General features: G+C 45.7%; 3 protein-coding genes across 4 annotated transcripts; 2 read left to right on the top strand and 1 right to left on the bottom strand.

The window, feature by feature from the left end:
* Positions 1 to 1,917: 1,917 nt before the first annotated feature.
* MIGA2 (mitoguardin 2) lies at positions 1,918 to 30,441 on the top strand. Of its 2 annotated transcripts, none has more exons than XM_056860592.1 (15): positions 1,918 to 2,067; positions 3,228 to 3,438; positions 5,653 to 5,765; positions 15,479 to 15,596; positions 16,127 to 16,260; positions 17,467 to 17,584; positions 18,638 to 18,738; positions 20,062 to 20,177; positions 22,331 to 22,403; positions 22,560 to 22,646; positions 23,252 to 23,350; positions 27,224 to 27,358; positions 28,779 to 28,832; positions 29,357 to 29,473; positions 30,197 to 30,441. In XM_056860592.1, the coding sequence occupies exons 1-15, from the start codon at positions 1,972 to 1,974 to the stop codon at positions 30,395 to 30,397; spliced, it is 1,773 nt and encodes a 590-aa protein (XP_056716570.1). In that variant the 5' UTR covers positions 1,918 to 1,971; the 3' UTR covers positions 30,398 to 30,441. The 2 variants fall into 2 exon arrangements, with proteins under 2 accessions (XP_056716570.1, XP_056716572.1); XM_056860594.1 differs by having other exon boundaries at positions 17,470 to 17,584.
* An 11,673-nt stretch (positions 30,442 to 42,114) lies between these two features.
* On the top strand, positions 42,115 to 70,191 carry DOLPP1 (dolichyldiphosphatase 1). The gene is made up of 8 exons (XM_056860538.1): positions 42,115 to 42,223; positions 55,392 to 55,492; positions 57,426 to 57,510; positions 59,225 to 59,324; positions 63,983 to 64,081; positions 67,256 to 67,384; positions 68,805 to 68,894; positions 69,863 to 70,191. Exons 1-8 carry the CDS (start codon positions 42,148 to 42,150, stop codon positions 69,897 to 69,899), a joined length of 717 nt encoding a protein of 238 aa, XP_056716516.1. The 5' UTR covers positions 42,115 to 42,147; the 3' UTR covers positions 69,900 to 70,191.
* Positions 70,192 to 76,879: 6,688 nt separating this feature from the next.
* Positions 76,880 to 114,158, bottom strand: CRAT (carnitine O-acetyltransferase). The gene is made up of 14 exons (XM_056860608.1): positions 114,076 to 114,158; positions 106,541 to 106,804; positions 104,431 to 104,549; positions 100,210 to 100,263; positions 97,598 to 97,763; positions 94,901 to 95,075; positions 92,566 to 92,744; positions 91,414 to 91,514; positions 88,144 to 88,263; positions 87,387 to 87,509; positions 82,842 to 82,977; positions 80,902 to 80,964; positions 78,112 to 78,249; positions 76,880 to 77,105 (listed from the first exon to the last, which is right to left on the bottom strand). Exons 1-14 carry the CDS (start codon positions 114,100 to 114,102, stop codon positions 76,890 to 76,892), a joined length of 1,881 nt encoding a protein of 626 aa, XP_056716586.1. The 5' UTR covers positions 114,103 to 114,158; the 3' UTR covers positions 76,880 to 76,889.
* Positions 114,159 to 120,285: the final 6,127 nt, after the last annotated feature.

Genomic DNA, 120,285 nt, shown 5'->3' on the forward strand with positions numbered 1-120,285 from the left:
CTCTCACTTCTCTGACAGAAGAATCACTAGAAGGACAGAAGCTCTGATTCCTATCCTGCCCCTATAAGATCTGCTAGCACCATTCATTCGTTGGGTCTCCAAGGAGCGTAAGAAAATTTTGTGCCGCTTCTTGCAGTGTAACCAAAATGGCAGAGGTGGGGTAGGAGACCAGAAAACTGTGATAAGGAGGAAGGGGAGAAGCAAGCTGGGAAGGTGACACCTTTTGCCCAAGGACCCATAGAAACCTGAAGCCATCCTTGTTTGGGACCCACTATCTGGCCCGCTGCAAGCCGCAGTTGGCGATCTCTGGTTTGGATCTCCAAAGTGCAGAAAATAGAAAGTGTTGATGCTGTAACAAGAGAGAAGGGTGCAACACAGTATTTGAAGTTGGCAATCACATTGGGTTGGCACAAACCTCGATAGGGGTCCTTCTGTGTCTATGCCCCTTCCTGCCTGCTTCTTCTCTGGGCTAATACAGACCTTTATGCCAGTGGGTAGTTCACAATAATGAAGGCAGATGGCCTGTCTGTGTTTGGACTGTAATGTTTCAGATTCCTCACATTTTAATGCAAATAAATATATCCCTGTACACTGAAAGCTAGCATGTCAGGGAGAAGGAATCTAGCCTAGCCTCTATGACATCCTCATTTTCTACTTGCAAACATGTTAATTTTGTTAATGGAAGAGCATTCAAGTGGACATGAGCGGTCTGAAGTAGTTCAGTCCAGATGCAGTTTTACCGCCAGCGTGGTGTATTGGTTGAGAGTGGCGGACTTTAATCTGCACAACCAGGTTTGATTCCCTACTCCTCCACATGAACGGTGGACTCTAATCTGGTGAACTGGATTTGTTTCCCCACTCCTCCGCATGAAGCCAGCTGGGTGACCGTGAGCTAGTCACAGTTCTCTCCGAACTCTCTCAGCCGCACCTACCTCACAAGGTGTCTGCTGTGGAGAGAGGAAGGGAAGGAGATTGTAAGCCAGTTTGAGTCTCCTTAAAAGGTAGAGAAAATCAGCATATAAAAACCAACTCTTCTTCTTCTCTGCAAAATAAATGAGCCTGATTGTTTCTCTCGGTTCCTGAGATGTTTATTCTCTGCGCCTGCCTTTTAGAGGTCATGTTCTTGCCACTTTCTCCCTTAGCAGACAGTGTAACCATGGTATGCTTTTTAGATTCATCCTCTTTGATGGGACAGAAAACAGGCTGTCCGTGGTCCAGATATTATGGCAATGCTGCATGCTTGTAATCTGGCACTTAATGACTAGTAGGGGGGGAAATTAAATGCTCTGTAGGTTTCGGATCATGTTTTTTCAGCTTGGCTATTTCAGCTTGGCTGTTATTTCAGCTTGGCTATCCACTTACTCCTGTATCCTCTGTTTGACTGCATTATGTACAAAGACGACTCTCTGGTTGACCGGCCTGCTATGTTCTAGGGTGGGATTGAGCCGTGGTGACTAAATGGAGCCTCCAGGTTTAGAGGTAGTGTACCTCTGAAAACCAGCTGTTGACGGAGGCAAAGCACAGACAGAGAGGGCTTTAGCCTTCATATTTTGTTTGTGGGTTTTTGAGAAGCATCTGGCTGAGCACTGTGGGAAACAGGATGCTGATGACCCTTGGGTATGACCCCGAATGGCTTTTTTTATTAGTCCATGATTTCTGTTTATAAAAACAGTCTGCGGCTTTTCACCATCCTAACTTTCCTGCTATTTTTGAATAAATCGTAATGCATGTGTTATGCATAAGTGTGTTTCCCTCCCCACACCACAAACGGGGTTAATTGTATTAATTTTTTGCCTCTGCTTATCTTCCGTTATCCTCCCTCCCCTTTCACACAGCAAGGAAATTCTCTGATGGAGACTGACTTTGGAATCCTGAGGCACACATTGAAACAAAGTTGTATTTCCTGGTAAACTTTCCTGAGCAGGCGCGCTTCCCCTGAGCTCCGGCTGATGCCGAAACCCTCCTTGCAAGATGGCGTTTCGCAGAACCGAGGGAATGTCTATTATCCAAGCTCTGGCCATGACTGTAGCAGAAATACCAGTGTTTCTCTACACGACATTCGGTCAGGTAAGAAGTACTTTATGGCATAATATTTAGCATTTATCGTTATCATCCATATCCTTTTTTTTAAAGGAACTAACTAAATGGTGTCATGTGATCTTATGATCCTTGCAACAACCCTGTAAGGTGGACATTGTCTCCATATTGCAGCTGGGGGAACTGAGGCTGAGAGAAGGGTTTGCGGTGGAGGTGAGATTTCAGCCAGGGACTTGAAGCAAAACTGCTTCATTGCCCAGTCTCGTTTTTATAGCACTTCCCCATAGTCGAAGCACCACACAGGCGTTGCTGAGATAACACAGGCGCCCGTGCCTTTGTGGGCCTTTACAGAAATGGTGGATTGGATCTTGTGGATCCCGTCTGCTAGCAAAGGAGACTTCTCTCGATACAAGATGCTCAGGTTCTTTCTGCCGGAAGAAAGCACCTCCGCTGGTGTAACAGATCTGTTGGATCCCATCCACAGAGTGCGGTTCTGATTATTTGTGAAACTCCTTGAAGGTTAGAATTGGAGCTTGTGAGAGGGAAGGCCTGTTAAGCCCCATTTCTGCTTTCCCAGCCTGGACTTCCCTCCCCTACCTAGCAAATGGGAAAGGAAGCCCATCTGCGTAATGCTTTGGGTTTTGTAAACCCCCAAATGCTTCCCATGCTTGCATTCACAGGGTCCTGGGTTCAGTTCCCTATATCTTCACTAGCAGCACTGGGGAAGGCCCTCGGCTGAGACCCAGAGTGGTTGCAGACAGTCAAAGCAGGCCGTACTGGGATAGCTGGGCCAGTCACACAACGGTGCAGTTTCTTGTGTTCTCAGAGTGAAAGTTCCCCGACTCAGAAGTCTGGTTGCAACAGGGCAGGGATGGGGTCATTAATGCTCCTTTCCCCCACCCCTGCCAATATCCCAGTGGACTCTGATCTGGAGAACAGGATTTGATTCCCCACTCCTCCACATGAGCGGCGGAGGCTGATGAACCAGGTTGGTTTCCCCGCCCCTACACACAAAGCCAGCTGGGTGACCTTGGGCTAGTCACAGCTCTCTTAGAGCTCTCTCAGCCTCACGCACCTCACAAGGTGTCTGCTGTGGGGAGGGGAAGGGAAGGCGATTGTAAGCTGGTTTGAGTCTGCCTTAAGTGGTAGAGAAAGTCGGCATATAAAAACCAACTCTTCTTCTTCTACAGTCTGCCTTCTCTCAGCTACGGCTCTCCCCGGGCCTACGGAAAGTGCTGTTTGCCACTGCTCTTGGGACGGTTGCTTTGGCCCTCGCCGCTCACCAGCTGAAGCGCCGGCGACGTCGGAAGAAACAGATTGCCCCGGAGAAGTCCAGCGCAAAGGCCGGGATGGCGCCAGTCCCTATCCTGCCAACAAGAAGGGTCCCCTCGGTGAAGAAAGGTTAGTCACGACCGTGGCGAGAGAACAAATTCTGCTGTTGTTCATTATGGTGGGTGTCAGCAAAAATCCAGTAAAGAGGGACTGGGATGCAATGCGTCTCTGTGAGTGAAGGGACATGTGGCACACATTTCCAGCCTCCCCTCTCTCATAATTGAAGGATGAGCCATCCACTCTTGGGAGTTGGTGGTCAGGTTTGGCTTCACTGCAACAGTATCCTTATGACGAGTGATGAACAAAGGGGAGGCCTGTGAGGAATCACAGATACAATTTGGAAACCTCACCGCACCAATTCAATAAGCTCTTGGGGACCTGAGCATGGTGATTGTTCCTCCCCTTGAACTGATTCTCAGCGGCTCTCAATGTTCATCCCTTCTGGAGCATGCCCAGTCATCAATTGGCTGGCTTTGCTTTCCTCTTTTGATTAGAGCAATTTGCGAAGCCCTACTTTTTTGCAGAGGAATTTCCTGAGTAGGTCAAGATCTCTATCCCCCTCCCCCCAGAAGAAGAATGAATGTCAATAAAAATTCACTTATATGGGAGAAAATAAAAGGGTGCATTTGGGGGGTGGGATCAGTGTGGGTGGCAGCACAATCTTCTCTCTGGCCTCAGTGGCCTTAACCGTTTAGGAATCAAGCCTGCTCCTCTTTGTTTCCGAGAACGTTGCTTGGAAGTTGATGGAACACTTAAGCAGGAGGATTTGTGGAGGGTTTTGACTGCTGCCTTGGCCTGTTTTAAACTTGTCATTAATGCTGGCATTTGTTTTTGTGCCTGTGGAACCTTGTTAACTGCCTAGAGTTCCATGGAGAACAGTGGTGTACAAATATTTTGATAAATATTTGTGTAACTCTAGCCAGTTTCTTGGTCAGTTGGGGAACTAACTTTTTAACATAGCATCTGTCTGCTAAATATATTTGAATCTGGCCTTGCTTTGCACTCTAGTTGGCTCACATGATTGAAGGCACAATCTAATAAAATTGTTTTTGACAATTTAAACCTAGGGTTACCGCACTTTGTATTCCGAGTGATGTATTAAGAGTTTGAAAATGTTATAAAAAACATCGCTTTAAAAGGGTTTTTGGATACCACGGCTTATAAATGGTTGGAAGACGTCTTCACAGCTAAAGGGGCCAAACAAAGTGCAAACAGTATTTTTTATAACGTTTTCAAACTCTTAATACATCGCTGTGAATACAAGTGCGTAGGCAGCAGCTAAACAATAGTCTTTACCACACCAGAACAATCCAGAACTCCTGCTATAAACACATAACTCCCCTTAAAGATTAAAAGTTCACTGCCTTACAAAATCTTTAGCCAGGTACCTTGCCTAACCTGTATGGGGAACTGCTTCCTTAAGGTGGGTGCAACCACCAAAAAGGCCCTACTTCTCACAGTTGCAGATTTGATTGCTGGGGAGGGGGGAGGATTGCTGCTTTGAAGCTTCCCCCCTCTTTAATGCAAAGAATGGGGGAAAATTCAAACTTCTCTTCCACCACCCATCTTGCAGTCATAGAAGCCTTTGAACACATGACATTCCTTCTGGTGTGAGTCAGACCACTGCCCCATCTATTCACCATTGCCTGCTCTAACTGGCAGTAGCGCTCCGTAGTTCCAGACAGAGAAAGCTGTTTTCCAACAGCCTCGTACCAGAGATTCTTTAGTTGGAGATGCCAAAGATTGAACTTGAGACCTGCATTGAAAGCACATGCTCTGCTGGTAAACCACATCCTTTCCCCTTTGGAGACTCATGCTTTGCTTGGTAATATTTTGAGTCAGCAGGTTTCCTCTTAATCCCTAAAATTACCCATCTTTTCTCTGTTTTCCCACTGTATTGTTTTGAGCCAGTCTCTGAAATGTGATCAGTCACTTGCTGTGTGATCCTATGCATGTTTACTCAGAAGTAAGTCCCTTTTATTCAACGGGCTTACTCCCAGGTAAATGTACTTGGCGGTGGTGGTTTGTCTATGCTTACTGAATACATGCATATGAAAGTGTGTTACATCGAGCCACGCCTTTGGTCCAGCTAGCTCAGTATTGTCTGTTCTGACTGGCCGTGGTTCTCTGAAACTCCCAGGCACAGAGAAGACCTTCCCAGAATGTGCTGCCTTTTAATTTGGCATTCAAGGTGGCACAAGCTTCTCGGGTACCATGTAGCCATACCAGCTGCTGCCAGGGGGCTTTTGAACCAAATCCCCCTCCTCCCCTGTTTCCTTGCAGGGCACTCCGGCAGGCGAGTGCAGAGCCCCGGCAGCAAGAGCAACGACACCCTCAGCGGGATCTCCTCCATCGAGCCCAGCAAGCACTCTGGCTCCTCCCACAGCCTGGCCTCAGTAAGAGACCTTTTCTTGCACATCCTTTTGGCACGTGACTGGGGTGAGCGGGAGGACAGGGCGGCACCGACGATGGAAGAAAAGAACAACCCAAAAAATGGCGCAATGGGGAATACGAATTATTTCATCCCTTTTCCCCATCGCACCGTTGTTTTTTGACCACTGGGGTGAGCTGAACCAGAATAGTGTAAGAATTAGAGCACCAGGCTAGAATTTAGGGGGTGGGGTGAGAGCCAATCCCTGCTTAGTGCTGAAACGCTTGGGGGGGTGGGGAGGTTGTGGGCCAGTCCATTTCTGTCAGCATAACCCACGTTACAGGATTGCGATGAGGAGGGGAAACTACCTCCCTCCTTGCTGGCATCTTCCTTGCTCACATTATGGAGTCTTGACATAAAGGGTGGGAATGTAAAAGTTTCAAAGAAAGATTTGTGTTCTTGGAAAGCTGGATGGGAAGTGTATTGAATTGAAAGAAGAGGTGTGGCTCAGTCCTGCGTATAGGGTTGCCAGCCTCCAGGTGGTGGCTGGAGATCTCTATGGCATTGAAGTCCCTGTCCAAACCCCACCCTCCTCAGGCTCCACCCCCAAAATATCCAGGTATTTCCCAACCCAGAGCTGGCAACCCTACCTGCATGTCTGTCCCACCATTACCCTAGAAGGAAGGTTTGTGCTTGTTTTCTTAAGTTTTTTGGGGGGGAACAGACTGCCATTGCTTAATGGTGAGAGGAAAACGTGTATATGCCCAGAGGTGGATTACTTCTATTAATATCTGTCTCCTTAAAAAGAAGGCATGGGTTTAAATGGGAGGGGTGGTGCTTAATAAGAATGATTGGAAGAGGTGGGGTGTGGCTGCAGGCTCCACTGCCAGAGGTTTATTTTCTTCTTTCTGGATAGAAATATCTGGAACTGCCTCCTTGGGGTGGTGATTTGGCTAGGGAGACTGCCCAAATCCCTGTTCAGCTTACTGAATGTCCATGGGGCAGTCACTTGCTCTCCCTCAGCCTAACCTGTTTCGTAAGAATGAGAGCGTAGAACCTTTTATCCCACCCTGTTTGTTGGAGGAAAGATGGGATAAAGGTTCATCATGGTAGGTCATGGTGAGGATTGGGTTAATTATGCTAAATTCTCTGTGGCAGAAGAGGCTCCTGCTAGGTCTCACTATCAGGAATTACCCAATAGGACTGTTTGATCTTGCTCTCTGTGCTGGGTTGATTCCTCTCCTTCCTTATCTGCAACTGTTCCCAGCTTCTAGGAGCCCCTCCCCATCATCAGTGATGAAGTTTTGCAAACTTTCTCCAGGTTTCTCTGGGATCAGAACAATGGCTCACTAGGGTGGAGTCCATTTTCTTGTTTCAAGCTGTTTGGTGAGTAATTAGGGCAATGACCTAAGACTGACCATGAATTACAAAAGAACAGAGAGGGACCTTGCAGTTGGACATGACCTGAAAGACCTTCTAATCTAGACTTTGAGGAGCCAGCGGCACCTCCCAGCTCCAGGCCAATGAGTCTGGCATGAGGTTTTGCTCTGAAGTTGGAAGAATCCCCATCTTATTAAAGTAAACTGGGTGGGTTGTAGATCAATCTAGATTGCTAATGGCTGGAGGGTCCTCTGAACCTGCTGCATGAAGTGGTCAGGAGTTCCCTTTGGGATCAAGCGCACCAGGGGAGGTAAAATGGGAGGAATCCTAGAATTGGAAGGAATCACCAGGGTCATCTAGTCCAACCCCCTGCACAATGCAGGAAACTCCCAACTACCCCCCCCACAGCCCCAGTGACCAGAAGATGGCCAAGATGCCTTCCCTCTCATCATCTTCCTAAGGTCACAGAATCAGCATTGCTGACAGATGGCCATCTAACCTTCTCTTAAAAACCTCCAGGGAAGGAGAGCTCACCACCTCCCGAGGAAGCCTGTTCCACTGAGGAACTGCTCTGTTAGAAAATTCTTCCTAATGTTTAGATGGAAACTGTTTTGATTTAATTTCAACCCGTTGGTTCTGGTGCGACCCTCTGGGGCAACAGAAAACAACTCGGCACCATCCTCTATATGACAGCCCTTCAAGTACTTGAAGATGGTTATCATATCACCTCTCAGTCTTTTCCTCTTTAAGCTAAACATACCCAGCTCCTTCAACCTTTCCTCACAGGGCTTGGTCTCCAGACCCCTCACCATCCTTGTTGCCCTCCTCTGGACACATTCCAGCTTGTCTACATCCTTCTTAAATTGCGGTGCCCAAAACTGAACATAGTACTCCAGTTGAGGTCTAACCAGAGCAGAGTAAAGCGATACCAATGCATCACATGATCTGAAGAAAGTCTGTCTTTCCCCAGATCAGACAGCAAGGGAGGAACAGAATCCACTGGCAGTCTGTTTTTAGAAGGGCTTCTTGAAAGTTACGAAGTAAGCACTTAAACGTTGGTTACTGATCTGGGGGAAGGATCCAAAATGTGGTATCGCTTCCTTAAGAAACTTGATTTCTTCTGTAGCCCAGCTTGGGTTTGAATCCTTGGTACCTTCCCTCCTAGATTTTCTGGAGAAGACAGCTGTTGCAGTCAGCTGTGTAGGTGCATTGGTGGAATAATCCAAAAACTCCAATGGTGTAATATTACACTGCATTTATATCCTACTTTTTTCTTCTTCTTGGAATCAGAAAGAGATCCTAGGGAGGTCCTCACCCAGGCACTCACCAGTCCTAGACCTGCTTAGTTCAACACAATGGCTGGATCATATTTCCTCCAGCCTTCCCACAGAAAGCCAGTTAGCAGCTTGCCCTCTCTTCCTTAATGCATAGCTACTCAGAAGAAAGTACTCTTGAGGCCAGTGGCTTTACTCTTCATTACAAGTACATAGGATTGCAATATAATACCTTGATATATAGGGTTGGGAAATACCTGGAGATTTTGGGGGTGGAGTCTGAGGAGGGCTGGATTTGGAGAGGGGAGGGACTTCAATGGGGTATAATGCCACAAAGCAGCCATCTTCTCCAGGTAACCTGATCTCTGTAGTCCAGAGATCAGTTGTAATCCCAGGAGACCTAGGTACCAACCTAATCAGAAGTCAAAGTAGTGAGCAAGTTCTCAAGCTTCCCAGAGGGTCTGGTATGGGGAGCAGGGGGAGGAATTGTTAACAGTGGCCCCACCCCTGTGCAGATTGAACACACACAGGTGGGGCACACGAATCATGGCACATAATTAATTAAATTGAGCCACATTAGCTGCTAAAAAGCTGTTGCCTGAAAGGCTGTTGGGAAGCAATAGCTGCCTGCCTCTTTTGAAACACACAAAAACTAGAAATTGTTTGGATCTTTCTCCAGTGCTGGTTGGAACATGCTGGTTCTCTTATAAGACAGTCGAGTGAGGAGAAATGTTATAGTTTGTACATATTAACAAAGCTGAAGATTAAATTTTGGTGGTGAGCTTGGTATAGATTCATTAGAGGCTAAACTGTGTAGTTCAACATAGTGGATGGAGGGCATGATTTTGAATAAGCCAACCATGTCCTGGTAAGGAGAATGTCCATGACTGAAAGAGTTTATCTGGTGGGGATGTTGCTTGAAGCGGCCTGGTCACTTACATCCTGTTCCTATGTGAGTGATAAAGTTTATTGTCTGTGGCCGAAGGCCATCACAATCCACCATACAAAACATTAAAATAATATAAAACTATCATAAAATAACATTAAAATAACTTTAAAACAGTCTAACCCACAAGAAACTAGCATTTAAATATGTTAAGTTCCCTGATTAAAAATAGCTTTAGCTCGGATTTTCTTAGCTGCTAAAGCAAAGAGTGACACTCTGTAGGAAACATCAGGATTGGTGTCTGATAGGAGAAAGAGCAGCTTCTCTGCATCTGGAGAAAGATTTAGGCCCTTTAGAATTGCTCCGAGGAATTTAAGTCTGGGCTCTGTATAAAGAGGACAGAATGAGGTGTAATGAGTTAGGTCCTCTGGAGCGGCCCCACAAATACATAGGCGAGAGGCCCATGGTGTTTGGGAGTAACTTCCAGCTATCCAAGCCGTTGGTATGGTTTGAAACTGGAGGGAGGTAAAAGCTATTCTGAGGTTATGGAAGGGGATACTGACCGGGTATGAAGCTCTGATATGATCCCTTTTAAACTGTTTCAATCATGGTGAGAACTTGGACTGGGAGATTGATTGCCTGTCCGATACAGCATAACATTTGAACATCCAATCCCGAATGTTGGTACCTGCTACGGGGACAGCCTGGGTATCATCTGATATGGAGAAGCAATGCAGGATGTTGTTATAGCAGGCTAGCTTGTCGGCATCATTTTGCATCATCAGTTTAAAACATTGCCTGCAATGTGAGTTGGTGGTGTCACTGCTTTGTTTTCTCCAAGATCTTAACAGGGCTAAGTGAACCTGGGCACTGATGGAGGGCAGACCGCGTTCTGCTCGCATCAAGTCTGCAGGGTAAGGCTAGAATTCTCCTCAAGAAGTGATTTTGAATAGTTTCCAGCTTTGTGACCAGACTATCCTTCCAACCCCAAGTATTTCTAGAGAGGTACTTGTGTTAATCAGGTGCAGCCCAAACAGGAGTGTAAAGGCACTTTAAAGAAGAACAGGGTTTTATTCAAACATAAACTTTTGTAGGCTAGAGACCATCTAGCTGCCCACTGTGGGAAACAGGATTCTGGATTATATTAGATGGACCTTTGGTCTGATCCAGCAAGGCTGTTCTTAGGCATACTGGAATCCAATATACCTGATCAGTGCTCCATGCAAACAGAGACATCCTAGAATGTGCCTCTGTGGAGGGGGAGTCCCCTTTGTAAACAAATCTTTGTAGAGAAAGGGTACTTTAAAGGGAGGAAGCTTACAAACACTCTCCTGGACTGTGACCACTGGATCTGTGAATAGGGTTGCCAGCTCTGGGTTGGGAAATACCTGGAAATTTTGGGGGCAGATCCTGAGGAGGGTGGGGTTTGGAAAGGGGAAGGACTTCAATCCCATAGAGTCCAATGGCCAAAGTGGCCATTTTCTCCAGGGGAAGGGATCTCTATCAGCTGGAGATCAGTTGTAATAGCAGATCTCCAGCTGATACCTGGAGGTTGGCAACCCTATCTGTGAAGGAGAATAAAGGCCTTTGCTCCAGTGTGTTGGGGTGTTGAGCTGTCTTTTTAGTTTGGAACTGAATGTTCCCAGTGTTAATGTTCTGCCCAGAGGCATCTCCTGCCCTCACTGCACGATAACAGTTTGTTACTTTTATGAGCCCCATCCTTATCTGCTGTTCATTCAGTTCCTGGCCTGCTGTTCTGTCTCTTTCTATTGCAATACATAAAGCAGAAATGACTGTTTAATAAAGAATTACCCATAAGTAAAACTTAGCAAGTTGTGCTGGGGAGATGCTTTTGTGGCAGGTTGGCTAGCTTCCTGTTTCCGTGTCATTCTAACCATTCTAACTTAGAGGTGATCCTCCGCTTATGGCTTTTTTGACTACTGATCACAGACAAAGGATAGCTTCGATTTTTCCTTGACCCTTTCCCCTTTCTCCCCCTCCCATGTTCTGATCTTGTTTTGGGTCACAACTGAAATGGTACAAATGGGCACAGGAGAGGCCAGGGGGAGGCGGAATTAAGGGAAAGTGGGTGCAGTTGGTGAGAGCCGGGGTGTGTGTATCCTGTTTCTGATTCTGAACTGGTAACTCAGCATGTGGATTGTTAAATCGGAACACTGGCTCAGGTACAAAGGAGGAGGATGTTTGTGCAAACCTGGGCCAGCCCCCAAATTTGTACAAAAATTAAAAAAAATCCAATTACTTGTAGAAGAAACAAGATCTCGCAATGCTGCAGTGTGAGATACCATTTTCCCCATTTTGTGGGAATAAAAGGGGGAGGAGCTGTCACCTGAGCCAGTGCTGCAAGGGCGGGGAGAGGGAGCCGCAGAGGCACTACGGGCAGGCAGGTGGCTGAGTGAGTGGGTGAACTAGAGAGTAGGAGGGAAGGATGGGTCCCCCCCCCATGCCATAAGTCCTCCAGGTTTCCTTCTCGTGTGGGTATGATTTAATACCAAGAAAAGGAGTGCAATATTTTTAATTATTGCCTGTCATGGGGCATAAGGATATGGCATCAAATTTAATTTATATGTATGTGGGTAAGTGCCTGGGAAATCTCACACAATTACCTTTGACTTTAAAAGAGGGAACTTCTCTAAAATGAGAAACCTGGTAAAAAGAAAGTTGAAAAGAACAGGAGGGTTAAATCTCTGGAAAAGGCTTGGGGGTTACTCAAGTCCACAGTACTAGAGGCTTAGCTAGATTGTATACCGCAGGTCAGGAAAAGTGGTATTAAGTCCAAGAGGTCACCACCATGGCTAACGGGTAGGATGAAGGAAGCTATTTGAGGGGGAAAAGGCTTTCTTCAGAAACTGGAAGGATTGCAAAAATGAGGAAAACAAAAGCAAACACAAACTTGCACAAAGGAAGTGCAAGCAAACAACAAGAGATGCAAAAAAAGATTTTGAGGGACATAATGCTAAACACATCAAGACTAACAAAAATAAATTATTTAAGGACATTAGCAGCGCATTCCTGACCACCTAAGGAGGTTTCAGCCCCTCATAGGGTTGCACTGGAGATACGCCACCTAAAAGGCATATCTTGGCCAGGGGGAAAGGGGGCGTTCCCGAGCCGTAACGGCGGCCCCACCCCCCAGCTGGAGCCATGATGCCCTGGGAACGCCTCCTGGGACAACGATGTGGCCTTTGCCGGCATCTGGACGCCGGCGGCAGGCTCCAGCGGCGTTCAGGCCCAGCACTGCCACGGCAGCAGCCAGCGTCCGGCCCTGCACGCTGGCGCTGGGGCCACAAATGCTGGTGTGCGCTGGCCGGACGCCGGCACTGTGGGCCCTTGTGCCGGCGGAGGCCTTCACTTGCCTCCAAACTAGGGAAGCGGTTGGACCATTGGATGACAATGAGAGTAAAGGAACAATGGGATGATAAAGCGATTGCTGAGAAACTGAATGAATTTTTCTAATCTGTCTTCACTGTTGAAGAAATAAGGCAAATTCCTTCTCCTGAACAGAGGTTTTGGGGAGGGGAGAATGAGGAACTGGGGCAAATAGTGGTAACAAGGTAGGAAGTCATAGAACATCTAGACAAACTGCAAATTGACAAGTTGCAGGGACCAGACAGTATTCATCCTAGAGTTCTTCAAGAACTCAATTGGGAAACTGCTGAACTTCTAACAACGATATGTAACATGCCCCTTAGGTCATGCCCCAGAGGACTGGAGAATGGCCAATGTAACACCCATTTATAAAAAAGATTCCAGGGGGGACCCAGGAAATTACAGGCCAGTTAGCTTAATGTCTGTTACAGGTAAATTAATGGAAAGCATAATTGTCAAGCATATAGAAGGGCAAGCCTTGCTGAGCAATACCCAACATGGCTTCTATAAAGGTAGGTCCTGTCTCACTAACTTTTTAGAGTTTTTTGAAAGTGTCAGTAAGCATGTGGACAGGAATGAGCCTGTGGACATTGTGTATTTGGATTTCCAAAAGGCTTTTGACAAAGTCCCCCACCAAAGACTGCTCAGCAAACTTCATAGTCATGGGATGAGAGGACAAGTCCTCTTACGGATTGAGAGCTGGCTGAAAAATAGGACGCTTCCTAGAGGCACCTGGTTGGCCACTGTGTGAACAGACTGCTGGACTTGATGGACCTTGGTCTGATCCAGCATGGCCTTTCTTATGTTCTTATATAATGTTACTGAGCATATGGAGGGTGTCTTTTCCTCACCCCTTCAGTAACAATTGCCTTTTTATTTTTGTATCCAGCCTTACATCTGTGCCTCTTAACTGCATCTTGATGCTCCCAAATGTAGCAGCTGGTTTTGGTCCACCTTGACGTCCAGAGAAGTTCCAGTTGCCGAATTTTTCTGTGTTAGGCTTATGTTAGAAGCCCATGAAAAGGGCTGGTTTAGAAAAAACAACAACAGATAACCCTAAGTCACTAGAACCAGGCTCCTGAAGGTTTTCTGGGTCAAAGACTTGAGCCCTGACACTTCTCATTTTTTTAAATTAGTGGCTCAGGGGTGTGGGTCTTACTAAGATGGCAAATCTGTGCTGCTTATGACTGCAGGTGGGAGACTCTGAAATCTGCCCCAAAGAAAACCATCATGTCAGAAGAGCTCTGGCATGAGCTCTAAGCTGAGAACTCCTTTATCCTGACATGCTAGCATTATGTATGCAGGGAACTTAAATTAAAAATGCTTTTGCCTGAAGGAATACTCAACCTGCACTGTGGACCAGTACCCGCCCACCACCTTGCACCTGAAAGATGCTTGTGCTGCTGGGGGGGGGGGGCTTCTTGCATAACTCCCCTTGGCTCTTCTTTTGCAAAGGGTGGGACATGCATTTCACCTTGGTCAACTGATGGCTCAAGGGTTTGGCAAGGAAACAAGTCTTCTGAATCAGAGCTCAGGATCCATTTAACTCGGGATCCTGGAGACGAAGTCCTATGAGGAAAGCCTGAGGGAGTTGGGAATGTTTAGTCTGGAGAAGAGGAGGTTGAGAGGGGACATGATTGCTGTCCTTAAGGATTTGAAGGACTGTCAGAGGAGGGCAGGGAGCTGTTCCTGCTGGCAGCAGGAGGAAAGGTACCGGCTAGATAATAGGAAAAATATTTTACAGTAGGAGTAGTTCGACAGTGGAATCGGCTTCCTAGGGAGGCGGTGAGCTCCCCCTCACTGGCAGTCTTTAAGCAGAGGCTGGACAAGCACTTGTCAGGGATGCTCTAGGCTGGTCCTGCATTAAGCAAGGGGTTGGATTAGATGGCCTGTATGGTCCCTTACAACTCTATGATTCTAAGTTCACCTTGTCCATCTTGATTGGCAACAACTCTCGGTGGGGGGGGGCCTCCGTGAAAAATGTTTCCCAATATGTGCTACGACATGAAGAGATGCCAGGCAACAAACCTGGGACCCCTTCTGCATTCTGAATTGTGTGCTCAGCCACTGGATTTAAGGCCCTTTGCCCAAGTACTACAGGGAAGGCTCTAACTTGCAATCTTAGGACTTTATGAACACTGTGTGGCATGGCACTGCTGGAACTGTGTCCTCTGAGCATGCAAAGCTGCCTTTAGAAGAGTTGTTTTTTATACTCTGATTTTCTCTACCTTTAAGGAGTCTCAAACTGGCTTACAATCACCTTCCCTTCCTCTCCTCACAACAGACACCTTTTGAAGTATGTGGGGCTGAGAGAGCTCTAAGAGAACGGTGCTAGCCCAAGGTCACCCAGCAGGCTTCATGTGAAAGAGTGGGGAAAGCAACCCAGTTCTCCAGATTAGAGTCCACCGGTCCTAACCACTACACCACACTGGCTCTTAGTTTTAACTGGAGATGCTAAGGCTTGTACCCAAGACATTCTGCAGACAAAGCGTGTGCTCCAACACTGAGTTGTGACTTAAAGTGCAATCTTAAACAGAATCACACCATTCTAAGCAAGCTGCTTTCTCACCCCTCCACCTGTACCTGCAAAATCACTACCGTAATGCTAAATGTTATCAAATGGTATTGAATGTTGACCCTCCCCCCTTCTTTCTCTTGGGCAAATGTTGGACAAAATACAAACGTTAACAGTGCAGTAAGGGGGAGTTCAGGTGGCTTCTACTTCAGAGGCAGCCTCCGCACTGTACAAGGGGGGCGCGACTTTACTGCCACATGTGAACTGACTGTCATTCTGCTCTTCTCATGGGCCAGATTGTGGCTGTGAACTCCTCCAGCCCCACACCAGCTTCCGCAGGACTCTGGGAGGGCCAAGTAGTGGAAGATCCTGGAGCCGCAGGGGATCACAGTGCAGAAAACCTCTATTTCCAAGGTAAGGGAAAGGGTTACTTTGAACTCAGAAGAGTCTTTTGTGGTGTGACTATATTAGTTCAAAAGTTTTAGAAAATCAAGAAGTGCTACTATAACAGGCTGAAATATAAAGTGTTGTATGGGTGTTAGTAGAGCTGCGTGGCGCAGAGTGGTAAGCTGCAGTACTGAAGTTTAAAAAAAAGCTCTGCTCATGACCTGAGTTTGATCCCGACGGAAGTCGGTTTCAGGTAGCCGGCCCGAGGTTGACTCAGCCTTCAAACCTTCTGAAGTCAGTAAAATGAGTACCCAGCTTGCTGGGGGTAAAGTGTAGACAACTGGGGAAGGCGATGGCAAACCGCCCCATAAACATAGCCTGCCTAGTAAACATCGAGGTGTGTCATCACCCCATGGGTCAGTAATGACTCGGTGCTTGCACAGGGGACTACCTTTACCTTACCTTTATGGGTGTTCATTCAAGCTGAATGCTCCTCTAGGATCTCTGCATTACCACATGTGGTCAAGAGAACTTGTGTGCTGCTCCTTGTTTGGCAGGGATGGAGCTGTTTGAAGAAGCACTGCAGAAGTGGGAGCAGGCCCTCACTGTCAAGCAGAGAGACCCAACCAGCCCTTCAGTCACTTGGGACAATGATAAAGAACCAGAATTGCTGCCAGAGGAGCTGCCAGAGGTAAGTCCCCACTCGATCTTTGGGACTGCAGTATTCCATGATGCCAGATCTGGAGCCCAAATGTGGTGATTATTAGATCAGTGAGTGAACTTCAGCCCTTCTCATCTCTTCTCTTCCCTCTGCCCATATACATCTCTCTCTGCCAGTATCCTTTTTTGGGACATTGAATCCCTTATAACCCCCACATTTGATACCTGACATCTCTAGTTTCCCAGTGTTGAAAAGAGCTTGCAATGCCCGAGATTCTGGTGAGCTGCTGTCCATTGGAGAAGGCAACACTGAGCTAGATGGATCTGTGGTCTGCCTTGCCATAAGGCAGCTTTTGATGTTGTTTTGCCACTCTTTGTTTCCTTTCTGGCCTCTCTCCCACCTCTCTTTTTGGATCACTGCCTTGTTCAGGTCTCCTTTCTTTGCCTCTGGCTTCTCCTCCCTTCCCAAGCTCTGCTTCTGGCCCTGCTACTGTGAAGGACTTAAGCGACAGTTCCAGTGGCAGCCAGAAGCCCTTGGGTCTGGAGCCGCTCAGCTGGTGGCTGGAGAAAGTATTGTTGCCTCTCCATGACAAGCAAACTGCTTGGCCAATTGCTTCATGACCACAAAAACTCTATTGAATTTTTGTCTCACTGAGGACAACATATATCATTTCCCCCATTTTAGCCTCACCACAGCCCTGCGAGGTAGATTAAGCGAAGATAGATGACCGAGTTCTAGTCCAGCACTCTAACCGTGACACCACACTTGGCTGTTCTAAAAGCTCTTAACTGATGTCAGGGGACGCATTGATTCCTTGTAGTTTCCTCAGGGCAGCTGCAGCTGCTGTTCCTCACCCAGAAAGCCTGAAACATCTTGAGGGGGCTGACAGACTTTGGGAAGTGGCGCTCCTCACATTTCATCTCTTTTTGGCACCTTTTTGCATCAAAGAACAAGGATGAGGGGAGCAGTTCTCAGTGCCTCTTCCTAGCATTGGAATGCATTTTGGGGGGCTGGTTTGCCAAAATCTGAGTCTGAGCATTCTCTGGAAGTGGTGCAAAACTGCTTACTTTGGTGGGTTCTTGGTGCTGGAAGGATAGCTTGAGGTTTCAGTTGTGAGCCTGTTTTTTGGGAGCTTAAAACCCACTGAGCTAGGAAATATTGTGAATATTGGTTTGGAAGGGATAATGATGGGTATGATCTAGCTGACCTGAAGCACTGTTTGTTGTATATTTTAAGCAGGAATCCCAGAAAAAAGAGTTTGCAGAAAAGCTTGAGTCTCTCTTACACCGGGCTTATAACCTCCAGGAAGAGTTTGGCTCGACATTTCCTGCTGACAGCATGCTGCTAGACCTTGGTAAGTGGTGCTGGTGGCCAGCTTGTAGAATATATTTTCTAGCATTTTCCTCCTTTCCACGAGGTCTAGAACCCTGTTTCTTATAACTTTGGAGTTTCTCACCTGGCCTGGTCATTTGCGTTTTAATTCCAAAGGTTGCTGCTGGGATTGTCTTGGCCACTTCCTTGCAATTTGATCAGTAATAGATCAACAGCGGAATAAATTTCCTTAAAATAAAAGCAATGGAAATAAAACATTGCCCTCTTGTTTACACTAGACTTAAAAATATTGCTAGTTAATGTGTACTAAGCACAATTAAAATTCTGCAGAAGGCTGTCAAAATTCTGTGCCAAAAAATGTGGGAATTCTGCAGTAGGGGGGTATGCTTTGTGCAGACTGAACACATTTACCTAATTCTGGTTTTGTTAGTCATAGGAAGGGCAACGAGAGATCTTACTCAGCCACCCCCTGGCTTCTGAAATGTCACCAGTTGTTGCTACACAGCAAGTGTGCATATTTTCAAATCAACAGCAGTTAGAAACTCACTTTTCAAAAAAGGGTGGCATACATCAACCTCCATCCAACATTTTCTCCTCACAACAATGCTGTGATGTAGTTTAGGCTGAGAGTGGCACATGACTGGCTTAAGCATCATGGCAAAGAGGGCTCCCCGGATCCTAGTCCAACACTCTAACCAAGCACGTTTCCCATTAGTTTCTCACAAACAGTCCACTCCTATCCAGTCCCATATGTTCCAGTGTAGCTTACTCCCAATTATGCGTGCTTAAGATTGCAGCCTTAGCTGGTTGGATGTAGCAAGTGCTTTTTTTCCACAACGCACTTCTGTATCCTATCTTATCTTTTTTATCTTGCCCTTTTTCCAAGGCCGTGTACGCGATTCTCCTTGCCTCCATTTTCAACCACCCTGTGAGGTTGAATAGGCTGAGAGAATGTGATTGGTTGACGGTCAGCAAATCAGCTTCATGACTGAATGGGGATTTGAGCCTGGGTTTCCCAGACCTAGCCTGACACTCCCGGTCTTGGTATGCATCCTTTCATTTCTCGCTTTCCCAGAAAGAACACTTATGCTCCCACTGACAGAAGAATCGCTGAGACTTCGGGCGGATGATGAAGATAGCTTGACCTCTGAGGATTCTTTCTTCTCTGCTGCTGAGGTGCCTCAATCTCTGTCCTTTCACCACAGTTGTTTTCCATGTTGACTGGTCTGCCACTGCACACTTGAATGTTGTGGAAACCAGAGTGCCGCAGAGGATTGTGGGGTTCATTTTAGGGTGTACACTTGAGCCACCCGGCACCTGTTGGGCCTCCTCATGGCTCTGTGTGAAATGACACTGTAGTCCACTCAGCATTCTCTGTGTGCCATTCTTTGCTGGCAAAATGGTAATGAGTAACCTTGTTACAGTGAACGTATATACATCATGTACATCTGTTAGTAAGAAAAAGCCCGCGCATGTTCACACTAAATATACAACCAGGGAGCAGTACCTGATAAATGTGAGATTAAATTGTACGTCTAGCTGCTCATGCACTGACAGTAAGGCCCTCCTGGCTCCCTCATGGATTGTATTTTCATCCACTGTAATGTGAAAACAGGGATCATAATGTGAGGGACCACATCCTGATCTTCCTCCAAGGCTTCGTCTAAATGAAAATAATCAAAATGCTAATTATTTGGATGGTTTAGGGGAAAGGCTCATTTTTATCCTTAGTCCAGGAAGAGAAAGAACAGGGGCAGGGCAGTGTAGAATCATAGAGTTGGAAGGGACCACTAGAGTCATCTAGTCCAACCACCTGCACAATGCAGGAAATTCACAACTACCTCCCCCCCAAACCCCCAGGGACCCCTACTCCATGCCCAGAAGGTGGCAAATAGAACCTTCCAGGATCCCTGGCCAATCTGGCCTGGAGGAAAATTGCTTCCTGACCCCAAAGTGGCTATTGACACTACCCTGGGCATGCAAGAAAGGCCATGAGAGCCAAACATTGACGCAGCCCTTCCTGCCCTCCCTTTCATGATGTGCCTAAGTTCACAGAATCAGCATTGCTGACAGATGGCCATCTAGCTTCTGCTTAAAAACCTTCAAGGAAGGAGAGCCCACCACCTCCCGAGGAAGCCTGTTCCACTGAGGCTAGACACACAGCATGCATTCTCAAGGGACCCTAAGAAGGACCCTCAAGAAATAAAATCATTGGTCACTAGCTCTGATAATGATAAGAAAGAGGGCCTTTTGTGTTTCGTGCATTGGACGAGACCACAGTAGATTTTCTTCCAGACCAAGGAACTAACCCACAGGCAAGGGCAATGGGATTCTTCCCCCTACATCTTTCCCTGCACTCCATTCAAGTGTCATATCTCCAAAAAATGCTTTGGCTCTTGGCTTCATGCTTTGCACAATGAATGATTTGACTGAAGTCCAAGATCTGTTGATGTGACGGTATCAAAGGTTCTTCCTTTTCCCTGCTCTCTTTTGGCACAGCTCTTTGATTCTCTGCAGATGGGAGAAATACCTTTTCAGCTCTCCAAGCCAGCTGCTGCCTATGAAGAAGCTCTGCAGTTGGTGAAGGAAGGAAGGGTTTCATGCAGGACACTACGGTGAGCGACAGGTTGCAACGAACGGCTGAGTGGATGGTTTCGAAGCACTTGCTGCTGTAGAACTGCCTGAGCCGTGGCAGGATGGCAGGCCGCTCACGGAATGTCCAGTGTGGGCTACTCTAAGGGTGCTTCCACACATGCTGAATAATGCCCTTCTGATCCACTTTCAATGCACTTTAATGATCATTTGCAAGTGGCTTTTGCCATTTCACACAGTAATATCCAGCTGCTAAGATGATTAAAAGTGCATTATTTGGCATGTGTGAAAGCGCCTTAAATTTGTTCACATACATGAAGCTGACTCAAGTATCTAGTTCAATGTTGTCTACACAGACAGGCCTCTTCAAGGTCTCAATAAGGCTGGAAAAGACCACTGCATAACTTGAATGCTATACACACTTCAGCACTGAGCTGTGGCTCCTTGCAACACCAGTCTATTTTACAGGGCTGTTGTGAAGATTACCACAGGCCGAACAACACATTGCACAGTGCTTTCACCTCCTGACTCCCATGTCTGCCACAGGGGCCTTTCGACCAGGTGTATTCTGGGAGCTCCATGCTCAGAACTTAAGTCCTAGGCATGTGGGAGATCAGGAATTGCAGGCACACACCATTTTCCTAGCCTGAAATGGCCCCGGGGAGCTGCTCTTTGTCCAACTGGGGAAACCTATGTGTAGCCCATGAGTACACATTGAGTTTCCCCAGCAGGGTAAATAGCAACTCTCTGGGTCCGTTTTAGGTTGGGAAAAGCATGCAGGAGGAAAGGTTTAAGACCCCTCTCCCTGTACCTCATGGTCAAAATCTGAACTGGTTGCCCTTTATACCTGGAATTTAATTTCTGTGTGTGAAATCCCCAGGGTATGTTTGGTCAACAAGATTTGTCATGGACCTGGGTGGGGGACAAGAACATGATGTTGTTAAATTAACGCCTGAGATAATAGAAGAGTTGGTTTTTATATGCCGACTTTCTCTACCACTTAAGGAAGACTCAAACTGGCTTACAATCACCTTCCCTTCCACCTCCCCACAATGGACACCCTGTGAGGTGGGTGGGGCTGAGAGAGTTCTTAATAGAACTGTGACGAGCCCAAGATCACCCAGCTGGCTTCATGTGGAGAAGTGGGGAAACAAATCCAGTTCACCAGATTAGCCTCCACCGCTCATGTGGAGGAGTGGGGAATCAAACTTGGTTCTCCAGATCAGAGTCCACCACTTCAAACCACCGCTCTTAACCACTACACCACGCTGGCTCTCAGGCTGCGTATCCCTTATCCGGACTACTCGGGACCAGAAGTGTTCCATATTTCAGATCTTTTCATATTCTGGAATATTTGCATATACATAATGAGATAACTTGGGGATGGGACCCAAGTCTAAACATGAAATTCATTTGTTTTATATAAACTTTATACACATAGCCTGAATGTAATTTTAAATAATGTTGTGTACATTGAAAGCAAATTTGCATGCTGCTGAGGACCTGTGAGTAATGCCTACATGTTGGCTCAAAAAGTCTGGTTTTCGGGTCAGTCCAGATATCAGATGTCCAGATAAGAGATACTCAACCTGTATAGGCAGAGCATTTGGAACACTTAAGCATCCTATAAATGCTCATTCTGCTTCACTGAGTGGGTCTTCAAGAGTCTTTTGCCCTTGTGACTTGTGATGACTCCCTAGAATGGAAGCACGACCACATCCACGCCATTGCTCAGCGAGGGAAAGTCTTCCTGCAGGTAGAAAATCAGCACAACAGAGAGTGAGCTTGGCTAGAGTTTTTCTCCTTTATGTGCCAGTCGTGTACATGCAAGGAGTCTTGCTTTCCCCCCCCCCATTGGGGGGCATTCAAAAATGGTATCACTCCTGACCCTCCCCACCCCTGCTGAGTCTGAAGAAATATAATCCACTCTACTACCTCATTTTGTTGCAAGTATAGATCAGGCCTGAATTGCTGAGTTGGCAAGTGTGGCTTGAGCTACTGGTAGCTGGAACTATTGGTTGTCTACTACTTGATTATCTTTTATACCTCATAATTTCACCTAAGTCAGCCTTCCAGCACTGCCTTCAATGGATATTAACACAAATAAACAAAAACCCAGTGATTTATAAAGCCTGTCACAGTGGAGTTTGTAACACCCCACTGTTTTTTCTTCTAGAACAGAGCTGTTAGGCTGCTACAACAATCACGACTTCCTGGCAAAGCTCCACTGTGTCAGGCAAGCTTTTCAGGTGAGTTTTCCAATCCCTGAAGTGTTCGTCTACTAGCTTTTCTTTGGATAGAGTTATCTTCCATGGCTTCTCTAAGTTACTCCAACATTTCTTCCCCCTCCATGAAAAGAGTCTCTGCCCCCCACCCCCACTGTGAACTGGGCGGTCTCTTTGCAGGAACTTCTTCAGACTGAGAACAATCAGACGTTTTTTGGGGAAGTTGGCAAACGCATGGTATTGGGACTGATGACCAAGGCTGAAAAGGTAGGAGGCTTGTAATAGGTAAAAGGGCTTGCATTCATATCCTCTTGAAGACCATCTTCCCAGTTTTTCTGGGTGGTGGTACACAAAATGAGTTCAAAAGCCTCTTTTTTCTTCCCTTGAGGGCTAAGCTGCTTTGGGGCGAGATCCCCTCCAAGCTACAATTACAGTGGCATTTTCTCTGAAGTGGTAAACTTTCTGTGCTGTAAATCATGGGCAAGCAGTGAGGCAGAGGAAAAAGCTGAGCCAGTTTACCCAGAGATGCCCAGGAGGGCCCCAGTGGCTGGAGAAGGTAGCTCTGCTTCCCTTTTAGAAACCCAAGAAGGCATCTGTTCACTGAGGTTATCTGGGTGATGGGGTAAGGGTCTCATGGGAAGGAGACAGGGGAAGTAGTCCACACCATCCTAGATTTTGTACTTGATGATAAGTACTTTTGACACAGCCTTCCTGACTTATTGACATGAAATGGGGCAGGTTCAACATGTCCTCTTCTGACCCCCCCGCCCCAAAGACAGCATTAAAATTTTATAGGCTTTATAGCCACAACACAAATGCCTCCCTTTACCCACTAACCTTCCTCTGTATGTTTTTTTTAATCTCCCCACAAGAACACCAAGGGTTTCCTGGAGAGCTATGATGAAATGCTGCGCTACACGCTGAGACAAGAGACTTGGCTGACTACTCAGAAGGAGCTGGAAGGACGAGGGGTTTGTGCAACTCTTTCTCTAGGGGGAGCCCATTTACAACAGGTTGCCCTGGAGGAACACAGCAGGTGTACAAGTTGATTTGCAGTAAATCCAGAGCTGTGCATTTTGCACTGTTATGGGGAATTTTGTACTCTGATTCACTTTGAAAGTGGGAGTTTCTTTTATTTATATTTATTTATATTTTATATTATAGATTCATATTTTAGATTTATAAAATAGAGTTACAATGTAAATGTTTATTGATACGGCACCAGCCAGACAACTATAAATATATACTCTTATAAAATACAAAGGTATAAGGCGCCTGGCATACTCATAATAATATAAAATTCCTTACATAGCGAGAAGTTAAAAGATTAATATTCATTTACGTTTCTGAGGCCCACTCTATGAGCAAATGATTTACAAATGAATGCACAAAATTTAGCACCCTGCTTTGTGACTGATGCATCCCCCTCCCAAAGTAAGTACTTGGTTTTTCCCTCTTCAGAGCTAGCAATAGTTTTTTTTAAGTGAGGGAACTATGAACTTTAGTCTAGCTTCCTCATTAAAGGGACACTTAAGGAAAGTATGTTCGACTGTGTAGATTTCTCCCAACTTGCAGGGGCAGAGTCTCTCTGATCTCGGTACCTTCTTATATCTACCTTCTAAAATTGCTGAAGGTAGGGCTGCGCATCTTGCCAGTGTAAAGGCCCTCCTATACTTATTCACCTCTAGTAGGGATAAATACTCTGCTGGTGCTAGGACAAATCTAGACCTGTCAGGTGCCATAAATGCTGGGGAGTTCGCGAGGTCTATCTGGCGTTCAGTGTCAAATAGCCTTTGCTTGATTTCTTGCTTTGCCCACTCCCTGCTCAACTCCAGCAGACTTACAGGGACAAATCCTCGGATGTTAATTCTCCCCATAGTTGACTGCCACCACCTGGATTTAAAGTTTTCACTGCAGAGTAGCGGAAAGAGCCCTTCTGTGGCCCAATGTACTTTCAGCCAGAGGAGAATGGAAGAAAGAGCAATCCTGGCCTCCACCTTCAGAGTGCCTTCCTCTAGCCTAATCCATGAGTTTGAGATGCAACAGGAGAGTTGGAAAATTGCCCTAAGAAACTTAGATTGGACTCTCTCCAATGGCACAAAACTGGACGACGGTGGCCCCAGTAAGGTTCCACACAACATCTGGGCAATCGACTTCGCCAGAAATAATTTTAGGGCAGCCAAATTTAGGGCGACCAAACTCGCTGCTGACCTATGGTGTTCTACACGTAGTCCAGATTCCTGAAAGGACACCCCCAGATATTTAATGGCCTTTACCTGCTCGATTCTGTTCCAGCCTATAGACCAGGTATAATCCTTTCTGTGCCTGCCGAAGGCCATCACTTTAGTTTTCTTGTCATTGATTGAAAGTGACTCCCTAGTGCAATATTCGGCCAAGCTAGCCAAAGCTCTTCTCATGCCAACCGGTGTCTTTGATAGAATCACAACATCATCTGCATAAGGAAGGGCAGGAATGCTTTGAAGTGCCAGATTTTTGGGGGTGAAAGGCTGGAGAATTTAGGTAGCTTATGAGATTATTAATATAGTAAATGAAGAGCATCGGTGTTAACAAGCAGCCCTGTCTGACTCCTTTGGAGGTTTCAATAGGGTTTGTAAGAGAACCATTTCTATTGCACCTGACTCTGATTGCCGTCTGCACATGAAGGGCACGCATAAGGTACAGCGCCTTCCGTCTATGGGGGATGCTTCTAATTTGGCCCATAGCCGATAAAATAGAGTTATGTGGCTTCTTGGCACCTGGGGTGAAAATTGTGGGTGTTACTTTAATCAGGGTTGAAAATGAAATTGGTGCCCGTTTTTGCTTTTTAAAAGACATTAAAATGCTGTAAAATGAAAAGAATTAAACAAGCAGACAGTAAGGAAAAGTTCGTATGTTGCTACACAATACAGTTTGATTGCAGAATGGCAAACTGGATCTTTGTGCATGTCTTTGAAACAAGCTTCTAGTGCAGTGATGGCGAACCTTTTAGAGACTGAGTGCCCAAACTGCAACCCAAAACCCACTTATATATTGCAGAGTGCCAACACGGCAATTTAACCTGAAGAATCCCCCTGAAGGAACCATGCAAAATAACAGCGGCGGGTTAGCTATGCACATGCTAATGGCTATGCAAACAGGAACAAAGGAGCAGGCGAGTGGGAGGGGTGGAATTTCTCCTTTTGCTTCGAGACCGTGAATAGGCAGTTTTAAATTCGCATTTTAAAAAAGAGCTTTTAGCGAACATCAAAACTGACCATGCATAAATGGCCAGGGTATCTGTTGTGGGGAGGGGAAGGTGATTGAAAGCCGCTTTGATTCTTCCTTAAGTGGTAGAGAAAGTCGGCATATAAAAAACAACTCTTCTTCAAAGTGAAACTTTATATTTGTAACTGAACCATCAGGAAAAGAGGTAAATGATTGGGGGAGAGACACCTGGCAACCCTAAGGCAAATATATGAAGCAAAACCTGCTCTATATTCAGAGGGTTCCGTCCGGAAAAAAACTCTGCAGGGGGGCTTATTGTTGAGTTCTGAGGATCTGGATGGGGAAAATGTGCATCTGAATGGCAAATCCAATGCAAAACCTCCCATTCATAAATGGCCAATAACCCCCCATGCAGAGTTTTGAATCAAACATTGCTTCCCCCCCCCCCGGGCCCCGACCTCCTCGCCGCCCGCCTTGGCGCTGCCGGCCCTCGAGCGCGCATTCAAAACCCGGCCGCGCTGTGAGGGGAGGGGGAGGGTGGCGCTTTACCTCACACACCACCTCTCTTGTGTGGGGGGGAATAAACCTGAAATGGGGCGGTGAGGAGAGGCTTCGTGGTCGACTTTTGGTGGGGGTGGAGCCTCCTCTGCCGGCATAATAAGGTCTTGGGGGCGGGACTAGAGGGAGGGCTGAAACATCCTGCCCTCCTCCCCACGCCCCCAGCCAAGTCCTCTGACTGGCGCAGGACCGACCGGGCGGCAGGGCTACAGCTGGGGTGCGGCGGCGCGCCACCGCATCTCTGCGCTCCGTCTTCTCCCGGCTGTCGGCTTGCCGGTTCCTCACCCCATCCCTCGGGAAGTGGGCTTGCTCTCTCTCCACCTCTTCCATTCGTCGCTGCCTCGCCCATCTGGACTTTCGGTCCCATCCCGAGCCACTTACCCGCGTGGCGGCAGAGAGGGCTACGCGTGCTGAGTCGGGCACACGCGTGCCATAGGTTCGCCAACACGGTTCTAGTGTTTAGGAGACAGAAGGCTCTGAAGTGTGCAAATATGCACAATCTCATAAGGAAGTTTGAATCAGACTAAGGGTTCACTAAGCCCTACTGCCTTGTTTCCAATAGGTTCCAACCAGATATCTCCAGGAAGCACATAACCAGGGCCTAAAGGGAATGGCCCCTCACCGGTTGTTTGTCCCCTAGCAACCAGCATTCAGAGAGATGCTAACTGTGAATATGTAAATTTTGGTTTGCTAATGTGGCTAATAGCCATTGATAAGGCCTGTTTTTCCATGAATTCATCCAAACCATATTTTAAAGCTAGTTGAACTTGTGGCCATTACCATTTCCTGTGGCATGAATTTTGCAGGTTGGTGAAGTATTACTTCCTTTTTGTTTGTCCTGAAAAGCTGGAAAACCTATTCAGAATGGATATGGAATAAGGTTCCTCTTAGTCCAAGGTAGATCTCAAATAATCTATAGAATTTGGGAGTCATGAAGATGCCTAGTTTAAACCTGCAAAATGCTTGCCATAATGGTCAGCACCTCCAGTAATTGGAAGAAAGCAAAGTTGTTGCAAGATGCCTCTTGCTCTCTTGTTCTTGCCTGTAACTGCATCTTTCTCTCTCTTTTTTGCCTGTGACAGGTAGTCTGCATGAATTTCTTTGACATTGTGCTGGACTTTATCCTCATGGATGCCTTTGAGGACTTGGAGAACCCACCATCTTCTGTGCTAGCTGTCCTGCGTAACCGCTGGCTTTCTGACAGCTTCAAAGAAACGGTGTGTCACTTTGCATCAGGGCACAGTTTAGCAGACTTTCAATCCAGGGTTTTCCAGTAGGGATGCAGTGAGATAACATAATATATGAAGCTGCCGTACATTCAGTCAGGCTGCCCAGTATTGTCTACTTGGAAAACTGGCTGGCAGCCAGAGAAAGCCCTTGCTGAAGACCTGCTGAGAACATTTCTAAACTGGGGACAGCAGTGATAAAAGCTTCGACACGCCTACAGGCACTGTGCCATTTGTCACAATCTAAGCTTTAAGGGACTGGACTACCTCACAGTAACCCAGTAAGAGCATGAAACATAAGGTTTCCTTACATCAGGCTGCACTATTGTTTTGTCTAGTTCTGTATTGTCTAGCTGTCCAAAGTTTAGGCCTTTCTTGCTGTCTGAGATCCTTTAGCTGAAGATCAGCTAGAGTCAAGTCCAGTAGCACCTTAGATACCAACAAGATTTTCAGGGTACAAGCTTTCGAGAGTCAAAGCTCTCTTCTTCAGATACTTTAGCTGAAGATGTAAGGGATTAAACCTACTGAACCCAGGGTGTGTGCTGTAGCAGTGAACTGTGGCCACTGCCAGCCACAGTTTCTTCCAAATTGTTTGGGAGCACATCTAGCTATGAGATAGCTAAAGATTAGAAGGTGTGGACCTGGTCAGTCTTTAGGTGGCAGGTCACTGCCTATAACTGGGCAACAAGCCTGAAGAAGGCAGCCTGTACCAGTGGTGCCATATCCAAGAGTGGAGAGCAAGGCTCATTTATTTGGAAAATGTTTTAAGTTGCTGCTTGGCTATAGGCTACTGGGGCAGCAACCTCATAGCCTAAAATCAACACTCGCCTAACATTAAAACTCTTAACAGCGTGAAAAGGACAGCTAAAACCAGTGAAGTAGTTAAGTACACACACACTCTCTACCCCAGTGGGAGAATGAGTGGGAAAACCTTGTTGCAATCGGTGAAATACCTGGGTGAATAAAAATGTTTTAGCTTGGTATCTGAAAGTGATATCAATGTGCTAGGTGGAAAGGAGGGGGGATACTCCATGGACAAAGACCCTCTGCAGAAAATGCCCTTTCTCTGCTAACTGTCCACTTAATGATAGAAGCACACAGAGAAGGGCCTCAGCTGATGACCGACGTTAATGAACAGCCATGTATGGGTTCTATTGTTGTGGTTATTTGCGCAATGGGCTGCCCTTTGGGAGGGTGATTTTGCTGGTGCATAGCATTGTTAGGATTCGCAACAGAAAGGTGTGGGTCGAGTGAGCATCAAACCCCAGGTAAAACTACCATGCAGAAAAGACCATACTAAACCATACATGGAGGAGTCCTGACTGTTGTGATTCTTGTATATAGAATATACCTTTTTTGGGAAGGGCAACATCATAAAACAGTGGTGGATTTTTATTTCTTTACATTTCAGGCCCTTGCAACTGCTTGCTGGTCTGTTCTAAAAGCAAAGCGGCGACTTCTGATGGTAAGTAAAAAGGGAAATTCTGAGAGGGGGAGAATGCAAAATGTCTTCTGTGTGGCTGAGGACCTAGTGCAAAAGAAACCATTGTTTGCAGACTGGCAGAATGCCATCTCCAGAATGAATCCTTCCCTTGTCAGTATTAAGCTTGGTTTAGTTACATGAGCCCTGGCTGTGGCTAATTGGGTTGTCTGAAAACCATGGTTTGCAAACCCATTCCAAACCATGGTTAGTATCTAGTGTGCAGATAAACTGGCATTAACCACTGTTAATTTGACCACTAAAACATGGTTCACGGTGGCCAGGGAATGTGAATTGGAGTAGAAAGTTTACATAGTTCTGGTACTGGCTATTCGTTGATAAAAATGGCTAGTGTTGATGCAAATGGGACCAAGGTGAATTCTGAAAGGAGAAGGGAAGTAGTAGGGGAACCTCATCTTGCTGCCCATGGCCCTGGGGAAACTGGGTTGTGCTCAGTTTTGAATAAGCAGAAATTTGATCTGAACAGTTCTTTGCTTCCCCCATGGCAGGTTCCAGATGGCTTCATCTCTCATTTCTACTCCGTATCGGAGCATGTCAGCCCTGTTCTCGCTTTTGGCTTTCTGGGGCCAAAGGAACATCTGCTGGAAGTCTGCAGTTTTTTCAAGGTAAGCATTTTGTTTTGGGGACAGCTTTATCTAAAGGCATTTTAGAGATGTCGCACTATAGCTGTTATGAACTTCATTTGTTTTTAGTGATTTTGTAAATAACATAAACCTCATATTTGAAAAACATTACTTTCCCCCTTCCACAGCATTAAAACCATGCTTGCTGGCAGTAGTGCATTAAAGTGTGGGTCACCGAACTCTAACATGTTGCATAGATGTTAAAATTAACTGAAATTGTAAGACTTGGCAAATATTTTGCATGCTGGTTGTCCTGAGTTCAAAACCTGGCATCTCTAGGCAAAAGATCTTTGACAGCAGGTATTCAGAAAGACCTGTCTCTACCCATGACCCTGGCAGCTGTTTATCAAGCTAGACACCACTGAAGTAGATGGGTTTATAAGAAAGAATTAATGCACGCTATGCAGATGGGCGACAGCAAGCTTTCATGCACAACACTCAATCTCCAGCATCTCCTAATGAAAGCATCTTACATCGCTTGGTGGGAAAGACCCCTTCTGCAGACCCTGAGGAGCAGCTGCCATAGTTCTGAGCTAGACAGGCCAATGATCTGATTTCAGTAGAAGGGCAGCTTAATATATTCATGAGTCAGATAATTTGTAAATGTGTTGTGTCTGTTCATTTGGGGAGGGAGCACAGATAATAATATTGATGTTAATGTTTTGTTTGGTCTCTTGTTGATTTACCTTTTCTCCCAAACTCCAGCACCAGATCATGCAATATTTGAAAGACATGTTTGACCTGGACATTGTGAGATACACAACAGTCCAGTCACTTGCAGAAGACATCCTCCAGCTCTCCCGGCGCCGCAGTGATATACTTCTGGGTTACCTGGGCGTGGAGACTGCCCCAGAGATGAATGGGAGCCTGCCCAGTGACATTGTACCCTTTGAGGAGTTCAATTAAACTTGGCCTAAGCAAGAGAAGCAGCCTTCTCAGTCAAGAACTGTCTACCCTGAGTTGGCTGCTTAATCCGTGGCTGCAAGACTTCCTCCTTCCTAAGACTGACTTGATTGCGTTGGCCATTTGACCAGACGTCTGTCATTTTATCTGGAGGTTTGGCAGGTACTGTGCAAGGACACTTGTTGCCTGCATTTGTTCTTTGCTCACCTGTCCTTCCTCCTTTTTTAACTTAAATTTTAGTTGCAGCATAAATCATGGAGGCTCCCAGCCTTGCAAGCACTCACTCCTTATTCCATAGAGAATCTTCTTTCACATCAGCAGGGAGGAGAATTGGAGGATAGGATGCTACCCATTCCTGTTTTTTTCCCCTTTGGGCATTCCTCTTTAAAATTACCCATTTTGGCATGTCGAGATGTATTTTCAAGCTGATTTTTTTAAACTTGAGAATTGTAATCCACGTGATAATGGCTGATGGCTTGGGAAGTTGACCTTTTACCCTTGCTGTGAAGAGGAGTGAAAGATTCTGTAAAGCACTGAAACTAGAAAACGCGTTAGTAAATTGAGAGTTGTACCGTTAAGTGATTTGTGAGGGAGTCTGTTCTATTTTCATATTTATCGTCAGACTTCTAGAGCACAATTTCTGACAAATTGTTCTAAACTCAGCCCCCCACTGGTCATGTTTTATGGTTTCATGGTGTGCAGTCCTGTCCTGTGTAGGCTGCTGCTCCTCCTCCCCACAGGAAAATGTACAGGAACCATATGGGTACCCAGGGCAGAAGTCAAGGGTCAGTGGAAAATTTGCCCAGGAGAGGGCCCATTACCAAACAGTGATGCTTGGCCTATCTGCTCCCACCAGGCATGGGCATCACCACAGAGGCCCGTGTGACATCACAGGGGTCTCTGTAATGATCTTCCATTTCATGTCTGAAGGAAATGAAGCATATCAATCTGCACTTAGCCTTGCTAGTGTGGGTGGGCTTAGAGGAGTTTAAAGGTGTCATGTGCAATCCCTCCTGTAGGAGGAAGCATGCATGCATGAAAGGGTGGCTTGCTTAATGGAGGTCCTCTAGATGAGAACCTCGTACTGGGCTTCTGAACCCCAGAGCTAGCCTTGTGCGTTCCATACGGTTTATTTGCAGAGCTCCTGCCACCACATTTTGTTTTGTCCCCAAAATTCCTATCTGAAAAGGTTTCTAGTATCCTTCCTCTCTGCCTACCATCTGGGAATAGAAGAGTGCACACTTTTATTGCCACTTCCTATACTCTCAAACTGTTGGTTCTGGACTGAGGTCCCTAACTGTGTGTCTTAAATTGCAAATCAAGGCCTTAAAATTGAAATCTGGGTAGAAAACCATGAGCCAGGAAGAAGAGCAATTTAACCACTTCTCTGGCTGGAGGGAACCTTATCTATTGTAGTTCTGGGTGAGCAAAACCCTATTTATGGCAGAAAGAGGGGGGAAGATTTCATAATCATATGAGTAACGATTCCAAGCTTATATGGATCTGTGCCCCATGTGCTTTTAGAGCAGTGGCCATCCAGGGGGTCAGGGTGGCAGAAGTCACAAGGACCACACTGTATGGGACAGCAGTGGGCCTTTCTCATCTGCATATAAAACAGGAGGGGGTGGTTCTAGAACGGAAGATGCACCCTAGTAAATGGAGGTGAATCTTCCCCTCACATGCCTATTCCCCTGAGCACTTCCAGTATTGGAGCTTGGCTTAGAAGAAAAGCACTAGGGGTTGGGAAGAGAACAGTCCACTACAGAGAGGTAAGTTACGGGCCAAGGAAAGGGGTGGACAAAAGGACCATGGGGTGGGTGAGGCAGAATGAGCAGGAGGAACTTTGGCTGCCTAATATCTCAAAAGATCCAGGGTGGATCTCCATTCTGGCAACTCTACCTGATACTTAATTCTGAAATAATATGTTCAGGAGCCATAGAAATGTTACTGGGCTTGGGAAGAGAAACTGTGCGGAATAGAACTGCTCAATTGTTCTTTCTCAAAATCCTACTTTCACTAATTATAAAGTGGATTACTATTTTATAAGACCATTCATTGTGTTCAAATCAACAGAAGATATGAATAACAGCACTGACAAAGACTATAGTAAGGATACACAATTTATTCTTAGAAAAAAGTGACTGATTTGTAGTATTTTCCAATTTTTCTATGTTCAAATAGTTGAAGGAGACGTACAGCAAACCCAACACTGAGACTTGTGGTGTATATGTGCACAGCCAAGCTGCTAATGTTTGAGGGGATAGTTTTGTACTGGAAATTCATCTAGGGTTGCCAACTGGCTAGAAAAAAACCCACTCCAGTGCTTTTAACAGTGGCTTGAGGCACAGAATCTAGTTGGTGAAGCTTTTCCTGGTATGGAGTAAAATATAATCACCTGATAATGTTGGCAGATCAAGCCACTGTTGTGTACAGACAGCAGAGGCTGGTTAAGAAAAATGTTGGCAACTCTAATAATGGGTGCTTTCATAAAACTGCATTCTATGGGTGAAGGTTGGTAGACCATGCCCCCACATTACATTCTCTGTGTTATATTATTACTGGGAACTCAATCTTGGGAAGAGTGAAACAGTATGTGTGAATGTTTTGGATTTTTACAAAAATGAAATGTTTGGGATCTATGGCAGCAGATAGGCAATCTGTATCTGGTTACAGTTGAGATTTTATTATTGGCATTTTCTTTAACAAATGTCATGTTTTTTTCCAAGGTTAGAACTCTACAAATTTTTCACTTTTGTATTTAAAAATGTTTATTAAAACATGCACACAAAGTTTGGTCATTATGAATGTTGCAAAAGTTGTTTTGAAGTATGGCTACCTTGTTGGTTCACAGTGAATGAGAGGGATGAGATATCAGTGGATAAGTTTTCATTGGGCTACTTTTGGTTGGAATATTGTGTAAGCTTTTTAAGCTTAACAGAGCTCCGAAGAATAAAGAACCAGGCCTGGTTTATAGGTGCAGCAAACTGAGGTGGTCCCATCCTGGGGTGACCTAAGCTACTGTACTACTTTAGGCTGCATACTTCCTTATCATGCAAAATCTCCTTGCAAGCAACATCTTGCCACATCAGTGACAGAGGTTCTAGCCCAGCTCCTTCTACAGGGAAGCTTTTATGCGAAAGATCATTAAAAAAAAAACAGACCCTCACCTGCAGATTGAAGTGGTACAATCTATTCTACTACCTCTGTACCTCTTCTACTCTGCACTATTATATTGTTTCCTCTTCATTTGGCTACTGGCTCCATTACTGAGGAAAGCAATAGTCTCTCCTACACAGAAACAAAGCCAATAAGTATGTCTTTTATTTGCCAGTGTCTGTGCATGTCTCTCTCTCGCCTATTGCTTCCACTTGTTTTAAATGACCATCTGTAATTTTAAATCTAGCACCCTACAATTTTGTATGCATCCTTTTCTCCAGAGGAAACTTTGAATGCTTAAATAGTGGCTTTAAATTGGCATAAACCTAACTTTACGTTTGTAGGATTGAAGACTATATGTGAAACGACTGAATAGTAAAAAAATTTATTTTGTAGATTAAAGAAATTGGACTAAAAAAAGCCCACTAGCTGTGTAATCAGAATTGCTCTGAAAATTATGTCCACTGTTGTTTGTGGGTTGAAATGGGCTTCCCCTTGTAAGAGGACATTCCTGTGAAACCTGAAGCTAATGAATGTAACTTTGTGCCTCACCTAATTGTCTTTTCCTAAGATTTTAGAGTCATCCTTCATTTATTGCACTGCCCCCTTTCATCTAAAATGTTTGTATCCTCATAGAATGTTGAACATTTGATTACAAATCAAATAAATATTTCATTTGTTATCTCAGTGGTCTTCGATGTGGTCTTTTCTACTCCCTAATTCAGGTTCTGCTGGTAGGTTTTTGAGGCATAGTTCAGTGTCTCATGTACATATTCGGATCCTTACACTAGCTCTGTAAAGTAGGCCACTGTTTGTTTGTTTGTTTCCAAAAGTTATAGCCACCAAAGTAGCTAACTATTAAAAGCAGGACATTATAAAACAGCAATTAAAATGGACGGCAGGAAAGAATGGTTACTGAAGAAACACCAAACAAAACAAAGTCTTCACCTGCCGGTGGAAGGCAGTAATGGAAGATAACAGACAAGTATCCTCGGGGTATGAATTCCACAGTTTTGATGCCATGACCAAGAAGACCCTCTCTTGTGTTGCCACCTGCCTACATTCAGAAGGCAGGGGCACCCAAAGTAGGGCCTCAGAAGATGATCGTAGTGGTTGGGTTGGGAGGCTGAAGCTCACAGAGAAAAAGAGAGTGTGTGTCTGCATGAGATCTAGTAAGTTCATGCCAGAAGTGACACTTGAACTCAGGGACTTGACTCCTAGTTCAGTCTCTCAGCCATTACAGAATACCAGCCCTGTGACACCTGCTTCTGGTCCAAATGAGAAGCCGCTTGCTACAAGAAGCGAGGCTGCCGCTGTTAGGATGCTGGGGCATTGGTTGAGTTGTGCTGGTCTGAACATGACAGAGCAGGCAAGGAGTTGATTCTCAGCCCTGTGTTCCCTTTCACAGCATTTCAATACAGTCGCAGCGGCATCACCCACAAAACCCTGTAAGGTCTACTTTGTCTGGCAGTAGCTCTCCTGGGTCTCAGGGAGCGGTCTGCCAGCTGAAACCTTTCAAAGTGAAGCTGCTGGGAAAATTAAACCGGGGATTTTCTGCATGCAAAACGAGTTCTCTCCCACTGAGGAGTGGCCTTTCCTGAGTATGATGCTGTGACATGGCGGTCTGAGTATTGTAAGGGGGGGGGTCTTATCACTGGCTGTGACAAAAGAATGTTAAACATTCCTTTATGGCTGCTGTTTCCTCAATGGGAGCTAGTGGGCAGGAGACCGTCTCCAGACAGCAGTGCTCTTTACGTGCTTCATTTATCCCCGCCTTCCTCCCCAATGGGGAACCAAAGCAGCTTATATCGCATTCTTCACTTCTAGGTTATTCTCCCAACAACTCTGTTAGGTAGGTTAGGCTGAGTGGGTTTGGGGCCACCTAGCAAACTTCCATAGCAGAGTGGCAGTTTGAACCCAGGTCCCCTAGATCCTAGTCTTGACACTCTAACCATTATACCAAACTAGGCTTAAGGCCTGAATAAAGACAAGACACCTGATCTGACAGAGGCCACTTGATGAAGCCTCTGTTAAAAGCAGAACTGTACTTTCAGGTACTATTTGGGGAAAAACTTTAGCTGGGGCTGTGCCTTCCTGCAACATCACTAGGATCCCCAGTACAGGATGGACATTCTCATTGACATGAAGCAGGATGGCTATTCAAGGAGTCATCAGAACTTGGGCACATGCATGGCCCCAGTTATCCCAAGAGGAAGAGACTTGATGGCACTGTACATGCTTTGCGTGGGAAAGGTTTGAGGTTCAGTCCCTGGCAACCACACTTAAAAGATTTTCAGTGGCAAATATTAGAAGAGACCTTTCTTTGTCTGAGACTACTAGCTTGCTGCCAGTCACAGCAAATGATACTAAGTTTTACAGATCAGTGGTCTGACTCATTAGAAGGGATTTTCATATATTCATATTTCGTGTGTGTTCTGCAGTCTTGAGCTGGGGACAGACAGCAGTAAATGGAGAACTGCAGGTTAGCTGAAAATGAAGTCTCTTGGGGTATAGGATCTCTTTTGGGTGTCTTCTCACCATCTTGTTTTCTTCTGATCTCTCTCTGGCTTTGCCTGTAGAAGTGTTACTGTATCATGGGAATAGACCTGTGCTGGAGGTAGATACTCATGGGAGTCAAGCTAGGGAGGGAAAGAGAAGAAAATTAACACTCTGTTCATCATGAGAATACTATATGATTACATATCTCCGCTTTGTGATTAGCTGCTGGGCATAGCATTATTTGCCAAGGGAAAACTCTGCTACTTAGCGAGCTTATTGCATTTGTTCTCACTTACATTCCTATCAACTGCCCTCAGAGGGAGGTCAGAAAGCAGCCAGATACCCCTCCACTGTGTCTGCATCTAGTTCTGGCTGAGAGAGCCTCTTCCCTTCAGCTTCCAAGTGCTACTGATGAGCCCTCAAGGGTGGGGGCAAGAAGCAGACTGACAGACACACTTCCTGTCATGCCAAGCTGTGAAGCAGACTAACAGACACTCCTCCTGTCATGCCAAACTGTGAAGCTTCTTCCTCCAGCGTCCAATTGCTGTCAGAGGGAAAGTAGGAACAAATTCCTTTCCACAAGGATTTTTTAAACTTAATTTTATTATTTCAATACCTGTGTGTTTCTTTGGGAGCCAATTTTTGTCCCAAAAGTACCAATGAAAAATAAATAATAAAAAAACATGGCAAAGTACAATAAACAAATTTATATGGAGTGGGAAGAGGCTAAGAGTAAGGTTCAAGATGTTACAACATTAACAGAGGAGTGTTGGCAATTCCAAATATTAAGTTATACCACCAAGCGGCAGCACTGGCATGGATAATAGACTGGATCAAAGATCCTAAACATAGAAATGTGAAAATGGAACCAATTGATATCAAAGAAGGAATTCATAACTATCTGTGGCTTAAGAAATAGTTGAAAACAATTCAAAAGTAAAATGGGAAACGTATTTTAAGAGATGGACTATTTAGAATATGGTTTTATTCTATATTCTGAATATGGTTTCAGAAACAGGATCGGCCCACCATTTTTGTCACTGACGATGCCAGTGAAGGTATATTGTCATAATGTTATATGAAGAGAAACATTATATAACTTTTGTGAATATGATGGATAAGGGGGGGGAGATAAAAACCTGACAAAGGGTTAAAGATGAAGGAAAGAACATTCAGTGGCTGTTATATCATGAAATGGACTAAAAAATGAAAGAACAATTATAAAACAAGGTGGACTTTTGAGAGAAAAGACACATTTTGAATGTCTAATAATGGGAGATTCAAGTCGACTGATAGGGGAAATCTATGTTGCTACAGTATGAAACAGAACAAGTAAAATACTTTATGATAAAATGGATGCAAAATTTAGGAGCAGTTATAGATATGACTCAGTGAGAGAATGTATGGTTAAAAGAAACTGAATTTACAAAATGTCAAATGTTTAGAGAAAATTGGTATAAAATGTACTTTAGATGGTATATAACACTTAAAGATATCTCAAAGGCAAATCAGAGATTTGATGGAAAGTGTTGGAAATATCAAAGCATAGATGCAACATTCTACCATATGTGGTGGTCTTGCAAAAAAGGGAGAAAATACTGGAAAATGATACATGATGAAATGCAAAGAATATTGAAAATCAAATTTGTCCTAGATTCAAAAAGTATATTGTTAAATATTTTGCCAGACAATATGCCAAAAATATCTAATTAATTATTTAAATATATGGCAACAGCAGCAAGAGTGGAGTATGCAAGAAAGTGGAAAACAGAAGACTTCCCAGATGTAACTGAATGGACAAAGTAGCAGAATATACAACTATAGCTAACGTTTCTAGTGAATAATAGATCCTCTGATTTTTATGGAAAATGGAAAGTATTTCTTGAGTGTATAGTTGTTAACTGATAAAAATAATATGTTAAAATTTAAGTAAGAAATATGTCATTGAATATGCAATTATAACATTCAAAGAAGGTATAATTGAAGTTATAGAGTAAGTTCCATTATAATGTAAGAATTTGATATGTATGTTTATATGTTTGTATGTCTTGTAATATCCGTTTGGGAAATAAAAAACTTAAAAAAAATAAACAAATTTTACTAACAGTTAAACAAAAACAAACACCCTGATCAGTTATTTGTTGCAGAGCCATAACCTGGTCTTTAGGATGCCTCATACCACTGACCTTCATAGGGCAGGTTTTTCAGAAAAACTTTGCCTAAAAAATGGATTAGGAAATGGCTTCCCTCTTTTCTTCAGGCCTGACTTTCTTCTTGGCATTAGTCAGAGGAAGACAGATCTGAAGGCCAAATAGACAGTTTGAAGTAATTCTCTCATGTCTATGTCACTTTGGTCCCTTTTCCAGTATTCCTGTGGCACCATCCAGTGTAGATATGATAGATATCTATGTGGAAATGTAGAATGCCTCTGCCAGAGGAGGGGGGCCATGTGCATAATTTGTAGTCATCCAGACAGTAAAAGGTACGAAAGACATGACCAATTGGCTCTGCTCTCACAGCTGCAATAATTTCATATATACAACTGTGTGGAACAATGCCACTGGGAACGGGGCAAGTTTGTGAAGGAGACCTGAACTAAGATTGTGTTAGGTGCTATCAAAAATGACATCTCTTGTCAAGTTTGGGGAGGGGCCGTGGCTCAGTGATAGAGCTTCTGCTCGGCATGTAGAAGGTCCCAGGTTCATCTCCAGTTAAAGGGACTAGGCAAATAGGTGATGTGAAAGACCCCTGCCTGAGACTTTGGAGAGCCGCTGCCGGTCTGAGTAGACAATACTGACTTTGATGGACCAAGGGTCTGATTCAGTATAAGGCAGCTTCATGTGTTCAAGTTCGTTCAATACAACCTTTATATAAAGTTGCCTCAAAGTGAGTTAAACTATTGCTTCAGCTAACTCAGTATTGTCTACTGTGTTTAGCGATGGCTCTCCAAGAAGTGAGGTTGAGATCTTTCCAAACAATCATTACCTGGCATTCTTTAACTGGCGATGTTGGGGACTCAAACTGGGGCCTTTTGCATGTAAAGTATATGTCTTACCAAAAAGTCAGGGGCCCCACAGTTAAGGACATGGGAGACTCTATAGGGAAGCTATTTTGTTTGGGTGAAAGGGGGCAAAGACTGTTAGGGGAGTATGGACTTTGTTATACTTTCATCCTGCCCCTGACGTGATTTGGGGTCCACTGCCGATTAGGTCTGTCCAGTGGCTGCAACTGAGAATCATATGCCATCTTGTTTGTTATAATATGAAGTATGGAATTTTTAAGACTGTTTTAATAGGTGTTTTATGACGTTTTATAGTTGTGTTGTGATTTGCTCTGAGCCCGGCTTGCCAGGAATGAGAGCGGGATATAAATCCAACAAATAAATAAATATCTCGATTTTATGCCAATAAAGGAGATTGTTGTTGTTGTTGTTAAATAAATAAATAAAGCTGTGCTTATGATCTGCTCCTAGCATAAGAACGGTTACGTAAATAACATTTTAAAGCATTTTTTGTTCCTCAGTTTGTTTTCATGGCTTGGATCCACTGGAGCTTTTCCACAGATGGAAGTCATTTCACTCATCGTGCAGGACTTTTTCACCTCCCTCCTTCAGCTGCATCCTAAAATACTGCTGTTGGGATTGAGTTGCAGTCGGGGGTGGGTGAGAAAGTTGTGCTATGTGTGGAACTCCCTCCATCCCTGGAAATGCACCAGTAGATCCAACCCCATGGGCTGGATCTATGGTTTATTATTGCATGTTTTTATGTTTTTATTGTATTGTTTTATTGTGGGAGCCATTGGGGGCAAGTGTCCAGAGATGTGGTATATACATTTTCTAAATAAATACTCTATAGAGCAGAGGCAAATACAATTTTAATCCAACGTATCTAAACTGAGGCTATGGACTTTGGTCACATTATGAAATGGCAACAGTCACTGGAGAAGACAATAATGCTAGGAAAAGTCAAAGGCAGCAGGAAAAGAGGAAGACTCAACATGAGATGGATTGACTCAATCAAGGAAGCCATGGCCCTCAGTTTGCAAGACCTGAGCAAGGCTGTTAACAATAGGACTTATTGGAAGTCATTTACAGCCCATTCCTGAGCTGACGGCATAGGGGAACGGCGGGGAAGAGGCTCAGTGGCGCCTCTTCCTAAGCCATTTCGCCTATGCCGTTGAAGGAAAAAAAGCCGTTTCGCCTATGCCGTTGAAGGAAAAAAAGCAGGCGCAGCACCACCGTTCCTGGCACTGGTGTACCAGGCCGAAACCGGTTAGGGAGCCGCCTAACCGGCGGCTCCTCCCCCGCCCCGAGCCGGTGTGGCCTCTCTACGCCATTGCTGCGCCATGGAGAGGCTGCGCCGGCGGAGGAGCGAGGCACGGTCACCGACGGGACTGGCCTCGCCACCAGCGTATGTACATGTAATCGAACTATTTAGTTTCAGCCACATTCTCAGGAACAGGCCGTAATTCATAGGGTCACCATAAATTGGAAGCAGATTGACACTACTTAACACCAACATAGGATCTTAATATACTGTGACTAAAAAGTGGAGTGGAGAAAGGGGCACCAGGAAATATCTGGTGGGAGGGGGGAACATTCATGACCCCTTGGAGTCATTCCAAAAATGTTGGGTTTAATCTACTTTATATCAGATATCTCCAATTTGTTGCACCAAATCTCACTTAGGGGATTTTATTTTTCTCTATTCTCTAATGATGCTATTTGATTTAAGCAAAAAAAAATTTTTTTTATGGACATAATGGTTATAAACTGAAACAAAAAACCCTCAGAATTTTCTAAATAAGATATAAAATGCTTTATGTATAATTGCATCTTATATAATTATAATAATACCATATGTGATATTATATCTTTATGTGTGTGTAAGCCTCCAAGGAAACTGACAGGAAAATTAAAATGGAAATGAAGATAAAATATAATCCCAACACCGCATTTTACAGTGTGTGTGCATTTAGCTTCATTTCCATTTTAGTTTTCCTGTCAGTTTCCTTAGAGCAGGGGTGGGGAAGGTCAGGCCCTGGGGTCATATAAGGCGGGCAAAATCATTTGGTCTGGCCCTTCCTGGGTCCTGGCAGATCTCTAGTTCAGAAGGATTTAACACTGGTGATCCACCCCCTCATGCTGACAGGAATAGCCTCTATTCAAGGCGGATGCGAGTTTGCTTTGCTGAGAAAAGGAACATTTTTCCCCCCATGCAGAAGAGTCGTTAGCTATGGAGCTGCTAGAACCGCCCAAGAAACTGTGTTAACCCTTTCTCACCCAGGCCGTGAAGAAACGTATTCCCTCAGAGCGATGGGGGCGGAAGTGGCGACAATGGGAGGGGTTAAAGGGGGGAGGGGCCAGAATGGGCAGCCTGCGAATGATGTTATAAATATCCAAACGGCCCCTGGCAGGAAAAAGGTCCCCCACCCCTGCCTTAGAGGTTTACTGGCAAGCAAATAAGGGACACATCCCTATGTGCACGTGTCGGCAAAATCATACATTTTAATGTATAAATTAACCCATTAAACGGTTAGCTGAGGACGTAAGGGACGGGCCCACGTTCCTTTTCTTCTTCTCTCCAGCGGGCCTGCCTTCAGTTTTGATAACTAACCCTTACATCCCTCAGCCGATCCTCGTCCCCCTCAGCGTATCGCCGAGCTCCGAAAGAAAGCGGGTCAGCAAGAAATTTTAGCTCCCAGTACCCACAATGCATCTCTCTCAAACAACAGGCTCTTTAGCCCGCCACCCACTCTTGAAGACCCGATTGGTCCAGAGGAGAAGGGGCGATCAATGCGACTTCATGATTGGCTTGATCTCTCCGCCAATTACAAGCGCCGGCACGGCCCTGGTCTTTCGTGCTATTGGTCTTCTCATCTACCTGGGCCCTGCCATGGATCGGACTTGTGGAAGTGCTTCTGATTGGTTCTTTGACTCCAAAGGCGTGGGGTCTTGCCCTACTTGCGGATTGGCCTACGCCTCACCTGCCGAGCTCCCTGACTGGCTCAGCCGGTTCCGTCGCCCACGCCCATTGGCCGCCCCGCCCCGTGTGTGTAACCCGATTGGTTGTGGCGGCCCGGCCCGGTATCCGGGTAAGATGGCCGCAGTCGGAGAGTGCTCGCTCCCGGTTCCTTGGAAGTCGGTGTCTCTCACTCACGTCGAGTATCCAGCAGGTAAAGCATCCGCACTTTGGTATTGCTCGGGCCTGGTCCTCGGCTGTCCGTTTTAGGCAGGATTTTGAACCGCGGTTGACTTCAGGGAGGCGCTGAGGGCTCCGGTGGGAGCTGCCAGAAAGTGAGCCATTGATGAGTGGTGCGGTGGGGTGAGTGGTGCGCATGCGTAGTCGAACGGCGGCGCGCCTGCCAGATAGCGAGCTACTCGTGGTCGCAACGCGCATGCGTTGCACCCCTGGGCTTTGCCTAGCCAGTCTACAGGCTGCTGTGCTCGGGAGTCTTGATGCAGATGCGGGGAGGCAGCTTTTGCCCCGGGATCTGCTTGTACCAATTCGTGCGATTGTTCTTTAGTGTCATCTTTGTGGCTTGCAATTTCTCCCATTGATTGGGGTTGCCTTATCCACACCCCTGTCATCGTACCACAAAAACATTAGAATTGTCTGGCAGGATCAGACTGAACCCAGGCTTTTCTAGTATCCTGTTTCCAACACTGGCTGATCTGCAAGCTGATGCTGAAGGTAGTACCCCTTCTTTGCCTTTTACTCCCTCCATGTCCATCAGCTGGCACGCTGCCTCTCTGGGCAGTTCACAGTGGGTAGCCGTGTTAGTCTGTTTGCAGTAGTCAAAAAGGGCAAGAGTCCAGTAGCACCTTAAAGACTAACAAAAACCCTACCAGAAAATATTTTTGTTAGTCTTTAAGGTGCTACTGGACTCTTGCCCTCTCTGGGCAGTGGCATTCTCATTATTGGCAATGGAGAGCACAGGTAATAGTACTTGATAGGCGTATTTCCATGATTTTTTGTCCTGGTCTGCTGAGCCACTGGATGCCTCCACATCTTGATGCAGCACCGTGAGGAGCTGTGTTTTGGTGTAAGAGTATCAGGCCTGTATACTGAAGATCCCAAGTTCATCTTGATAGCTCTGGCTAAAGGATTTCAGGCAGCAGGGAAAGATCCTTCTCTGCTTGAGATCCTGGGAGAGCTGCTGACATTTGATAGATAAAACACTGAATTTCATGGACTGATTGTTTGACAAGGCATGTTCAGATTCCATTGTTTGGTACTATGTGAAGGAGTCTTTTGTCTCTCCTGAGCCATTTGGCAATGGTCTCTCTGCCGTAATATAGCTGTATTGTTCTCTGAGACCTACTAACCTTTACAAGTATGAGTACATCAGGTTTGTTGATCCTCCAACCCTGGGATTCTGTCCAGGACTTTGGGGGTTCCTGTTACGGCCTTGTAGTACTTCTTACACAATGAAGTAGTTTCTGTGTGAGCTAAGAAGCCACATATGACACACCTACTCCTGAGCAGATCATAGAGAGTGAGAAAAAAGGACTTGAGGAAAAGTCCAAATTCCCCTCTTCCCACGTCAATTGCATCAAAATTTGACAAATGGCAGCTCCCCGAACTCATGATAAATATAGATCCAGTGAGTGTGCCCAGCTCTTATATCTGCATTATGGATGTCTTTCCCATGGCTGGAGTGCTTGTCTTGTTACATGTAAAAAATTCTGCACCCATGGTGTGTGCAGAATTTGGAGCTAACATTGGATCTTGCCTACATTGAAGGGCACTACATCCAGAAGGGCCATAGTTCTGTGGCAGAGCATCTAGGAAGTCCTAGGTTTAATGCTTGCTATCCTCAATAAAGTCATCTCAGGTTCTGTTGTTGGGAAAGACCCCTTCCTGAAATCCCAGAGAACTCTATCCAGCCTGAGCAGATAGCACTGAGCTAGGGGGGCAGTGGCCTGACTCGGCATAAGGCGGCTTCATATGTTCACAGTGGTCTCTCTCAGGCTCTGCTCTTTTGTCCCATTGGATTCAATTGTTATGGCACCATCACAAGCAAGCAGGTTAAAAAGGCCTTAAGAAGCTTATTGTTTACATTTGAAATTTCCTTGTTTTTACTTTCAAACCACCTGGTGGTCTTGCCCCTTCCACATGTGAATCTGAACCCATACTGGTATTCCAGTATAACCCTGACTTTAGCCTTTTCACCTTCAGCACCTCCACTCTCCTTTGTTTGAAAGCCTCTCCTCCATTAAACAATTCTGCCCTTGCTGCTCCTGAGTCCTGGAACTGCCTGCCGGTATGCTTGTGTGATCTTGCTTCCTTCAAAACTCACTTGCCTTTGGAACTCTTCTTAGTCTTCCTTTCTTGCTGAAATGAAGCTTAAGCTCATGGGACTCGATTAAACTTCTCCCTCTGCTTACTCCTACCCTACCTTCCTCAGTTTTGCCTTCCTGGTCGTAGATTGCAAGCGCTTCAGGGCAGGGACCTTTTTCTTGCACTCTGTAAATTGTCATCCACATTGATGGGTGCTATACAAATAATAGATGGGGTAACAGGGTGGTTGGCGAGGAACAAGCAAAAGTAGCAAGGGGTGAATGTATACAAATTAGGGTTGCCAACCACATGGTGGGGCCTAGAGATCTGGAATTACAACTGATCTCCAGATTACAGAGATCAGTTCCCCTGGAGAGAATGGCTGCTTTGGGGTGTTGACTCTATGGCATTACACCCTGCTAAGGTCTTTTCCCCTCCCCAAACTCTGTCCTCCCCAGGCTTTACCCGCCAAATCTCCAGGAGTTTCCCAGCCTGGTGTTGGCAACCATAGTCCAAATCCAGTTTACATGCACAGATATTTCTTTCATTTGTTGTAGATGAGGACTAAGGGAATTTACAAGGCTTTTCTGAGAAGATTGATTTTGAGAAGGGATTTGAAAGCTAGAGAAGGGGCCCCACCCAGATTTTCTGGGCAGACATACCGGTACCTAGGCAGCTAAGACACTAGAAGATTTTAGGGTAGATGGAAGTGTTTGGGTTAGGATCCAGAGCTAGCTGTCACACTCTTGATAGCACAGTCAGATACTTTGATCAGAGTGCATTAATGTTTTGAGAACTTGAGGCTTAATTTGTGCTGGGGATGAACCCTGCACACTGTTTGCAGTGTCTGCATTTAGCCCTAAGACAGTAGAAAGTGCCTCAGAGCGAGTGCAGAGTGCAGATTCCTTGCATTAGGTCTTAAATAAGAGGGCTTCTAGTGCAGGGTGTGGTAATGCCCTAGCATTATCCTCCCCCCCCTCCGTACAATTGAAGTGCTTTGAGATTAGACGCATTGTGGCAGTAAAGGAAAATCACATTTATTATTTATCTTGCTTTGATATTTAGCTCTCTCGTCTCACATTTCCTGCATGAAGCTGGGATTTCTTTATGCCAACAGGCTGGCTGTAAAGGATTGTAGCTGAGTTCACATAGAAAGGGTGTATATCTCACCGAATAACTCAAGAGTCAATTTAGCTGCTTTTTTTTTAGTAGAGGCTTTCAGGCAAATAAGTCTCCTATATTTTGTATTTCTTCACATTAACTAATAGACACTTTAGAGCCCTTGGATTTAAAAAAAAAAACTACATGCAAGTAAACAGAAGAGCAGATGAAAGTTTACAAAGCCACATGTTTTATGCTCTGAAAAGCAAGTGGGGTGTTAGGCTAGCAGCCCTGGTGTACAAAAGGTTGCTTGGGGCAGTAAATAATCTGTTACTGTCCTGATCTCTGCTGAACCTATTGGGGCCACAAGTCTGAATTTATTTATTTACTTGCTTCATTTATATGCTGCCTTTCTCCCAGTTGGGGAACCAAAGAGGCTTACGTCTTCTCCATTTTATCCTCAAAACAATCCTGTGAGGTAGCTGACTCATGGTCACCCAGTGAGCTTCCATGGCAGAGCCTGGGTCTCCCAGATCCTAGTCTGACACCCTAGCCTCTACACCACACTGGCTCTCAATTTGTTATAGTGATCCCCTAAAGTTTTACACCTCAATCTAGGTAAGGAGTTCCTGGCTTTCAGGCACTGGATCATGAACTGCAGGATTGTGAGTTGTGGGCATGAATTAGATAAGCATCCAAATACACAGCTTATTTGTTGGTTTATATTGTGTTGCTTTTAATGGGGTGCACGTTTGCTATATATTCCCTTCATGTTCTGGATTGGGGGATGGATCACACTCAGATGGACACACATCCCATTAAGAGCAGTCCGGTGTGGGTCAACATCACCTGCCTTTGGATGTGCATTTGATAGTTTTAAAAAGACATTAAGATATAGATTTTTTTCAGACATAACATTTTGTCCCTCCATAGAGATGAAACGACAACAAACCACGGTGCACAGATTCTCAAATGAAGGAGAACTGGCTTAAGTATGAGTTATAGTGGCAGTGCCCTAATAAAACAAGGCAGTTGCTTTAACGATCACATAGTAGTCATTCTGGTGAGTATTTCCACAAAATATTGTAGCTGAGTGCATTTCTCGGGGCATAATTTGAATTGATTTTTATATTTTGTAATCTTATTTTATATTTTGTAATCTGCTAGAAATGCAGTAAACAAAAATCAAAATATATCCGGAGGGCCTAGAGTGTAGCCGCCTTACTGAAATTAAGCACAGTGGTGAGAAACCCAGGTATGTAATCTCGAGTTCCCCAATGGAAGAAGATTGATGTAAGTGCAGTAAGTAAAAGACAGTACTGTTTTTTGCCTTGGCAAAACCATCTTGCAGAAAGCACCCCGATTATTAATAAACATTGACAAAGCTTAACCTAGTCAGCCTTTGACAGTAAATTTTTTTGAAGTCTGTATGGAGGGCCTTGGAGTGTGTGTTGGACTGGATCTTGCTTTAAGGTTATAATCGATCCATTGGGGTGGATCCTACCATCTTTTCCACTCAGTCTTTCCTAATTCCCTTCCTCCCTGAAGCCCTGGCTCCAGGTGTTTTTTGTCCATAAAGGTCCCATGATCCCCAGCATAGCCTATCCAGTAGTCTAAAGGAGAATCTCTTTTACCAGCCGATAAGCTGGTGGCATCCAACTAGCTGTAGAGGTCTCATTTGTCTGGTTTAGCATGGTGGCTAAGAGGGATCTAAGTTAAAGGGTCAGCCACAGTGACAATTAGTAAGAAATCTCTCCACTCCCACTATCGAAATGAGATTCAACAGTGACGCTAGTTCAGGAGGCAGTTTCTCTTCCACCATGGTGGCTTGGCCTTTGTCACTTGTAGGCATTTCCCGCTGTATTTAGAGTTGTTGATGTGACTCCTGGCACAGTGTGCAGATTGACACAATGTAGTCTGGCATCTGCAGAGGGGCTGATGGTGTCTCAAGGTGGGTTTTATCTCCAGGTTCGACAAGCTGGGTGCCCCCAGGGAGTCTCAGGAGGGGAGAATGGTTAGGAAAACCTACCAGTCTCCTACAATCATCTCCTCCAGGGTTCTGTCATTCTTTGGACAGCTGATTTTCCATCTTCTGTGTTGGTAGTTTGAATGACTCTAAATGTTCTATGCCGCTTGAATATTTAGAACTCCCTCAGGCTGTGTTTTTGTTGTTTCTTTTGGCTAATGTACAAAGTCATATTTTTCTGCCTATCCTGGGGAATTCCTTGAGTGTACAGAGATCCCTATTTTGTCTGTGAGTTGTGCTGCTTTTTGTGATTGGCACATGGCACTCGGTTTGCTATTGAGTATACTGATGGCTAACTCCAAGAACAGTATATTCTTTTAGCCTCTGTACTATGTTGGCTCGTTTCTAGCTATGGTTAGTTAAGGGGCCCATCCCCTGCAGTGTGTGGGTGGGACGTGTCATCTATTCCTGTATGTGGGTTCAAGAGCAAATGAACTGGGAGAGGCGGGGCCAGCCATGACTTGCATGTCTTTTACTGCAACCCTATGTATTTATTTGTTGAGAACATTTGTAGGCCGCCTCTCCAGGAACTGGCTGAAGATGGTTTCAACCCTGGTCATCTGAGTTTTTGTGGGATTTATGTAAGTTCTGGTTTAACGTGGCTTTGTATGGCATAGTTTTATTTATTTGCAAAATCTGTATCCCACCTTTCTGCTCTTCCAAGGTGGCTAACAATGTAAAACATGCATAATAAAACCACATTTAAAAACCATTAAAATCAACCCTCTCCCCAGACGCACATCATTAAAACAATTAAAAAACATAAAAACAGCAATTGTATGGTGGATTGTGATGGCCTTCGGCCACAGACAATAAACTTTATCACTATCACAAAAACAGCAATTAAAACATTAGTTAGGAAGGAGAGATCATTGAGGGAATAATGCCAAACAAAACAAAAAAGTCTTCACCCGCTGGCAGAAGACAACAACAGAAGGGGGCAGGTGAATCTCCCTGGGGAAAGAGTTCCAGAGCTTTGGTGCCATGACCATGAAGGCCTCTCCTGGAACACCAACTGCCTGATCTCAGAAGGCCTACGCAGAGCCTCCAAAGATGACCTTTGTGGTTGGGCAGGTTCATACGGGAGTAGGCGGTCCTTCAGGTTTTATTGTTATGAATTACTTCTTGCGGTTGTTATGCTAGCCAGATTCCATCCAGAAGCTCAACAGCAGTGGATGTGAAAAGATACCAGGGTTGCAGACCGTATGAAAAATTTCCTGAGACAGTTGGAACATGCATTAGAAGCCTCTATACATTAGGCCTTCCATATAAATATGGAAGGGGCCATGGCTCAGTGGTAGATCATCTGCTTAGCATGTAGGAGGTCCCAGGTTCAATCCCCGGCATCTCCAGTTCAAGGGACCAGGCAGTTAGGTGATGTGAAAGACCTTTCTCTGCCTGAGACCCTGGAGAGTTGCTGCCAGTCTGAGTAGCAATACTAACTTTGATGGACCTTGATGGTCTGATTCGGTAGAAGGCAGCTTCATGTGGCACCAGGCCCAGGGTTTGGCAAGATGTGGCACCAGGCCCAGGGTTTGACAGTGCAAGACCTCTGCCTTCAACTTGCCTCCAAAGTTTCTAGCTCTGATGATTGCAAAGACAGTCTGCTAAGCATGGACTTGAACTAGTGACGCTTCCAGAGCCACAGGGGGAGTTCTGATGGCTTTCCAGTGGTTGGTAGAGGGATACGCTACTCCGCCTAGTTCCTTGCCTCACCTCTCAATGGGCAGAAGCAGAATAAATAAATATATTCCAACGTGTGTAATTTCCATACTGCCATGCAAAAGCAAAAACTGGACTCTGCAAGATTTATTTCTCCCACAAAACACATACAGCTATGGCATGACTTCGGAATTGGCTGAAGTCGGAAATGGCATGTAATTTGAAGGCTGCCAGATGCCTTTTCCCATCAGAACAAAGGTGCAGCTGTGACCTGGAGAGATCAGAGCTAATTGGGAATACAGGCATCCAGGAAGGAATCATTACCAAGAAATGAGGGAGCTGGGTGGGGGTGGGGATCTTTCACCATGGGGGTGAGGGAGGAATGAGCTGTTCAGAGATATTGTGTTACAAGAGGTTACATATTGTCCCTCTTGAAATTCAATAGTTTTTTTTTAAAAAAAAGATTTATCTTAATGCTGGCCTAAATATTGCAAGGTGAGTTGTTTTCCTACTAGCTGAAAATTATGAGTTCCTTTTCTGTGCTCTTTGCTCCCAAAGTACAAGCTATCTCCACCACCCCTTGAGTGCTGTGAAGATGTGAGATGTTTATTGGTCAAGAATGGAGAAATAGTCTAGAGGACAAGGATGGGGGTTACCTAGGCTGACCATATTTCCTTGAGACAAAAACGGGACATTGGGATGCCAAAAACGGGACAGGGGTTATGTAATATTCTGTAATCATGAAAGAGCAAGATGATTTTAAAAAGTTTTATTACACAACATATTGAGCTTCTTCAGTGACAGAACCCATACAAAAATTTAGGTAGACATAGAGGGGGACTGGCTAAAATCAAATTGAGAAATTTAAAAATAATACTGTTACAGTAATTTCAACATTCCACTATATTTTAATTGTTTTAGCTAATCACTACATTTCTCAAACAGAGCTTAAATAAAAATATTTTATGCTCCTGGGGCCATGTTTTCTCAATATGTTCCAACTATACATCAATAGGAACAAGAGTACATGGATGCCATATTCAGAAAAATAATATGCAATAGGAAAATATAGGAAATATCCACTCTAGTAAATAAAAATATTTAATTGTAATAATTTTATATAATTGTACAGCAACATGATAAATATTAATGCACACTGCCCTTGTACAAATCTATGGTGAGACCATACTTGAAATACTGTGTACAGTTCTGATCACCACATTTAAGAAAGGATATTGCAGATCTTGAGAAAATGCAGAAAAGAGCAACCAAAATGATCAGGGGACCAGAGCAACTGCCCTATGAGAAGCGGTTAAAACGCTTAGGGCTGTTTAGCTTGGAAAGAAGACATAAGAACATAAGAAAAGCCCTGCTGGATCAGACCCAGGCCCATCAAGTCCAGCAGTCTGTTCACACAGTGGCCAACCAGGTGCCTCTAGGAAGCCACAAACAAGACGACTGTAGCGGCATTATCCTGCCTGTGTTCCACAGCACCTAAGATAATAGGCATGCTCCTCTGATCCTGGAAAGAATAGGTATGCATCATGACTAGTATCCATTTCAACTAGTAGCCATGAATACCCCTCTCCTCCATGAACATGTCCACTCCCCTCTGAAAGCCTTCCAAGTTGGCAGCCATCACCACATCCTGGGGCAGGGAGTTCCACCATTTAACTATGCGTTGTGTGAAAAAATACTTCCTTTTATCTGTTTTGAATCTCTCACCCTCCAGCTTCAACAGATGGCCCCACATTCTAGTATTATAGGAGAGGGAGAAAAGCTTCTCCTTGTCCATTCTCTCCAAACCATGCATAATTTTGTAGACCTCTTTCCTATCTCCCCTTAACCGTCTTCTGCACCAGAGGATTGGAGAATGGCCAATGTAACACCCATTTATAAAAAAAAGATTCCAGGGAGGACCCAGGAAATTACAGGCTAGTTAGCTTAACGTCTGTTCCAGGTAAATTGATGGAAAGCATTATTAAAGAAAGAATTGTCAAGCATATAGAAGGGCTATCATTGCACCCCTGGGGCTGTCATTCCAGTCCCAGAACACTTCTGCTAGTCCGGGGGGCTGTCATTCCACCCCTGGGGGCTGGTAATCCAGTCCCTGAACGCTGCTGCTCATCCCAGGGGTTGTCATTCCACTCTGGGGGCTGTCATTCCAGGCCCTGAACACTTCTGCTCATTCCGGGGGCTGTCATTCCAGTCCCAGAGTAGTGTATCTGGGTTTAAAGACCTTACTGGAAAACCCATTCCCCATTTTCTTCGCAACTCTTTTTGTGCTGTAATGTATTTCAATGGAGCTCATGCAAGCCGATTGGCAATCCAGGCTCCCATTATCTTCAATGGGCTCTGCAGCCTCTCCCATTTTTCTAATCGGCTAGCCTGTCATTCGTTTTAGTACGTCCGGGCTTCACCTCCTTGCTTCCACCCACGCTCAGAAACTAGCCGCTATGATCCTGAGGTGGCCAGAGGGGAGGGGAAGACAAGCCTTGTGCATTTTTTGACATGCAGCTTCAGCGGCTCGCAACAGCACCACGGGTGGGAACGTGTTGATTGACGGGCCACGTTTTGCTTCCACCCAAAGCTGGAAAGTTGTCTTTTCCTTCAGCTGCGTGTGGTGAGGGCGGGGCAACAAACCTGGCTTGGCTTATTCAAAACGGGACAAAATGGACGTTTTAACGAAAAAGACGGGACGGCCAGGACAAAAACGGGACTGTCCCATTCAAAACGGTACCTATGGTCAGCCTAGGGTTACCGCACTTTGTATTCCCAGCGATGTATAAAGAGTTTGAAAATGTTATAAAAAACATCGCTTTAAAGGGTTTTTTGGATACCACGGCTTATAAATGGTCGGAAGACGTCTTCACAGCTAAAGGGGCCAAACAAAGTGCGAACAGTATTTTTTTATAACGTTTTCAAACTCTTAATACATCGCTGGGAATACAAGTGCGGTAACAGCCGATGTCTCAGCTTCTGTAATCTCAGAGACCATAGAAACTGAGACGATTTTGCACACTCATGCTTGGGCATTGACATATACACCAAATCCAAAAGAGGGAAGGAATGCTAAAGTGCACAACTTCTCTCTCTTGCCATTTAGAAATGTTCTTTGCTAGGTCCACTTTGAGGCCCCCATCCACCCTGTGAGCTGCCAGTTGGCCCTTCCTGGCCTAGAAGACGAGACCTTCTGACATCATATCCTTCAGGTTCCCTTCCCATGCCAGATAGCATGAGAAACTTTAAGTGTGTTAAGTGTATTTTGTGTCAAGGGCTCTGGAGAATGCCCTGAGGAGTGTGGACGTGTATGTGGCCTTCAGGGCATGCTCCTATCCTTGAGCAAATGGAGCGTGCATGCAACGTTTTCGCCATTATTGATCAGCAACCCAGATAGACTTCCGGGGAATTCCAGGAACACAGTATGGAAGTTTCTGGTCTAGTAGGCAAGCAGCTGTATAACCATCTTCATTTCAGTACTATATTTAAGGCAGTGTAGGCTCCACTTCCCCTATCTAAATTAGGCTTAGAAAATGCATTGTGGTTTTTTCTTATTTATGAAGTCTCTGGATGCTCTGTTCTGCATATTTCAGAATTCAGGCATGTGCGTGCCTTGATATATTTTGCTGACCAAAGTTCTTGACTCTCAGACATTTAGGAAATATCAGTGGGATCTTCTGCAAGCAGAGGTGGTTAGGAGAGGTTACCTGGGACTGATTTTGGCCTGCGGGGCCATCAGCTGTGTCTTGTCATGGCAGCCAGAATTTCTGTCCTGGCTGGCTGAAGTCCTCAGTCCCTCCTGCGGGGCCATCTGTACCAGCTTCCATATGTGCCACGGCCGTCTTTGTGCTAAGATTCTGTTCAATATATAAGGCCTGAAAGGATGCAATTTATAAATAGATAAAATCTGATTGATAAACATTTTAGAAACTAGCGTATTTGTCTTTTTAGTTATGGGATTTTATTGATATATTTTACTTTGTGCATTCTTTGACTGATTGATATCTGATTAGATCTGTTCTTTTTTTGGTTAAATGACCGTAAAATAAATGATTGATTGAGATTCTGTTCTGTTTTGACCGTGTAGGGACAAGCAGGAATTCTCCGAGTCTCCTGCACTTGTAGGTCCTGGTGTCGCAAGTGTTTTTATGAGTCCAGCAAGACCTTCCCCCCGGATAGTATAGTAGCTGGGCACATAAAGTGAAAGAAGATGCCAGCCCAGCACTTAAACTTTCAGTCTGAGAGAGGAAGTACATCACATATGGGAGAGCAAGCACAGGTTTCCTAACTCTGCTTTTGCTGCTGATGGCTGGGGGCGGGGGCTGCTTAGCATCCTCCTTCTACCGCTGTTTTTCCCCTCTATCTGTTCTGCTTGGGGGGGGGCGATGCTGGGGGGGGGGAGTGGCTCTCTTCAGACAACCCTTTGGCAAAAGGATCTCAGGCAAGCGAGTGCTAGGAAAGACGTTTCCCTGGAGAGCCCCTGCCAGTCACAGCAGGCAATAGCAAGCTTCAGGGCCCAACGGTCTGACTCAGTCCCAAAGGCATCTTCCTCAGTTCACCTGTCAAGATAAACTTTGCACCAGCGACATTCCCCTTTGGACTTGTGCAAACTGTCCAGGACTAAGGACAGTTTCAAGCCTCCTTTTAGTGTTCCTCTGAGGACAGGAGCAGGTAACGGGGCAGTTCCAAGTGGCAGATATCCCACGCAAGTGGTCGGGCAAGAACCAGGGCTGCCCCGAGCAGACACTCAGAAGGAAGTGGCGGTGGCAGAGGCGGCTGGTGTGTCTGTACGAGAAGGATGTGGTCTGGGTCCCATTCATGCTTCGGCTACAGTTTTGTATTTTGGCTCCACTGCTGTGGTAAACCTCACGTTTTCTTTAGGGGCTGAAAGGATGCCGTGATGCACGTTCTCTTTCTTTCTCTCTCCTTCATTTCCCTGGTTCACAAAATAAGCACAGCTCAAGAGCCTCATACCTCTGTGTCAGCGGTTTCTCTGTACCATCTGCTGATTTTCCTGATAACTGCAATAGCTCATTAGTAATTCTACTCCTCTCTTTTTGAGCCCCTCCTTGAGACCAGTTTCTTCAAGTTGGTCAAGGCTAGAACTATCCAATATGGCCAGCGTGGTGTAGTGTTTAAGAGCTGTGGTTTGGAGCAGTGGACTCTAATCTGGAGAATCATGTTTGATTCCCCACTCCTCCACATGAGCGGTGGACGCTAATCTGGTGAAGGGGGTTGGTTTCACCACTCCTCCACATGAAGCCAGCTGGGTGACCTTGGGCTAGTCACAGTTCTTTCTGAACTCTCAACCTCACCTACCTCACAGGGTGTCTGTTATGGGGAAGGGAAGGTGATTGTAAACCGGTTTGATTCTTCCTTAAGTGGTAAGAGAATGTCGGCATATAAAAACCAACTCTTCTTTTTCTTCTTCTTATTCCGGAGTTGCCTCTGAAAATGGCATCCTTATGTCTTGAGAGCTATTTGTCTTTGCCCTGTAACATTCAGGATCCTTTACTGTGGGTTGGAACACCGTCTTATTGTGAGCCCTTTCCCTCATTATTGGCTGCTGGAAGACTACTTGGTAAGGGAAGGCCTCTTTTCACTGGCAGCCCCATGTCACAAATCGCTTCTGCCTGTAGGCACTCAGATGTTACAGTTCCTTTTGTTTTTTTACCATATCAGTTTCCTGTGGTTTGTGCCCAGCATCTGATGATCTGAGGTATGCTGCTGCTGATTTTGGAGGTTTATGGGAGGAGAGGGTGAAAGAGCCTGTTGCAGGCCAGACACGAGGAGTGTTGGTGGGCCGAGACAATTTGGCTAGCTGTTCAACCCATGTTCAATCCAACATACGATCTTTCCTGTAAACTAGTTGTCAAAAATGCATCTGGTGGTGGAAAAAGCCGTTAAGTTACAACCGACTCATGGTCACCCCATGTGGGATTTTAAAGGCAAGAGATGAGCAGAGGCGGTTTGCCATTGCCCGCCTTTGCATAGCAACCCTGGATTTCCTTGGTGGTCTCTCATCCAAGTATTAACCAGGGATGACTTTGCTTAGCTTCCGAGATCTAATGAGATTGGGCTAGCCTGGGCCATACAGGTCAGGACCCGGGCATTTAATCCTTCTCTTTTTCTAGCCAACTAAACTGAGTGGCCTTGGTACATCTTATGAGTACCATAAGTAAAGAATGCATGTTGTGAATCTGTAGGAGGTCTTTACAGAAAGACGAGCCACACGCTGGGCCTGGTTTGATCTCTTTGTCTCCCACTCCAGGTGACATCACCGGCCATCTCCTTGCCTACGTGAGCCTAGGCCCCGTTTTCATCATCGTTGGCTTTGTCACACTCATCGTTTTCAAGAGAGAGCTTCACACGGTGAGTCCCCACTCTGGTGGGAATTTTGGCATTTGTATCTCATGCTGGTAGGCCTTGCCTTACCTTTCTTTTTGGTCACCTTCCCATTGCCACTGAATTCAAGAACGTAGCCTTATTATGCTCTTGTAGTAAAATGGCAAAGATTCCTGTAGCACTCTTATTTTAACCTAAGCTTTTATGCACTTAAAAAGGTAAAGGTAGTCCCCTGTGCAAGCACCGGATCATTACTGACCCATAGGGTGACATCATATCACAATGTTTACTAAGCAGACTGTGTTTACGGGGTGGTTTGCCATTGCCCTCCCCAGTCGTCTTACACTTTACCCCCAGCAAGCTGGGGACTCATTTTACAGACCTTAGAAGGATGAAAGGCTGAGTCAACCTTGAGCCGGCTACCTGAAACTGACTTCCATCGGGTTCGAACTCAGGTCCTGAGTAGAGCTTTTGAGTGCAGTACTGCAGCTTACCACTCTGTGCCATGGAGCGCCTGGTTTTGTGAGCTTAGAGACCCATTTAAAATACGTTTGTAAGAAGAGTGCTGCTGGGCTAGGCCGGTGGTCCTTTTCATCTGTCATCCTCTCCCCCACAAGGACCAGCCATGTGACTTGAGAGGCTTACAAGCCGGGGCATGGAGGCCAAAGCTGCCCCCTGTTCTTGCCACCCAGTATGAAGTTCTCAAAAGTATATAGCCGTTGAACACGGAACACATAGCTTTTATTGCCGTTGATAGTCCTTTTCCCCAGGAATTGGTCTAATTCCCCTTTCAAGTCTTCTAAGCAAGGGTCCAGCATTGCTGCAATCTCTGCTCTTCTTTCGATTGATAGATTTTAACATTTGTATGCCTCTCCATTTCATTGGCTTGAGGAAGGTAACCAAAAATAGTCTCCCCCTGCCCAGCAAAACTGAATAAAGCTCCGAATGTTAACATTCATTGGAATTTCCCATCAGTTTTTGTGCTAAGGTAACTTTGCACATCTAAGGCCAGCCCAAATCGGTAGATTTTTTCCAGTGCTCCCCAAAGGATTCTGAGGTTTGGACTTGGATATGTTTGCAGCGGAAAAGAATTCCGCCCATGTTTGTTTGTTTGCCAGTCTGGAAAAAAATATTTTATATCTTTTCAGAGGCACCCTGGTGCCAGTTTAAAGGGAAAGTAAATTCTAACTCCTCGGTATATGTAATTTCCCCTGCCCCGGGGTCATTTCCACTTTTGCTTTAAACAGATGATCAAGGATCGGGAGCTGTGCTGAGTATCCATAGCCAGACTGGGGGTAGCTTCTGAGGTTCTCTCAAGAGCAGAATGTGGAGCCGGTAGGGGCTAAACCGGAGACTTCATAAGACACAAAGTGCATGCTCTGTCGCTCAGCCAGTGTAGCATAGTGGTTAAGAGCAGTGGATCCTAATCTGGAGAACTGGGTTTGATTCCCCACTCCTCCACTTGAGTGGTGGACTCTAATCTGGAGAACCAGATTGGTTTCCCCACCCCTCCACAAGCAGCCTGCTGGGTGACCTTGTGCTAGTCACAGTTCTCGCTGAACTGTCTCAGCCTCACCTACTTCACGAGGTGTCTGTTGTGGGGAGGGGAAAGGAAGGGGATTGTAAGCGGCTTTGAGACTCCTTAAAGGTAGAGAAAAGCGGGGTATAAAAACCAACTCTTCTTTTTCTTCTTCAGCTGTTCTTCCCTGTGCAGTCTTTTCTCCTCGCAGTCTCACCCAAGTCCAAGCCTGAGTCTATTTTGGAAGTGTTGTCATGCCTATCTGGTTTTTTTTGGGGGGGGTGCTCTAGTGCTCGGGCAAAGAATGGGACCTTTCCATGAATTTTGATTCGATATCAGCATATTCTTTTGCGTTGTGCTGATTTGGAGCTGTCTGTGCACGTTAAATACATTTCTCATAACTAGTGCTCCTGCTTTAACTGTCCCTCATCCCTTTTGCAGATCTCCTTCTTGGGGGGGCTGTTCCTCAACGAAGGTGTGAATTGGCTAATAAAGAATATTATTCGGGAGCCACGGCCTTGTGCAGGTAGAGTATTACTGGCAGGGAAGGGTGCAGGAGTGGCGGGGGGTGGGGGCGTCCTTGCCAGCATGGATTGATTTGAACAAGAGAAACTTTCCCAAGTTTGCAGGACAGTAAAGAGGCCTTGTAATGTCATTGCTCAGGTAGCACTGATGCTTAGAGAATCATCACAGTTTTGGTGGGAAGAAGAGGCCGTTTGCCTTCAGGTGACAGAGCTTCCATAGCCAGAAGGAGCTGGCATCCTCTGCCGCCTTTTAACCCAAAGATGCCACGGCTAGGGAACCCACAGGAGGTGGCTAAGTTGGACCATGTGATTCTTCTGGACATATTTGCGGCTGCTAGATTGTCCTGCCTGTATTGCCTTTTGCATGAGGCTGCCTTTCACATTCACTTGGAAGCCGCAGCTGGTTCAGAATGCTGCAGCATAGACTCTGATGGAGATAGAATCATAGAAATCATAGAGTTGGAAGGGACTACTAGGATCATATAGTCCAAACCCCTGCACAATGCAGGAAATTCACAACTACCTCCCCCCTCCACCCCCAGTGACTTTTACTCCTTGCCCAGATGGCCAAGATGCCCTCCTTGTCATGATCTTCCTAAGGTCATAGAATCAGCATTGCTGGCAGATGGCCATTTAGCCTCTGCTTAAAAATTTCCGGGGAAGGAGCGCTCACCACCTCCCGAGGAAGCCTGTTCCACTGAGGAACCGCTCTTAACTATTAGAAAGTTTGTCCTAATGTCTAGACAGAAACTCTTTTGATTTAATTTCAACCCGTTGGTTCTGGTCCAACCTTCTGGGACAACAGAAGACAACTTGGCACCATCCTCTATATGGACTTGAAGATGGCTATCATATCACTTCTCACACAACATAATCACATTAGATCAATTTTGCAAGGTCTTCATTGGCTTCTGCTCAATTCCCAGTTGCTATTTCCAGTGTTGATTTTAGCCTGGAAAGCCCCAAACAGCCTGAGATCAGGTTGTCCCCTGTGCCCCCTTGAATCAGATCCCTGTCAGAGCCCTTTTCCCTGCCCCTGAAAGCCAAGTCGGTAGCGACTAGAGACGGGGCCGCAGGGCACCAGGACTCTGGGAAATCCCTCCTTCCAGCAGTCCCATCTGCCAACCGTCCTTGTTGGCATTCAAATGCCATCCAAGAACATTTTCTTCACCTCTGCTTTTGGTTCAGTGTTTAATTCAGGTTCCCAATCTTTTTTGAGCCTAGGGACACCTTTTGAATTCTGACACAGTGTGGTGGGCACAGCCTTGAAATGGCTGCTGTGGGAGGCGAAGCCACCCACAAAATGGCTGCTGCAGCTTACCTTCAATCACACAGCAAGATCCTTCTGCTGTGGTGTCAGCTGCTGCCAAAGCAACTTCAAAAAAAAATCTGCACAGCCAATCAGAGCCTTTCCTGGGCAAAAGCCCCACCTAGCCTTGCCCACTTTCTGAAAACAGGGTGGCAGGAGAGGTGTCAGTGGGTGCCACGGCACCCAAGGGCACCACATGGGGACCCCTGGTTTAATTCATTGCTTGCGTTGCTTCAATTAGTTTGCAATTGCAACCCTGTTTTGCTGTCTTCTTGTTTTAGTGTATTCATGCTAGTTTGATTGCCTCATTGGTTCTGTATCTTTGACGCTGGCTTTTAATGTTTTTGGAAACCAGGGGTATGAATATTTTAATCAATAACAGATGTGTTCCTTCTCCTCCTCCTTAGAAATCCACGCATCAGTGCATTCGAAGTACGCAATGCCTTCTAGCCACTCCCAGTTCATGTGGTTTTTCTCCATGTACTCGTTTCTCTTCCTCTATTTAAGGTAAATCCTTTTTTTTCTTAGGATATCCACCGGTGCTGTGCTCTGGGTTTTCGCTATGAAAGGCTGTGTGATTTTGAAGAGGATAGCTCCTCTTTATGCATGCATCTTACTTTTGCATTCAGCCGCGTTCTTGAAGGCAAGACCTGGGCAGTGTGTTTTTCCTGCCCTTGATTGTGGTGGGTTGGATCCTTTTGTAGTGTGGGCTAGTGTAGCTGTTTCTATTTCCTGTTTGGACCAGGGGTGTTGTTGCAAAGATAATTTGGGTTTTGAACCCTTCTGGTGCCAAATAAAAGGGAGAGAATCAGACCAAAGGGCTATGTAGTCCAGCTGTTTCTTGCAGTGTCTCACCAGATGCCCTGACCTGGATAGCCTGATCTCACCAGATTGCGGCAGCTAAGCAGGGTCAGCCCTGGTTAGTATTTGGGTGGGAAACCGCCAAGGAAACCCAGGTCACTACGCAGGGTCACCACACAGAGGCAAGCCACCTCTGAAGGTCTCTTGCTTTGAAAACCCTATGGGGTCGCTAGAAAGCTGTGACTTGACGGCACTTTACATACTGGCCAGATGCTTCCAGAAGGATCACAAGCAGGGCATGAAGACAGTAGACTTCCCTTCTCCCCCCCCCCCCAAGTTTGGCCCCCTCAGCAGCTGGTATTCAGAGGTATACTGTCTCTGAACACACATGTTCCATTCAATTATCGTGGCTAATAACCATCAGTAGTCCTCCATGAATTTGCCTCATCTCCTCCTCCCTCACACCCATGGCCTTCACTGTTTTGCGGTAGTGCATATTTAGTCGTGAATGCTCACAAGAGAACTGCCTTGATCATGAACATGTAGGACTGAAGGATGTTGGCTGTGGGTCAGTGAAGCATCACTCCTCCTAACAGTAAACTTGATGGTCCCTTGATTGTCAATAAGGCAATGGAATGCCCCCCCCCCACAGATGTTTCTGCATCCCTGAGGGACTCCTTAGGCATCCAGAAAATATAACTGGAGACAGAGAGGGAACCTTGGGCAATGTCCCAGGGAGCATGCTCATTGGTCCGTCCCCCCCGTCCAGAAATCAGCAAATGTTGAGGGTAGTTGAGCATTATTTAAAGCGGGAGAGGGGACTGGGTGGAAGCAAACATAATGGAGCCCCTTGCAGTTTATAATATCCTGGTGGGGAGACTAAGGTTGGCTCCCATCCTCCCCACCAATGTGACCAATCCAGGATACAGTAAGCTTTTTAAGGGACCACTTTGAAGCTAAAAGAGTCCTGGCTGGAGGATTAATTAGGATTGAAAGAAAAGCACTTCCCCTGATCCCCTGTCCTGCCTTCCAGAACTCTTAAGTAGACAGTAAAGCCCTGAATAGCTTAGCTTCTTATAAGGGTGGGGGGGGGAAGCAGAATTAGGGCTAGGGGATTCATGCATTTCTCAGTCCGAACTCCTCCTCCCCTTTCCTTTCAGTGCCATACAGAAAGGGAGAGTAGAAAACCCCCTGACAAAATAAAAAGTGGGCAGTTTCCATCTAATACAGCGTTCATCATTCAGTGCTATTGGGGGATTTTGCTGTCACACAGGACTGCTGAGGTTCAGGACAGGGGTGAGCAGGAAGCGGTTTGCCGAGCCCAAAGATTCAGCAGTGCTGCTTTATTGCATGAGCCGTATTGCCCCCTGTATTCTCCCCATGGTTCCTTGTGAGCCCCTGCGACTTCTGATCTCTCTGTCTCACGTTGGCAGCCACAGAAGCTGATGCGGAGAGAGAACAAATTGCTGGTCCTTGAGGCAGCAAGCAAAAAATAATATGAAAATAAAAAGTGGGCAGTTTCCATCTAATACAGGGTTCATCATTCAGTGCTATTGGGGGATTTTGCTGTCACACAGGACTGCTGAGGTTCAGGACAGGGGTGAGCAGGAAGCGGTTTGCCGAGCCCATAGATTCAGCAGTTCTGCTTTATTGCATGAGCCGTATTGCCCCCTGTATTCTCCCCATGGTTCCTTGTGAGCCCCTGCGACTTCTGATCTCTCTGTCTCACGTTGGCAGCCACAGAAGCTGATGCGGAGAGAGAACAAATTGCTGGTCCTTGAGGCAGCAAGCAAAAAATAATATGAAAATAAAAAGTGGGCAGTTTCCATCTAATACAGGGTTCATCATTCAGTGCTATTGGGGGATTTTGCTGTCACACAGGACTGCTGAGGTTCAGGACAGGGGTGAGCAGGAAGCGGTTTGCCGAGCCCATAGATTCAGCAGTTCTGCTTTATTGCATGAGCCGTATTGCCCCCTGTATTCTCCCCATGGTTTCTTGTGAGCCCCTGCGACTTCTGATCTCTCTGTCTCACGTTGGCAGCCACAAAAGCTGATGCGGAGAGAGAACAAATTGCTGGTCCTTGAGGCAGCAAGCAAAAAATAATATGAAAATAAAAAGTGGGCAGTTTCCATCTAATACAGGGTTCATCATTCAGTGCTATTGGGGGATTTTGCTGTCACACAGGACTGCTGAGGTTCAGGACAGGGGTGAGCAGGAAGCGGTTTGCCGAGCCCAAAGATTCAGCAGTGCTGCTTTATTGCATGAGCCGTATTGCCCCCTGTATTCTCCCCATGGTTCCTTGTGAGCCCCTGCGACTTCTGATCTCTCTGTCTCACGTTGGCAGCCACAGAAGCTGATGCGGAGAGAGAACAAATTGCTGGTCCTTGAGGCAGCAAGCAAAAAATAATATGAAAATAAAAAGTGGGCAGTTTCCATCTAATACAGGGTTCATCATTCAGTGCTATTGGGGGATTTTGCTGTCACACAGGACTGCTGAGGTTCAGGACAGGGGTGAGCAGGAAGCGGTTTGCCGAGCCCATAGATTCAGCAGTGCTGCTTTATTGCATGAGCCGTATTGCCCCCTGTATTCTCCCCATGGTTCCTTGTGAGCCCCTGCGACTTCTGATCTCTCTGTCTCACGTTGGCAGCCACAAAAGCTGATGCGGAGAGAGAACAAATTGCTGGTCCTTGAGGCAGCAAGCAAAAAAATAATATGAAAATAAAAAGTGGGCAGTTTCCATCTAATACACCAGGGGAAGGGCTGGATGGCAATAACAACAGTGGCGAGGTGGTATGATTTTGCTTTGCGCCAAACCAGTCCCCTCCCTCTCACGCCCCCCTATTCCCATGGCTCTTCTCATCTCTTTTGTGACTTCTCCCTTTTTCTGTAAGTGCCTGGAGAATTTAAGCCCTCAGCCTCTATTTGGTCATGTGGGAATGGAAGGCCCCAGTAAAATTCCCTTCTGTTACAGAGCCTTTTAACACATTGTGCAGACAATCCCCAGTTTTTCCCCCAGAGTCCTTTAGTCTGGGCTCTTTGGTGAGGAGTGTTTTTCTGCTTTCTTTGCTCTGCCAGTCAAAGGGCTACAATTGTGTTCAGTTTACATTTAGCTTCTGTGGACGGTCAGAGGATTGGATTTGGAAGTGAGACTTCATTGACTCCCTTTGCGTATCCTTTGGTTCCATGTGCTCCAGCTTGAATCCAGGTCTCTTCTTCATGTCTCCTGTGAACTTTTATTTAAATATTTACAATCGTGCTCTCCTTTAAAATAAAACAAAAAAAGCCCAAGGCTGCTTAAAAATCATCCAGTAAAACCAATAAAAATCAGTTTAAAACAGTATCTTGTAATAAAAGCTGAGCACAGTAAAATAGGTAAAATGGCAGCAGAATAAATAATAGTAGCATGGGGGAGACAGATTTTTTAAAAAACAAAATAATAATAAGAATTTTTTTTTTAAGTCCTTATTTGACATCTGAAATTTAGTAAGCCAGAGTGGTGCAGTGGTTAAAAGCAATGGTTTGGAACAGTGGAGTCTAATCTGGAGAACTGGGTTTGATTCCCCACTCCTTCACATGAAGCCAGCTTGGGCTAGTCACAGTTCTCTTAGAGCTCTCTCAGCCCCACCTACCTAACAGGGTATCTGTTGTGGGGAAGGGCAAACCAATTTGATTCTCCCTTAAGTAGTAGAGAAAGTCAGCATATAAAAACCAACTCTTCTCCTTCTTCTAAGTGAACTGATTGAGGGAAGAAAGTCTCGAGTTGAATCTGATTGCTGGCGTGGCAGCCATCAAGCTGAGAAACACTGATGTTGTTGAAAGCCAAGTTTCTAGTCCTCATAAACGAAGAGAAAAAACTTTTAAAAGGTGTGGGGGGAAACGTCCTAGATAAGTAAATGTGTGCATCGTGCTTTCACTACCTTGTTGCTCTGGAAGTTGTGAGATATATGCTTTAGGTATTTTTTGAGTGTACACCTTAAAAAGGTATTGCACAAGCCATAAAACTAGACATTCATGTCTGTTTTGCATAATATCTAGATACTGGGGTAATTGTTTTTAATCTTGCTTCTCAACAAAAAAAATAAATTGGTTTCCCAAAACTGCTCCCAGGAGTCAAAGATCTAATTTGGATGATACAGAATTCGATGCAAAATGCTCTGGGGGACAGAGAGCTCTCAGATGAGCTATGGCCCCGCATGGCAGAAAGGAAGCTGGCTGTTGCCTGCCCTCCCTCTGGCCCCATGGGTGGGAGTTGGAAGTTAGTAGCAGGCTGGGGGGTAATCTTAAATTAGATGGAATTGGATGCTGATTTTCTTGCTTGCTGGGTCAATTCTGCCGTTCCATTTCAATCTCTTTGTTTCCCAGAATGCACCAAACAAACAACGCCAGATTCCTAGACCTGTTGTGGAGACACATCCTGTCCCTCTTCCTCCTAACAGTGGCCTTCCTAGTCTCATACAGCAGGTGCGGAGTCTCTGTTTATCATTAGTGCCTTCGGGATACGGATTACAGTTGGCATGAGCACATTGGGGTCGGGTCTGAATTGACCAAAATTCTGGGGCCAGCAGGGGCCGTGTGGATAGAGAATTTGTCTTAGGTTCTGAAAGGCCTAAGGGGGAGGGGCTGTGGCTCAGTGGTAGAGAATCTTTTTTGCATGCAGAAGGTCCCCGGCATCTCCAGTTAAAGGAACTAGGCAAGTAGGTGATGTGAAAGACCTCTGCCTGAGACCCTGGAGAGCCGCTGCCTGTCTGAGTAGGCAATACTGACTTTGATGGACCGATGGTCTGATTCAGTATAAGACAGCTTCATGTGTCATATGTCCAAGGCCTGCGTTCAGGTTCCACCCCTGCTACAGAAATGCTGCAAGTCATGCTTAGCCCCTCTTCTATTTAATTATATATTTAAGTGTTTATATCCTGCATTTTTTGAAAAGGATGCAAAGCAGCTTACAGAAAAACACATAAATAAACCAGGGTACATCAGACAAATGAAAAACCAAAACAAGTATACTTCAGAACAGTGCTGGATTCATTGGGTGGCTTGATTGAAGTCACAGGCTGTGAGCCATGGGGCTAAGAACCAAAGGGCTTTGGTTCACGCCTCTGGCCATACCCAAGCTGTATAAAGATACCTAAGACAGGAAGGGTGAAAGCAGTCCTCTTCAGCAGAAGAGCCCTGCTGGATCAGTCCAGAGGCCTGCATTCAGTAGTATGCAATCTGATGGGAAACCTACAAGCAGGGTGGGAAGGTTGGTGCTCTTAACTGCCTCTGAAAATGGAGGTTCCGCTTTATGCCTTCGTGGTGAAGAGTTGTGGACAGAGCATGATTTTCTTTAATTTTGTAAAAGAGCATCCCTGCTGGATCAGGCCAATGGTTTGTCTAGTCCAGCATCTTGTTTCCGGCAATAGGAAGACAACCCGGAAACTACAACCGGTTCAGAATGTGGCAGCTCCAGAATTGTCGGCCTAGCTGCCAGGAACATATATTGCCCTTCTTGAAACAGCTTCATTGGCTGCCAGTCTGTTTCCAAGTTCGATTCAGGGTGCTGGTTATGATCTTTAAGGCCCATAATGACCTGGGACCTACGTATTTGAAGGGCCATCTCCTTCCGTATGGCCCTGTGTGCCAGCTACAGTCATCAGGCAGCCATGTGTTCGCTATTCCACCCATCTGGCATCGACCAGAGCCCAGGCCTTCTTCATCGTGGCCCCTGCTCTGTAGAGTGGGCTCCCTGAAGAGGTGAGAAGGGGCCCCTCCTTGGAGATCTTCAGGAGCCGCTGCAAGACCTGCTTGATTGCTAGGGCTTTTGAATGGTGGACATCTTTTGAGAAGGGGAAGTGGGGGGAGAGATTTGGGGTTTGCTATTTTATTTCTGGTGTTAACTAGAAATATTTTAACTATTATTGTAACCCTCGGCTGGCGAGTTCAGTGAGCTTGCCAGCCCAGATCGAGAGTGGGGGTTGGTTGCCTCGGCTGGCTCAGGGGCAGGATAAGAGCTCTCAAAAGGCCAGATCCAGCCCGCGGGCCATATGTTTGACACCCCTGGTTTAGAGGCTTAGAAAATGATGCAAGGTATAGAGAAGGGGGGGAGAGATATAAATGTTCTAATAAATAACTAATAAAAAGTAGCCAACTGCATACCCCCAGATGGCTCACAAGCCAGGCAGGAAAACACGGGCCCTCTCCTACTGTTCTGCCCAGCAGCTGGCACTCAGAGGTTCACTGCCTCTGAACTTGGAAGTTCCATTTAGCCATCAGGCCAATAGCCGTTGATAATCAGCTGGATGTAATGGTTAGAGAGCCAGACTAGGATCTGGAAGACCCACGTTTGACTCCTTGCTCTACAACGGAAGCTTACTGGGTGACCTTGGGACAGTCATTCTCATAGACTAATCTAACTTACAAGGTTGTTGTGAGGAACAAATGGGAGAGAGGAGAATGATGTAAGCAGCTGTGGTGTGCCTGTTCAGGAGAAAAGCAGGGTCTAAATATATAAACACATGATTAAATCTATCCTTCATTGAATTTGCGTAATTGCCTTTCAAACCTATCTAAGCCAATGGCTACCAACACATCTTATGGTGATAAATTCTGTCTAAAATGTCCTACCAGCAGTTTTTATTGGGTGACCCCCCAACATCTGTTGTTACAGGATAGAAGAAAAAAAAATCTCCCCCCCCTTCTCTATACCTTGTATCATTTTCTAAGCCTCTAAACCAGGGGTGTCAAACATATGGCCCACGGGCTGGATCTGGCCCTTTGAGAGCTCTTATCCTGCCCCCGAGCCAGCCGAGGCAACCAATCCCCACTCTCGATCTGGGCTGGCAAGCTCACTGTGAACTCGCCAGCTGAGGCAGCCTTTCCCCCCTGCCCATCCCAATCTGGGCAGGCGAGGCATGACTGGCCCAACCGAGTAACAGTTATGTCATATCCAGCCCTCGTAACAAATGCGTTTGACACCCCTGCTCTACAGTCTCCCCGTCTGTAATCCAGGAGTCATGGTGAGCAACCGTAGCAATTTTGTTGGGAAGACTTTGGGTGCTGTTGGCCAGGAGATTTTCTATAGCCCAGAGGCAGTTTTTGTGTTCGGAAGCTTGGTGGGGTACCTAAATGAGTCAATCGGTAATCATGGGCAGGCGTTTACCTAAAGGGAAGCTGACCCTCTGCTTCTGATGTTCCCATAAACTGTGCTGCTACAGTGGGATTGCTGAATGCTAACATCTTGGAGACAGTTTGGAAAGGTGGGGTTGAGACCTATTAAATCAAATAAACACCCCTACTTTTTCCAGAAACCCCCCCCTTAAATGTTGGCCACTAAAAGAGGGGAGGGGCCAGGACTCGGTGGAAGAGCTTGTGGCTGGCATGTGGAAGGCTACAGGTTCAGTTCCTATATCATCACTTAAAGGATCTTCCCATAGAAGGTATAGGGACCGTTTTCGTGTTCTGTGTTCATTTTTCCCACTTGGGAATCATTCCAAATACACTCCAACAGACAAAGAATGGGCCCTTGAAGCGGAGATAGCCATTGGGGTGGCCATCTTGTGGTGCTCTTAGGAAACTGGCAGGCTGGCTTTCATTGAGGGAGGAGCTGTGACGCAATCTCTTCTTGATCCCTCTTCTCCCATCCCGGCAACACAGGGTCTACCTGATGTACCACACCTGGAGCCAAGTTGCGTATGGAGGGGTTGTGGGAAGCATCATGGCCGTAGTGTGGTTTGTCTTCACACAGGAGATCTTAACGCCGTTGTTCCCACGGATAGCTGCGTGGTGAGTCCTCCTTCTCTCCCTTTGGATTTCCCTTTTTCGGGCTAACCTACACATTCAGCAAAATTGAGGGGCAAAGCTTTCCTTGGGACCGTGCTGCCAGGGGTGCCTGTGGGCTGCAGGTGTGAATGCTCCTCCGTAAGAAAAATAAAATCTGTGCACATGGAAAAATAGCATGTCGGGGCTGGAGAGGCATGGCACATGGAGAATCACAACGCTGAATGTAGAGCAGGGCTGAGCCCTGTACTTGCGTGTACAGTTTTCCTTTGCTTTCCTTACGAGGAACGCTGGTTGCTTTCCTTATGAGAAACGCTGGTCGTTACTCATTTCCATGCAGCTGCCTCTTTCTGGACCTTGCTCCAAGGATCAGTAAACATACTTTTCCCCTGGGAACCTCTAATCCTTGTGCCCACCCCTTCAAACCTTTATTTTCCTAGTTCTGTATGTATCGGGGTTTGTGTGTTTTCCTGTGAGTGTGTATACAAATTTGATTATTTTTAATAAAACCCTTAAAATTTATAAAAGCTGCTTTATTGAGAACTTTTTCCACTGATGCGTTCATCTGCGTAAAAATAGGTTTAAAGATCCCCATGCCAACCTCTCGCAAAACTAATTTCCCCCAATAAAAGGAGACCCCTGTATTTGGCGAAACACTGAGTCAGTCCCTGGCATCTCTCTCTCTCTCAAAAAAAAATTTGAGTAGCAAGTTTAGGTATCTGGAGTCCCTGGAAATAGCCACCGATCAGTGTAGACAATAGTCATTCAAAAAACTTTTATACTGATTTTCTTAAGTGAATCCCATGGTCTGGCATGCTAGATGGCAGGCATGGACCGCAACTCAGTGGTAGCAGATCTGCATTGTATGTGTAAGGTGCCAGGTTCAGGCCCCAGAATCTCCAGTTAAAAGGATCTCAAGTAGCAGGCTCTGGGGGAAGGTTTTCCTCTACCAAAGGCCCTGGAGAGCCGCTCCCAGTCAGAACATGCAGCACTGTACCACATGGACCAGTGGTGTGATTCTGAATGGGGCAGCTTCCTTGAGCAGAGGTCCCTGGCTAAAACAACTGGATTTGAGTGCACTAGGACCTTAAGGGCCAACAAAATTTTTGGGGTATGATATGAGCTTTTGAGAGTCAAAGCTCAGATAAAGCAAGTAGTTGGACCAGCCTTCCTTTAGCTCTTTGAGCATAACGAATGTTTGCCAGACTCTGTGTTTTATTTAGGTTGTATTTTTCATGCCTTGGTGTTATATCAATTCCCACACCTTGGATTCTGGGTTACCGATGATGATATTTATACATTGCTGAGATGGGTTTAAAAAATGGATCAATGCATAGTAATTGATTCTAGGTTCTTGTAAACATCCACATAACTTTGCCTTTTCTGTCTTTTTCTCCCTCCCACCTCCTTTCCTTGGCTTTTCCAGGCCAATATCAGAGTTCTTCTTAATCCGAGATACCAGTCTCATCCCAAACATCCTATGGTTTGAATACACAGTCACCAGAACAGAAGCAAGGTGAGAGTTCTTCTACAAACAGAAAAAGCGCCCGGTGCACCAGTCATGCGCCAGCCCCTCCCCTCCACCGTACGCACTGGGGTCCCATGGCCTGAGTCTGTAGAGTCGTCGTGCCTCTCAGACGCGGTTGTGCTGCAGAGGTTCTCTCCTTCTCTGCCGTGTCCAGCTACTGTAGGAGAGGCTGTGTGTTTTGCCTGTTGCAAAGATGCCGTCAAAAATGGCATCTCTGCGGCCAGGTATTTGGGGTGGGAGCAGAGTTGGTAATCAGGAAGTGCACAGTCTGTTTTTCTTCTGGTTCACTGCTGGAAGAAGAGGCTGGAAGTCTTAAGTTTCTGCTTCTGCTCTACATGCATCACACAATAGAAAGCCTGGGGAGGGGGCGGGGCGGACGTAGCAGTCTTCCATCTTCACACCAAGTCAAACCACAGATAAAGGACCTACACTTCCTCTGGGGCTGTAGAACTGCAGCTGTTGTCTTTCAACCAAAGTGGCAATTCTATTTAAGTGTGCCTCCCCAAACAGGGAAGATTTGGGAAGGGGTTGAATACCAGTATCGTAAGCCAGGCCCAGAACGGACCTGGAGGCATCCCTCCTCCTGTTGTGCTCTTTCTCTTTCTCTCCCCTTCCCTACAAGGTTATGCTATAGGGTTGCCAACCTCCAGGTGGTCTCCAGGCGACAGAGATTAGTTCACCTGGAGAAAAGGGCTGCTTTGGCAGTTGGACTCTGTGGCATTGAAGTCCGTCCCCTCTCCAAACCCCGCCCTCCTCAGTCTCCATCCCCAAAATCTCCAGGTGTTTCCCAACCCAGAGCTGGCAACCCTATTGTCCTAGGCTAAGCAGAGTCAAACCTATCGTCATCCAACTTGAGCCCCAAGCTATGGCATGACAGAGGGGCAGGGCAATAAAAATACCCGAAAATATTTAAGAAGTCTTGTCTTCTCCTCCCCACCCCATCCCTGGCCTTGCAGGACCCGACAGCGTAAGCTGGGCACGAAGCTTCAGTGAACTTGGGAAGCTCCGGAAGTGAACTGCACGACTCTATCGACCAGTGTGGGGCCAGACGAGAGACCTGTACAGAGAAGCGGAGGAGGCTTTTAAGAGATGGACCAAAAAGAACAAGCAGGGACCAGGTCCTGAAGACCCAGAGGCCTTGACGACAAGCTGGCCACTCCTCGCTGCATGCTGGGAACTGGACCAGAGCAGAATCCATTTATACTGCAGCTGCACAGCGTTGGTTGGGATCTGACCCTCTTTTGGGGGCACAATCCACCAAGGGATGTTTCTTGCACAAGCCCCCCCCCCAGTGAACGGGAGAGGGCCACAAGCCTCTTTCTTGTGCAGCTCCCGTTCCTCTCGAAACAAGGGCTTCTGTAAGACCCAACTCTGGTAGGTTGTGCCTGTGATTTTGGAAGTCAGGGGAAGGGAAATGGGGAATCCGTGGAGGATATACCTAGTGTCTTGTTGATAGGCGGGGATAAGCATATATAGCTCTGTGACTTTTTATTAATTTCCCCACCCCCTTTTTTGCAGCATGAAATATACACATATTTATTATTTTTTTAAAAACAGGACTGTTGGTTGCAAAGGCAGGAAAAGGAAGCAGCTGTTAATCATGCATTTTGGAAGGCGGCATGTTTAATCTCCAGTTTGGGGGGCGGGGCGGCGGAAGTAGCCCCAAGAGGCCTTTTTGTTTTAATTTTCACTTTTCATGACTGTTTGGGACATCCGGGTCCATCTTCGCTGCACTTTGTAACAAAAAGGACTAAAGGTTTGCTTTTAACACTAGTGACACTTCTGCACGCAAAATGGCACAGGATGGGGTGCACGTAGGGTGTGTGTGTGTGTCAACACAGTGGCAAAACCTGCACTACACTATCTTTTTCCCCCTTTCAGATTCTTATCTGTTTACTGGGGACCCCCCCTCTCTCTTTTGTCTAAATTGAGTGCCAAGAACTTGGTCTACATTCCCAAATGAGATTCTCCTTCTTCTCTCCCCAATAATGTCTACTCAGATTTGAGTATCAAATTTGCTATCTCTTTTTAAAAAAAAAAAACCCTTCCACTAAGCTCTTATTGCAAATTTTGTTACTGGTTGTTTTAAAATGCAAAAAAAAAAAAAAAAAAAAAAAAAACCCTGAAAGGAAGCTGCTGTTAAGGCATACCCTATGTTCTTAATGGTTTAGAATTAGCCCTAAGCTACCCCCAAAACTTTTAAATACTCAATAAAATGTTTTTATGGTCAGCCTGTGCCCTGTATTGATTGTTTCCGAATGTAAAATGTTCCTAAGTTCTTGTCAACCAAATGGATGCGGGAAATCAGTGACCTCATTCCATTTTTACCAGGTTTAATAACTTGTTTAGCCCCGTGGCGCAGAGTGGTAAGCTGCAGTGCTACAGTCCAAGCTCTGCTCATGACCTGAGTTTGATCCCAATGGAAGTTGATTTCAGGTAGCCGGCTCAAGGTTGACTCAGCCTTCCATCCTTCCGAGGTCAGTCAAATGAGTACCCAGCTTGCTGGGGGTAAAGGGAAGACAACTGGGGAAGGCAATGGCAAACCACCCCATAAAACATAGGGCGGAAATGCATGGTTGCTTTAGCCTCCTTTATTCTGTGTTTCAGCCAGGATTCAGCCAGGATGGAATGCACATTTGGCGAAACATGTTTGAATCCTGGCTGAAACGGAATAAAGGAGGCTAAAGCGACCATGCGTTTTTGCCCATTGTCTGACTAGTAAACACTGGGATGTGACGTCACCCCATGGGTCAGGAATGACCCGGTGCTTGCACAGGGGACTTTACCTTTAATAACTCATTGTGCCAAAGCAAGATTCACTTTCCAGTTCAAATACACGTCACTCAGCTTAGGGCAGGTGCCTGTGGGAACCTTGGGAATTCTGTCACTGTGATGGGCGCAGGCACAAAATGGCTGCTGCAGGAGGCAGAGCAATCCACAAAATGGCTTCTGCGGCTTTCCTTCAGTCACAGAGCAGATGCTTGCACTGTGGTGACAGCTGCTGCTGTTTTTACAAATCTGCATAGCCAATCAAATCTCCAGTGGCCCGTCAGAATCCTTGCTGGGGAAAAGCCTTATCTGCCCCGCCCACTTTCCAAAAGCACTCGGCGGGCACCAGGAAAGGGGTTAGTGGGCATCATGGTGCTCATGGGCGTCCGCTACTCATGTGGAGGAGTAGGGAATTAAACCCGGTTCTCCAGATTAGAGCCTACTGCTCTTAACCACTATACCATGCTGGCTTTTAGCATAGTGTAGTCTGTGCGTGGGCCCACAATCTTAAACCAGTCACATATGCACAAGTGTTTTCCATCAAGGAAACTGGAAACATTTGGAACCAGCCCTAAAAAACAGAACCAAGCTTCCCAAACTGTCATTTTAAAAAATGGTTGTATTAGCGTTCCATTAAAGAACACCCTCTGTGTTTTGGAGAGCGCATTTTATATGTTATTGAAAAACAAGCAGGAGTCGACAAGGAATCGCAGGGTGAATTTCCCTCTTCCCCCAATTTCTTCTTTCCCTTCCTTGAAAGCCCCCATAAGCCTCTCCCTCTTTCCTGCCCACTCTCCCTCTTTCCTGCCCAACCTCCAGGTACTAACTGGAGATCTCACTGCATCACACTGGCTGCTCATATTTAACTTGTGGTCCACCCGTACCCCAAGATCCTGTGCACAGACACTGCTGCCCAGAAGCGTATCCCCCGTCCAGTATGCACGTCCCTCATTTCTGTTTCCCAGATATAGAACTTGGCACTTATCCTTGTTGAATTGCATCCTGTTCACATCCGCCCACTTTTCCAGTGTGTTCATAGCTCATTGAATTTTATCTCCGTGTGACTTTATGATGGAAGGAAGACAAATTGGGGACCTTCCTCTTCATTGTTTTAGGAACTTTCCTATTCTGCATCTACCGTATATATTTAATTTTTGAAAAAGAAAACATTGACATATAAACAAAATACAGATACTGATTCATTTTATATATACATTCCTTTATATTTCAATGAATGGTCACTGCAAACTTCAAATAAGTGACGGGGGCTCGAATAAAAAGGATTCCAGTGCAGCAAACACTATTTGAATGGGAAAACCCTGTAAACAATTCTACACAAGAATTTAATCAAATAAAATCTCCCTTTGCCCTGGCAATGTAAGGCACTTAAGAAGGACAAGGATTTTTTGTTTATAAGAATGGCACTGAGTTAGTTTCCACGAAGATAAGTTACTAACCCTCGTGAATGTTACAATCAATGCTTGAATCTGGCAAAAAACATGGACATGAATCTGGCACAATCCTCAACAGTATTGTGGGCTTGCCGTTCCAATCAACAGCCTTCAGCACAACTCTGTAAGAAGTATGCAAGTTACACAGTAGCTGTATTCTCTATTAAAAGTTACCAAAGCAGCTTTCGGCAAGATAAGAAGCCATAAAAACCAGTAGTGTCAATCAGATTTTTTAAAAAGCAACAAAACAGCAAACATTTTAAAAGCACTATAAGACAGCATCAGCAGTCAGTAAAACTAATTAAGCGTCCAAACCGAGGTGACTACACGATTAGCAGCATGCTTGGGCTTTTTGCCCGATGCCTAAGACTTAAGGTGCCACCACTGAGAAGGCTCTGTCTATGGCTGGAAGGTAGCTGGAACAGGGCCTCAGATGCCATTCTTAAACAGCAGGCAAGTTGATACAAGAAAATACCCAGGACCCAGGCTGTCAAGAGCTTGTGACCATGTTTTAAAACTGCTCTGTTCTCCATTATTCAAAGTGAACCCCCCCAGTAGAATTAAGTGTCGCAGGTTACATTGCCCTGCATATTGTGGTCATTATACATATTTGCAGTTAAACAGATTAGCCGCTGCAGCCTTCCACTTCTGAATCTTGTTGCTATGTGACTTTTGCCAACAAAGTTCCCCGGTCCTGCTTTATCACTGTTTCCATTCCTGTCTCCAAAGTGCGATGATTTTGGGTATTCATAACCTGTGTTCTCTCCCCACTTGCCACCACACACACAATTCCTTTAATTTGAAAATCTTTCAAGGTGGGTGGTAGTAGTAGAATTAACCACTTCGCAACCTCAGCCAGTTTTAGGAGGAGCTAGAGTATTATTTTGGAGGCCTGCCTACAGTTAGACAGACTTAATCTGCTCCCATTTTCTGTGTTAGTACCAGCTGCGGAACCCCCTCCCTCCACAAAATACCCCCCCTTGAGTTAAAACTCTTTGTTTTAACTGCTCTTGTTTTTCTCAACAATCTACACCAGAAGTAGGCTTCACACCCGTCTTCGCCACCTCACATCGCAGGCCTCTCAAGTGGGACATCTGTCAGCCAGCCTTCCAAGTACATCCTTGGAAAAGTTAACTGAACCGCACCAAAGTGCCTTGAAGGGCATTGCTGTTGCTTTGCTGGCAGAACACCACAGAAAAGGCACTTGTGGTAGGTAATACTGGGTGGCGCTGCACACCCCGTGGAATACAAAATACGTTTATGTCAGAGAATGACTGGTTTCTAATATTTTTGCCCTCAGACACAGTCTCAGATAACACATATTGTTTTCACAGACTCAAAGACCAGCTCAAGAGCCCACCGACATCCATCCAAAATAATATCTCTTTTCCAACACACCCTTTTAAAAACAAGTTGGACGACATGTCAGCCTGTGGCTTCCCAATGACAATGTAAAGCAGGAACTTCTAACAAATCAAGTGACAAATGGCAGTGAGAGTTTTTGAACAATCATTAGCTGTACAGGTGAGTTACTGTATAATTTTATAAGTTTATTAACACAGGATTTGGGGCGGGGGGATGTCCTAGCTAAATAAATGCCAACTTCCAACATCTCTTCAGACACACTCAACATTCTGTCACAGTCTGGTGTGACCAAGACTTCAAAGCCAGATACTCAAACCTGCAGCGAAGTCCCTGCCCCTCCCCAGTTCAACCAAGGCCTCCGAAAAATGGACTATGCACAGGATGTGTGTGTCCGAACGGCATTCGCCACTGGCCCTAACGAACATATCCGTAAGTTCATGCAGGCGCCGTTTGCCTGAGAGCAAAAAACAATCCACTGCAAGGCATCTCTTTCCTAGGGGCAACAACCACCCAGGTTTGAGAGAAAGTGCTCCTGAAATGCCATCCCTGGGACGTGACAGCTGTCAATCAGTGACTAATCAAGTGTAGTTTAGAAGCAAGCCACAAATCCCAGAGTAACAATAGCTAGATTTAACTGGATTTTAAAATCCTCTCTTAACATCTGGCTTGGTTCTCATAACAGATGTTGGAGAAAACTCAGCCATAAATGATTGGGCTGACATTCTCAATGAAATCTGTTCTGAGGAATGCGGGGGGTGGGTGGGTGGGAGACGACCCCTAGATCTTCAATATCCTTCTATGGCCTGTAGCTTAACTCAGTAATTAAGTAAAACTGAAAAATATTCACTGCAACCAATACAATGTGCATCCAGAACTGTTCTTCCTTAGAACATTCTCACATATGAAACACTAAAGAAGGCCCAGATTTCAGATCTGAGCCATAACGTGTGGCATAGTTTTCTTATTAACAGCACAACTAAGCAGGGCTGCTTTCGTTCTAAGCCCATGGACTTGAATTGATTTAGAAGGGTGTAACTGGCTTGGATGGTCCTACAAGATTTCCAGAATACACAACACTCTCTCCAAAATCCTGGTGTACCCCAAACAGCTGACTCTTCTCCTGGCTCTCTTAAAATGTTTTCTTCCACTGCCCACTTGGCACCCTCCAGATCGAGGTGCCACATGCGCCAGTCTGCTCGGCTGCTAAAAAGCCATACTGTTAAATTTCTCTCATAATTAACGTTGCAGGCATTCTCAGAGTAATAATTACCCCCATGTGGTTAATGGCTGCATGGGGCAACATTGCTTTATCATTAACATCAACAAAACCGTTTTCTTTTTGCTAACAGATGCACAAATGTGTATAATTCCACTGTAATGTCATTTAAAACAGAAGTTAAAACAGGAAAGCAGCAAGAATACAGCGCTGTTTTATGGCTGGGGAAATGGCGAAGCCCTGACATTCAAACATGTTGTCAGTTTATAGAATCTGGGTCCATGGCACTCAATCAATATTGATCAGTGTAGAAGCATCCCATAGTTTTCATCTGCCAGTTCCCAAGGCTGTTGGAAAGTCTTACCAAAGAAACAAGATGGTTAGCCTTGCTGACATTCACATCCTGGAGCCTCAGAAAATATAACCAAACCAGAGATCTATAGCAGAACAGCCAGAACAAACAAAATGATCTTTATGATCCAATGCCAAAACTGCCAGAACTACCAAAGAGAAACAATTACGCTGAGAGACGGTTTGCAACAGATTCCCCTCCCGTAAAAAACCACAACAATTTAAGGGGCAGATTGTGGCAGAAAGTGAGTGGGAAGATTACGTGTGGAGAAAAGGCACAGAGAACACAACTTCTGGGAAGATGAGGCTGGACAGAGCCTCCTCCGTCTAGATGAGCACCAAAACAGATCCTAATGGGATAGGATTTCCTTACCTCCCTTTTAACAGCTCTAAGCACACCTGGGGAGGGCCAGAACTGCCTGACCAAGACCACCAGAGACCCTCAGAAAAAATCTGGAAGAGCAGAAATACCAGAAGAAGCCTCAAAGCAATTCATCTGCTTATCAGCAAGGGCAAGGAAATTAAAACACGCAAAACAAATTCTCCAGCAGCCTACTGGAGGAGATAGCTTCTAGGAGGACGGATGCATTTTGTATATTCTTCTTTCCACAGCACAAAAACAAATGCTGATCCCCCACTTCTGAAGAAGTGTCTCTTGACTTCTCAAATCTCTGTTCATTCCATCGGTTTCTTTTTCACTTTGCAATCTGAGGAATTTGCAGAGACGACAGACACAATGGGGGCCCAGTCCCTTCTGACTTTGGATGGGGGAATCCACCCACACCTGGAGGCAGCACGCTGGGCTGGCTTTCAGCTGCACGTCTCTTTCTCTCAAAGTTTGGATTTGGGGTTTGACTGGAGCAGCTGCCTCATGTCCAACAAGGCCTTCTCCAAGTAATGTGCCAGCCGGGCAGCGTTGGTTTCAGCGCAACTGTTGAAGGCCGAGATTGCAAAGTTGATGTGCTCAGCCATGGGGTTGTAGCAGACGCCATAGCCGTCTGGGACGACCGGGCCAAAACACATGACGCAGTCTGTCTTTGCAGGGACCTAGAGGGAAAAAGAGAGAGAAACATACAAATTTGTGGTTTCAGGTAGGTAGTTGTGTTAGCAGAACAAAATCCAAGTCCGGTAGCACCTTAGAGACCAAGAACATTTCCCAGGGTTTAAGCTTTTGCAAGTCCAAGCTCACTTCATCAGACACAAATGAGTATGAAGATCCATCAGCCCTTATACCCAGGTGAATATAATCAGTATAAGGCCTGATCTTCATTCAACTTTGTATCTGACGAGGTGAGCTTGGACTCACAGAAGCTTATATTCTGGCAAATGTTGTTGTTATGGATTCAGTCACATTTTGCCAGCTGCAGACAGAGAGCTCTACTCTGACCAGCTGCAGCTCTCCCAGGTCTGACCTTATGATGTGCAGTTCTTCAAAAGAATTTGGCGTTCACCAGAGGGACTGAAACATCTCCCATTCCTGCCCCAGAGAAAGCTCTCCTTGACCCCGATTGCTCTCACACCCCTGCCTCAGGTTTGGACCCCCCAAACACACATTTTCAAAACTTTGCTTCACCACCCTAAGGGCTAGAACCTTGCTTTGAAGATGACAGGAAGTGAAACACGGAGATTGCCAGAGATCCCTTGTACAAATCTGTGGTGAGACCACACTTGGAATACAGTGTACAGTTCTGGTCACCACACCTAAAAAAGGATATTGCAGAGCTTGAGAAGGTGCAGAAAAGAGCAACCAAAATGATCAGGGGACTAGAGCAACTGCCCTTTGAGGAGCAGTTAAAACTTTTAGGGCTGTTCAGCTTGGAAAGAAGGGGGTTAAGGGAAGACATGATAGATGTCTATAAAATTATGCATGGTATGGAGAGAGTGGACAGGGAGAAGCTTTTCTCCCTCATAATACCAGAACACGGGGTCATCTGCTGAAGCTGGAGGGTGAGAGATTCAAAACAGACAAAAGGAAGTATTTCTTCACACAACACATAGTTAAATTGTGGAACTCCCTGCCCCAGGATGTGGTGATGGCAGAGCCATGACTCACCTGGCTGGTGGAGAGGTGGAAGTGCAGGGCAACCGCATATGATGTGTCCATGAAGAGTTCGGGCATGCTCACAAGGTCCTCGATGGCTTGTAGCTTCAAGCCCAGCAAGTGGCGATCGATCGCGTTCCCATTGATCGCCTGAAGGGAGAAGAGGTGGGGTTGGGGGGGAAAAAGCAAACAGCTGGGTTGAGTGAGGAACAAGATGCTTTATGGTCAGGATGGTGTAGCACAGTTACAAATCTGACCTTTTAATTAAAGGGAAAAAAATGCTAGCGCAAAGCCTAAATTGCATCTGAAGTCTTGGGCACATGCTTGTGAATTCATGCAGGTGGGACACCCAACGCCAGAGCTCTGCTGCCCTTTTATTCTCCTACAACCTCCTCCCTAGATAGTAAAATATTGTGGATGAGTTTCCACTGTAGTTCTGCCTCATAAATATTACAACCAGACCCATTGTGACATTTCTTTCTACTTAACTCTTCCCTTGACATGATCAGGCATCTGTCCCTAGCATCCCCTAAGCAAACTCATCCAGACAGGTAGATCTGAAGCAGTAATAGTTTATTAGGAGCAAAGAGACAGATTTAAGAACTGACTGCCTACAGGCAGGTGAGGCTGATAATGGCAAAACATAGGCAGGTTACATGTTTAAAAGCACTACAGGCTGTGAAGGTAAACATGGCTCAGCAACCCTGAGATAAGCGATTCCCAGGAAGGAAGACTAAAATTAGCGCAGCTATAGAAAACAGGACAAGCGAAACTGTACACAGACGCTTACAGGCATGAGAACCAAGGACTTGACGTATAGCCAGAAACTGGCCTAACTCATGTCAAGAGCCTTTACCCCTGCTGACTGCAAAGGCCTGACATCCCTCCGTCATGGAACTGATGATGGCCTATACAGAGCTCTCTCATCAGGGCCCACTCTCTGTTAATCGTATTTTCATCCTGCCTCCCCTCCAAGGGGCTCATGGCAGCCTACATGATTCTCCACTCCTCCATCAAGCCTTCACAACAACCCTGTGAAGTGGGTTAGGCTGGAAAATAATAACTGCCTCAAGGTCACCTACCGAGCTTTTAGGCTGAATGAGGATTTGAACCCAGGTCAATCCAGTCCTCGGTTGATGCCAACTAGTACACCACAAAGGACTGACCAGACCTAGATCTGCTTATATTCTGTAACATCACTTTATCCTGTGCACACCAATTTATCCTGGGACCCTGAGGCCTTTTCTCTTTAAGAGAAAATAGGTATGTTCTGGGGGAGGGAACATCTTTAGGCCCTCCGAATGGGATCTGGACTGAGTTTCTGTTCCTCCTCTGTTGCAGTTATTTAAGCCTGGGCATGGCTGGGGATGCAAACCTCTGTCCCACGCCAGAGGGGCACAAGCTCAAGGGCTCTTGGCCCTTAGCCCACAGCCCCTAGTGACCAGCCCAGTAAATCCAAGCCCATCCTAGTACCTGGACTCGTGCTTGGATATTCTTTCTTCTTGGCCTAAATTATATAAATTACTGTTTCTTTTGTAAGCTGCTTAGAGTCATCCCCGCTCCCTAAATAAATACCTAAATAAAACGCAAAGAAGAAAGGAGGCATGAACAATGTGTAACTGTGTGTGAGTCAAGTCAAGTTTATTAATACGGTTGACTGACCAATCATGTGCCAGCACCTCAAAATTTTCAGACACAATAGTTTTGCACCACAGAATCACATACTGCCCGTACATATAAAGGTGTAAGGTCAATAAAAGCAACCCCTGGGTTAAAATTATCACATTAAAATTGATAAAATTGTAAAATATTCTAGCAATCATTCTCCAATAAAGCTCTGCGCATTTTAATAGCAACAGCACAGAACTTGGCAGCTTGGAGCGTAAGCTGAGGGTCTTCTAATAGGAGCTTCTTTGCCAAAAGCTCAACTGACTCATCAGGGATTTTACCAAGTAGGGGGGAAATAAGCTTTGATCTAACTTCGTGGTAGAATGGGCAACATATCAGTGCATGTTCGATGGTTTCAATGTCCCCTGTTCCACACCGACATAACCTCTCTGATCTAGGAATCTTCTTATATTTCCCTTCTAAGACAGCCGATGGTAGGGCCTGGCATCTGGCAAGGGTAAAGGCCTTCCTATAATTAATAGACTCAATATGATAAAAATAAGCTACAGGTGAGACCAAGTATCTAGATTTATCAGGTGCTAGGAAAAATGGTGATTTTCCAAGGTCTGTCTGGCGTTCAATGTCTTCCACCCTCTGCTTCCAGAAACTTGATGCTTGGTCTACGCCCATGGCTAACAGGGTAGGTGGAGAAAGGCCCAGGCAGAACATTTTATTAAGGACCATCTTTAGTCATGTTGTCTGGAACCTATCCTGTAGAAGTAGGGGTAGCAGTCCTTGAGGGATAAGATTTAATTTGAGCCAAAGAATAATGGAAGCAGTACAGACCCTTGCCTCCACCCTCACCAGTCCTGCCTCCAGTCTAGCAGTAGCATTTGATATGCAACGAGGTAAATGGAGGGCTGCTCTCAAGAATTTAGATTGAACCCACTCCAGTGGGACAAAAGTAGATGAAGGTGGCCCAGACTGTGTGTGAGTGGGGTGAGGGAACCTCAGGCAAAAAAAATGCTAGAAAGAAATAACTGCAGAGAGCAGAGAATTTTTGGAAACACTGTAACACCAGGGTAAGAAATCTGCAATTGCTAGCTCGTTCCAATCTATGAACAGAAAGCTCTGGGAAATTGCTTTGCCACAAGGAAAGGGATATGGAGAAGGGATATTGACAGAGGCACTCACCAGGTCAGTATATGCTCGGTGGGCTTGGGTTGCTCTCCTCAACAGTTCTGCCTTCTCCTGGTCCTAAGGCGATCAAACAGCACAGCTGGTGAAACCTACCCTCCGTCATCAATCATCATTAATGATTAAAAACAAAGGGCCTGAAAAACAGGCTTCATTAAAATAACTGGAGAACTAAGTCTTGTTGAGATTAAAAAAACCATATCATACAAAGTTGATGAAAGACGAACTACACAATAAACCACACAAAAGACCAGAAGCATTTCGGCCACTGGGGTCTTCTTCAGTGGTCGCCGATATATGAGCTTAAAACCCTCTGCCTGAGACCCTGGAGAGCCGCTGCTGGTCTGAGTAGGCAATACTGACTTTGATGGACCAAGGGTCTGATTCAGAATAAGACAGCTTCATGTGTTCATCCCACATCCCAATAGTATACATCAGGGACGTCAAACTCAATTTTTATAAGGGCTGGATATGACATAAATGCCACTTGGTTGGGCTGGGCCATACCTCGCCAGCCCAGATTAAGAGTGGGGGGTGGCTGGCTGTTTCGGCTGTCTTGCGGGCCGGGTAAGAGCGCTCAAGGGGCTGGACATACACCCCTGGTATACCTTATAATATATTTTAAGAACCCTCACCAGGTAGTTGTTCGCTTTCTACTGTGTGCAGCTTAATACAGATTTCAAAAAGAAGCCATGAATCTTGTATTTCAGTTATAATATTGACTCACGAACAGTGCAGTGTTTTATATAGCCTAGTACAGGTTTTACCATTCTTGTCATTACAGCTAAAGTTGTTTTGCAGAGGTAGAGACTGCAAAAAATAATTGCATGTGTATCACCATCCTCCCCACCCCCATTGCTGAGGTCAGGCTAACAGTAGGCACAGCATGGGGGCCATGAGAATATGTCCTGGAGAGGAAGGGAAGGAGAGCTCAAACCTTGCTTGCTCTTCCCGTAAGTGTGGACTTCTGGAGGTAACAGTACTGGGGGAGTTGTAAGAGTCCAACAAGATAAAGACCCATAAAGCACTTCAAAAGAGCTGGGTAAATGCTATATATTATTAATGAGGATCCACTTATCCAGCTATCCCCAATCCACCTCTCCCCAGTCACTGATGAACCTTTTAGGGATAATGGGGTAATATCACCACCATCATCAAGTCTTTATTGCATTAGCAAAAAACAAAAACAAAAAACATAGCAACAATATAGAATAAGGTGAAAATTCCACCAAAATAAATAAATATATGTATGTGCGTGTTAGATATAACCCAAAATATACACACACACACACACACACATACATAGTCAAAGTCAAATTAATTGTATAAGGCCATAGGCCATTACAATCTAAAATGTAACAAATCAAACAATTTAACAGCAAATTAATGTATACAATATCATTAAAAGGAAAACAAAAGTTTAAAAATTAGAGCCATTCGGCCCTATCCAGTTTTTTCACCTTTTGTGATTTGGTTCGCCCTGATTTTCTTGGCCACTAGGCCGTACAGTGCCAATCTTTGAGAAATATAATGTAATATATATATTACAGTCCAGAGACAAATAAAAGATGACAAGTGACCCAGAGTGGAGTAGTCATAGGTCAAACATCCTATGGTCAGCATGCCCCATCACCTGTTTATCCTTCTTGCCAATTGGAAAGTGATGAATTAATCAGGCAATACTCAACTGCCCCCCCTCCCCCAGGTCTTGAAGGGAGTTTTTCCAAGAGCCTTCTTCCACAAAGAGCCTTCTTGTTTAAATTTATAGGAGACACTTATTTGCTTGCTGGAGAAACTGTTGTGGCTATCTTTAAACGACTTAACCTTATTTCTAATAAGCTTGACCCACTCAGACAGGATCTCAATGCACTGAGCCAGAGAAGATTAATGTGAGGAAGTCTCACTAGTGGGTTGAGATAGGAACCAGCCTCCAGTACCTGCTTGCCAGAATCATCCATGGCTGCCACAAATGCAGCAGAGTCTATAGAAGCAGAGCGGATTGTGTCTGTCCGACCCAGGCGGAACATCCGGAGAGAGGCACTCTCATAAGTAGCACAGACCTGCCCGTACATCCTAAAAGGAAGACAGAAAAAAACAACCCAAGGGGGTAGTTCAAAGATATTGAGTGAGGGAGCAAATCATCTACGTAGGCAAGCAACAGAAAGGGCCTCTTCAGACAATACATAATTCTTTGAAGCTAGCGTGGTGCAGTGGTTAAGACTAGTGGTTTGGAGCAGTGGACTCTTATCTGGAGAACTGGGTTTGATTCCCCACTCCTCCACATGAGCAGTGGAGGCTAATCTAGTGAACTGGATTTTGTTTCCCCACTCTTACACATGAAGCCAGCTGGGTGACCTTGGGCTAGTCACACTCTCACACTCTCTCAGCCCCACCTCCCTCACAGGGTGTCTGTTGTGGGGAGGGGAAGGGAAGGCAATTGTAAGCTGGTTTGATTCTTCCTTAAGCGGTAGAGAAAGTCAGCATATAAAAACTACTTCTTTTTTCATGTTACACAGTGTTCAATGCTGGAACAGTCTCCCTCGTGAGGTGGGGGATTCTCCACCACTGGAGATGTTTAAGTATCATAGAATCATAGAATTGGAAGGGACCACCAGGGTCATCTAGTCCAACAATGCAGGAAATTAACAACTACCTCCCCTCACATCCCCAGTGACCCCAACTCTCCCCCACCATGCAGGATCCCACAATCAAAGCACTCCCAACAGATGGCCATCTAGCCTCTGCTTAAAGACCTCCAAAGACGGGGACTCCACCATCCTCTGAGGCAGCACATTCCACCATCGAACAGCTCTCACCGTCAGAAAGTTCTTCCTAATGTTTAGGTGGAATCGCTTTTCTATTAGTTTAAATCCATTACTCCATGTCCTAGTCTCTGGAGCAACAGAGAACAAGCTAGTTCCCTAATCAACATGACATCCCTTCAAATATTTAAACATGGCTATCATGTCTCCCCTCAACCTTCTCTTCTCCGAACTAAACAAACCCAACTCCCTAAGTATCTCCTCATAGGGCATGGATTCCAGACCTTTGACCATTCTGGTCGCCCTCCTCTGGACACGCTCCAACTTGTCAATATCCTTCTTAAATTGTGGAGCCCAAAACTGGACACAGTATTCCAAGTGAGGTCTGACCAATGCAGAATACAGTGGTAATATTACTTCCCTTGATGCAATACTATTGATGCAGCCCAGAATTGCATTGGCCTTCTTAGCCGCCATATTACACTGTTGACTCATGTTCAGTTTGTGGTCCACTAAGACTCCCAGATCTCTTTCACATGTACTGTTGTCAAGCCAACTATCTCCCATCCTGTACCTGTGCCTTATGTTGTTTCTGCCTAAGCGAAGTACTTTACACTTCTCCCTATTGAAATCCATTTTATTGCTTATGGCCCAGCTCTCCAGTCTATCGAGGTCATTCTGAATTCTGACCCTACCCTCCAGGGTATTAACTACCCCTCCTAACTTGGTGTCATCTGCAAATTTGATCAGCATGCTCTCTATTCCATCATCCAAGTCATTTATAAAAATATTAAATAGTACCGGTCCCAGGACAGACCCCTGTGGTACCCCTCTGGTCACTCCTCTCCAGGATGAAGTTGTGCCATTAATGAGCACCCTTTGGGTACCTACTTGTTGCGGATATTATGGTTGTCGCTCCTGCACTGGCAGGGGGCTGGACAAGATGACCCCGGTGGTCACTTCCAACTGAGATTAAATAAATAAGTAAAATTGAGGAACCCACTGCCACAGGATGTAGTGATGGCTATTTGCTTAGGAAGCTTTCAAAGGGGATCAGGCAAGTTCATGGAGGAGAAAGTCCATCAGTGGCTATTTGCCTGGATGGCTAAAGGGAACCTCCATGGGAAGAGGAGTATACCACTACATTAGTTGCTCTGGGGGCTGCATCATAGCTCTGGCAGCTACGCCACGGCTGAGGGGTTTCCTAAGCATCTGGAGAGACACCAAAGGAAACAGGACTTTTAAATGTCTATATAAATTTTTTCATTCCTCCACCAAAGAGCTCAGGGCAGCAGATTTTCTTCTCTCCTTCTCCTTTTTATCCTCACAATAACCTCCCAAGATAGGTTAGCCTGAGAGATGATGACCCGGTGGTCCACAAATTAAGCAAGGGGGCAAAGTGGGAATCTCAACCAAGAACTTCCTTGACGCTCAGTTGACCACCACACAAGTCAATCTGAAGCATTACATACTGTCAGGTAGTTTCAGGTGGGTAGCAGCGCTGGTCTGCAGTAGAAGAACAAGATTTGAGTCCAGTAGCACCTTATAGCCAACAACCTTTCTAGGGAATAAGCTTTCAAGACTCTTCTTCAGTTCCCTTCTTCAGGTATCTGTTGAAGGGAGCTTTGTCTCTTGGAAACTTATACCCTGGAAACCTTGGTGGTCTTCCAGGTGCTACTGGACTAAAATGTTGTTAAGTAGAAATTCAGTTTCATCTCAGACTCCCTAGGAGCCTGGAAAGACCCTCCAAATGTGAGCAAAAGCAGCTTTTCAAAAAACGTTATTTTATACCAATGTGCACAATATATGCCCCCCCCAATCTGACAAATTCTTCGCATTTATTTCACATCTGCCAAACTACAGAGCTTTCACACTTTTAGAAAAATGACTTTCTTGGCATGGACTTTTATGCAGATGTAGAAATCCTTCAAGACGCCTGGTTCTCTCACCGGTATCGCCCTCTCAAGACTGACCATGCATGCCAAGGGTTTGCCAAGAACTCGCATGCTGCTCAGGGAGGAAAGTTGGCACTGGGTTATGCTGCTGAACAATGCCATCAGCATGCCAACAGACCAAGAAGGGTGCTTGCGTGTGCCACCACGAGGCAGCTGAAAATTCAACTGTGCTGTTTACTTCCACCATGTTCCAGTGCATTTCCCACAAAATGCAGGCTGGATTTGTGGAACTCATTGCTCCAGGATTGAAAAAACAAATGTGTGCGAGAGAAGGGTGCTGATAGGAAAGGATTAAGGCCTAACTTCTGGTGGCACCATGACTGCAGGGTAGGGGATGGAGCAAGAAAAAAATCTCACCATGAACTTCCACGCTGGTTAACATTGGGTTGCTTTAATCCTACTGTTACTTCTGACACCAGCATCAGTGGCTGGGCAGGGAGAGGAGAGAGCTGTTGTGGGAAGTAGGCAGGATTAGGGCCTTACAATCGCCATCCATATAGGGACCAGAGTGAAGCAGTTTGTCTGTGGCTATAGCCCTGCTATGAACACATGCAGCTGCCTTATACTGAATCAGACCCTTGATACATCAAAGTCCATATTGTCTACTCAAACCGGCAGCGGCTCTTCAGCGTTTCAGGCTGAGGCCTTTCACACCACCTACTTGCCTAGTCCCTTTCACTGGAGATGCTGGGAACTGAACCTGGATGCCAAGCAGATACTCTACCACTGAGTCACAGCCTGTTTATGGATTGGGCCCAGTTTAGACCATATACCCTCTTGCTCTCAGTATTCTTAAGCTTTCAGGTCTTGCAACTAGAATGGACTGACAGCCTCTCAAAATCCTGGGCTGTTCCTCTAAGGCAATCATTCTCAAGCCAAGGGAAATCCCTTAAATAATTGAACGAAACCATTAAATTAGAGGAGGCCTCTGTTCTCTCTCTGTAAGTTATTGATCTGCCCTCGCATCCTTCCGCAGAGCCTCTGCTGGGGATGAATGCCATATGTGAATCGGGGGGGAAAACATCCTAAATTGTAGTTTGCAACTGATAAGCAAAGGAAAATCTGGAATCATGGTCTGAAATGGGTTTGCCAGCCACGATTTGTGCCAGCTATTTACTTACTTCATTTATACCCCACCTTTCTTCCCAACGGTAACCCAAAGCAGTTTACAGTGTTCACCTATGCTCCATTTTATCCCCACAACAACCCTGTTTGGTAGGTTAGGCTGAGAGAGTGTGACTGGCCCAAGGTCACCCAGCAAGCTTCTGTGGCAAAGTGGGTCTCCTAGATCCTAGTCTAACACTCTAACCACTACACCACATTGTGATATCTGAATATCAGTGGCAGGAGCCAACTTCAGAGGAAGGCGTTGGCCTTTATGCCCTGTTGGACCCCCAGAGGAACTGGTTGGCCACTGTGTGAAACAGGATGCTGGATCCAATGGACCTCTGCTCCGATCCAGCAGGGCTCTTATGAGCATTCATGAACCATAGTTGTTGCGACTGTGGTTCCACTCAAAGATACTGCTGTACCAGGAAGCTGGGAGTAGATGAACAAAGGACAGAAACCAAAATACACAAGTTGATCTAATCCCTGATATGGGTTGAAAACTAGGGTTAGTGGAAACCATGATCTGGCACAATGTCTGAATGGAGTCCACTTGTTGCCATAACCTGAGAAACTGTCACCATAACCCTAACCCTGCCCTTGATGTTCTCAGGCTAGGGAGAAGCCAGGTGCCCCCACCCCCTTGCCTAAGGCTTACCTGTAATACGCCAGTTGCAGAGCAATCTGGATAAAAGCATCTGGACTGATCTTCACTGACTTGGGGAAATTCTTCCCAAAGTAGTGGAAGACGAGCACCTTGATATCCAAGTCGTTTACCATGCTGCGAAGGGCCAGAGAAAGAAAGAAAGGGATTGGCTTGGAATACTGGCGATGTGCAACAGAGATTCACTCGCAACTAGCCATTTGTCTCCTTGTTCAGATATTCTGCCTGACACAAGGTACTAACTTATTTTTCTGGCTTATTTCAGAAACAGATGTATTTATTCCACCAGGCCTTTGGACACCGAGATTGTTTTGCTGTCAGTGTCCTGTGGTCAATATTAATTTTGTCCCATTTTTATCGGTTTTACAGTTGTTGCAATAGTTTCCATTTTTAAAAATTTTTTTTTTAAAATAAAACAATTATTACATTATTACATACATGGTTTTTAAAAATAATTATTACATACATGAACTCAAGAGTACTGTTATTAAAAATACATGGCAGGAAGGTCAACAAAAAAGATTGCAAAGTATATAAGAACAAATAATCATTTCAAGCCTATTGAGAAAAAAACCTTGAAGTTTAACAGCCATGGGGACTAGAAACTTGGGTGTTTTGTTTGTTCTCATAGTAACTTGTAGTGGAAATTCTCAGAGTCCTATGATAGATAGCATGGCATAGGGGTGGGTGGGTTTTCTAGGCGGCTCCTTTCACACTTTTCCTGTGCAAGCCCCTCCCCCCTACAACTCACATGTTCAGGTTCTGTTTTGCCTTCTCAATGTCATTTTTTATTTCTGGGGTGATGTTAAACCGTAGCTTCTTGGGCATTGGCAAGGGAACCATGGGAGATCTCACCAGCTCAGGCTTCTTCCTGACAAAAAACACACACACACACCACCAGAAGGTTAAAATTATTTCACACCCTCATTATATTTATTTATTTTATGGATGCCCTGCCCTGCCCAGCAGGGCTTAGGGCGACTTCCAACAAGATAAATACAATAATTCATAAAAACACATCAACATTAAAACATTAAATAGAAACTTTAAAATTTGTATATATGCCTTCCCTTCCAAGGAGCTCAAAGCAGAATACTTATTTGCTTCACTTTTATTTATTTTTTATAACCCATCTTGCTCCCTAATGAGGACCAAGAGCAGCTTACAACATTTTCTCTCCTCCCTTTTATCTTCACAACCACCCTGTGAGGTAGGTTAGGCGGAGAGTGTGCACCTAGCCCAAGGTCGCCCAGCAAGTATCCACGGTAGAGTGCAGATTCAAGCCTGGATCTCTCAGAATCTAGACTGACACTCTAACCACTACACCACACCAAGTTCTGAGACAAGACCATAATCAGAAAGTGTGGAAAAACAGTGCGGGTCTGTACTGAAGAGCCAGGTCTGGGTAATGGAATACCCATGAAGATGACATCTGTGGCATACTCCAAAAGATGCTTGTTAATTGTTCATTCATTATGGATGCAGATTTAGTGGCAGTTTTAAGTCTTGTACAGGTATAGTATCCCCTGTCTGGACATCCTTTATCTGGATTGATCCAAAAACCGGACCCTTCCAACCGGCGTTTAGGCAGATCCATGTTGCCTGCTTTCAATGTTTCCTTTCACTTAAAGAAGTTAAATACAGTGTACACTGCATTGTAGGTGGAGACTGAAAGCCTGTCGTTCTTAGTTAGTTTGTTGTTGCTCATGTTTAACAGCTGATACAGGTATTCTGGTGAGACAGTTACACCTTTGCTTTCTGATGGTTCAATGTACACAAAATTATTAAAAATGTTGTTTAAAATGACATTCATGTATATTACATGATCTAAGGTTGACTCAGCCTTCCATCCTTCCGAGGTTGGTCAAATGAGTACCCAGCTTGCTGGGGGTAAAGGGAAGATGACTGGGGAAGGCACTGGCAAACCACCTCGTAAACAAAGTCTGCCTAGAAAACGTTGGGATGTGACGTCACCCCATGGGTCAGGAATGACCTGGTGCTTGCACAGGGGACCTTTACCTTTTTTTATATTACATGTATAAAGTGTATATAAAACATAAATGAATTTGGGTCCCATTCCCAAGATTTCTCATTATGTACATTCAAAAACTCCAAAATATTCCAACATACAGAAATATCCGAAATATGGACCACTTCTGGTCCCAAGCAGTCGAGATAAGGAATACTCGACCTATACAATAAAACTGCCGTACGACTATTTTTCGGCTGACCACTGGTCTTCAGTTTGACGTTTGTCCCTTTAGTATTTCTTTTATAGATGTTCACAGTATTTTGGGCTCCTTTTCTTGTACAGATGATATCTGTTTGGTCTAGATTGTTTTCTGTAATCATTTCAAAATGACTGCCCTGTTGGCCTGCTCAAACCTTGAAGGTTAGATAACGTTGTGAGTTTGCCATGACCTGGGTCGGCCGGATTGTTGGAATGCCCTGCAGGAACTATGTAAACTCCAAGTGCCGTTAGGTGAGAAAGAGAGTGCCCAAAAAGATTATGGAAAATATAATTTAAATTCACAATCACCAATGAAATAAGAGAGAATTTATATAAGATGTTTTATAGATGGTATATTACATCAGAGATGGTTAGTAAATTTAAAGGGGGAAATTCTGATTTGTGCTGGAAATGTGGAATGGAAAAAGGAACTTTTATCCATGCCTGGTGGGTTTGTAAAAAAATTAAAAAGTTTTGGAGAAAGGTAGTAAGGGAGACTAATAACTTGATTAATACTAAAATAAATATAGATCCAGCTTTTTGTTTATTAGGAATCCCTAGAGATAATTTGAATAGGAATGATAGAGTCATATGTCAATATAGTTTTGCAGCAGCAAGGATTATTATTGCAAAATCCTGGAAGCTAGTAAATAGACCTCTAATTAAGAACTGGAGAGAAAAATTATGGTTTTATATGCGGATGGCTAAATTAATAGATTCCCTACATGGGAAAGATGTGGAAGAATTTAAAACTATGTGGTCAAAAGCTTTCGCATACTGGGATAAGCTGGCAAAAATGAATTTTATTAATATAGTGAACAATGTAGATTCAAATTTTGATAATTCAGATTAATGCTAAAATAATGTATTAATAAACTGTTTAGACACTTCTCCGGAAGTTCAACACGGTGGTGGGAGGGATTAAGGGCACACTGGTGGAGGGTGGGGGGAATAAAATGGGTAAGATAAATATAATAAGAATGTAATGATTGTAGTTTGGTTTTTTTTTTTAAAGTATATATATATAATTTTTTCTTATCATGTAGTTCTCTAAATTGTTATACTTTGTTGTTGTTGTTTGTTTTATTTTGTTTGAAAATATAATAAAAATGTAAATAAATAAATAAAAAGAGAGTGCCCAAAACAATAATGTAAGCCATGAACAACACACACAAAAGCTGTGAACCTTTTCTGATCACAGCTGGAACTCTGTGAAAAGCCCTGCGCCAATGAGCAGGCCGGGCTGGAATTGGGGCACGTATATGTCTGTGTCCAGCACGGAGCTGCACAGCACTGCCTCCAAAACGAGCTTGAGGAATAATTTGCTCCTGGGTAAGGAGTTCCAAAGGAGGAAGAGGAGGAAGAGAAAGAGTTGTTTTTTATATGCCAACTTTCTTTACCACTTAAGGAAGCATCAAACAGGCTTACAATCACCTTCCCTTCCCCTCTCCACAACATTCACCTGGTGAGGGAGGTGGGGCTGAGAGAGCTCTAAGAGAACTGTGACTAGTCCAATGTCACCCAGCAGGCTTCATATGGAGGAGTTGGAAAACCAATCCGGTTCACCAGATTATAGTCCACCGCTCATGTGGAGGAGCGGGGAATCAAACCCAGTTCTCCAGATCAGAGTCCACCGCTCTTAACCACCACTCTCAACCACTACACCAAGCTGGCTCCTGCCCCCCAGCTGGCCTGCCCCCCGCCCCTTGGAGAAGTCCACCCAGAAGATAACTAACCATCTTCATGCCCAGGAAGATGCGCCACAATTATGGGAAAGTGACAGAGCCTTACGTGTACTCCACAACATGATCTACCAGGGCGACGAGGGGAGGACCCTCCGCGGGCGCGTGTTCATACACCAACCCGCACGAGCCATCCTCTGCAATGATGAACTGCAAAGCAACAGAGAGAGGTTAGGTGGCAGAGACAGCACATGGATTAACCAAAAGAAGGGAATCTTTGGTTTTGGGAGCTGCTCAGAGAATACCATAGATACGCAGCATTCTGCAAGAAAAATAGAGGCTGCCTCCTTTGTGCACAGTGAGAGAGAACTCCCTAGCGTTTGACAGTAGAAATCCCTAAATGGTGGCCAGAACTGTTAGCGGACCACGAAAGTTATTTCAAGGCTTTCGTGAGCCCAACATTTTTATCCACACAGAGGCTGCCCATTGTTCCTCTTCACAATTCAGTGATCTTTGGGAGGAGTAACTCTGATATATCTCTACGCTGAGTGCGACTGGATCAGTCACTCCAGATGCAGAAATGCAGCAGAACGAGGTTGCCTGTTTATGCTTGTATCCTGCCCTCCCCCTGCCCAGCGGGGCTCAGGATGGCTAACAACAAACGCAAGCAGAATAACTGCATCTACCTTTACATAATGACAATAAAATTTAAGACTATTAAAACAACAAATAAATCCAGCACATCACATCTAAAATCATCTAAGATGGTGCTAAATAAAAACCAACAACCCTGGATTAAAATGCCAAATGTTAACCCTACAGAGAACTGGGAGGGTGGGGGGGTGGGATAGCAGCTAATGGCAACCTAGGTGACAACTGGGATGGCTGGTATGGTGGAGAGAGACTGGGTTGCAACTCTGTATGTGACACTGTCCCAGGCATGCCTCATTCCAACCAGGCTCCTCTGGTGACTGATCATGTAGCCATTCCTGATACAGAAATATAGCAGAACGAACTGCCCTTGCATGTGGCTGCCTGTTGCAACTCTGTATGCAGAACTGCCCTGGGCTTGCCTCCTCCCAACCAGGCTCCTCTGGGAACGGATCATTCCGCAGAAAAATAGCAAAATGAACCAGCCTCAACTAAGAGGCTTGCCTAAAGCAAGTTTCTGGCTAAGGCGACAGCTGAATTGGCAGTCTCCCGGATCACAGGCTCATTCTTTCAGCTGCTACACTACACCAGCTCCCATAGCATCACTCACCTGAAGGGTTTTATCAAACCAGCGGTTTCCACTATTCCAGCGACTCCCCCCACCATGCAGCATCTGGGCAGCCACGCGGCTCCGGTAGATGTCGTCCGATACCCGGGGAATTGGTGCATCCAGACAAACAGTGAAGATGCTTTTTTCAATTGTGCGCACGGACTCTTTGTTGGTCTTATCTGGGAAGAGGAGGACATGGAGGAAGCAGGTCAGACAACAGAACTCCCAACCCATTTATCCCTGGCAGAACACGGGTACCCAGATGCCAGGGGCAAGCTGCCCCCAAACCAGAAGCCAGTTCAGTTCCTGGAAAAGGCATCTCTCCGAGCCTACCAGCAACAAAGTAGCAGACGCTGGAGGTTTGTATTAATGCAGAATGCAAAGAGTTTCAGTTTTCATTAATTTTAACTCTCACTAGGCTGGATCTAGACTAAATTTTCCACTAAAAACGGGAGGGGTGATTTCCGCAAATTCCCCCTTCCTACAGCAGACCCCTGGTTTGTCCCCATGCCATTCCTGAGGGTCCCCTATTCCCCAGAGCAGTGTTTTGAGGAAATCAATGGATGCAGTGGGAGAGGAGGAGGCAGGAATGTTCTGTTCCACTGCTGGAAGTACTTTCTGTTAGCAGAGAAATTAGTCTAGTTCCAAACCACAATCCTGAGGTGCTCTCAAGATTGAGCGGACCACCAAATCCACGGGCCATGTCTGCTACAGTTTTTATTATTCTTGCTTGCACGATTTTGTTCAAGAGGATGAAACCAAGACACTCCCACAGATGAGCTCACCCTTCTGCCTGACCTAGGTGGGCCTTCTGAGTGGAAGGAAACAAACCTAATGCAGAAACTCACGCAGAGATGCAGATGGCAGCCTTTTCCAAAAACAAACAATTTCACTGTGCATCTGCACTTGGAACTGACTGGCAGACCCAGTCACAGCCAACATAAACATGTGGTAGGATTTCCTGGCTCCAGTGGAGACTGAATGGAATGAGGCAAAACCAGAGGAATGACTCACACAGAGAGACAACTGGCAGTCTCCTCACACGTTGGGGCCTTTGGGTTCACTGAAGCCTGAAACTCTTTAAGGTATTCATTTCTCATGGCACCATGACTGCTCTCTTACAGCAGACAATGTTTGGAAAGGCTGGACTCTTAGAAGCGGATGGCACACCAAGGCCATGAACATGAATCAGGAAGTCTCTGGTTCTAATCTCACTTCTAAAATAAACTCACTAGGCAAGCTGCTTCCCCTCTGTCTCAGTCCCTCCACCTCCAGTATGGGGATAATATTACAGGGCTGTTATACAGATTATAATATATGCAAAAAGCTTTGAATATTCAAAGCTCTAATATACATTTTAAGTAATATTCTAAACTGAGAATCACAATTCACTAAAAATGAGGGAATGTCATACTAGTAAAACATTTTACCTGTTTTTTGTTTTTGTACATCTTGCCTGTGGGGTTTTTTTTTTTTTTTTTTTGCCAAATCTATCCTTTTTGCTAGTTTCCCTGAATTGTTTCTTTCTTTCATGGCAGTTTTACTATGCACCAAGTATAAGCAAAAAGAAGCATCAGTTTAAATGACTGGATTTGTGTTGGGAAAACAGATGACCACGATTATGTCCTGAACACCAAAAAACCATTAATAAACACCGACTTTGAGCCGAGGCAGTGGTCACACAATCTGCTCACACTGCTACCAAGAAAACCCGGCACACCAGCGGATGCCCACCATTTTCCACTTGCATACCCCTGGGCAGCCCATTTCCATACATTGTACCCCTCATATTACTCAAATATTTGCAATTAATATAGTTGCTGTTATTTCAAATGCCCTTTCCCACCATTATTCAATTTTTCGCTTACCCCCTATATGTCCTGGTTCTTACCCCTGGGGGTACGTGTACCCCAGGTTGGGAACTAAATCTGCCGAATCCAAATCTGCCAGGAGTGAAGCGGGCCTGCCTATGTTCTCCTTATTCAAAACAAAGTGTGAGATCCAGACTCGATTAAGGGTAGGTGCTACTCTCAGAGGAATGGAATCTTTTTGCCTTCCCCATCTTACTACAGCCCACTGATCTCCCCAAAACGTTGCTCCTGGAAGATGAGAGACCATTTCAGGGAACTCCGTGGTCTGCACCAGAGGCAGACAAGTTCCATTCCACTGAGGGATGTGCCTTCTGTTAACAGAAATGTTACTTCGGATCCAACCCTCAGTGTTTTTTTAATATCCAGTGGGTCTCCTCCCCCAGCGTGATGGTAGCCCAGAAAACCCCTGCAGCAGGTGGGGGGCGGGGACGACTACACCACTCTTCCCAGGCAAGGAGACAGACCTTTGATGAGGTTGCTGTAGGCCTTGGCCCAGCTATTGCGATGGTTTGTGGTCAAGATCCCAATCGGCTCCTTGTTGGTTTGTAGGGAGGTGTTCCAAATCTTCTCCAGCTGGATAAAGATCTGGTCAGTGGTCAAAGGGCTGCCATCACTGCTGTAAACATCCAGCTCAAAGAACTGGAGAAGAAGGAGGAGAGGAGAAGGAACCGTCAGTCACAATAAGGCACTTCACCACAGGCTATTTCTACGTGGAATAAAACTGAAATCCTGTAAAATGCCCCTCCAACACGATCCAGCCCACTTCCACAAAAAACCTGACATAACTTCAAAAAATTATGCTCAGGCTAGGGCTCTCTAACTGCTACATTTCACGCTGGTTGTAGTTTTCAAACAATGTTCAAAGGTAGCCTTGCACACAGAGTTTTACAGTAATCTAGCCAGTAATATAAGCTGTTTGGAGTCCTTTTTAGAAGAAAAGCCAGACAAGCATTTTAAAATGGAAACAAATAGGCTGCAGGAAGCTCAGTCCTAAGGGGAGGGGGAGGTTAAATGGCGCCAGGGGACAGTGCAGCCGCGCCGCCTCCTGACAAGTGCAGCAAGCTGAAAATAGAATTTAGACAGAAAACCCGTGGAACTCTCCATGGAGGTCCACAGAGCTACGTCTGCCTTTCTGCAAGTGTAACTCAGCGCCTGCAAAAAGGGTGTTCCCAGGCTGAAAGGGCTCAGGGAACGCCCCCATTGACGGCGGTGCAAGGCTTTGCGCTGGAAAAATGCTGCTGGCAAGGCAGCACCAGAGCCTCGCGCTACTGCAAGGCTCGCCAGAGCCAGCGTAAATGCCCCTACACTGGTGTCCGTGCTCACTTAGAAGGCGCAAGTGGCACTTACGCCAGCATAAGGTTCACACCGGCTCCTGAACTGCTCCACTCCCCACCTCTTCAGGATTGCTTATTAGTCACATGTCTGCCAAGTTAAAGTATCAAGTAGGATGAACATGTGTCAAACGTTTACAACAAAATACTCTTGGGGTTACGTTTGCCAGGTCCAGGTTGGGAAACACCTGGAGATTTGGGGAAAGAACCTGGGGAGGACAGGGACCTCAGTGGGGCACAATGCCACAGAGTCCACCCTCCAAAGCATCAGTTTTATTCAGGGGAACTGATCTGTGTAGTCTGGAGATGAGTTGTAATTCCGGGGCATCCCCAGGCCCCACGTGGAGGCAGGCATCAGTGGTGGATCTACTATGAAACTAATTAAGCTTAAGCTTCAGCGCTCCTAATCCAAGAGGGACTCTGAAGCAACTTTTTTAATGAGTGAGTTTTTCAACAAAATCAATGGACTTCGTGTTTGTTATTAAAATAAGGCTATTTTAGTGATAGAATCATAAGCCAATGGGTTGAAGTATTTAATATTGACCTTAGAATATGCTCTAATTGTCAGGCATGGGTCTGCAAAAGGAATGTTGTGGTTTCCCCAGGTGCCGGCCAAGGCCAGCTTCGTGCCCTGTAAACAGTGTGTTTAGACTTCTTTCTGTGGGAACTGTGGGAACTCTCCTAGCACCCTGACAGCTCCAGGGAGGGGGGTTGCCATGGTATCCAGATCTACCCAGATTTGCCCTTTGCTCTTCTATATATGCCCTGTACTGTACCCATAGCTTTTACTAGTGTCCATTTGACTCTTGGCTTCTGCTACCTGTGGATTTTTCTAATAAATCAGCTTTCTTTGGACTGTCTGTCTGCTGAAGTCTGTTTATGGGATTATCACAGGACTAGAGCTCAAACTAATACCCATTTCATACGGTCTCCAAATGTCCCTGTAATTGGTCAAATTTCAACATTTTCTCAGGATCTTGCAGCGCCCGAACCCCCAGCTGTCTGGGCTCCCTGAGCTCACCAGAATCTATTCATAGCCAACATCTGGGCAGCTGGATCCTTGAATCCTTCATTGGTGCTCGGCTTAATAGTTCTATAGCTCAGCCCTTAGGCTAGAGCCAATCGGAATCATAAAAAGACGTCTGAATTCTCAATTCAGGCTGCACTCGTCTCGCTTGTGCCTTTTAACACCCAAACCCAGATGTTCACCTCTTTATCCTAACGAGCCCCCTCTGATGACCTTGTACCCCTCTACTAGAGAATGACCCAATACAACTGCCATAGAACAGCCCCACTGAAGAAGATAACAGCAGTTACCCAGACCTCGTTGCTGGTGGGAAGGGGCTCATTGTATGGCCCATTTTCAAGGACTCCACCCCACCACCCTGTTCTCTCCGCCATTTGGGCCTCGAGGTCTTTGCAAGGGCAGCAGGGACCTTTAGACCTTGTTGGATGTTGCCCTGTTGTTGCTGGTTGCAAAGGGGCCCCCATAACCGTTCAAGCTTCAGGGTCCCCAAAAAGTAGGTCCACCACTGGCTGGCATCCCTACTTGGGATAAAAAGTACCAAACCTCTCCTGCCGATCGCTTCAGGCACTCTTCTGATTAGCCAGACTCACTTGCAGTATTACAGCTGGGATGAGGAGAAAAGTGTCGGCCATGACAAAGCATGCACCTTTTGTGTAAAAATTACACCCCCACATTTTACATGACACTGCAGAAGGGGGGATGCATGTGAAGACCAAACATGGTTTGTGTGTGTGTGTGTGGGGGGGGGTTCCATGTCAAGTCTGGCCTAGAGATGTAGGTGAAGATGAGGGGCACTTGGATACCTGGAAGTTGTGGACCACGGTGATGTGGGTAGGGGGCTTCTTTCCTTTTGAGTAGTTCACCACAGAGTCCCGTTTGGGGCCGGGGATGCGGCAGGAGGAGAGGAGCTGGAAGTACTGGTTCATGCAGAGAGGTTTTCCGCCAATGTATTCCACAGGAAGCGTCTCACTAGGGCAGAGAACAGAAGGGGTTTCAAAAATGGCTGCCTGAGGTGCCGGGAGTCCTCAGATTTTCTGAGGGCAAGAAGCTCAGACATAAAAGACCATCAGCATGGAGATAAGGAGGCTCCCCCCGCTTTATGAAAACCGGGCAGTTCTCTTAGAGGGTTCCACTTCAGATTTCAGGAGTGGGAGACAAGAGTCTCAGCAGGTTTAAAAACCCATTCTTGGGCAAATTATAGTGCTAAAACAAAGGGGAGGGAGAAAAGCTTTCTTTCTTTTTGTTAAAGAACGTTCATCACAATGACTCTCCTATTCCTTTTACTAAACAATAGTTATGGTATCAGCAGAGGCAAACACCCCCCTTTAAATGTTTATAAGCAAAGGTATTTGTATGTAGGCCTTGCTTACCTCATGAATAGGCCCATTACATTAACCACCACAACAGATACTTGGTCAGCAAGTTGGCTAGAAATATAGGCATGGTGGAAAAGAACTCAATGATAATATATACATATATTACAAAGAGCTCATGCATGTATTAAAAACAAACCTGTATGGCAACAAATACAAGGTTGGTAGTCTAAAACCACATGCCAAACACGTTTTAGGCCTTAATCAGTGGTCTAATAAAACATCTTAAGCACACAAACACACACTAACAGAACAATTTTGTAACAGCCCAGGTATGTATTTAGGGATGCAATCCAAATGAACTCTGTGCCTATGATGTCAGATTGTTATTAAAATGATTTTTTTTTATTGTAAAGGCGCACAAATGTGGAATACAGTCTGAATATTTCTTTGTGGATTGGGCTGACCTTACATACAATGTGTGCATGACAGTATCAACCAAATATTCCTGTAAACCTGAGAGGTGTAGTGGTTAGAGCAGTGGTTTAGGAATAAGACCATGTAGGTTTGAACTCCCACTAAGTCATGATGCCCACTGGACCTCTCCCTCTGTCCCTCTCCCTCTCCCTCTCTCTCTCTCACACACACACACTTAACCTGTCTAAGCTACTCCAGAGGGTTGTTGCAAGGATAAAATGGGGGAGGAAGGAAAATGTACACTGTCCTGAGTTCCTTGGGGAGGGGAATCAGAGAGATTGATATGGTTATTGTACTCGCCCCCTTGACATAGGGGAAGGGGAATTGCAGTGACCCCCTATTCTACTGAAACAGCATTCCTGAATCACCGTCTCCAACATAAAGGCAAAATTTTGTTCTTGACAAACAGCATGTACATCACTGAGGACTAGGATGCTAAACTGTCCTGGTAGGTCAACAACAGCCCTATTCTCATAACCTCCTTTTTTTTTTTTTTTTTACATGAAAGCCTAGCTATGAAGCGGCCCCTCCACGTAACAACTCCAGGTATGCTGAAGGCCCTTCCTGACAACAGGCAAAGGAAGCGGAAGGGCAGAGAAAAACACCTGCATAGTGAAGGAGCCATAACTGGTGGTCCTTCTAAGTTACTTTCTCTTCTCAGCACTTAGCTTTCCTCAGAGGTGGGGGAGTCAGAGAGAGATCAGGGAAAATAGACTGCAGGGGAAACCAGCCTGCCACTCCTTTCCCCCCAGTACTGTGCATGTGGGTAGGTCTGTGCATACACACACGGAGGACTCCAACTCCCTCCAGATTTGGTTGCCTGTTAGGGAAGCCTTTGGAATTCCCAAGAGACCAAGCTTTTAGGGGCACGTTTAACAGCAGCCAGCGTTTGCAAAAGCATTGAGTACTATACGGTCAAGTCCAGCATGCCTCACTGGCTTGTGTTTCTGGAATGGTAACTGCCTATGTGGTATTAATATGGGGTAGAGGAGAACACGTACACCACAGTGAGTTCCTTCCAGGAAGGAAAAACATGAAATGGGGGAAGATTAGCAAGCCAGCAGTAACTTTCAGGGGATTTCAAAATAATTTTTCATAGGGCATTATCATTTATTGGGCTCTGGTATGCATATTCGGAGGCAGAAAATGCATGCATTGCCCATTTCAAATGGAACGGCAACTGCACATATTGGGAGAATCGGGTGTTGTGTGTCTGTCCCATACATACAGTCACAGCACCTGGTATGTAATGACTAAAAATGGAAGCAGTAGAATAGATATTGTGATTCTAAAGGAGCTCACAGCCCACTTGGAGGCGTACAAGCCAGAAGCTGACTATTTTAGGACTTCACTTTACCCCTTTAAAACCCTTGGCTTGACAAAACATTAGTGTGAAGCGAATAAAAGTAGTATACCTGCAGTCATGAGAACTAGAAACTTTTTTTTTTACATAAAATTAATACTTTGATTCTCTTCAGTGCACACGTTCCAGGTTCTGCATTTGTGTAGAAAATCTAAAGATGTATATCAAGGCACACGGGCTGCCCTGCCCGTACCTTCCCAGAAACTAGATGAACTGCAGAGATAAAGCAGCAACCTGTAATCAGGACATTTTCCCAACTCACTTGTCAATCATAGTCTTGAAGTCCAAGGCACCTTCTATCAGCTTAGCTGCAAATCTGGAAAATCCAAATAAATGAGCACAATGAAATGCAGATGTTTAACTTGATCAGCGTTACAAAAATATGAATTCTTAATAGCTAATTCCACATTAACACTACTAAGAAATTAGTCTCAACGCATTCTTCAACAATTTTTATGATTTTTCTGGACTTTGAGAGAAAATTATTTACCAGCTGCCATTAGGGCTTTTCAGGCAAAAGGTTGTTCCATTGTTATTATATGGTGTACTCTTAGCAGTAGCCTAGGTAAATTATCATTATGATTTCCCCCTTAGTTTCTTTCTTGCGCTCAATATCAAATCTGCCGAGGTGTCTCTCTGGTCCTGCAATACAATTGGAATTTGCTGAACCATCTCTGGAGGCTAAAGTGTGGACAGCAACATTCCTTTTCAGAATAAAAATTTTCTACTCTTCCTAATGAAGAAGAAGAGTTGGTTTTTATATGTCAACTTTCTCTCCCACTTAAGGGAGACTCAAACCGGTTTACAATCACCTTCCCTTTCCCTCCCCACAACAAACACCCTGTGAGGTAGGTGGGGCTGAGAGAGTTCAGAGAGAACTGTGACTGGCCCAAGGTAACCCAGCAGGCTTCATGCGGAGGAGCGAGGAAACCAACCCAGTTCATCCAGATGAGAGTCCACCGCTCATGTGGAGGAGTGGGGAATCAAACCTGGTTCTCCAGATTAGAGTCCATCGCTCCAAACCACCACTACACCACACTGGAATGGTGTTCTCTGAATCATTTTGCTAGCGATGGTTTTTGAAGAACCTGGGCAGAGTTGGTTGATAGTAAGTTACAGAAACCGGGTTTTCTTCTGGAGTCTCTTAAGCAAAGAGAATATACCTCTGTATGTAAATTGATCAAATCTAGTTTGCTGCATTTTGACAAATGGAGCATCTGCTGCAGAGTACGGAGAGTTTGCTCCCTGTATTATTTAGGACTTTCAATCCCAAGGACTTCACCTGCATATTGTAGGCTCCTAACAGTCCCTAAATTCTGAATTTTCTTTTCTAAAGCAAGATTAAATGTGCTACCATTAGAACTATTTGGCAGGTTTGAAGAGGTCCCTTCCCTTGAGAGGCTTTGCAATTGTAAATCTAAAAAACTAGATAAAATTTGGCATTTCTTTATTGATTGTAACAAATATGTTACTGCTTGAGATAAGTGGATCATAACGCACTTTCAAAAATGGACCCCAGCTCCAGATGTGGAGATTGTAGCTAAATTGTTAGCTGATGTTGACCCGCATGTCACTCTTGCAGCAGCAAAATTCCTGTCTATGGGCATTCTCATAATGTAACTATATTATTTACAATTATGCATTTCCCCCCCTATATTTGCTTATGACCAATTGGTCTGTGAGCACAAATAAATTAATGGATTAATGGGGGGGAAAGGATGAATGAAATGCAGGCAAATGGCTGAAGTTCTTATTTTATTTAGTATTTATTTTTAATTTTATTATTTATACCCTGCTTTTCTTCCCAATAGGATTCCAAAGTGGCTTACAACATTGTCCTCCCTTCCTCTATTCTGTCTTCACAACAACAGCCTTGTGTGAGGTAGGGTAGGCTGAGAGAGAACGGCTGGCCCAAGATCACCCAGTGAGCCTCCATGGCAGAATGAACCTGGTTCTCCCAGATCTTAGACACTCTTAATCAGAGGCTATCACATTCACACGTGGGACGGAACCCAAACTGCAGAGCACTAAACTGGGATAGTAATCTGTGCTCAAAACACAGAAGGAAGGTGTGTGCCACTGTTTGACAGCTAGGCATAGAAATGTCTCATCATTACTTCAAATTTACTGTACTTGTACATTTTCAAAACCTGAACATCAGTGTTTTGGGGGGATACCAAAGCAATCTTTCTTCCTTAACAACAACAAAAAGGAATGGCCACAATTTGTGGCTGGAAGGAATTTTTAAATACATCCATCTGCCTTATTATGTGGAGGGACATTGGTCCCTCTAGCTCATTTGTCTACCCTGACTGGCAACAGCTCTCTGGGGTCTCGGGCAGAGAAAGGCCCTTCCCAACACCAATTATCAGGAATTGTTTAAATGCTGAGGCCTGGGACTGAACCTGGAAAGATAGTTTCCTACACAGGGCCACTGCCCCTCCTTGAAAACATTAAAATAATTTAATACTTTCCTCTTTCATTCCCTGTTACAGCAACACACCACACTCCAAACACCCAGCAAAGTTAATGGATACCCTTGATTCTCAACCTCACTCATTAAAAAGGTCCCCCCGCCTTTAATCAACTAAAATTTTAATTTATTTCAAACATAATTACATCCCACACACAATACCAGCTTCCAAACCAAACTGTAGTGGATATTTATTGAGAATAAATACTGTGCATATTTATTGAGAAGTTAAGTCCTACTCTATTCAATGGGGCTTGCTCCTAAGTAAACATACATTGGCTTGCTGCCTGATCAGAGACGGCAGCCCTGTCCAATTTCTGGCTTTGCTTGTTGGGGGATTTGGCCTTGGCATCCAAATGGGTCCAGGGGCTCAGCCCTGAACTCTCGCCAGCCAGCCTGAGATGGTGCACTGCTCAGAAGAGGAGAGATTCTTTCTGTTCTGTGGCATGCTTGATCTTTCCTTGGATTGGCTGGTATTTTTAACCCAGCTGGAGAACAGATGAAAGGCAACAGACACGAGACGACGAAAAGGGGATCCTGTACAAAGGTCAGAGCCTGCCTTTTACCAACAGTGGCAAAGATTAGTCTAAGTCTGGGACAAAGGTCATCTGAAGAGCGATAAAGGGTGCACCACCCAGGAAGCCAACTGAAGGGCGTGTCCACAAGGGCGTTTTAATTGTATTTCACTTAAACTTGGTCCCTTATTGCTATTATTGCTAAGTTCTATTTCTCTATCTGGTGCATTTTTACACCTCCTTTCCTCCCATAGCTCAGGGCAGTGTCCATATTTCTCCCTTTCCTGTTAACAGCCTTGTGAGGTAGGTTAGGTTGAGACAGTATTGCACAGCGGTTAGAGCAGTGATGGCGAACCTTTTACAGACCGAGTGCCCAAACTGCAACCCAAAACCCACTTATTTATTGCAAAGTGCCAACACAGCAACTTAACCTGAATACTGATGTTTCCTCCCAGCTCGGCAAGGGGGGGGGGAGTCCAGGGAAGGGGAAGGGCTTTGAACGGTTCCACGCTCCCTTCAAAGCCCCCGCCGCCCCTGCGCGTGCCCACAGAGAGGGCTCGGAGTTCCGGACTTGGCACGCGTGCCATAGGTTCGCCAACACGGGGTTAGAGTATTAGATCAGGACGTGGGACAACCAGGCTCAAACCACCTCTTCTGCCATGGAAGGTTGCCAGGTGATCTTTGGCCTGTCCTATTCCTTTAGCTTAAACTTACCTCACAGGATTGTTATTGTGAGGACAGAGTGGAAGAGGGAAGCAGGATATGAGATGAGCAGGATAAATTTATTTTTAAAAGGTCACCAAGCGAGCTCCCTGGCAGAATAGGATTTGAACCTGGGTCTTACAGATCCAAATCTGACACCAAACTGCTTCTCCCAAGGTTGGCTCCTAACCCTGAAGTCTTCTCAAGATGAAATTTGCAGAATTGTGCATGTCTACCAATGTGTCTTGAATGTTCCTGTGAAGTTCACATTTTTATTAATATGCAGGCTGCCTCAAGCACATTTTTCAAGGTGGAAAGGAGGCATACACATGGCCTAAATGAATAAAATTGACACAGAGTGCCAAAATTAAAAAGGGGAGGCGAGAAGAAGCCTCAAAATGCTCTTAAAATGAAGAATAACTGTACAAAACCTACTGTCTACCGATGACAGAAATGTAGCAGAAGACAGACAGATGACAGATATCGGCATGGGCTTTCACTCTCCAATGTGACCCCAAATTAAAGCTTGAAAACCATTATGGCGGCTACCTTTTGATTCTCGTTGGGGGAAAAAAGAAAAAAAAATACAAGAGCAGAAAGAAAAAGGCATCTACATTCACAGTTTCCAAGCTTCAATTTGAAACTTGCCGGGGAGCGAAAACACATGCCGGCTGCATACTGTAAGACTGATAGCCAAACATGCAAATAGTGAAAACAGATCTTCAAATTTATCAAGGAGGCTAAAAAATTGGAAAGCTGGTATTCTAACAACAGCCAACGAGGCCACGATTACCTCAGCTGCCCTTGCCGATCCTGAAAATCTTGCTTGGGCAGTACTACGCCAGGACTAGAATGCACCACCACAGGGAGACGATACTCCAGGTATGCCGTTTTCAGCCACCAGTCCGAGAGCTGGGAAGACAAGAGGGACGGAGTTAGTAGGCTCAGGTCAGCGTGAAGGAGGGCCACGGTCACACCATTGCCGGCTGGGAAGGGCAGGGAACACAAGCGGGTTCTCCAGGACTGGTACATTAAGGGACCCCCAGGTCAAAAGTTGGTTATGGTTATGCAATTGTAGGTCTAGTTCACATATGCTGGAAAACAAGAGAGTACAACGTTCAGCACCACTTGAGACTACACGTGGTAGATTTCAGCTTTGCATGCTCCTTTTGCACAAAATGCTCCTTCCAAACAGAAATAGGACAAAAGGCTCTATGCCAGGGGTGTCGAACACAAGGCCCGTGGGCTGGATCTGGCCCCTAGAGACCCAGCCCACGAGACAGCCGAGGCAGCCACAACCCCCTCTCAGTCTAGGTTGGCGAGGCCTGGCCTGGCCTGGCCGAGTGACATTGATGTCATATCTGGCCCTCGTCACAATTGAGCTCGACACCCCTGCTCTACGCCTTTCTTTGCCGATTTTCTATTTTCAGAGAGTGGTTTCAGAACAACAATAAAAACAACACAACAACAACACCACAAAGGACCATTCCAGTACCAAAACATCACTCTCCATGAGCAGCTTAGGGTTGCCAACCTCCAGGTACTGGTAGCACGAGGGCTCAAGAGTATAACACCACACTGGGTAAAAAATGCAAAATAATGATGCAAACAATGAACATGCAAACTATACAAAAAATCATATAAGCACTTCTGAATGTGTAGACAATATTTATAGGCATAAAGTCAACAAGCATAATGATAAATGAAATGAAATGAAAAGCATTACATCATGCAGTAGAGCAAGCAAATCTGTGGCACAAATTAGTGCTCTAGACTAAATACAATCCACAACGAGTACAGGAATATCCAGTCCAAAACATAAGGTCAAACATCAATAGTCCAGAAGTAAGAGATAAGAAAATCCAAGAAGTGCAGCCAAGGAACCAAGATAAAAGGAGAACGCGTGGCTAGTCGTAAATCACGTTTCAAGGCTTTCTTCAGCTCCAACGTTGTTAGCATTAATCAGCCCGTAGGCTAAAAGGAGGGTTCAAATGACCGTCAGCTAGGGAATGCGTCTATGTGGAATTCAAAAGCGCATGTATCCTCATGTGAGCGGATACATGCGCTTTTGAATTCCACATAGACGCATTCCCTAGCTGACGGTCATTTGAACCCTCCTTTTAGCCTACGGGCTGATTAATGCTAACAACGTTGGAGCTGAAGAAAGCCTTGAAACGTGATTTACGACTAGCCACGCGTTCTCCTTTTATCTTGGTTCCTTGGCTGCACTTCTTGGATTTTCTTATCTCTTACTTCTGGACTATTGATGTTTGACCTTATGTTTTGGACTGGATATTCCTGTACTCGTTGTGGATTGTATTTAGTCTAGAGCACTAATTTGTGCCACAGATTTGCTTGCTCTACTGCATGATGTAATGCTTTTCATTTCATTTCATTTATCATTATGCTTGTTGACTTTATGCCTATAAATATTGTCTACACATTCAGAAGTGCTTATATGATTTTTTGTATAGTTTGCATGTTCATTGTTTGCATCATTATTTTGCATTTTTTACCCAGTGTGGTGTTATACTCTTGAGCCCTCGTGCTACCATTTTCTTCAACTACGTTAACTTTGGCACAGGTGTTCCTCATTATTGTAACCTCCAGGTACTAGCTGGAGATCTCCTGGTATTTCAATCGATCTCCAGCCGATAGAGATCTGTTCACCTGGAGAAAACGGCTGCTTTGACAATTGGACTCTATGGCATTGAAGTCCCTCCCCTCCCCAAACCCCGCCCTCCTCAGGCCCCGCCCCAAAAACCTCCCGCTGGTGGCGAAGAGGGACCTGGCAACCCTAAGCTTGAAGCAGCGCAGCTCATTCTACCGCTTGCATGTGGGAATGAGGCCCGAGCCACCCTTTATTGTCCTGACCTCCGACAGGACCCGAGTCGGCCACCTACCCAGTTCTCATGTTTCCGAGCCCTCCTCTCCAGCCCCTTCTGCAGCCGTTCTCCGACGCCGCCCTGCTTCCGAAAGTCCTCCACCAGCTGCCTGGTGTGGTTCAGTTCTTCTTCGCTGATGATGGGCTGCAACGCCAACAGGTAACGATCCAAGGTCTGCTGGAGCGGCGGCACCGGAAGGGCAGGCAGGCCTTCTTGGTGGGCGAGGTATCGGCCCGGAAGCTTTCTCAAAGCCACCGGTTTCACCAAAGTCGATGGCCTGGCCTGTGAGTTGCAAAACACACGTGTAAGACTAGGTTGGCCCTCCTCCAGCTGGGGCCTGGAGATCTCCCGGAATTACAACTCATCTCCAGGCTATGGAGAGGCACTTCCCCAGGAGAAAATGGACTCTAAGGCATTATACCCTGCTGAGGCCCCTCCCCTCCCTCAAACTCTCCTGTGAACCTTGTTTTCTCATGATGCGATCAAAGCACAATAGCTTCAGTTTGGTCATTTTAGCATCTAGGGAGACTTCAGGCTTGATCTCATCTAGAACCCACTTATTTGTCTTTTTGATGGCCCCATCATATCCAGAAAACTCTCCTCCAACACAACATTTCTAATTAATCAACATTTTACATAAACACCCTAAACTGGCTGCGTCTAGGGCAGAGTAAGGCCCGGATCGGATGTTCATGGTTTTTTTTACATGGGATGGTTTTTACATGCTGGGGTTCAAAAAAGAATAATCAATTAGACAGCTGCAAGAAAGTCTTTGCAGAAGGGTGGGCGGTGGCAATTCTTTAAACACACCCAAAGCAACCACAAAAATCAGAACACTCTCAGAGGACTGATCTGGGGCTGGAGTTCGTAACATCCATGTTAGCTAATGTTTTCCGGATGATCATTTACTATGGGTCACGTGTACTGCCTTGCTAATTAGTGAGAAGGCTATCAGCCTGTCCTTGAATCTTTCCAAACAGGACCAGAAGTGTGTTAAAATTTACTTCATCACTTGGCTGGTTAATATGTACTGTTTTACGCAATGCTTCCTTTAACAACTTTTAGATCAAGACCCCCAACATTCCCTGAAGTGCACTACCTTGTCTGGGCTTTGACCTTTAGTCACAGCCATAGTTCTCCCCGGCTTTCTGTCTCCCTCCCACAGTAACTGGAATAATAAGATCGTGATGGGTGGCCATGCCTGTCTGTAGCAGTGGAAAAGAGCAAGAGGCCAGTAGCACCTTCAAGACTAACAAAATTTCTGCTGTGACTCACGAAAGCTCATACCCTACCAGAAATTTTGTTGGTCTTTAAGGTGCTACTGGACTCTAGCTTTTTTTCTACTGGAATAATCAGGTATACACTGCCTTTGAATATGGTGGTTTCAACAAGGAGCCAGGGTTAATAGCTGCTGATAGACTGCGCTTGCATGAATGTGTCCACGTCAGTGCTCACTTTTGGTCTGAGCCTTGCCTGTCGGTTTAACTGGCTCTCAGTTGCTCTCCACATTCCCTGACTCCTGGAGCATACTCAGTCCTCCCCTGGCCATTTTGGAGGTATTTTTTGTTGTTGTTGATTTACAAACTTTTTTTTTTTGCATACCTTGGGACCCCTGAGGATGGAGAGACCACTACCTGGTAGGGTTGCCAACCTCCAGGTAGTAGCTGGAGATGTCCCACTATTACAACTGATCTCCAGCCGATAGAAATCAGCTGACCTGGAGAAAACAGCCGCTTGGCCAATTGGACTCTATGGCATTGAAGTCCCTCCCCTCCCCAAACCCCACCCTCATCAGGCTCCGCCCCAAAAACCTCCAGTTGGTGGCAAAGAGGGACCTGGTAACCCTATTACCTGATCTAATGGTAGCCTGGTTTTCCTTACTGGCATGGGGAGGAGGGCAACCACTTTACTACAAGAGAGGAAGTTGATGACGATGGTGAAGAGGTTTGGTTTTTATACCCCCACTTTCTCTACCTTTAAGGAGTCTCAAACTGGCTTACAATCACCTTCCCTTCCTCTCCCCACAACAGACACCTTGTGAGGTAGGTGAGGCTGAGAGAGCTCTAAGAGAGCTGTGCTTAGCCCAAGGTCACCCTGCAGGCTTCATGTGGAGGAGCGGGGAAACCGACCCGGTTCACCAGATTAGAGTCCGTCGCTCATGTGGAGGAGTGGGGAATCAAACCCAGTTCTCCATATTAGAGTCTGCCCCTCTTAACCGCTACCCCTTGCTGTCCACATCCTTCAGTTTGCCAGATCTGAGCAAGGCAGTTAAATGATAGGAAGTTTTGGACGTGATTAATTCATAGTCACCATAAGTTGGAAGCAACTTGACGGCACTTAACACACAAATAAAGAAGAGTATCGACTACACCCCGCACATATGAATATATTATTTGGCAACAGTAAATCCATCAGAGTTCAGTTTTGTGATGGAAATGCAAAAGAGCTCACAACTATTGAAGTATGGTAACCTCTTAGGCTTAGATGTATGTCATTTTGAGTCAGAAAATATCACAGATTAGTGTTTAAAATAGGTTGGTGAAGCAAAACTGGTTTTTGTGTGGTTCTGGAAATTGCAAGCTTTATACACAAAAGAACAGAAATCTTGGGATCTGCACATTTATCCATGTTAATGATTTGCCAGAATGTGGAGGGGAAAAGAAAACTGACTGAAAGGTCTCCCTGGAGGGTGGTGGTGGTGGAAAGTGCTGTGGGGTGGGGTTTGGGGAGGGAGAGACTTCAACAGGGTATAATGCCATACAGTCCACCTTCCAAAGTGGCCATTTTCTCCCGGTGAACTGATCTCTGTCACCTGGAGATCAGACATAATAGCGGGAGATTGCCAGCTACTACCTGGAGGTTGGCAACCCTATCCGGGAGAAAGGCAGGTTTGCTTCAATCAGCATGCATGAGGCCACTTGTGCTGAACTGTGGTTGAGGTCCTGCCAGGATCCAAGAGAACACTCCGAGATCCCTGAGCGCTTCGCAGGGGCAGTGACATGCAGAAATCCTTCCAAAAGTTCAGAGCCAAAGACAGGTGGCCTGAAACACTGTTCTCAGGATAGGCTTGGCTTATAATTGAGTTTGTGCATTAAGAAGAGATGAAATGAAGAGAAGAAAAGAAGACAGGACAAGAAATGTCGAAAACATCCGATATCATTTTAATAGGCAGTTTTTAATGTATTAGTGAGTTTGCCTCAACATATTCTGGGTGCCAAGGAAGGGGGGAAAAGAAGAAATTGTGAATGTATTGTACATCATTCTTTATCTTTTCCTAATTTTCCCCTCCCCTTTCCCTTATTATTTTTATATGACATTTTTATCCCACTTTTCCACCAAGGAGCTCAGGAGAGCACACGTGGTTCTCCCTTCCTCCCCTGCATCCACAGAACAGCCCTTCAAGGTAGGGTAGGTCGAGTAAGCAACCACCGGCTCAGGGTCACCCACATGGCCTTTAGCAGAACCCACTTGATCCTTATTCCCCCAGCAACCAAGTTCTTAAGTATGTGCCCCCAACACCCATCTTTCAGCATCTTTCCCTCACTGTTCTTACCCCCCACAAAACTTTCTCATTCTCCTTTCCCATTAAGTAGACTTTCATTTAAACCACCGCTGTAAACACTATTGAAGGCACTAAGGGAAAAAAGGCCAATTTATGAAACTGATTTAAAAAAACCACCTTTACCATTTTGAAACTTACACACTCCCTAAACACACACACCACACCCACACTGCCCCGTTGATGTTACAATGCCAACATACTGATTTGCAAGAGAGTTAAGCCTTATGCAATAGTCCAGAGGTTCCCAAACTTTCTGAGTCATGGAGCACTTTTCAGGAGAGAACTTCGTCACGGAGCACTCATTTTCACCTAGCACCCATATACTAAACCGAATGACAGTCGTATTTTTCTTTCCAATCTCTTCACGGAGCGCTAGGAGATGTTTCGCGGAGCACCAAGTGTTCCACGGAGCACAGTTTGGGAACCTCTGCAATAGGCTAATCCCAAACTTCGGGCCATGTAACTCGCATTCCTCTTGCTCCTCTTGCACTGCAAAATTACATCTGCTTAGAGGAAGAGAGACCGATTTCCATCTGACTCCATTTGGACGCACCCAGGGAGATGGTGGAAAACCACTTCCGCGAAGGTCAAGGCCGCAGCTCAATGCACACTCAGCGGGAAGCAACTCCCACCAAACAGAGGATCTAGCTGTAACCAGACGGCGTACTAGTGCTTTGCTGTGAGATGAACCATAAATGCCCTTGTCGTTTGGTACAGCAACAGCTTCTCATGCCCAAGGTCCCAGGTTCAATCCCTGGCATCTCCAGTTTTAAGGACAGGACACAGGGGTTGCGGAGGAAGGCCTCTCTCCGCCAGTCAGAGAAGACAGTTCTGAGCTACACAGACCAATGATATGACTCCGTATAAGGCTACTTCTTATGTTTCTATATTCATACAGCAATGACAGAAATCACTACATTTAACAAAGTGGCAGCTTCCCAGGCATAAAAAAGGCAGGCCACCTACCCAGGGGTTTCTACATTGTCAATGAGGAAAAATATATATTATTTTGTCAATCGGTGCTTTCACACAAACTGAATAATGCCCTTTCAATGCTCTTCAGCGATTATTTGCAAGAAGATTTGGCCATTCCACACAGTAAAATTCTGTTGCAAAGTTCATTGAAAGCAGATTAAAAGTGCAGTATCCAGTGTGCGTGAAAGTGCTTAAGGGGTAGGGGGAGAAAAAGATTGGGAAACCGGCTTGTTGAAACCTTTGAGAGCCAATAGAAACTGGGGAGGGAAGAGTTCACAAAGCATTTCCAAGTTGTCTGCCCACCCCCATGTTTCCCATTGGGGGCCCAGCCTGGTACTCATAACTTGAGTACTGAAAAAAAAAATGCAGAGTTCAAGGACGGATTAAAACAAGAGTACAAGATCACCTGCGTGGACTTGTAAAAGAGCCTGGCAAGATACTGGACGGCATATCCTAGACCCTAGTGTCTATGATAATTTAATAGATCCGATAAAGGACATTTTGTCCCATAGAAACAGTTTGCCTCAAAATTCAGTTACTTCTCTCCTAGTTCTCTCTTGCACCTAAGTTCCAAACACCAGCAACTTTCAGTTTTAAGAGATTAGAAGCACAAGTTTGAACATGTATGAAATTCAAAGTTCTTTTAAAACCAGGATAACCCCCAATGCTTCTTATAATTGTGTTTATTGGCACCAGATTGAAAAAAATAATTTCACCTACCCTCATTGCAAGATGAATATAGACTTACTTCCAGCTGTGTGGGTGTATAAACAGGAGACTTGTGGAATCTCAAATACTAACCCTTTATTCCAGCATAAGGTTTTGTCGACTAGAATCCACTTCTTCAGATGCTATAAGTAGATCCCCCACTATGCAGTTTGCAAACTCCGGGACTCCCCACCCATAACAGGCGTTCATTTGGGGATGGTCGGTATGTACAATTCCAATCTAACTCAGGAAAAATACAGAGAACCGTTGCCCTGGACTTCCTACATTTCAGGGTCCCACAACCATGCTGTCCATTTGTTTCAAGTCTGGTACACAAATCAACTGCGTTTCTTTTGGAGGATCCCCTCCTAAGCATCCTCGTCCACAAACGTTTGCGCCAGAATAACATTTGGTTAGTCTTGGCCCAGGCTAGCCTGATCTCGTCCGATCTCAGAAGCGAAGCAGGGTCAGCCCTGGTTAGTATTTGGATGGGAGACCACCCAGGAATTGCAGGGTTGCTGTGCAGAGGAAGGCCCTGGCAAACCACCTCTGTTAGCCTCTTGCCATGAAAACCCCACAAGGGGGTTGCCATAAGTCGGCTGGCACTTGACGGCACACAGTCTTTCCATTGCCACCAGGCTCCTGCTTATTTATTTTTCTGCAGCAGGCCAACAGGGATGCCCTTCATTTTGCACGCCTGGAATTATATCTCTCTCTGTGGCTTACTGTTCACAACAAACCTGCGATTCCCCCCAATCCCTTCTCCGTCTACTCACCATTGGAGCGCAGCACCGCCAACTAACCAGCCCTGGGCCAAAACCGGCCCCCCAAGCCCGCCTCCTTCTCTGGCCCCCTTGGGCTGCGAGCAGCACCACCCCCTCCTTCCCCGTCCGGGGTTGAGACGTGCAGGATGGTGCAAGGGAGGAGGGCAGTTTCACACGATCGGGCCACAAGCAAGCCGACGCCAACCCCCAGGAGGGCCAGCCCAAGGCGGATCTGGGCGTTGCAAGCAATGCTGCAGCAAAACAGGGGGTCGCGGGGGAGAGGGGGACCCAAGATCGGGGTCAAGAACACCGTTTCTTTGCAGCTGCTGACTCAGGGGCCCCAATGGGCGGAAATCCCCGCGTCCCGGTTCCACTGGGGAAGAGAGGTTCGTCCAGATGGGGAAAATGTGCATCTAGAGAGCAGCAAATCCAAGGCAAAACCTCCCGTGAATAAGGCCATTTATTCGTGGAAGGTTTTGCCTTATATTTGCCACTCTTTAGGCGCACTTTTTCCCTACCCATATTCTCCAAACTCAACCATAAGCCTCCCCCATGCAGAGTTTTGAGAATTCAGATGGGGAAAATGTGCATCTAGAGAGCAGCAAATCCAAAAAACCTCCCGTGCATAAGGCCATTTATTCGTGGAAGGTTTTGCGTTGGATTTGCCACTCTTTAGGTGCACTTTTTCCCTATCCCTATTCTCCAAACTCAACCATAAGCCCCCAACCCCCTTGCAGAGTTTTGAGGGTTCGGATGGGGGAAATGTGCATCTAGAGAGCAGCAAATCCAAGGCAAAACCTCCCGTGCATGTCATTTATTCATGGGAGGTTTTGCCTTGGATTTGCCACTCTTTAGGTGCACATTTCCCCCATCCCTATTCTCCAAACTCAACCACAAGCCTCCCCCCATGCAGAGTTTTGAGGGTTCGGATGGGGAAAATGTGCATCTAGAGAGCAGCAAATCCAAGGCAAAACCTCCCGTGCATAAGGCCATTTATTCGTGGGAGGTTTTGCATTGGATTTGCCACTCTTTAGGCGCACCTTTTCCCTATCCCTATTCTCCAAACTCAACCATAAGCCCCCCCATGCAGAGTTTTGAGGGTTCGGATGGGGGAAATGTGCACCTAGAGAGCAGCAACTCCAAGGCAAAACCTCCCGTGCATAAGGCCATTTATTCATGGAAGGCCATTATTTTGCCTTGGATTTGCCACTCTTTAGGTGCACTTTTTCCCTATCCCTATTCTCAAAACTCAACCATAAGCCCCCCCATGCAGAGTTTTGAGGGTTCGGATGGGGAAAACGTGCATCTACAGATTGACAAATCCAATGCAAAACCTTCCATGAATAAGCGGCTTGAATAAATGGCTCCCATGAATAAATGACTCTTAGCCCAGTGACCCAGAGCAGGCTTGTAGCTAGGCAGAAATCCCTTCCCTGGCAGACTGGAAGCCAATTATTCCCGGGAGATCTCTGGGGTGCTGCCCCATTCCCCCCTCTGAGATAGAAGCCGCCCCCCCTCCCCCGACCCGGGGAGCCTCCGCTCACCATGCTCCTCGCGACGAAGGCCAGCATAGTCCCGCTCGGGCGCCACCCCTCGCCCGCAGCAAGGCCCTGCCTAGGGTGCAAAGTCCCGCCGGGCGGCCTCGGGGCGCGGCAAGGGCAGGCGCCGCGCTGGGGCCCGAAAGCGACCCCACCACCCCGCGGGCATCGCGGCTGCCGAGGAAGGGCGGAGGAGGAGGAGGAGGAGCCGGGCAGCGGCCATCTTTGAGAGGGGCAAGGCCTCCGCGCTTCCCGGCCGGAGGGCGGGCAGCCACGGGGGGGCGGCCATCTTTGTGATGGGCACACCTGCTCCTTCCTGTAGCGAGTTGCTGTAGCTTTGCGCGCAAGGGGGGGGGGCACAACTGGCGGAGAGGGGGGCGGGTGGTCCTGTGTCGCCCCTTCCTCCGGCCTTGTGACCCCCACAGACCCTCTGAAACGTTTCTGTTGGATTTGATCCAGGCCCCAATGGATCGTGGTTGCGGTTAGAGAGGATCCGGTCAAGCACCCAACAAAACAGAGTCAAGGACTTTTCTCTTCATCCAGCAAAAATCCTTTACGTCCCTGAAAGTTATGTGTTTATAACTTTGTTTTGCGGACCTTAATTTAGTTCTCGCGGACCCCTGGGGGTCCACGGGTCGCATGGAGTAAAAACAAATAACAATCTTTCTATCTAGTTCCCTATAAATCTTGCTAGGGATGCTAGCAGGTGCTAAGGGTTAAACCCCTTTTGTCTGTGTCCCAGCTCAGGAGAGCTGAGAACAGGCGTCCTGCTTCTGTGAGATTCAAAAGTCACTAACTCATCCCACCCCAAAGTTTTCACACTAGCCTGATCTTGTCAGATCTCCGAAGCGAAGCAGGGTCAGCCCAGGTTGGTACTGGGATGGGAGACCGCCAAGGAAGTCCAGGGTTGCTGTGCAGAGGAAGGCACTGCCAAACCACCTCTGTTAGTCTCTTGCCCTGAAAACCCCAAAAAGGGGTCGCCATAAGTCGGTTGCGACTTGACGGCACTTTACACACATACACAACCTGGAGGGTGCAAGCTAGCCCCATCTCAGAAGCTAAGCAGGGTCAGCCCAGGTTGGTACTGGGATGGGAGACCACCAAGGAAGTCCAGGGTTGCTCTGCAGAGCCAGGTAATGGCAAACCACCTCTGTTAGTCTCTTGCCTTGAAAACCCCAAAAAGGGGTCGCCATAAGTCGGCTGCGACTTGAAGGCACTTTACACACACACACAACAAAGGAACAGGGTAATAAACGATTCTGACTCCGTGCCTTTCTGCACCGTTTGCAAATGGCGATTCCCTACCCAATAGAATACTTACATCTTGTCATTTCATCATCGCCTTGAGACTATCTAAACCAGTGGTTCCCAACCTTTTTATGACCAGGGACCACTAGGACTTTTTTGTTCGGTGCAGGGACCCCAAGGTTCAAAATAAAAATTCCAAGGATTTGAAAATAAACTTTAATCATAACTGTTAGTTAAACTTTAAGCTTAGAATAATATTTGAATATATATTTTTATAATAGAGAACTTTTAATTGAAAATATTAATTAATTATGTGTTTATAACTTTGTTTCGCGGACCTTAATTTAGTTCTCGCGGACCCCTGGGGGTCCACGGACCCCTGGTTGGGAACCAGTGATCTAAACTGTTGATATAAACAAGTTAACTTTAACTGCCCTGACAGAAATGGAGCTCGCATTGAATCCCTAACAGTTTTGACCTTCCAGGACATTCAGGGGTTACCGCACTTGAATTCCCAGCCATGTATCAAGAGTTTGAAAACGTTATAAAAAACATCGCTTTAAAAGGGTTTTTGGATGCCACGGCTTATGAATGATTGGAAGACGTCATCACAGCTAAAGGGGCCAAACAAAGTGTGAACAGTATTGGTTCTTGTAGGTTATCCGGGCTGTGTAACCGTGGTCTTGGAATTTTCTTTCCTGACGTTTCGCCAGCAACTGTGGCAGGCATCTTCAGAGTAGTAACACTGAAGGACAGTGTCTCTCAGTGTCAAGGGTGTAGGAAGAGTAATATATAGTCAGAAAGGGATTGGGTTTGAGCTGAGTATTGTCCTGCAAAAGTATTGTCCTGTAAGTATCAAGATAATGTGCTAATGAGGGTATGGTATGTTAATATGGAACCATTGTATCCTGAAGTGATCTGTTAATGTGTGTAATCCAAAGCTAATCTGTATGGCTATTGTTGAATGTTGTCTTTGTCTGGAGGTTTTTCAGGGCAGGAAGCCAAGCCTTATTCATTCTTAAACTCTCCTCTTTTCTGTTAAAGTTGTGGAGAAGTTTACATCGGGACCACAAAACGCAGCATACAAACAAGGATAAAAGAACATGAAAGATACTGCAGACTTGGCCAACCTGAGAAATCAGCAGTGGCTGAACATGGACTGACACAAACAGGACACAGGGTCTTATTCCAAGACACTGAAAGACTGGACAATTCTACCAACTATTTTGTCAGATTGCACAGAGAAGCCATTGAAATTCATAAACATCAGCACAACTTTAACAGAAAAGAGGAGAGTTTAAGAATGAATAAGGCTTGGCTTCCTGCCCTGAAAAACCTCCAGACAAAGACAACATTCAACAATAGCCATACAGATTAGCTTTGGATTACACACATTAACAGATCCCTTCAGGATACAATGGTTCCATATTAACATACCATACCCTCATTAGCACATTATCTTGATACTTACAGGACAATACTTTTGCAGGACAATACTCAGCTCAAACCCAACCCCTTTCTGACTATATATTACTCTTCCTACACCCTTGACACTGAGAGACACTGTCCTTCAGTGTTACTACTCTGAAGATGCCTGCCACAGTTGCTGGCGAAACGTCAGGAAAGAAAATTCCAAGACCACGGTTACACAGCCCGGATAACCTACAAGAACCAATGAACTCTGACTGTGAAAGCCTTCGACAATATTGTGAACAGTATTTTTTATAACAATTTCAAACTCTTAATACGTCGCTGGGAATACAAGTGTGGTAACAGCCTCAGTTGCTGATTTGAGAGTAGCAAAGGGATCTCAAAGGGAGATTAGAAAGAGATTCTGCTGAATTACAACTAATAATGAAGCTCAAGACAATGCATTCTCCTGGACTTAATAGAGATCTGGGATTCCTGGCTCATTACCAATGCTAATTTCTCCACACCTACTACCCCTCACACCTAATCCAGTCATGCCTGCTAATGTCATTTACTTGCTTTTGACATTTACATTGTCATTGTGTGTCTAATTCACGCTTCTCTACATAAGGATAGATGGACTGGCATTCTAGCTGTATCTGAAGAAGTGAGCTATGGCTCACAAAAGCTCATACCCTGCCAGAACTTTTGTTAGTCTTTAAGGTGCTACTCTTTTCTAGACCTTGTGGAAGTTAAGGTTTTCCCTATCCCCAGGTCTAGAAGAGCAAAATCTGTTGAATTTCTCACCAGATGCAGTTGTTAAAAACACCGTTGTTATTATTATTATTTTTAAAGAACTGTCTGGTCATGAGTAAAGCGTACCAGCTGGCATAAGCAGCTATGCAGACTATGAAATATTAGAATGGCCTCAGTTCAAATTTTGATGCTGCTATGTCCTTCCCATCTGCACTATGGGGGATAATACTGACCGACCTTTGCAGGTTGTTGTCAGGATTACAAGATAAAATAGTTTTGTGACTCTAGGACCTGGAAAATCCCCACTCACGCTATGGAAACTTGCTGGGGTAACCTTGGGCTAGTCACATACTCTCAGCCCTGACCCTGGCTAGTATTTGGATGGGAGACCTCCAAGGAATACCAGGGGCGTGAGGCAGAGGCAAGCAATAGCAAACCACCTCCGAACATCTCTTGCCTTGAAAACCCTATGGGGACGCCATAAAATAGTTTCATGAGAGTGCATTTCCCTGAAAGCTTGTGTTGAAATTAAATGCTGGGGGCCTTCAGATGCCATAAGCCTCTTGTTTATTTTTGCTGCAATAGACTAACCCGGTTACTCTCTGGAATTAAAATAAACTCACACCCTGGAGTGCTAACTATGATTATTATTTTGTGTGATGCAAACATCAGGGACTTAGGCCAGGGAGATCTAAGTTCAAATTCCTGTGCTTTCCCATCTAACCTTAGGCCACACAGTTGCAAGGATAAATGTGAAAAGGGGGATTGCATGCTACCTTGAATTCTTTGGAAGACTGGGTGGGCAACAATATAGTTGAATAAAATACTTTAATGCACTCAGTTCTGTCACCCAATTATTTTATTTAAAAAGTACACACAAACCTTTAAATACATTCATACACATCCAGTATATATTAGTCCGTACAAGCTTTTTGAGCTAAAAAAAAAGGCCTACTACTTTTTTGGGGGGGAGCTAAAAAAAAAAGGCCTACTAAGAAAACGACACTCTTTACATGGTCAGAGACAAGCAGGTTTTTTTTAAAAAGGGAACCTTATGCAAGAAATAGAGTTTTCCATAATGCTTTTCATCTCCTCCACGAAATCCTGCACATCTTTAAAAAAAAAAAGAAAGAAGATAAAACAATTACCGAAGTTTTACCACACTGCTTCTACCTTTGCCTCTTCCACTGTTAGGAACTCCCCGCCTTCTTCCTTCTTGACGCCAGGAACTCGTGCGCTGGCTCCCTTTTCCCGCCGTCTCTTGATTCTAGTTGCACCAATGCCCCTCGCAAACATGGCTGCCAGAGAGGTCGGTTGCCCTGCCTCATTATGGCCGACCGCAGTGCAAGTTACCCATTGAAGCTCGGCGGAGGGAAGAGAGCGCTGCACCAATGGGGCTCCAGGCCGGGCTATCTGCCCTTCAACAAAATGGCCACGCGAGGAAGCGAGAGAAGAAACCCGAGTTGCCCTTTACTAGTATGGCCCCTCAGGAGTCACTAGGGCGGCCGAATAAAACCGGGCTGCCCTTAAGCAACATGGCCACGCAGCGGCGAGAGGCTTTTTCCGCCGGAAGGGCCGGCATGCCCTTTACAAATATGGCGGCAGGGGTCGTTTTGATTTTCCCAACCTGCGCGTGAACCTCAGACGCCATGCCCCTCTCCAAGATGGCCGACTGACGGTTATTGTATGATGTCAGGCGGTGAGAGGTGAAAGGCGGCGGGGGGCTGCTGGGCTTCAGGAAGATGGCTGAAAGCGAGCGGGAGTCGGGTGAGTCCTGAGATGACCCCTCCAACCTGGCGAGGGCTGCGGAGAAAAAGAAAGGGGACGGGCTGCGTTCAGTGGGCGTTTCCTTCAGTGGGGGCCTCGGTGCGGGATATGGGGGGTGGGGGGGATGCACCCATAGTACTAAGTGTGGGGCAGTTGGGCCTGTCCTGGCAGGCGGGAGGGCGACCCATCGCTTTGCTGGCCGAATATGACTCCTTGCTGGCCCAGGGTTGTGGGTTCTTGGGGGGTTCCCCGTATGGGGACGTTCTGCAGGGTGTGTGTGGGGTGTGTGTGTGTGTCTGGGGCTGTGTGCTGTGGCGATTGTGTTGGGGTGCCTGAGGAGTGATTTTCTGTGTGTATGTGGAGTAATGTGTGGGGTGTATGTGGGGTTGTGTTGGGGTGCCTGTGGAGTGATTTTCCGTGTGTATGTGGAGTAATGTGTGGGGTGTATGTGGGGTTGTGTTGGGGTGCCTGTGGAGTGATGTGTGTGTGTATGTGGGGGGGGTGCTACGGCAAGGGACGATGCACCTCATGATAGTAGGGTTGGGATTATGGAGCACTTAGGGGCTGGCTTTTTCTGTGGGGAGCAGGTACTCCATCATGGGGATCTGAACACAAAGCCCCCCTTCCCCCCCTCCCGCAGAAGGCTTAAGGCAGGGATATGCCCCATAGCAGGGACAATCACTTATACTCGTGGCTGGTAATGTATGGTTGCCAACTCCAGGTTGGGAGATTCCTGGGAGGTTTGGGGGTGGAGCCTGGGGGGGATGGGGTTTGGGGAGGTGAGGGATCTCAGTGGGGTATCATGCCATAGAACACAACCTCCAATGCAGCCATTTCTCCCAGGAGAGGAGCCGTTGCTCAGTGGTAGAGCATCTGCGTGGCATGCAGAAGGTCCCAGGTTCAATCCCCGGCATCTCCACTTAAAGGGACCAGGCGAGTAGGTGATGTGGAAGACCTCCGCCTGAGACCCTGGAGAGCCGCTGCCGGTCTGAGTAGACAATACTGACTTGGATGGACCAAGGGTCTGATTCAGTA

This window comes from Euleptes europaea, chromosome 14 (genome assembly GCF_029931775.1).
Source record: "Euleptes europaea isolate rEulEur1 chromosome 14, rEulEur1.hap1, whole genome shotgun sequence".
NCBI lineage: Eukaryota > Metazoa > Chordata > Lepidosauria > Squamata > Sphaerodactylidae > Euleptes > Euleptes europaea.

Coding starts and splice junctions, on each gene's coding strand:
- MIGA2 (XM_056860592.1), top strand. CDS start 1,972: ATGGCGTTTCGCAGAACCGAGGGAATGTCTATTATCCAAGCTCTGGCC. Junction 3,439..5,652: donor GGTCCCCTCGGTGAAGAAAG/GTTAGTCACGAC, acceptor GTTTCCTTGCAG/GGCACTCCGGCAGGCGAGTG. Junction 15,597..16,126: donor AGAAAACCTCTATTTCCAAG/GTAAGGGAAAGG, acceptor CTTGTTTGGCAG/GGATGGAGCTGTTTGAAGAA.
- DOLPP1 (XM_056860538.1), top strand. CDS start 42,148: ATGGCCGCAGTCGGAGAGTGCTCGCTCCCGGTTCCTTGGAAGTCGGTG. Junction 57,511..59,224: donor GGAGCCACGGCCTTGTGCAG/GTAGAGTATTAC, acceptor CCTCCTCCTTAG/AAATCCACGCATCAGTGCAT. Junction 59,325..63,982: donor TTTCTCTTCCTCTATTTAAG/GTAAATCCTTTT, acceptor TTTGTTTCCCAG/AATGCACCAAACAAACAACG.
- CRAT (XM_056860608.1), bottom strand. CDS start 114,102: ATGCTGGCCTTCGTCGCGAGGAGCATG. Junction 92,745..94,900: donor CTACAGCAACCTCATCAAAG/GTCTGTCTCCTT, acceptor TCCTCTTCCCAG/ATAAGACCAACAAAGAGTCC. Junction 91,515..92,565: donor GGTTTGATAAAACCCTTCAG/GTGAGTGATGCT, acceptor GTTGCTTTGCAG/TTCATCATTGCAGAGGATGG.